General features: G+C 39.8%; 2 protein-coding genes across 9 annotated transcripts; one reads left to right on the top strand and one right to left on the bottom strand.

The window, feature by feature from the left end:
* Positions 1-57,275: 57,275 nt before the first annotated feature.
* LOC134627388 (R3H domain-containing protein 2) lies at positions 57,276-120,335 on the bottom strand. Of its 8 annotated transcripts, none has more exons than XM_063473422.1 (27): positions 120,225-120,335; positions 117,736-117,787; positions 92,831-92,990; positions 91,019-91,174; positions 90,667-90,889; positions 87,889-87,930; positions 86,759-86,845; positions 86,503-86,623; positions 86,306-86,384; positions 85,671-85,730; positions 85,225-85,365; positions 82,667-82,775; positions 80,707-80,802; positions 79,321-79,370; positions 74,434-74,666; positions 72,645-72,820; positions 71,384-71,482; positions 69,173-69,466; positions 67,548-67,683; positions 66,393-66,550; positions 65,445-65,584; positions 65,199-65,299; positions 62,149-62,318; positions 61,724-61,868; positions 59,768-59,862; positions 58,990-59,074; positions 57,276-58,536 (listed from the first exon to the last, which is right to left on the bottom strand). In XM_063473422.1, exons 5-27 carry the CDS (start codon positions 90,823-90,825, stop codon positions 58,133-58,135), a joined length of 3,180 nt encoding a protein of 1,059 aa, XP_063329492.1. In that variant the 5' UTR covers positions 90,826-90,889; positions 91,019-91,174; positions 92,831-92,990; positions 117,736-117,787; positions 120,225-120,335; the 3' UTR covers positions 57,276-58,132. The 8 variants fall into 8 exon arrangements, with proteins under 8 accessions (XP_063329492.1, XP_065326852.1, XP_065326850.1 ...); XM_065470780.1 differs by having other exon boundaries at positions 72,645-72,778; XM_065470778.1 differs by having other exon boundaries at positions 79,321-79,352.
* LOC134627389 (inhibin beta B chain) lies at positions 120,238-129,204 on the top strand. The gene is made up of 2 exons (XM_063473430.1): positions 120,238-120,580; positions 121,501-129,204. Exons 1-2 carry the CDS (start codon positions 120,238-120,240, stop codon positions 122,280-122,282), a joined length of 1,125 nt encoding a protein of 374 aa, XP_063329500.1. The 3' UTR covers positions 122,283-129,204.
* The last annotated feature ends 14,975 nt before the right edge of the window (positions 129,205-144,179 follow it).

The raw sequence follows: 144,179 nt of genomic DNA, 5'->3' as shown, positions 1-144,179 counted from the left end.
GACATGGCGTATAATATTGTGGAGCGGTGCCATTGTTCCTGCTAATTTATTCAATCCCACTGCCAACCTTGTGCTTTTTTCTCTGTTGTTTACTCCAGTATGAGAGCGATATTGAAGGTCACTGTGTAAAATCTGGTACAATTTGGATTCACACAAAAGCCTTATCTTTTATAAAGGTGTGATTTCAAATGTAGAGGTATCGTTATATGAGCTCATCGTTCCCTGCCGAGGAGAGGGCTTTGTGCGAGGCAACGCCTTTCATCGCCAGTTTTGATTTACTGTAAATAAAGTAGCACATATAAAACAGAGGAATGCATAGGTGAGTTAAAATATTATGATTACGCTTTTGTTTAAAAGCAAGAGGTGAAACATTATCTTCCTCTCACACGTACTCTAGGTGTCTGCATATCAGTGCCTATTTGCGTCTGTGCGGCTGCAGCAGTAACTTGTCAGCAGCGGGGCGACAGATGGGAGTGTGTCCATCTGCATTTGTGTAAATGCACAATGGTGTGTGTGTGTGTGTGTGTGTGTGTGTGTGTGTGTGTGTGTGTGTGTGTGTGTGTGTGTGTGTGTGTGTTTGTGTTTGAAGCAGTACAGTGAAGTGCTAGGTGACCTTTCGGGTGGTGTAGAGGTGGCATCACTGTGACAGTGTGACAGAGCGGGCCTCAGCCTTTCTGTAATGGATGAGCACTCTCAAGGTGAACACCTCTCCTTCCTCTTTTTCTCTTCCCCCTTCATCCCACATGTCCTCTTTTCCACTGAGACCTGCTGTGTGTGGCCCATCTTCTTTGGTTGTTTTTGACCCAATGTGTGTGAGCGATGCTCTGCTGCTGTTTCTTTCCGTTCACTGCTGTTCTGTTTTTTATTGTTTACACAGTTTCTGTAGTGCTGCTGTACGTACCATGAAACAGTAAGAGCAAGCTTCATCCCCCGAAATCTGTTAACAGATCACACTGTATGTATAAACTAAGAATTTAATTAGAAAATGAATAATGAAAACTCACATTTAGATTGATTAAGTGCTGGATCAGTTACACCAAACTCCCACGCATCCTGTTAAATCCCACAGAGCATATCTTGTCAACTAAATTTCTGTAGTGTTTTAACAGTCTAGCTGACACTGCCCTTTCAAAGGGGGGATATATGATAATGATGTTGAAAAGACACACACTAATCCCACAGAGGGTGGAGATGAGGAAGGGGTGTTTGGGGGGAGGGTGTACAATCTGTTCATGTTATTGATCTAAGCTGAAGGGACACGGATGGCAGGTCACAGCAACATACTTGCATGATATTGATGGGTGGGCAAGCAGCCGGCCACCCACACCTCTGAGAAACGGACCCTGCTGTTCGTCCTTTAACTGAGCAGGCTGAGCGAGACGGTACTCATCTAGCCTGGAGACCGATGCTGTGACTGCGGGCAGTTTTTATAAAAATGCATGTTGGCCAACACAAATGCTTGGCATCACCTCTTGTGCAAAAAGTGAAATCTTTTTGTTTTTTCACATTATTCACAAATATTACACTGAAGAAAAAATGTATTTTTGAAATGCTTTGGCAATTCAAGTTCAGAAGAGCTCAGCATTTTAAAGTTAAAACTAGCTCAATTAAGTCCAAGTCAGGAGCAAAAGTGTGGACAGTCAAACTCCACAACTAGATCCAAGATTAGGTGTCTTTGCCTGGACTCACCATGGTTTTGACCCTATCAGCTGTTAGGACAAAAATGAAAATTTCTAGTGCTAGTATAAATAAGTTTATGTTAAATGCGTACTGGTGTTGTGGCTTTTAGGTGTACTTTAACCTAAGCTTTCATGTTTTTCTAACTGTGCTCATTTGCTATTTGGTGCCTGTAAGTAACCAAATACCAAGTGAGAAATCGATTGTAGCATTAGTTCAGGTACACATCCAACTGGAAACCTAATATAGAGCACTTTATTTAAGCTGCTTTGCAATTGCAACACACCTCCACCCTAGCCCATCTTTTCATGCTGTTTCTGACTTAATAATGCGTGCTGCAACTGATGCCTGCTGTTTTTTGTACTGCAGACTTGCTGATGCTCTTTCTGCTTCTACCCTGGAAATATCACTTTTCTTTCAACTGAACTGAAGTTGACGAGTTCAAGTAAAAGAGTCAAAGTTCTCTTGTCCCTTGCCGTTAAGAAAATTCTTACATGGGTCTTTTCACCTGAGAGGAACAAATAGCCAGTATGATCATTTACTTGGAAGACTAAATCATGATCATGAACAACTAATTTCAAAATCAGCAAAATTGAAAATTGCACTTTTCTCCAAGTCAAATCCAAAAAAGCAAGCATGCAACAAAAAACCACTAAGTTAGTCTTGGTTTTACTACGAAGAATGACAAACTCACACATTCCTTCATAATTCAGTATATGTGATAAATATCTGATATCCTAGTCTTAACAGGAAATGTATTTTTATCTGTTTTTTTCTTTATTATAATTATTATTATTAGCCCAACTGATCTGGTTGCTACATAAACAGTTGCGAGATCAGCCAAGCTTTGTGGTTGAGCAGAGGATAACCATCATATAAGCTTTGCACTATTTTAGCTCCCAAGTTACAAAACATCAGTCAAAGGTAATTGAATATGCAAAGGCTTTGCTTTAATTGTCCAATATGTTACTGTAAACAAGTCTAATGAGATTAACATTTACACACACTGATATGAGAAATTTGTTATACATATGTGCTGTGTAGTCATTGAGTTAATTGTCAGATCATTAAACGTTAATGACAAGATTAGGGCAACGCTCTAGCTGGTTCAGCACCGCGCACGGGCCCTTGCTCTGAACTAGGAAACAGCAGAGCGATTCAAAGAAGATTGCATTTGTGACAAACACTATTCCCGACTCATCCATCATGCTTGCCAAACTTAGACATTCATTATAAAGTTTGCCGATGGATGCAGCCTGTTCTGCTCGGCCATTCATTTTTTAGACCCTCTCCCTCTTTCACTCTCCTCTATCCCCTTTTTCCAGCTCCATCTTTTTACCTCTCACTCTCTCTTTTGCGTTCTCTGTGTGTGCAGAGTTTCCCGTGCTCCGTCTCTCCTACTGTGAACTGAAAGATGCTGAGCAGCAGTGTAACAAAGAAGGCAGTGCATTAATTAAATACAGCAATTTGCTTTCCTCTTCTTTTTGTTGTGGGGACAGCGCTGCTAAGATTGATGAGGCACTGTCTGATGTACAAGAAGCCCACTATATCTCTATCTGAGGCTGATTGTGATGGAACACCCATTAACTGGCCAGTATGTATTAAGATGTCAACTTTTATATTATAAACAGTGTTGGTCTGTTTATTCATATGTTATTTCATTTATTAATCTTATTTTCCTCTTTTGCATGCAAGCATATTTGTTTGCTGAACGGCAGTTAGGACTGGCTTAACAAAAGATGCTATAGCGCTACTGTTACTGGAGCAAAATGAAAAGAAAGAAACATCTATAGGGAACACATCTACTGTATGTGATGTCTTTCATTTCTGCAGATTCATTCAAATACAGTAAGCACTCAGGTTCCAATCAGCCACAGCATAAGTGACGCAGCCCAGGAAGAACCTTCCAATGCAGACTGAGAATCCTGAGAAAACTAGGCAAGCGATGACACTATCAAAAACATCTGGGATGTTTATCTCACTTTCATTGTCTGCAAATATTTCTTAAAACTATAATAGAAAAATGTAGTTCATTTTTCTATCTGAGTGACTCATGCATAAACCACAAATAAACATGGATTATTTTACATGCCCAGTCAGCCGGTGAAATTTGTTCCGTTAGGCATACTGGCAAATTTTGTGATTCCACACTGTTGTAATTTACACATTTGCCTAAAAAGTGAAAACTCGCTGGTTTGATCCTGGGAGGAGACCCAAATCCCTTTGGAGTTGCATCAGGAAGGGCATCTGATGTAACGATCAGCCAAATCAAAACATGCCAAACTACCTGCTGTGGCGACCCTTTGTGATGCAGGCACATTTTCCACGCAGTCTTTAGCCTGTGTGTGGATTGTGAGCCATCAATGGTTTCATGTAAACATTCGCAAATGTGCTACAAGCGAGTATTTATCTATCTGTGAAACACAAACATTTTTAAAAAACGAACGCAGTTTGACGTCTTTGAGCTAAAAATTCATAGCAAAGTAATGAAGACAGATCAGGGGTTTTTTATGTTGATCGAGAAGTTTAGAAATTCTAAGGAAATATGAAAACGTTTAAAATAAAAGATTAGCCTGGTTATCGCATGCCGCGTCACATACTATTAAATATTTTTGTGAATTGTAAAATATCATTTCTACAAAAGACAAATATCCAATTTACAAACTTTTGAGTTGACCGTGTCTCAACATGACCCCGTTGCACGTTTATAATGGAATCACTGTAGAGTAGCGTGATGGAAATGCATCACACTAGTCTACCCTGTTCAATATGACATGCAGATGATCTGTTGTGACGACACCTAAAGGTCTGACAGAAGAAAAAGAAAAGCATGTGCACATCAATCGTAAGCGATCACTGAAAAATTATTGAATTAAATACATAAGTTAATTAACTTCTAAGTGATTATTTTAACATGCACTTCCTTTCCAGCATCTTACTGAGTCACTGAAGTAACAGTAGCTGAGCCGGGGTTACCAAAGAGCTTCACTGATCTCACATCTCTTTCTCGGCTCCGCTGTGCCTTGCCGCTTAATTCCTTTGTTGTTTTTCTTTTTTGTCCCTCTCTCACTTCTGGCCTTCCCTTGGTGCTGCAGTGTCTCACCTCTTCACTCTAATTGATAGAAACAGAGTTAGTTAAGATGTCACCTGAACACATCTACAGCCTTCAGACATGGCAACAGCCCACGCCATGCCACACATAAACTAAATGATGGTTAAATTGGTATTTCGGGGGGGAGGGGGGGGGGGGGGGGTCAGGAGTGCCCGCGGCCCTCAGGGAACATTTGACCCTTCCTGTCACCAACTTGCAAGTTCGTACACGCTCTTCAAAACTTCAGTTCTACAATCCATTTACTCCCACGGCAGCTCAATTAAGACATACAGTCAGCAGTGCAGGTACAACAAAGTACATAATGAAACATATGCACATGCACCCACAGCCTGCTCACTGTATGCAACGTGATTGGTAATTGCTTCACTAGTTCTGACCCAGCCATCACAATCAATTGGTGTGACTCGGTGATTAGACAAGACAAGCACCAAAAGCCATTGATTAGAGGCATCCATTCCATAGGATATAGATTTATGAGCCTCTCCACTGCACAATGAGTCAACCCAATGGGATTTCTTGTGTAAAGGTTACAAAAGGGTAGAGTATCTTCTCCTAAAGGATTTTCATTTCTAACAGGATAGAAATGACCTTTTCAAGAAACTTTGTCAAAATAGAGAGGGATACAGAAATTGCAAAGCATGCATCTTTAAAACTCAAGAGTATTGATCCTCATGTTTTGACAGAACAATTGCCACACACATTTTATCTTAACTAAAAATCAAATTATTGTGCTTTTTTTTTTTTTTGCAAAAAACCTTCTATTCTGATGACAAATAGCCTCCAGCTTTTACTATTCATAAATGGGATATAGGCTCATTTATTTTCTTTGCCCATAAAGTTGTACTGCAATAGTAATAATAGTAACACATTTACAGCAGAAATTCTTTGCAGTTCAAAGTCTATGTAGAGTAAAAATTTGTACAATTTGTATAAATGTTACCATAATAAGTACATATAGCGCTATAGATATGAAACTCACCTATTTGAAAACACTGAGTTCTAAGTCTTGCTATAACCCAGCTAATGCATTTCAAATGTGTATCTGAATTACATGGGATCAATATTGCACAGTTGTTATTGCTGCATGGAGCAAATCAATAAACTGTAATAGAATAGTTTTTGTGTGTATGTAGATAATACTGTCGCTGGAGGATCATTTCACAGTGTATGCCTGTGTACAGTATGTACAGTAGGTAGAACCAGTCCAATAAGACTGTAAAATGAATGCAGTTTTATTACTTTTTCCTGGCAAAGGACAAACTGAAATTATTCAAGGATGCAGTTTGTTATTACCTGCTCCTAAAAGTCACTCAGGACTTACTCAGAACATAAAACTGGTATCAAGTCAGCTCACCTAACTTCATGTCGTCAAAGGGAAATATACAAAAATAGGGCAATGAGGCGATCATGTCAGATTTATTTGTTAAATAAAGAAATATATGCAATGTCACAGTATTTATTACCATTCAGTGTTGCATTAATGATGAGATAGTCAGCCCTCTCCAGCACATCCCAAAGTTTCTCAACGGGGTAAAGGTTTGAACTACGTGGTGACCGATCCATGTCTGAAAATGATGCCTCCTGAACCTCTTTTTCACAGTGTGAGCCTGATGAATCCTGACATTGCCATCTTGGAATATGCACATGTCATCAGGGAAGAAAATATTGATTGATGGAAGAGGAGTCAGCTGACCTCAGTTTTTGACACGTGATGTTGCTGAACCTAGACCTCCAATCGACTGAAAGGCTCTTACCTTTTATATGTATTTATAAAGCACATTTAGATGCTTTTTCGGAAACATTCACCGCATAAATATTCTAAAACTTAAAGAAGTTGCTGAAGTGAACACCTTCAGCTTGCATCTTATAAAAAAAGACTGCTCTCATCATGCCTCGTGCCCCCAAGGGTCTCACTTGTGAAATAACTTGATGAGACACGAAGCATTAACCTTACTCCCAAGGAGGAAAGGAAAAAATTAAGAAAATGGAGAGTAAAAATGGTATATAATATTCCATTCAATAGTTCTGAGGGAAGGGGATAAAGCATTGTCATGTATCATAAAAAATTGGTATTTCTGTGGGTAAAAACTGGCCAAATGCCTGGCCTGTTGTGCGGCGTAAACAAAAGAAGAAGAAAACACAAGACTTTGCATCTTCTCCATGCTGTTCACCTAGTGATCAGCAAAAGTGTATCTCTAGAAACTTGCTGTCAGGCAAAATGGATTGTACTTAATTTCCAATAAGGTGCTTAAGAGCGATCCCTAATCATGCCTTTAATTAGAATCCCCTGGTCATTAGGGGAGATAATTCAGTGAAAAATACCTCTGCTCTCTGTGGGAGCAGCATGGCGGCAGACGGAGGAACGGTCTGCGCTGTACACTCGCCGATTTCTTTCCCTCGGAGGAGAATATGTCATAGAAGTGTAACAGCAGAGGTTAAAAATAAGGTTTCATGTTGTCAGGAGAGAGACAACTACATATAAAATTCTGTTGTTCGCTTTTTTTGCGCTCTGAAGTGTCAAAGCAGTGACAAAGCCCAATGTAGGACAGCAAAACAATAACCTTGTGACTTTGCGTCACTTTGCGTCTGCCCAAAATCTACAGCAATGTCTGTTTTGACCCCAAAGCTTGTGCTGTAAATCAGCTTATATTTCCCATCACAGCATAATTTATTTTTGTCCTCTCACTAGCGTGATGGATTCAGTTGTAAAAGGGCGCGATGCATTTCTGTGCACCAAAAGAGAGAAACAGTGTTTGGCCAAAAATGCATCTCAATCAAATTTGATCTAACAAACACACACAAAAAAACAAATCATGTATTTTTTACATGTTTATTTGTTTAGGGAAACACAGAGTTTCTCCTACCACCACTACCACTGTGGCAGCCTGTAGGTTTTGTTCTTGGTCTGACCAGCATCTCCTCCGCTCCCTGTTTCACAGTCTGTGTGTTTCACCGTTTGTGTGTGTGTGTGATATTCCATCCAACACACATTAAGTGGCGCTAAGCATGAGGGAAAGAGACAGGTGAATGAAAGATAACATTATTGGAAATGACAACTCATTAAAACCAAAGAGGGAGAGATGTCGGTCAAAATATTTGCATTTTTACCACCCGAGGTGAAAGCTGATCACATTATATCTGCACATATCTGACCTGTTGTGACTGTCATATGACTGTTCACTCCATTTTCTTACTTTATTTTTTTAACATTTAAAATAAAACACTTTAATTTCAAAAGCAGAGGATGCATAACAGTTTTCATCTGTACAGAACAATAAAATGAAACAAGAGGAAAATAAATAGATGGAAAAAAGCCAAATTAATCTGCACAGGTTAACTGTGTCTGCATGCAGCATCTAAGACTGCCCACACAGCAAACAGGCACACTGTAATGTTAAATTCTTGGTTGCATGTGCACTTTTCTTTTATTACCTTTCTTTTGCTGTTCAGCCTAACACAATAAACAAATCAACTGCTCTTTCTGTGATGATGTTGCCGTTATGAATTTCAGTCTGCAGCTTTGTGTGTCCAGCCGAGGATACGATCAGGTGGGAAGAGCAGGAGAACAACTAAAATGCACCTGTTGGAAAGAAATTAGGCAAGCAGGTTATTTGGGAGATTTACCCTCATGTTGGTATCTGTGGCTAGTTTAAGCACAGAACCCATGAGGGGCATGTCAGACACGTTTGTTCCAAGTCTCCTTCTTTGTTTGTTATTGGCACAAAAAGATGAAAAATGTGGAAGTATTCAGTTTTCCCTCTTTGATCAACAGGATTTCATCAACCCTAGTGCTGCTCTATAAGAGCAATTTTAATTTTATAGTGTACAACATATCCAGTGACAAGTACTGCCAAGCATATCAGGAAGAAACACGTTTAAATAGATTTGATTTTATGCACTTTTTCTTTTTTATTTGTTTGCTTCTTTTAGGTTCACACTACCCAATTTCACGCTGTACCTTGCTTTGGGAACAAAAGTCACATGAAACCAGAAATACTCCATTCACTGGAACACATTTTAGTAACCTGTTGTGCTAGCAGCTCAGAAACTGTGGCACCATGGGAATCAAAACAAATCCCGCTTGCAGTGGGAAGTCCTGTGCACAGCAGCGCTCGAGCATCTTCCTGCAGCCCGTGAAAAACATTTTTTAGAGTCGTGCATTCACTTCTGCTAGTCTATCAGTCTAGAAGAGTGTTTGGTACAATCCAGTAATATTGTGCAATCTCTTATTTTTGTGTTATGTATTTTTCCATTTCTTCTGTGTGACTTTTTTTCTGTTACATTGTATGTGTTTGTCTTGTTTGTGTGTATCTGAGATTCAATCTGTGTTTTGTGTGTGTGCTTATGTGGATGTATGGTGGCGTTTGGTTAATAATCTCCTGACCATTTCATTACAGTAATCAGGGCTGGGATCAGCGGCAGTGGCAGGATGACTTAGAGCTCAGGGCCTCGCCTCATTAACTCTCTGTGACCAACGAGCGACACTCACACGACAAATTGGAATTGCCTCAGCACCGCGATTCTTCTCTCTTCAGGCTGTTCTGCAGCAAGTCCACTGAAGGTAAATATTATATCCCCTCCAGTAAAATCTATCTGACAATCATTACTGACACAATGTGTCAGTCCATTAACTGACTGGACATCACTAAGTTGCACTTGCACGAAATGCTTTTCTGAAGTTTGACCCATGTTTAATTAAAATTTGAAGAGGTGTGGTTGAGAAGGATGTTAAATATCTGTGCTATCTGCTCGTGTGTTGTTTGTGTGTATTCCCTCATGATTTCAAAGTCACACATTTAAAAATATCCAGACAGACTGCCCAAGGCTTAAATAATGACCTGCTGTCATTTCCATGCCCTCTGAGTACCCCTCTTAATCAGCTCCCTCCATGTGCAGTCATAGAATTTAATTAGCTGCTCACCAATGTTATTATTAAAATTAATCACAGACATCCTACCAGACTCTGATCACATCCTGGTGTTCATTGTATTTTGCTTTGGTGAAACCAGTAGCTTAAAAGTCACTTAGGAAGCAAAATTTTAATAGTCACGGGAGCACGCCGACCACGATGCCAAGGAGCACTCAAACCATTAACGTCTTCAAAAAGCTGTTTGTACGCCAGCTAAAAGTACATTACACGCACAGGTGCACAGCTTGCAGAAAGACACAGTAGGACTTTTTCTGCAGTCAAAGAAATAAAATATGTGAATTTACTGTGATTGAGCTGAATTAATTCAGTCATCACTCAAGCACATTTAGTGCAAGCGAGTCAGTGGAAACTGAGGGATACTGAAGACAACATGACAATAAAACATTCAACTTTTAAAGTTGGTGGTGGCTGAAGATTGCCTTTAAGCCTCCAAATATTATTTTATCATGCTGTAAAGATGTTTTTTATTGTTTGGATGTTGGTTTTAACATGTGAAGGATCCCTGGTGGATTCCAGGAGGAAACACAAACTAAGCCTCAGGGGGGTCACAAGCTTATGAATTCCTGGTGCCGGTCCCAAACCTGTATAAATGGGGGGATGTGTTAGAAAGGACATCCAGTGTAAAACCTGTGCCAAATAAAACATGCTGATTCATCCACTGTAGCAACCCCTTGGGACTTCAGGAAGCAGTTGAAAGTAACTGTAGTCTACAGGGACTGATTTTCTTTTGGCACCAGCCAAGTAGCCAATCCAGGTACCTCAGTTTTTCAGCAGTTTTTAGTATCACATTCTTAATTCACCAGGCTCCAAGCTGCAGCGTGGTTCACTTGCAGTTGACTGATGTATGTAAACCTGCCACTGTGGTTACAAAACCATAGAAATGAGCCACAGGTGCGTACACACATTTGTCATGAGGTAGTTAAACACGTGGCACTGCAATTCAGTTTTTACAGAAAGTTAAAGATACATTAGGAACTAAAACGATTGTGGAACATAGGCATGAATGGGAGGGCACCTTTACCGAGGCCTTGTGGGTCAGCCAACACCTTCCATCTTTGTTAGTGGTAGCAACACCATTAAGCTGATAAAATCTGTCAGTCATTTAAATACTCACTAGAAAAAAAACATAGTTGTTGCAACAATACAAAAATAATACCTACGGACTCACAAGGTGCATGCCGAACAATACCGACCCTGCTGTCACGGCTTGTACATGTGAGGTATATCACTAAAGAGCAGAAAAAACGTTCTCCTTTGGCCGTTTTTATGAAATGATAACAAGTGTCTACAAAAACTGCAAATTTAATACAAGCCACCATCAAAGCTGCATTTCTAAAATAGGCAGAGCCTGCAGAGCAGGGGGCCTCTTAACCACAACAGTTCAATGTTAAGATTCTGGCTCTCGTTCCTCTGTTGAAGCTAAATAACCTCCATATTTCCCCGTGTGGCTGACACTAATGGGAACCATGCCGTGTCTCACAACTCACCGCCCTGCATGCATGCGCTCACTGATGCTCAACCTACTGATTGGGTTGGTGACTGAGGTCATCTTTTCTGTGCTGACCACAAGTTGTGGAGCAAAACTTCAATAACCCGCTGGGCTAATGCAATTAGTATCCAACAACCATATCACTTACACAAGCAATGAGTGCGGCCCGGGGGGAATGAACCACTGTTTGGCTCGCTGCGTAAACAATGAGGTCTTCACAAAGAGGGGGGGGGCAGGAGTAGTACACTGACACAGTCTCAGTGTTATCAAGTGTTGCATGTGGTTAGGGTGAGACAGAGAAAGAGAGGTGAAATGTGTACTATCAACATGGGACAGGATGTTATCTCACAGGGCTTTCATCAGTTTTACCCTCGCTATCTGATGAACACTCCACAGTTATGAAGCGTTCACGCTGCCAGAGATATGCCACCAGTAAAAGTATTTTTCCTGCCACCCAAGCATAACAGATAAGGAGCTTAGAAATCTTATGGTTTTCCAGTTTCAGGAAGAATGCTCACTCCTTGTTATACAGTGTTGTAAAAGCAATGTAAATTGGTCACTTGTAAACAGTATCAAAAGAAAAGCAATGAAAAAAACGCTAGGCTCGTTCAATTAAAACACAAATAAATCCATGGCTGTCTTCCACCTGATGTCCACAGAGTCAGCTGGTGCTTTTGTGCAATAACTTCAGTGACATTTAATGAAGCCATGCAAAATTTGACTACTTTCCACGTTAGAGGCCCTCAAGGTATACAGGCACGTGATGAAATTTTGCCCTTTTCAAGTTGCCTTTTTTTTCCCCAGACTAAAAGTGACTTCTTCAACTGACTGAAGAAGAAGAACAATATCAACTTTCTGGGATTTCCATACCCGGATTTTTGAGCATGCATCAAGAGCTGATTTTTTCCATCGTTTCTGGGCCTTCGTAAATTCTTAAGCACAGGAGTTACTGTAGCCACATGAAATTTTCAGGACTGGAAAACACCTTTAGGCTCTGTTAAAAACCGCAACCAAAATCCTCCAGATCAATCAATTTACCCTCAGCAGTTCACAAAATGTAATATTTGTGCAGAACAATGTTTTTATATAACACTGAGCATCAACATCATGGGATCATAGTTTTAACAGAAACATTCAACCAACTTTATGTCTATGATGTAAAGTAACAGGAACACTTACTCGTACCCTGGATGTTTTATATGTTGTCTCATAACTCACTGGAGAAAACTACAAAAAGCTGCATTTTAAGTACATGTTTAAAGGTCATGTCAGCATGTGGGCTCTCTGCACATGAGAATATTGTGTTTCCTTTTCACAACAGTGAAGTGAATATGATCAGCCTAATCTACTGTACATATCTGGGGGTTTCATAATGGAAACTCTGACCCATAAAACTGACTGTTGAGCTTCTCTAACTCAGCAGTCAGGGTATATATCACCTATTATCTCTTTGGTTTGACTTTCAACCCGATCGAAATCAGCACCTGATGTAATTAATGAGGTGATTAATTACTGGATTGATCCACTGATCAATCAAAAAGCTCTTCCGTAGACCTGGAATCCTTAGCCTCGTGTAATTACTGGGAATATTAAAGGTTTAATTGGATCCCAGGGTCAATTCTGTCGAAAATTTGTTTCTAATTTGTAGCATGTGAGAAAGTTTTTGGTCCAAGCTATAGAAATAAAGCAGTGCTTTTAATTGTTTTTTGTTCAATGGAACTTCAAAACATGATCTGGAAATTAAAGTCAATCGTGTGAACCTAAAAATAGGTTAATCAAGCTTTTGCAAGCCCATCATGCTGACAGGAAGACCTGCTCCCTAAATGCTGATTTTTAATCGTCAGTCATAAAGACCCCAAGTTGATTCTCAAATTGTTAAATGAGTGAAAGTCATTTTTGCTTTTGATTTAATTTTTTAGTACTACATCACAGTACACAAAATATAGTGAGACAGAAAAAAGACAGACTTTACATTTTAACAAGCAAACCTTTTACTCTCAAAACTACATAAATACAACATTTACTGAGAAAGAGAGGGCAGCACTACGCTGAATGCCACCTTTCTGTTTGCTGCTCCAAAACACTCAGTTTCAAAGCTCAATGCATAGCTGGAAGCAGAGGTTATTTCTCTCTTAAGATGTTTGTGGTTGTTTAGAAAGGGCGGTTTTCATTCTTTAGATAATGGTGAAATATGTCATTAACATCATAGAAAATAAATGAGGGCACTAAAATTTAAGTTCAGATGTAGGAATTTGGTCCAGCACCTCTGCAGAAGTGCTGGACAGAAACTGTCAGGAGGAGTTAATCTCTTTAATAAAACGATTAGTTCTACATGCTTCATAGCAATGATGCAATTTATGTGATTTTGCTTTTGTACAACTCCAAAATGGATTTTTAAATCAAACAATAAAGACCTGATTGCAGTGCAGACTTTTAATGGCCTTAATAAAAGTGTTGCATTAACTGTTTGGGAATTAAAGACATGTTTATCCATAAGGAGCGTTTTCAGAGTATAAAAGTAATTGGACGATAACTTATACAAACAGATATTGATGGACCTAAGTGCTGTTAAGAGTAAGTTCTGTTGGCAAAATCAACATATTGCTGTATACTTGAGTTAAACAAGTAAGATTCAACATAGAAAATGGAAAATGTAAGTAAACCTCAGAGATTTTTGCACAAGGGTATATGCAAGACGTTGAAGCCTTGGCTGATGCATTTTGGGCAGTTGCCTTGTTTTTTGAAAACCAGATTTCACAAGCACAGCATTGATCTGACTGAGGTATAGCATTCCATATGCTACTCATATGGTTAGCAATTCATCAATTACAAGATAGGCTCACCCAAAAGCAAACCCTGTGCTATCATATGTTTTTTTTTCTGCATAAGAGCAGAATGGACAGAGTGAACATCATGCCATAATATATGCTTGAAACTTGAGACCATAAATCCATCAGTAAAGGTCACGAGGAGTAGGGTTGCTTTCCTATAGACTTCTATAGACTCAGACTTATTTTGCAAGCAGAGGAGTCGGTTCTCACAGGCCTTAAGAAACAATACAGGTGTTCTGCAGTGGCCTCACTTTTTAGACCTGTAGGCCACATCAATACATAGATGCCTGTTAGAAAAAAAAGTCAGTGTGAAGGAAATGTTATAAAGTATAATGTGCATTAGTAAAGACATCATGAAAACCACAGTTGGGAGAGAGAAAGAGAGAGAGAGCAAGGGAAGCTGGGGGGGGTGGGGGGTGAGGTAGTGGCAGTGGGAGCTTGACGCTGGAGAAGGTGACCCTGAGATACAGGCAGGGCTGTTCATTTAGGCAGGCAGTGAACAGAGCAGTGACAGCCAGCACCAGAGTAGTGCTGGACCCCTGGAGAGAGGCGTTGCAGCAGATGGAATAAAAGAATTTAGATTAAACAATCCCACACCGCGCAGTGTCACCACGTTGTTGCTCTCTTATTACACGTTAGGCTCTAGTACCAAAGGAAGCGAACCTTTGTGAGACCATGCACAGAAATTGTGTACTTTATTATTATTTTTAATAATAGGGAATAGCTAAAAATGCAACAAGCTTTAAAAAAAATACTGATATAATTTTTAAATCACTTTGGGTATATAATGTGAAAGCCTCATGGGATAAAGTAATTGTCACAGTAATGATGGAAACTGTCTGAAACTCAACTACAAAATGTGATGTTTATGTTTAGAAAGACAGTTGGCAGGAAATTCTTACAAGCAGTACACAAGACCCAGAGACATGACACTCTTCAAGAAAGAAAGAAGTGTTTTTAGGATAATTCAGCTGATTTCTAATTAGTTTTTTTTTTCTGTCATGTATGACAGTAATTGCAAATATACAGTTTTTAATGTCCTGGGGATCACTGAAATTAAAGCTAATTTAGATAATTATTTAAAATAATTGCCTAATAGGAGTTTGGAAGCCTTTCAGCATCATTGCCAAATAGCAATCCTTGCTTGCAGAAGGACTTTGGTGCTACCTCAGGAATCACACCCTACAGGCCAACCATTCAGCCTCCCATGGAGCCAATCACCAGCCAAATCAGGAAATGTATGAGCCAATCACGTTGTTGCACTGACAAATATTCACAGCTGACAACAGCTCCTTCTGTGCTGTGACAGGAATACCCTTGTAAAGATACAGGTACTTATTTTTCTTGACTGTGTGGATGAAGCAAAATAGCAGACAGCTATTTTGCTTCATCTACATGTGCATGGATGGTTTCCATGTGTGTAGTAAAGTCATTAAAGCCGTCAAAGTTTTTAAATGTTTTTTTTAATCCGATGCATTCTGTTTCTCTGTTTTTCTTTCCCTCATTCATTTATACAGAGGCTTCAAAATAAAAACCCAAATAACTCCCCAGAGGCACTACCAAGATGGCTTCTCAGTGGTAAGTCTTGCTACAAGAAGGACTTTGCAAGGACCACATGTGGAATCCAATCTCGTTTTTAAAAACACAAAATCAGGCAGTGTAAGAAAAAAGAGTGAGACCAGAGTGTGGATAGGGTTGGCCAAACTCTTCATTACTGGGACCTGGACTTGTAATTTTTCCACTTCGGTCTCATTCTCCATTTCAAGGACACGTTGGCTGCTGAGAGTGTGATGATTTTGTGGTTATAGCAGTGATGCTCCCTCCATTGTGTTTGGCCGGCCAGCTGCCTGATATATTATATCTTCTGATTACCACCCACCACACACACTGATAAGATCCCAGCTGGAACAGGACAGGGCCCAAAGTGCCAGCACTCAGTCTGCATGCAATTTGTAAACCAGAATCAGGATGCTTGTGCATATGTGCATGTTTGTCTGGCTCCTCAAACATCAGTGCACATGAATCAGGACACACAAACATCTGACCAGTGCTAAATAAGGCAAATGTGGAAAGAAATGCAAAGTGTGAGTGAATATGTGTGTGTGTTTGGGGTGGGGTTGTAAGATAGTCAGTAATGCAAAAATATATTGTCATATTAGCAAAAATTTAATTTAATTTCAGGCTTTTAGTCTTTAGTCTTCACCATAACATCCATAATATTTTATATACGATTAGTAAAATTTGGGTTTAGTTGAAGGTTTGTTTTTGAAATTTCAGCCTGTGAAGACTGAATGGCTCAGTGAATATATCATCACAGAGACTCTCAGGCTCTTATTATTGAGATGCTAAATCTGAGCTGTTAATGCACTACAAAAATGGTTACTTACACTATAAAAAAAATTAAATTTGTTAAAAGAATTTGTTGTTTAAACTTTATAGGACTGTTCCTCAAATATAGCAAACAATAGTTGGAATAATGTTAAATCAACCTACATGTCACTGGATAGACTTCGAATTCTGACATTGCTTCATTTTTTCCACCTTTGGTTCATAATCAAGCAATGTTGAAATTACAGCTACAGATCGACAAGATTTGCTCAGACTGAAAAATGTCATTGAATCATTGTTGATTTCCTTTTACACCCCTGGTTATTATTGAAATGATGTTGACAACATCCTCTTAATCATCAGTGGTGATCAACAGGATGTCCTCAACATTGTTTCAGTAATTTAATGGCATTTAAACTGACTTTATTTTTGTCATTTTAATTTCATTGACTCACTTGGTTAACTGATCATCAGAAAGCATGACCAATTCTGTAAACATGATAGTTTTGACCGTTTGCTGGTCTGGACCATTCAGGCTAACACACACCTGAATGGTGTGTGTTAGCCTGAATGGTCCAGCACACTACCAATGGTGTTAGCACACTACCACAATCTTCCCAGCAAATTCACCCCAAGGACAGATTGTGTAATGCGCAGAGAAACTGCAAACACTCAAGAGTTATGTCTTAAACTCTACAGAGCTGGGAGGCATTATAGCACACTGAAAAAGCCTCTTCTCTCTAAACGACATGGTTTACTTTTCAAAGCTGCATCTGAACAAACTGCAAGACTTCTAGAATGATGTCCTCTGGAAGAGACAAAAGTGGAGATGTTTCACCATAGTGCACATTTGATGTGAGTACCTTGTAAACTTGCAATCAAAGAGTATTCAAGAGTCAGCTGTGAGGCTAACTGTCCGGCAGCTAAAGCTGGACTTTACTTGGGCCATGCATGAAGACACTGATCCCAAGCAGAGCAGCAAATCCACACCTGAAAAAGAAAAGAATCAAGATGTTGCAATGGCTCAGTAAAACTCCAGACCTCAACCTGAGGTGACTTCCACGTACCTGTACCAGCGGATGGGTGCTGTCCCTGTAAAAGAGGCAAGAGCCTTTCTTTCCACTTCCTTCATGTAAAGGTTGACTACAATGGATGACACTGGTGAGCCCAGAGAGCATCCATGTTTTTATTTGTAGAAACTTTGTTATATTTAACATATGTGGTGGTAAGGCAGAGATCAGAGTTGATCAGGGGTGAAGCTGGTTCATTTTTCTAAGCGACTGTCTTGTTGTAGTTGCTTTCTGACAGTCTCTACTGCTTCAGTTGTAGGTGCAAGCGAAGAGAGCGACCGCATCAAAGGACACTATGGTTTCATCTGGATCAAGTGCAGGTTTCTGGACCTTGTTGGTGAAGGCAGTAGAGTTTGTGATGTGATGGGGTGTGTGAAGAGTGTAGGAATTTTTGTGTGATAATCTGCTGTGTTTAGAACAACAGTGCACCTCCCCTTGTCACCTGGTAACATGGTGATGTTTTGGTCTTTGCTCGGGGGTGTGTTGTTTCCAGGCTCCTTAGATAACCAGTTAGTCTTGAATACAAAAAGTTTGCTTTTGCTGATTTGTTAAAACTACCCAGACGGCTGAGATCATTTTACTTTATTATCGCCACTGTTTTGCTTTCTCCTCATGACAGAGCCATTTCTCACCAAGACACCGTCTTTTAACTAATTCATTTTCCTGAAACAGAATTTATCTTCTAATACTCCACACATAGATGCGCTATCAGATTTTCTGTAAAAAGGCAAATGAGGAAAAAGCACTTTTATTGCCAGTGATGGCCTCATTTTTTTATTATGTTTTTTTTATTAATAGCAGGTTCATGATAGACAGCTCTGTACCTCTGAATGTAAACTCTTTATAATGTGGAACTGAGGGCTGCATCATTTTATTTATTTATTTATTTGCCACTTGTCTGATTCAATACTATGTGGCTATTTCTGTATCTGGTTGTCACAACTCCTCCTCTGGAGAAAAGTATAATGGGAAAGTTACCTCTGAGATTTTAAACTAATGACTTAAAAATACTGATAAACAGATGCTTTCTCAGTATGAAGCTGACATGATGCTATCTGTTGCTATAAGATATTCTCCCCTTTTTGCAGGGTACATCTAGAAGATCTGTGCGTGCATAAGAGCTGACCTGTGAGTAATGCACAGTTGGGAATGCACCCATACATACATATATGTACATTTGTGCACATTAATGAAGGTACAGATGGACCTCAAGTGCCAGTAGGCATCTTTTTTAATCTGTCCTTCATCTCTCACCATCTTTTTCTGATTTTACAGAAGCCCCAGAGGGGCCCTCCTATATAATTATTTACTCTCAACATGTTTCTCCTGAGGCCTCCCGTGCCCTGGACCCACTTCTTTAACCTCACTTGAGGTGGTAAATATTTACAAACCCCCTCTTTCTAAGCACCTAAACTCTGAATATGTTCACACAAACTATCTTATTAATGAATATTATGAAAATTTGGCAGGCTTTTCCTCTTGTTGCACAATATTTGTACTACACGGTATTTGAACTACATAAAAATTGCACCTTTTCTTTTCAGTCTGGCCCCCTTTATATAACACATGCAGTACAGTATTTAAATGCATGGTAGACACAGGAAGGCATACAAATAAGCACCTTACTCTGCATTTTGTTTGTTTGGGGTTTTTTTTTTTTACCTGCTATTGGGTTCCATTGATTCTGTCAAGCTAACATCAGTCCATTGTGTCTTTGCTTTTAGTTGGTATTCGCGTGTCTTCTCCTGAGAGCAGTATTTGGGGAGATGTGGGAAAGAGAGAAAGAACAGATCAAATGTGATTTATCCAGGGTTGGACAGCCAGCCTGTAAACTATGTATGCTGAAGAGGATCAGGAGGTTACAGGGGGAAGGTCACAACTGTATAAATACTGGCATGGCACTCCTAGACAAAATTGCTCTGTGAAGAAAGGTGACCGTTTGTGGGAGATGCAACTTTCACAGCTTTTTCCCTGCACATTGTATTCCTATATCTCTTTTTCACACAGTGTAAAAAATAAGACATTTCGTCAACACTTTCATCAAGTGGTGTCAACTTTAACGTCTAACAGCAGAGGTTTCTATCTGGACTCCATTATACACTTGGTCACTCAAAGATTCTGTTAATGTGGTTTCTGTGAGTTATGGATTGTTGTAAAGCAATCTGGCACCAGGTTGTTGCAGTCAGAGTCTTATAATCTGATTTGGGACCTTGAACTGTCATGTTGGCAGTGGAAAAAAGTCTGTGTTGAAGCCAGTATGAACATGCTAACTAATAGGTCAAATTACACCATAACAGAGAAATCTAATGCAGTAGGATCATTTTGTACTCATGTGGTATCATGACTGTATTTGGAGGTTAATGCAGTTACTTTGGATGTGACATATCCATCTTCTATCAATATACCATCAGATTTAATCTTAGTGTAATAACCCGTTTATTCGTTCATCAGAGTTCAGTACATGATAATTTTCCTGGGGGTTAACTAAAATGATGATTGGGTTTTGTATCGACAGGAAATATATCAAAGTTACTAACAGACAGGCAGCCAGCCAGCCAGTTTTCTCTAAGAGCTGCCAACATTTTCTTGCCAACTAAAACTGAAAACCCCCGGCAATGTAGACTAACTTGTCTCTGTGTCTCTGTTCAGAGAAAATTGAGTGCTTTATTTGTTTCTAGTCTCTCTAATTGTTATTTTTTCAAGGCCTTTCTCACAACTCATGAAACTCTTAAACATTTAACATCTATATAGAGCAGAAAAAGCATGTGCCTCCCTCCTGATTTCTTAGTTTTATGCATATTTGTCACGCTGAAATGTTTCAGATCATGAAAAAAGTTAAAGTCTGAATTAATTGTGATTAACCACGCTTATTGAAAAGCTGAGTTAAATTTTACTTTCCACACTCAATAATGATTATTGCCACAACTGCTGAATCAAGAAATTACTTAAATAAAACCTCTGACAAAAAAAATCTTAAAAAGAAACAATTTATGCCGTGATCTAAAGAAAGAGCTGAGAAAACAAAGGCATCTGTCAGTCTAGTAACAGAAGCGTTAAAAAATAAATTTCTAAGGCTTTGAGAGTCCAGCGGACTTAGGCAAAAGCCATTATCCACAAATGGAGAAAATTTGGAACAGTGGTGAACCTTCCCAGGAGTGGTCAGCCTACCAGCGCATCAATGACTCATATTGTCACAAAAGAACACAGATCAACATCTAAAGAACTGCAGGGATCGCTTGCATCAAATAAGTCCTCAGTGTTCATGATTCAACAATAAGAAAGCGACTGGGCTGATACGGCATCCATGGGAAGGTTCCAAGGAGAAAACCACAGCTGAGAAGAAGAAGCAGAACACAAAGACTCGTCTCCCATTTGCCAAATAAACATCTTCATGATCCCCAAGACATTTGGGAAAATATTCTGTGGACTTTTTGGAAGGTTTCTGTCCCAATACATCTGGCATACAATTAACACAGCATTTAATAGGAGCATCATACCAACAGTCAAACATGGTGGTGGTAGTGTGATGGTCTGGGGTTGTTTTTGGATGAGTTAGTGGAACCATGAGTTCTTCTCTCTACCAGAAAATCCTGAAGTAGAATTGTACCAGGCTCCTCTCAGTAACCACATGGAGGAAGGTAGTTAGTAGTGATCCAGTTAGTGCAGGTAGTTTTTCATTAATCACTCACACAGAAAAATGCTCACTTCAACAACTACCCAGCCTCGGAGGCTTTGTACTTAATTCTGTTCATCTCCATCCTCTCCTCCATCCTCTCCTCCATCCCTGTACTTATATAGGTAGAGAGAATAATTAGCAGATGCATGCAAGGTGTACCACTCTCCCCACCACCACCACTCCCTTAGCCAACTGGCCCCGCCTCTTCCATCTACAGCTGAGCCACAAATCACACCCTGTCACCATAAGAATGTGCAGCCATCAGTTCTTGCCCTGAAGCTCAAGGTAACCCGGGTTATGCAGCAGGACAGTGATCAAAACACCCCAGCTAGTCCACCCCTGAATGGCTCAAATACTACCACTACTACTACTACTACTAATAATAATAATAATAATAATAATAATAGTTTTTAAAAGGTTTTAGAATAACCTAAAGAAATCCCTACTCAAATTTGATTAAGACGCTTTGGCATGACCTTAAACAGCTTCAAAACTATCCAGTGTGGCTGAATTATAATAATTCTATAAGAATGAGTGAGCCAAAATTTCTCCACAACACTGTGAAAGACTCATTGACAGTTATTGCAAATGTCTGATTGCAGATATTTCTGCCAAGGATGGCACAATGAGTTAATAGGTTTCGGAAGGAATGCAAAAAACACAACTAAGCAATTACTTTTTCACAGCACTTTATGCTTTGACATCTGCCATCTAGACTCATTTCTGGCTCTCTTTTACCTCCCTCCCTGCCTCCCACTGTGTCCTAGAGGTCCTGCAGCAGTGAAGGTCAGCCTGTCTGTCCTCACTTATGACCCTGGCTGATTGTACTACCTTTGGGGCAGATGCCCAATAGAACTGCAGATGTATATGTATGCTTTTGTGCGTGTGCGTGTGTGTGTGTGTGTGTGTGTGTGTGTGTGTGTGTGTGTGTGTGTGTGTGTGTGTGTGTGTGTGTGTGGGCATGTACCCATATGTAACACAGAGATACAAGGTGAAACTTTTCAGTTTTAATATCAGCTTTGTAGCATTCAAATTAATTGTTTTCTTTTTTTAAAAAATGAACAATATATCTTTTTTTAATAAAGCTAAGAATTTTACAGCTGGAAAACTTGTCAGTATTCTGTGGTGGGAAAACAGTTTCATGTAAGCACTGTTTCTAAATTATATCCATTACAGAGATCAGAGATGGCAAAAATAGTCCAGTGCATATCAGCCAATATAGTTTAGGCTTGGGTCAGTTTTATTTTGTGAGGAGATTTGTGTTTAAAAGGGAGACACAGCTAAAACAAATTCATAATGAAACGGGGAAGTAACACTAAATATTCAGAGCATTATCATTCCCAACACGTAACACACCGACGATGTGTCATGTCCCTAGGCGTCACGTGGTTCCGCGTCCTTATGAAACGCTCTGGGTTGTCAGTTGAATCCAATAGAAAGCCGCTCGCGGCGGTAAGACACGCTTAAAGCAGAGGCTCCAGCCGTCTATTCTAACCCTAACCTAAACCATAACCTTAACCCTATCACATAGTGTTTTCCAAAGTGATTCAGGATCTGAAAGTGAACAGATTTAACATACATAATGCTTTATTCGGTTGATTTTCATGTCACACTCAAAACACATGTATAGATTCATTCCAACCCGCTCTCATGCCTCCCAATGCGTAACATACCGACGATTTGTCACAGTTGTCAGTATGCTACGTATTGGGTTGAGATACATTTCCTCCAAAAGTAGTGTATCCAGATGGAGTAAGGGTTTGAGCTGGAATTGCATGAGTAACCAGTAACCAGTAACCTGCTACTCTGTGTGCTCCAGTATGACTGTTGCTTACTAAAACTTCCCTAGCAATGCATCAATACTTAAACAGATGATTGGTCACCTTGTCCGGCTACTTGTCCACATGTGTCTGTAGAGAAATGTCAGTGTGGAGAACTACCTCTACATATTTTAGTATAAGTGAAGTAGTTCATTCCATTACATATTAAATTTCAGAATCTGTTACAGAGATCGGGAAGCCTATATTCTCCAGAGGACATTTGTTGATCACTGACACCATTCTGTCATTCAGCAATCCGAGTGGTTTACCTGAAGTCAGAGACTTGAAACAGTACAGTTGGTGCCCGTCAGTTTTTCAGTCTGTCACTCTTGTATTTCTTCAAAGCCAGGGACCTGCTGCCACCACTTAAAATATTCAGATATTGAAAAAAAAGCTCAAGAGATATCGATGGAAACATCCACAACTTCCTACCTAAAGTGTCTCTCACAGTAATCACAAAACTGCTTAAAAACTTGCATCAGAATTTTGCCACAAGTAGTAGAAACTGGAAAAAATGATCTGTGTTTTTCAATTTTAATTGCACAAAAATAGCATACATTTTGTAAGTGGTCCAGTAATGATTACTCCTTTTCAGCTATTGAAAGTTTTACTGATTTGAATGACTATGTGTTTTGCAGAAAGATGTCATGGCAGTTTCCTGTGCTTTTCTCAGGAGAGTGCAAACTGCTTACTTCCTATTGATTTCTCTTTTTTATTCCCCTTTTCCATTCTGCAGACTCTTTACTTTTCGCTGCCCTTCTGTATGTCCTGCATTTTCCTCTAGCAGATAACCGTTATCTGCACAATTATTCGTAACGAAGTGATGATCAATACAGCTAATATAACATGGTCTAAGATCAGGCAGGCTGAAACCCAAAAGCACATTAACATAAGTGGGTTTGAATGCAGGAGCAACCAGGAAGACTATTAAATGAGATGGGGGGTGAGAGACATGAAAATATATTCTGAGTGTGTTGCTGGTGGCATTACCACTTCCGCTGCCACCTGTCAACACACAGTGTGCGCACACAGACGCAGAAAAATAGAGGGAAAAAAAGTAACATGTTGCCTTGATGAAAATGCACATAAACTACCCCAACCATACTTCCTCGATATCATTTACTTTACGCACTCAGCCGCCAATGTGTGTCCAGCCCATCTGCTGAGAGAAGACAGGAAACAGAGTCCATGCAAACAAGGAGAGGAGAGGAGTGAAGAGCATGAGACTAAATGAAAGAAAGGCAGTAACGTGTTACACTCCTGTTATTGTTGAGAGACTGCAGAGCATTGTAACAGAAAGCTGCCAAACATGTACAGGAACACGATACTGAACTCATGTTTGTGTTTGACACACATGCACACACTTATGCTCGAAGGACATAATATTAATACGTAACCATGCAAACAAAGGGAAATACATGCACTCTGCACATGGAAGGATTGTCACTATAAACCTGTGTGTGTGTCTCCCTCCGTGTACTGTATCATGTACCACTTCCAAGCATCATCCTCTGGGGCTGGAAAATGAAGTCAGTGCGAAAGAGACAAAAACAGTTGTTTGACTGGCCTCTTGAGGCTGGCTCCAAACTGCGATTCTACCATTAAAAAGCCAAACTTCATCAGCTATCCCCCCCTGCATGACAACTGTACATGCTTTTTTTTGTGTGTGTGTGTGTGTGTGTGTGTGTGTACATAATTACATTTTATTTTTTTAAATCAATAGGACAAGCTGTGAAATGAGAAAAATATAACTACAAGTCCAAAATCTGTGCCCTTCTTCACTGTATCCAGACATCTAGTGGGCCGGACTGATGTCTGGACCAATTCTGGCCCCAGGCGTGATGTTTGACATCAGGGTATGTGGTATTGGCCCTTTTTGAAGTCTTAAGTGACAATATATGACATATAACTGACCTGGTGAGCAGCTAGCTGCACTAACAGCTTCCCAGAGAAGCCCGCTTCAGTTTAGCCACAAGTTCTAGTGTAATGTATTGCATGTTAAATACTAACACTTAAATAACATGTACTGTGCAGTCTATGCACTTCACTAACCGAGCCTGCTAGTATTAGCTGACGACCTGTTACTCCACCTCTTGCAGTTTGCACCTTGTTGGAATTGTTTGATTTCAACCCAGCCTTTTCTGAAATAAAGATTTGGTTATCGTTCTCCTGTGTATACATTTGGGTCTTTTTTTTACCCTGTGGAACATTATACCCATCCATTTCCTTCTGCTTATCCAAAACAAGGTTGCAGGAGCAGCAGCCAAAGGAGAGAAAGTGAGACCTCCATCTCCCCTGGCACCACATCCAGCTTACTGGGGGAATACCGAGGCATCCCCAGGCCAGATGAGAGACAGACTATAATTTCTCCAGCGTGTCCCAGGCCTACCCTGGGATTTCCTCCTTGTAGGGTATCTCTGAAGGCATCTTTGTCAGATGCCCGAACCACTTCAACTGGAACCTTTTAATCTGAAGGCACAGGAAGGCTCTACTGGAATAATGAAAGTTATTGGAATAATGAATAACAAAGCCCCTCTCAGATAATAAAACTTCTCACCATATCTCTAAGGGAGAGGCCAGCCACCCTTCGCAAAAGGTTCATTTCTCATGTCTTTGCTTGTATCTGTGATCTCATTCTTTCAGTCACTACCCAAAGCTTGTGACCATAGGTGAGGGTAGGGATGTAGATCAACTGATAAATCAACAGCTTTGGATTTGCACTCAGCTCTTTCTCCACTACAGTGGACCAGTGCAGCATCTACATCACTGCAGGCATGGTGTTAATCTCCCACACCCCTCTTCCCATACTCGTGAACAACACCCAGAGACACTTAAACGCTTCCGCTTGGGGCAGCAACTCATTCCTGTGCTGGGTAGGTACTCCGTTCTTTTTCAGCTAAGAACCATGGCCTCAGACTTGGAGGTGCTCATTTTCATTCCTGTCATTTCACACAGTCATAAAAAATTATGAACAGCGTTGGTGACAAAGGGCAGCTCTCCCAGAGTCCAACACCCACCAGGAACAAGTCCAACTTATTGCTAGCAATGCAGACCAAGCTGCTTCTATTGTACAGCGACCAAATGGCTCATAGCAACTGACCAGACACCCCATAGTCCTGAAGCACCCCCCCACAGGATACCCCGAGGGACGTGGTCAAATTCCTTCTGCAAATCTGCAAAAAACAAACAAACAAACAAACATGTAGACTGGTTGCATTTGAGCTTTTACAATTTCAATAAAACAAACTGGTCCAACTCAAATTGTTAAAAAATGAAAAACAGCTTTTGGCTTTTCATGTAAAGTTATTTAATGACGGGTTTTTTTTATTATTTTGATATTAAATGCCTTCTAGAAAAATGAAGGTGTAGTATTTTGCGGTGTTTTCATTATACAAAGCAGGTGTTTTTTCTTCCTTTTCTAGTGTTTGAGCTTGTTTCCAGTTTGGAGCAATGTTTGGCCCTTCAAAAAACACCAAATGCAGTGGCTAGTATGTGGGAAATGTTCTTACTGAGGGTGTGAGAGGGAGTGAGGGCGTGCTAAGAGGGTGAAGGGGGAAGTCAGAAATAGAGCTATTTGTGAGTTTATTTTGAGCTCCATTACCCCTATTACAGATGAGTATCTACTCTCCACCCTCTTCTAAATGCTGAGGATGCAGGTGGCCCACTGAGTAAAGCACCTATCAATCTCTCCCTGGCCATCTACCTATCTGTGTGTCCATTTATTCATCAGCTCATCTGATGAAAATCCACCCAGCCCGTTCCACTGTTCTTCTGCCTCTCCTCCATCTTTCAGATAATCAGTCCATCAACGCATCCATCTGTGCACCCATCCAGCAATTCATCTACCCATCCATTTATCTTCCCATCATTTATCCATTTGTCTATCACCCATCCAACCATCCATCCATCCTCACACGCTCGCTTCCTTCCATCAGTTTCCAGCAGCGCCATCAAGACTGCACTTCAGTTGTTTAAAGTGCCTCACATGAACAACCGGCTGATATGTCAGACTTAAAAACAGACAAATGCAAAACAGGCGAGCTTTTCAATCAATAGCTGGGTTAAGCTCCAATCGCTCATGTGACTCAATAATTCTTGGAAACTCTAAGGAAACAATTAAGTACACTTGTAGACAACAATGTAAAGGTGTTTGGCAGAGGTAGTAGAGGCAGCGGTAATAGAGTTGATTACCAATAGGGGGTCTTAGTAACTGGAATCGATCAAAATCTCACAGAAACATCCTGTAATTAAAATGGATTGCTGTTTGAAGATTATTCTCTTGTGGCGTGTGTTTCCTGCAAGGCCGGGGAGTGTCTACGACTGCTGTCAGGATCAAGGGGTTTTTCTAGATTAGAGGGATATTTAAACCTTTTTAAAATAAATTTGTTAAGATACAATATGGTTGTTGAGAGCTGATGAGAAAATTTATACTAAACACGGAGCTTTTGTGTTTCCCACAGCTTTCGCTTGAGCAAGCTGCACAGTATATGTGGGGACTGGTGTAAACTATAAATATAGCTACAGCTTATAGCTCTGAAACATGAAACCAAAAAAAGTAAAACCAGCAATAAACAGCAAGGAAATCCAACTGTGTAGACGTGCATAGGAAAATTAACCTTTGACTCCCTGGATCTCTGACTCTTTTAGGTCTCATTCTGTTTCAAGACTGAATACAATATTCAGTTTGCAAGATATTGTCTACTTTAACTATGCTGGTGATGGACAGATAGCAATCTGTCGATCTGGGTCACTTAGAGTAAGATGGCAACACTCAGTGTGCTCAAGTTAAGGTTTCAAAAATAAGCCTTTAAAAACTAAACAGTGATGTCAAGGTGGTTACAGCTATCTGGTAACAGTAATAAATTAAACACCACTGTCAACCATCTTTTTTCCCTTATATTTCAAATGAGCAAGTTTTTATTTATTGTGGATTTTCAGCTGGCGTAATCCTCAGGATATCTTATATTTTGTAAGGCTTGTCATCTCAGACAATTAAGCTATTGAATTATTATTGATTCGTCCTTTGTTCTCTCAACGGAACGTCTGCAATTGTTTCCAAAGTCGAAACTCGCTGATAATATTAGGAAGAGGAGAGACAAATGCAGCGCAAAGAGCTTAGCTGCACATGCCATTCTCACACAGCCCTCCAGGCCAACCATTAGCAAGCAAGAGGCAATCACCATTTCATCAACGTTCACCGCACGGCCTCTCCCCCCTCTCTTTTATTCATATCGTCTTTCTTTTTACTTGTTTTTTCCTTCTCCATTTCTCATTTTGATTCTGTTTTCATTGCTGTTCTCCGTCTCGGAGCTCTGCTCTCCTTTCTGTGGTTCACTGTGGTGGTGGATGCATCCATTCATCAGCCTCTGTATGTGCTGATGAATGTTGATTTAAGAGAAGAATGCAACACCCGTGTGAAGGATTTATGGGTGTGTGAGGTTCACCTCAGGTGTGCTAGCCTGCAGGTCTGTTTTGATGTTTGTGTGATGTATACGGAGCCATGTCAGGGTGACCCGCTGCACTCGGATGGCGGCGGAGAAGAATGTGGGGTCCAGCAGGGCTGTTGTTATGGGATAATAGAGGATGTATCTCTCATTATACAGCAGGTCTGTTGCTGACTTTCTCTGGCACATAAAATACACACATCCTACAGATCACTGTCTTCTCACACAAACACATTTACACCTGTGCCCTTTTCCTTCCCTGCCTCTGAGAGGCTTCACTCACTGGCTTATCGGCTTAAACCAGCTCTGACAGTGCCAGCCCGGCTCACACACACCTTGTCTCGGGGGCACACCACATTATGAAACAATTACTCCTTTAATTGACAGTTAATTAATCTAAAGTCAATTTGACCTTGCAAGCCTAACCTTGAGATTGAGGGGCTGTAGTAGTCATGACACTAAGGCAAAAGGCTGACGGCGGGATGGAGGGAGAAGGAAAAGGAAAGAAAGGGTGGAGGGAATTGATAGGCTATGTCTCTACACCAGCAGAAAGCACTTGCTCTATCTTCTTGTCAAAGTGAAGATGGACTGCGCTAGTGTGGCAAATGTTTCCACAGATGCGTTGTGGCCTGTTAGTGTGCTCCACATTACACCTTATCAACAATTTCCAACTGATTATGCTGATCAGATCGTTTAGGTGTTAATTACACTTCTCATCTGAAAGCTCTGTAAACCCACAGTGTGTGTGGAAGTCTTTATGGTTGAAATTACTAGAAAACTTTCTCATTTTAGTTTTCTTTTTTAATCACAGAAGCATCATAACCAGAAAAAACTCCGTTGTATCAGGTTTTATGAGGTAATAATTAGGGATGGACTGATCCAATATCCAGTATCGGTATCAGTCCGATCCTGACCTAAATTACTGGATCGGATATTGGAAAATAACAAAATGTAACCCGATCCATTAAATATCACAAAAGAACCTCACAAAACTTGCGACATGGCATAACTCAGGTATTGACCTTAGCACGTCGGAGCAGTATGCATCACGTGACAGAGCAGCTGTGGTGTGCGAGACCTGGCGGCGGTCTGGAGTTACTTCACACCGAAAGCATTTGGAGCCTCACTACCTGCTGCCAAACCAGCATTTCATCTCTGAGCAAGCTATCCCAGAGAAGGAAAGTGTGTAAGTTCATCTCTGAATGTTTGTAAAGCATTCCTGCGTTGAGCTTAACAACAGATGTATGGAGCTTGGATGTCTGTGCGTTGTCATTGCCAAGACTGACATACAATGGATAGGCTCAAGTTTTACTTAAAAAAACAGTGTTGCAGGCTAAACAGTTCTGTGGTTCAAAAAAAAAACTATGAAAAACACTTATTTTTCATACTTGTGTTAAGTTTTGTATAGAAATTACACAAAATTCAGTCTCAGGTTAAATGTGATAAAAACAGCTTACACTGACATCCATCTTGATAAAAGATGAGTGTTGTGAAGTTGTGTTTGCATTTATTTGCACTGCTTTCCACTCTGGATGTCTATTTATGTTAAGCTTTAAGTATAAAAGGGTACATTCTACAACCTCCGGCGCTGGCCTGGGCCCGGCGGGTGTAGTCATGAACCACCTGCAGCCGCTCCCTCAGCCTCCTGTAGTAGTCCATCTCTGGCCCACTGTCAATCTCCAGCTCAGGGGGGGACCCGAACACCAGATCCACAGGCGTCCGGAGCTCCCGTCAGGTGTGCACTGGCTGGACTCCTGAACCGCAGTCCGATAAGGACCAGGGGCAGATGTCGGTCCCAATCCCGCTGGTGGCGGCTGGTGAGAATGGCGAGCTGGGTGGCCAGCGTGCGGTTAAAGCGCTCGACCAAGCCGTCGCTTTGCGGGTGAAGAAGTGTGGTCCTCGTCTTCTCCACCCCCAGCCGCCGACAGATCTCCCCGAAGACCTTCGATTCGAAGTTACGCCCCTGTTCCACTTCCCGTCGACAACCAGGCCAGTAGAACTGTCCCCTGAGACGACGGAGAGTTTTGGCATTCCCATAGTGGCCGGCCCCCACCGAGCCGTGGACGAGCTCGAGCACCTGCGACCGCAGCGTCCGAGGCACCAACAGCTGCAGGAGATCTCTGCCCTGCCCGGGGGCCCGCCATCTCCGGTACAGGAGGCCGTCGTGGGTCTTCAGGTTGTTGTACTGGGAGTAGTAGGCCTTCACTTCGGGCCCCTGTCCTGACACCCCTGTCCAGCCTGGGCGTCGCGCTGCCTCCAGCCAGGCCCCCACCTGAACCAACGTCGCATCAGCCTCCTGCTCCTGCTTCAGCTGCTGCATGGTCAACGAGAGCCATCCCCCTCCGCCGGCTGTGGCCAGAGCAGTAGCCATGCCCCGTGCCTCCTGGGCCCGCTCTCCCTGCCGTTTCGAGAGGGGCAGCTGGCGTGGGCGCAGGCAGATGGGTTGAGCAGAGCCGGTGTCGATGGTGTGCTGAACCAGCCGAGTCTGCCTGCAGTCTCCGGTTCCCTGCTTTTGACCGCACTGGAGGGCCAGAGTCTCTGTACCAAGAGTGATAGCCAGCTTCGCGGTGTCAACGCAGGCCCCCCAGCGGGTCAGCAGATCAAGGCCGATGATGCACTGTTCTTGGATGCCAGAAGTCGTGCACCAGCTCCAGATCCTTCACTCGGATCCGCAACGGTTTCTTCCCCCGCATGTCAGTTCTCTCCCCCGTCACTGTCATCAGCTGGGTGTCGGTGGGTGACCAACCCATCACAAGCGGCCTGGATGTTCCAGGAAACACACCAGGTCGTATTAGGGAAATGGTGGACCCCGTGTCCACCAGGGCCTGGCAGGGCTGGTCCTCAACACAGCAGCTCAGGTAGAGTCCCTTGAGATGCCTGACTAGGCCCGCCACCGTGCATCGTTCTTGGGGTGGGGCAGGAAGCTGGAGCGGTGGTCCCCTCACTGTACCGCTCCCTCTCTCATCCCCCTGAGGCCACATAGTTCTGGCCTTTGGGGCGGGCGCGAGGCAGTCGCGCGCCACGTGGCCAGGCTCATCGCACCGGTAGCAGCGGTCGGTCGGTCGACGGGGACGCCTCCAGGGCACCGAGGGCTGCGGCTGGCATATCCGGGCGACCTCCCCCTCACTGTCGCAGTCTGCGGCTCTGATTTGAGGGTAGGTTGGGGGGCGCACCTGCTGGTTAGGTGGCGAGGTGAGCACCAGCTCGGCCCTTTCAGCCTCAAGGAGTGGCTCACGGAGGGTTTGGGGCATGGCCAGGCAGACGTGTTGGCGTAGTCGCTCTGGGAAAAGTCCTCGCAGGAAAGCATGCAGGCTAAGCTCCTCACGGGCTGCTGCTGGGAACTCTGGGTAGCCACGACGAGCATACAGCAACACATCTGCTGCAAAAGTGCCCAGGCTCTCCCCCGGCCTACGGCTCCGGTTGGTCAGCTGCTCCCTGCTCTGATCAGTGGAGTGCCGCTGCCCAAATCGCCTCTCAAGTGCTATGGTGAGGGCCTGGAGCTTATGCTGCTCTGACGGGCTAGGTCATGGAGTACCTGCAGTGCATCTCCTTCCAATGCTAGCGCTAGGTGTGTAGCAGCCTCTTCGTCGCTCCAGCCATTATGTCTCGCGGCTAGCCGTACTTGTGAGAGGTAGGGCTCTAGCGGGGTTAGCCCGCTATATTTCGGTACCTTAGCTGGCGTTGCAGGCATCACTGCTCGCTGTCGGGGGCCCGGTGTGCCGGCTGACAGAGGCAGCCCATCAAGCATTGCCCTAGCGTCGGTCGCGGCGGGCCGCCGCCACGGTGCGCTCGCGCCATCGGGACCCGTCGGGGGACTTACATGGCCGCTCGCTTGCTCTCTCTTCAATCGCCCACTTCCCAAGCAGCGAATACTCTCCTCGACGGCTTGCTCCAGCCTCCGAGTGTCTCTCTCCATTCCGGCGAGGGTGAGCTATCCCACTTCTGACACCAATGTGGCGAGCTCAGACAAGGAGGAGACAGAGGTTTCGTTTGGTCTTGCTTCCCGCCAGCTAGCCAGGGAGCACAGCCGTTTATTATATCTGCCAGACGAACACTGCCGCGAGCCAACTGCTCAGCACGGCAAAAACACAGCAACAACAACAACACAAAATGGCGCTCTCTCACCCGGAAACACACAGTCGCAGAGGGAGCGTCACCTGTAACCATGGCAACATAAACAAACAGAACTGCAAAACAGAACATAAATGTCAATAACAAATCCCCGAACAGCCCTGACCCGCTACAATATCATGCCATTAATGACAGCAGTCCAAGGTAAATCTGGGTCAGAATACAGTGGAACCCCGACTTACGAATACCATTTAACGAAAAATTCAAGTTACGAAGGCACTTAACGGCAATATTTTTGCCCGTGTTACGGCAAAATGCCCGTGTAACGAAATCCGCTGGCTCTGATTGGCTGAGCCCAGAATGCCTACAATGCCCACAATGCCTTCCGAATCATGTGACAACCCCCTCGGCTTTCGTACTTGCGCTTCGCTGTTCCACTTGAACGAGGTATTGTTGTTGCAGTTAGCAATTGGCCTATAGCCTATCGTTCACTCAAAAGGCGCGATGGGTGCTTCGACTTCCCTCGGGAACAAATTAATTTCGTAAGTCGGGGGTTCCACTGTACAGCGTTTTAGTAAAAACTAAATTTTGTTCTTGATCGGTCGTGCCACATATTTTTGACACTGTCTACATATGACAACAGTCGCACTCTGCAGGTAGAAGGGGAGTCTGAAGAGTCACTGGGTGTGTTTTACCATTGTGTGAACTCTATGTCAGGGGTGTCAAACATAATTCCAGCACGAGGGGCAGAATCGGCCCCTGCAATCTGGACTCCAATCCAGCCCACTGCATAGCTTTAGAAAATGTGAAGGAGTGCATAGATTTTAAACTTTCAACCGTATTTTCATAAGTTTTACAGCTTTTGCTGTTGACAGAAACTCATACCATACCAAAGTACAGGGACATTTTCTGGGAATTAATGAAAACTTTATATTCTAATTTTATAATTACAGGACAGTCTGAGCAATGAACTACCAGAACCTTTTCTGTAACTTTATACGTTTATCATGATATCATGAAATCAAAGTGGGCTGTATGTGGCCCACAATGTAAAATCAGTTTCTGCTGTAAGTGGCAACTGGCCACGTGATGAAGGCTGAGGATACCAGCTTTAAACTGTGACCAGTTTATGATTCTGCCTTCTTCCTGACTTTGAGCCGATGTTGTATCATGTGTAGAGCAGTGATGTGCAGTTGAGTGTAGCTGTGGGCCTGGAAACTATTTTCTTTGAATGCACTTTTTCTGTTTATGTTAGGCAGGTAAGAGGCATGTATTGTGTTTTGTTTTCATGGTGGAAGGGATGTTAGATGGTATAGGTCAATGAAGTTATTGAGTGCAAATTTGTTGTGATGTTGGAGTTGGGAAGAAGGGAGCTATATTTATGTTATTTCTGGGAACATTTGCATAGAGGCTTCCCATTCTTTTGGGATCTAAGCTTGTTTGAAGCTACAGTGTACAATTCTGCATTTGAGTAAACTGGAGAGCTTTGAGGCTGCGTTTCATTCACGGGATGGGTGAAACTGCACCAGGTTGTGGATGCCCTCACCAAAAATATCAGCAATGCACTGTGTTAAATGCACATAATGTCAAACAGTTCCACAACCACAATGGCAAAGGCAATTGTTTATCTTCCGTCACCCAGCTGTCAAATTAAAAGTTCAACCCCTCACCATGCAACCGAGCAGTCAACACATCAAAATACTATCAGAGCCGATCTCAAGACGAGGACCTCCATTTACGTTTAGCCTCTTTTCTTCACAAATGCCTACACATTTTTCGATATCAAAATCTATGGCGCGCTGGATAAATTTGTCTCCACTTTGTGTTGCTATGACAAGACAGAGCTCCGACTTCATGGCCGAGTGAATTTCTGTGATTAAGGAGACGACAAGCAAAACCATCTGCTTGTCACATCCATCTGTCATCGCCCAGCGTTCGCCATCAGCCGCACATCACTCAAAAACAACAGCAAGTCATGGAGAGAGAGCGGCAAGGTCTGGGTGCATACACCACAATGCCTTTAGAGAGAGAGAGAGAGACAGAGGGGGAGATGAGGAGGGAGAGCTGGAGAGACCGGGAGGTTCAAAAATGAGAGTTGGGGAGTGTGAGTGAAATTAAATGAGGGGAACAGGGTGAAAAGACAGAGTGCAGGGATGACGGCAAACACAACAAGAAAGAGGAAGAGACAGATGGAGATTCTCTGCTGTTTCGTGCCGCCCGTCTCCGAGCCAAACTGTTGATGTTGCCCTGTTGTGCCCACAGATGTCTAACAGAAAGTGTGCTGCCAGCTCCCACAAGCCTATGATCGAATCTCACCAGAGCTCCACTTCCCCCACTTATCACCCACTACTCTTCCCGACTGCGTTTCTACAAAAGTATTCGGCCCAAGCAGACTGCTCACACTCATCATCATTTCATCGTGTACACGGTTCTTCATTTTGAGTTAATACTGCAGATATGCATTTAACACAGACACCATTTAACCCTTGTTTATACTGTATGTATGACCTATTATATATTTACATAATTAAATGGGATAAATGAGATTATAAGTCAGACAGACAATGTAGAAGCCTTGTGAAGTATTATGATCCCCATTTTTTATTTAAATTGTTGGTTTGATTTCTAATTATTATTTTTTTTATTATGTTTTTTTGTCAGCTAAAACTCCAGGTCTAGTCTTCCACGTCTCCGGACTCAAAGAAAAAACCATTTCAGTACAGCATGCTTTTCTCCTTGACCCTTCCCTGAGACTTTTCCCAGCTGTACCGTATCCCTCTTCATCGCCTTCAACCCCAACCTCCCCTGATCCCCCTTCACCTCCTTCTGGTCGTAACACTTAAAATTTCCTCTGAGGAGAGCAGATCTCCAAAACGTAATTTAATTGTGTGACTGGAAAGGACATACAAAACACACACAAAAAAATAATACTGCACATTTGTATATAAAGGTTATTATGTGGCTGTTAATTTTTAAGGGCTTTTGCAGATGGCTGTTGAACTGCTAGAGAGATTGTTAGTAGCCGTATTTACAAAATCATCATACTGACTGATACTCTCCCATGAACCGGGTTCTAAGAATTTCTGTAAATAGACCTTAGTTTAGAAGAAGAGTCTTGGATTGAACTGGATTTTTCCCCTATTTGCAACAGGCAGAAATGTCAGTAGTAATTTTCTATAATAATGTGCACCAGTATGTGAAGAGCGATGCCGCCATGGGTGATCATCATGTCAGCATTACAGGAAATATAACACTAAAAAGCAGCAGAAAAAGTTTGTCATTTCCAGTATGTCTATGTTTTTAAAAGAATCTGCAAGATCAGGGCAGAAGGGATGCAATTAATGAGCCCAACTCTCTCTATATATATATACAGTCGCTGACCACTTCATTAGTGCTCATTACAGCTAGTTTTGATGTGTTTAAATTATGCTCATGTAATACTGAGGGGCTTGAAGTGTGCCAAGAAAATATCCCCTGCGCCGTCACACCTCCATCACCAGCCTCAACCGTTGACACAAAGCAAGATGTATTTACATCAATTTCTGATCTGACGATCCAAATATTACAGAAGAAATTGAGACTCAACGCAGCTTTAAAGGAGCATTTTCCAGTATTCTGTTGATCAATTTTGACCCCTGGTGTGGTTGCTGTAGTTTCAAGATTCTGTGTGCATTCTGAGATGCTCTTCTGCATACCGTGGTTATAGCAAGTGATTATTTGAGTTAATAATGCTTTCCTATTAGCTAAAATTAATCTAACCTTGTACATCAACAAGCTATTTTTGCCTAGAGATCTGCAGCTCATTGTCGATTTTCTCTATGTTCTCTTGAGATGGTTTGTGAGGGAAAATCCCAAAAATCAGCAGGTCAGACCAGCGCATCTGGCACCAACAACCACACGTCTGGTCACATTCAAAGTCGCCTAAATCACCTTCCTTCCCTGTTCTGGTTCTCGGTTTGGACTTCAGCAAGGCTTACAATCTGTCTTTCATTATAAAGTACTAAAGGTCTGGACTTGAAAATAACAGATTCACAGAGGGAAACTAAAATGCTGAGTGCTGACATTAAGACTGATTTAGAAAAAATGAAAAGATAAAACAATCAGCAAATGCCCTCTTAAGCTAAGTTTAGAGTAGGTTTGTGAGGAACTGGATGAATGCAGGAATGTGCATGCAATGTGATAAGAAGAGTAACACACACACAGAAACCGCTCTCTTATTATATTAGGAGGATATGGAAAAAAAAAAACAAGACCAGGTAAGAAATGACTCTGCATTTCTCAGCAAGCTGACTCAAACTCTATAAAATGAGATTAGGCAAAATTTCCAAGGTGTGTGGATCTTGTTTCATTGTATCTCTGCTCGCAAGCCACTATTTCTGTTCTTTCCTGCTCTTTTTCTCAGTTTCAGTCGTTCTGTCCTTCTTCTCTTTTCACCTCAACAATGTCCTCACATCCTCAGATAAAAACATAGTCAGCAAAGGGACCTTTGGGGGTTTGTAGGAAAACCAGTCCTCATCTTTCATCTTCCCATCCTGGTCCCTGTTCTCCATCTTTCAAGTCTCTTCCCTCCTCATCCACTGTCTTGTTTTCTCCTCCTCCTCCCTTTCTTTGTCTCCCCCAGCCACTTTCTCTCCATCTTTCTCTCTTTCCCTCCCACCAACTATCTCCAGGATTATCGATTTAGCGTAGGCCGTGATTGAGTCTCACTGGGTGTAATGTGGGCCCTAAGGTGTCTTCTGAATGGAGAGCATCATGAGTTATGGACTAACTATAGTCACTCTTCCACAACACCTGAATCACAGACATGGTATTACACACACACACACACAAACAGAGAGAAACGAGCCTCACGGTAGACATAACTTAATTTCTGCAAAGGTGTAAATTAAAGATGTCATTTTATAACCTCTTGAGCTTTCTCTTATACTCATTTGCATTCAGAGAGATTGCATCATGCTGTGATATTTGTCTTTTCCCCCCGGCTTCCTTTGCAGTTCAGTCATATCACACATATTCGTTCAATGTTGGATCGATGATTCAGCAGCAGCATAAACACCTACAGATACGCGTAATACACAAATTAATATGCAAGAGAATACACTAATGATAATGTCAGTGGTTAAACAAATAAGCAAAGGTTTAACTCACCATTAAAAGAGAAGAGGACAACAAGTAATTTCAGTCAGAGCTGCACTGTGTCACAGACACAGCTTTCCCAGAAGCTTAGCAGCAGTGAGTGTGAAGCGTTGGCTTGTCTCTGTTCAGAAACACGGCAGCGGAAGTTAATTTTACTCAAAAGCTGTGCTTGTCATTTTTGAACTGCCCATTTTAAACTACATTATATTTTTACTATAGATTGCATAAAAGATGGACATGGTAACATTAGCAGGTGGTTAGTTTAGTCCAATTAAGCCCTGAGCTGAGTGTTTTTTCTGTCGCCTTTTTGAAACAGTACACAACTAATAATGACCATAATTTATAAAATTAACTCAATTTTTTAATTAATATGATCTGAAACATAGGGTCGAGTCCATAAATTCATCAAAACTTGTTTCTTGGGGTCAAAGCGAGGGATCCAAAAGTTGTTTTTACCCAAAGACCTCTATACATATATAACTATCAAAAATAGCGCTATTACTGTATACTGTGTCTGGGTTTGCATTGAAAGTAGTGTCTAAAAAGAGTTCAAACATTAGCTCTAGAGATATCGTAACATTTAGAGAAATGACAATTTAGGAGGAAAAATCAACACAAGTGTAAGGTGGTGTACAAGAACAGCATCTGTGTGTTTGATATTGATTCTACAAGACTTTGTGGGGTGGGGTCGCCATCATGGAATAGACCTCTGTTTCAGCTTAGAGTAAAGATGATCACTTAAAACAACACTGTAGTGATTTACAGTGATCCCTTCATCAAACCCGAGAGGTGGCCTGAACAATGCCAACAAAACATCCCCACAAACTGGCTGTGTGTCTAACAGTTGGCGTCCTTGTTACAGACACTCTGATAATATTTAACCACTATGAACGCATCAGGTAAAGCAGCTCTGCTTGGTTTGGCTTTTCATCGCCCTGGCAACAGAGGCAGGCAGCCCACTTTGATGGCTGCGTGTTGCTGCCGGTAGCTTACTATCAGTGACTATCAATGAACTCGGCTCATTTTCCTTACTTGTTGCAGTTCTCCTGAGACATACTCCTCCTCAGTTGCTCCATCGTGTCCTCGCGTATAAACAGGTTCAAAAGAGAGAAGAAAGTAACATTTAGAGACACACACTTAGGTTTATCTTAAGAACTCCTGTGTGGTGTAGACGTTTCTTGTCTGAAGGCCCTATGGTGAATTTACATTTTTCAGTGTGTAATTGTTTTGTAAAATCTTAGGAAATCTGTTAAAATCCAAAACATAACCTGCTGATGCATTTCCCGTCTTTTTTTGTCTGTTTGATGGTTAGGTAAACAAGCACTCAGCCTGTAACTGTAACCACTTCAGTGTTTCAAGCGTAGCAAACCAATCCCACTCCAATTTGTTCCATGCAAATTGATGGACACATTTTCTTTAAATACCTCTATGCACTAAAAAAATTGTTAACAAAACTAAAGAGGCAATTTCTCTTGAAATGAACAAATTTGTGCTACTGTGAGAAGTCAGCAGAAGTATGAAGTTATTATAAATATGACTCCTCTACCTGGGCTTGCACCTGAATTAGCAGTATTGATTTCAGGAGTAGTCCAACCTGACTTCTTCACATAATTTGCCAAACTTCCAGGGACACTACATATATTATTGATGATAGTTTGGGAGTCTATAATAAGTCTGCACGACTGACTAAAAAGGCATTTGTGTTAGCATAAATCAGTTGTGTTTGCTGTTGCTTTCCAAATGTATGCTCGCTTTTATCCATGCATTAACCCCCCTCCTCCTCCTCCAACATCCTATATTTGCCCCAAAAGCAAGATGCTCATTGTAATTCGTGAATCCTATTAGGATTGGCCCCAGAGTCGGCCTCTGCTTAGCAAATAAATAATGGTAATGATGATGATCCCTCATCTTGTCACTGGGGCTCTCCCCCGGGGGCTCCGCAGTGCAGGTGGAGGGAGCCTCTCCTGGCCTAATTGGTTCCAACCCTGCAGTCTTCTCTCCAGCCTTTGCTCCCTCCCTCCTCTATCTCTCTCTCTGTGGGCCTCGGGAGCCACTCTGTAAACTTGTCTTTCTCACTCTTCTAACGTGTGTGTGTGTGTGTGTGTGTGTGTGTGTGTGTGTGTGTGTGTGTGTGTGTGTCATCACCATCTTTAATTTATTTTTGCACTAGCATGAAATCACATATAAATCAGCACTTTTTGTCTTTCTGTCCCTTGCTCCCTCTCCTCACACACATGACAGACAGATGTGAAAACACACACACACACACACACTGACATCTATGTAGAGTACTGTGCAACATGCTGCCAATATTTCGCCACTGTCTTCCCCTGCGGTGTGTGTTGGCAGTTAGTGGATATACACACACCTTGAATTACTTAATGGTGCCAGACAGAAGACTGTTTCTATCTCTACACCTGTCTGCCTTGTCCATAATTCTGACCCCTGCCCTGAACCGAGCCTACCTCATTACATTTCCACTTTAAAAAAAAAAAAAAAAGACTCGATTTTGTATGTCACACGATTGCAAAGTCATTTTGAATGTATGAGTAACGGAGATTAATAATCATACAAATCAGATTAGATAATTGAATTTTGGTGCCTCAGTGAAAAATGGAAAGAAATAAAAGGCGTGTTATTCTGCAACAGTTATTAAAAGAATCATGTCTCGGTTTTTAATCTAACGCTTCACAGGTTCTGTCAGGAAATCCGAGATTTGAAACAAATTCATGCTGTTGCACGCACACTTACACACACCTGTATGTCACAGGGAAAAAAAATAAGGAGACACATCAAGAGAGTATGGCAACTTTCTAAAAATAAACACAGTCCCTAAGCTTTGTGAGAGGCCTAAAATGTTGTTTTGTTGCTATGAGGTCTGGGAAAAGAGGCAGCATTAGCAGTGGCCCATGGAAGAGACTTTCTGAAACATTTCTCTAAAAATCAATACCTTCTCTGCTAGGCAAAGAGGATCTCTAATATAGTTTTATGTTATTATTTTTCCTCACATTGCTACATTTCTCGGCGGCTGGCAGAGGGAAGATAGATTTTCTCTTCGACTCGATGGTAAATGCGATTCTGAATGTGGCGGTTCAATGGGATGATGCAGAGCCTGCGCTCTTAAAAAGGGGTGCATCACTTTCTGCACAGCCATAGGTGCAGTTTGACACCTCACAGAGTTATATTACTTTTTAACGCTGTATAATGCTGTTTCAACATGCGTTGCAAATGACACATCGCACGTTCGAGGAGGTTTCCATTATTAGAGGAAAGCAGCAAGCTGTGCCTGGCCTAAAACTACACCCATGGGTGTGATACGTAACACCTTGGGATCCCAAATTAAGGAGAGAAAATGTAATGAACTTTTGGATCTAATTTGATAATTATATTTAATGCCAAGTAATAATTCTGGCATGAGTGAATTTAATTTAATTGTTGCGTGGCTACAAATCAGGTCAATACTCTAAAAGTAAAGGGTTTCTAGAAACCAAACCAGCGCTCCCAGCTGCTCTGCATGCTTGTTTTATATCACAGCTTTATTAACATGAAAAATAAGACACTTCCTACAGATAAGGCTGGAATCTGGTTGCTTGTGCATCTCCAAAACTGTTAATAACAATAAGCACACACTGGCTCCCAGTGGGGTGTCAAGTTGGTTCAGTGAGAATTTCAGCATGACTGGTTCTATGTCCAGTGCAACGGGGACCTCTGTTGGTTCAAATTGGCACTGCATGGTAACTGTGTACAGCACAGTGTAATTCAAGGTGGTATTTACACTGTTGTATATGTTAAGAATGTGTTATATGAAAGAGGAGATGGAGGCAGATGATCATCTATGGCCAGAAGAGGAAGAAGAAGTACTGACTGGTGTAAAAAAAAAGCCTTTTTCAGAAAGTCTGTTAAAGCACTCCATAGTAAAGGTTGAGAGCTTTAAATTTCTCATTTTATAGAGCTCTTTGTCCTCATTTGTGTAAAATGACACAATGAGTGTCATTTTGAAAGAAAAACCAAGCACCAGTTATTCATTTCTAGCTGTTAAATGATCAAATCTTTAGAGGAAACATACATTTCCAAACTTTATGCTTTCAGACTCAACTTTCAGATGCCAGGAGGGGTATTTAAAAAGTTAATACTTACACTATATTTCCATAGCATCAAAGTCAAATGAATATCAAATCAATCTGCTGATCATGCATTACATTTGAAAACAAAACAAGCAAGAAATATAAGCACACTAATTGAAATATGCACAGACAGAAACTCACATACAAATATCTAAAATCATCCACCCACACATATCCACAAACATCCTGGCAACCTTCCTCCATCCTGCCTGTCTGCTGTGGCAGGGTCACAGGGTCGAGGATGACAACATGGCAGCTATGGTAGCCCATCTTCCACACAGTCACTTCAGTCCAGCACAGCATGAAGCAGAGGCAGTTTCCCAGGGGGAAGTGACCCGTGTCTGAAGGGGTTCTCTGTTGTCCAATCAGAAGACTGCTGAAGCCTGGCAGTGGTACCTGCTCGGGCCACGAATCTCCTTTCCTCTGACAGACGACAGAGCAGGAAGGAGGTGTGACCAGGCAACTCATCATCTGCATCTAAACATGTTGGACGAGCCCGTGAAGGGGAGGAAACCAGGTAAGCAGGGAGGCAGCGAATGTGAAAATCAGTCTTATTCAGACGAGCGATCACTGAAAAAGCACAAAAATTAAAGCAAGTATTCTTTATTAAACATTATCAGAAGACACTGCAGCAGGTAGAGGCATGCGAACACAGTGAACAGATGTTTGTCCATCTGTCTTTCTGTCTACGTGTCCTGTGACTCAGGCTGTATATGTTCACTAAAATATCTCTTCAGAGCTGCATATGTCATTCCCTTCATTCCCCGTCGCCAACCATCCCCGCAGTGTTTCATTCAGCTAATTACACTGCACTCAGAGTATCTATAGATAAAAGCTCTGCATCCTTTTGAAGATCTGGAAATGTTTCTGCTTCATTATTGTCTCGCATTTGTTCCCCCGACATGAATGCATTCTTACCTTTGCTAAGAATGACACTGATAACGAAGTGATAACAAATTCTGCACCTTTTCCCAGATCCAACCCTTTGTGTGCTTCTTCTTCCTCCTCACACACTGAATTTGCATAATATGATGAAACACACTCAAATTATGTTCATTCAGTGTTCGTTCAGTGTTATACGGATGACTGATGGAAAGAAGTACTCGCACGCTCGCAGGTAAATCATACGAATTACAGCCCCCCACATATGTGGCCGGCTGTAATTCGTATGATTTATTCACATGGACAGTAAGAAAATGTGCATTATCTGTGCTTCTAAAAGTGCCTGTTTTTATGTTTGATATTGTCAGTAGAAATGGTTGTTACAGCAGCAGCATTGTTGTTACAAAAGTTAGCAAAAGCATGAATCTGACTAACAAAGATCTCCTGCAGCAGGTTGGCTCCTGACCTCCTCACGCTTCTTCACCACAACATAATGACACACAAGCACACCAAAAAAAATTATCTCAATAATAAATCAAAGAATCTCCATATGCTTGGCTTTTTCTTCTTCATCTTTCTTGCTAAATAATCATGCGATTTATGTTTACTGTGATGCATTAATTGCTGTGGACCAAAGTTGAGGTCAAAGTTGTTCAGATGATTTTAAAAGGCATTTCACTGATGTTAAACTGAGTGTGTCACCACAGTTGTTAAGTGTCTGCTACTTTTCAGACAGTACAGTTGTGGTTAGAAGTTTGCATAGACTCATCGTGGGCAACCAAACGATGTTCAAAGAATCATGAAAACTCCAGGATGACCATGACATTCGTGCCCATGATGAGTGTATTCTGAACACAGCTTTACTTGATCAGTCTTCTGAAAAAGTCTGTTCTGTCATGAACTTTAATGAACAAAAACCTTGCTAACTGAAGCCTGTAGAGTCTGAGATTTACACCTTTTTAAAATTTCTCTAAGCATTGCACTGTCTGACCTTTGTGTGAATTTGCTGGAAAGATTGTGGGAACAGTATTACACACTCCTTAATGCTCCATTGCCAAAACATCTGCTTTTATAGACAGAATCACACTTGGTGATGATCAGTTAATCTAGTGCATTTGATTCACAGCACCTGGCTGCTGCTTACAGTCTTAATTCCTATGGAAGCGGTGAGGGTAATTTTTTACACTTTATGTTTCACTTGATGTAACGGCTAGGGGTGGAAAAACTTACTCTTTTAACTAGTAATTGTTTACATGGCATTCTTAAGTCCTGCACTGAAATTAAAGTCCATTTAGGTCGTGCCTGACAGCCTGCTCTGAAACGTTTTCAACCTGCTGCTCGTGATAGCAGGCTGAGAAATTTCAGAAATTTGTAGACCATGTTCATCTTGAGCGTGTGTGTTGGTTTATGCATGAAATGTTGTTTCAATAACAAATCCGCTGAGAGCACAGAACAATTGAGAGCAGAAATTAATCTGCGATTCAATATGTGTGAGTGCGCTTCGACAGATGAGATGCAAAACAATCCTCAATAGCAAGCCAGAACAGGAATTTGGATGTAAAACACATTTGGAGCTCGTGAGGCAACTTGTGTTACGTTTTAGCAAATACCAGAGCAATGCAGTGTAGCACTTTTTTATTTTTATATTTTTTTAGCTCACTTTTGATGAGTTAAAATTAAACATCTGCTGAAGGAATGAGCACAATTCTTCCAAAAGATATTTTCTCTTTTGGTTGTGGGAAGCACTGCTGTTCAAAATCTCCCACTGGTGTTCAGTTGGCTTGTAATCTGGTGACTGCAGGGGACATCGCATTATTTATAACTGTTCCCTCATGCCAAATTCATGACATCATTGTTATCCTTTAAGACAGGGGTCCCCAATCCCAGTCCACAAGGGCCAGTGTCCCTGCAGGTTTTAGATGTGTCCTTGATCCATCACAGCTGATTTAAATGGATAAATTACCTTCTCAACATGTCCTGAAGTTCTCCAGAGGCCTGGTAATGAGCTAATCATGTGATTCAGGCGTGTTGACCCAGGGTGAGATCTAAAACCTGCAGGGACACCGGCCCTCGTGGACTGGGATTGGGGACCCCTGCTTTCAGAGATCACTTCTATTAGGAAATGTTTTAATGTCAGAACAAGGCAATCACTGTTTTTTATTTGCAGTGGCCCTTCTTTTTAAATGGACTCGAACTATGCCTGCAAAATATCATCAGAGTCATCGGATTCCCTTAATGTAAATCAAGGGTCTAGGATTTCCTTTAAATTGTCAAATATCTGTATTTCACTCTCTCATTTTTATTCTTGGCCTACAGTTTGGTGTAAACAGTGGCGAGGCGTAAATATAGTTTACAGTTACAGTTTGTAATGTGTCTGCATAGGACCTGCGTATTTGATTGTGCATGTGAGCATTAACCTGGTCTTTCTTCAGAGTGATTTGGCCCATCTCTCTGTTGCCAGCAAAAGAGCGGGTCACCTTGTGGACCTCCTCTCTTGTTCACACATGGATGATGTAGTGGGTGGGGATGAATCCCGTTCTTGTCCCAATCCCCTCCTGATGGAGAAAATGCTTTGATTGTGAGGTATACTGAGGCTCCAGGGTCTAATTTGAATTACTCAGATGCCTCAGTTTAAACATGGACATATCATGTCATAGCAAGGCTTTGAGATTAGTGAGACTGACAAAAATAGCGCAACAGATGATGCACAGTGCTGTCAAACCACTACTCATCAGGTCTGTAGTTAATTATGTCACTTGTTATTTCCTAAAACATATCCTGTTGAAGATTTTGGTCTCATGGCTTACATTTGCTCAACAACCACATAAATATTGAAAATAAACCTTTCGAAGGAGCCAACAGCAATTAGACCTTTTTTCCCATCATAATTGTTTTGGCTCAAAAAAGATCATCATCTAATGGCAGAAATCCCAGATCTCGATAATGACCAAAATCTAATTAATCAATCCTCGTGCCATCTGGCTCAGTATCTCTAGGTGAAATTTCACACTGTTTGGAGAGCAGACAGGGTTGAAAACATCACTTGACCATGATTACAGTGAAATATGTTGTGTGAGCTGAATTAAAATAAATAAATCTGGGTCTCACCCTCCACCATTCCTCATTGGAGTCATCTATCACTGCTATGTGCTCACTGGCACTTAAGAACAAATAAGACACGAGTATTTTAGGAATATTCAGATGTCACATGATGACACAAGCAAGTAGGGCAGCCTGGAAGAAAAAGAGCAAGAAAGCGATTAAGGGAGTCATCAAAGGAGACAGGAAGTGTTGTGGAGGAGCTTACCGATCATCTTTCCGTACGGCCTTGAAGCAATAGAGAGCCAGATAGTAGTGAGACTGGCTGAACACACTGATCTTCCCCTGCTGAAGCTTTTTATTCTGAAAACTTTAGACTGACCTGTCTTTCACCGCGGTAATTATCACTGCTATCATTATCTGCAAGATTATAATTTTCATTGACTCTGTCATTCTCAGACTTTGTCATCTGCAAGAACTTCTCCTATTTTGTTTCCTTCTGGCTTTGCTAAGAACAAGGAGGAATACTAAATATTTTGATGATGTTTTAAAAAATGCTCCTGGCACAAAAGATGTCCAGGCTTGACTAAAATGCACGATTGGTGCGTGTCTGCATTTACTGAAGCCACAGGATTTTTTTCTACTTTTTCACCTTCTTCATCCTCTTGCTTCCTCCATCATCATCTGAGTGTGGGTACAGCAGTACTAGTACTTTTACAGCACTGACCAACTTCAGTATTGCAAACATAATGCAAGATTAATGGCATAAATATAAATATATGCATTACAGATATTATATGTAAACCATAAAGTCTGATATTAAAGTCACAATGTGTTGTCTTTGCATTGTATGATTAAAAGGTCTGAGTACATGCATACATACGTTCTTCTTGTCCTTGTTAGCCATAGTCGAACTGATTTGCAGTGTTCTAACACAGAGTCAGTGCGGGTTGACTACGCTGTCAAACAAAGATTAGCATTCATTAGACATGCAGATAAAGGAAGAATATAAAGACGGGTCTGATTCAACTGCAAAAAAGGACTCAAACTGATTGTGTAAGTTGTTCTGGGGTCCCAAAATCTGATATATTAGCAACAAAAAAGGTTCTGCTTATTCTGTATCTATATATATTTCTGTTTTACAAGTGTTGAAGATGTTGCAAGTTATTTAAAAGGTTAATTTAAAAAACTCCACATGACAAACAAACAAACAAACCAACCCATGAAAAACAGAGGGGTTATTTACAGGTTACCGAAACTAAAAACACATTTGCTTTATGATTCATTTCTTAAAAACTACTGCTATGTTGAAGCAAACTTATGTTAAAAGGCTAAGTGTCCAGGTTTGGTATTTGGTTTTAATGAGGAATTTATCTCATGTGCAAGTGGGATTTGCAAAAGGGCAGCAGCTGCGAGACTGTGGCATACTGCTGACTCCGGTAGAGAGAAGTGTAGGCTCTTCCAAAGCCTACAGGCTGCAAGAGCACATGACAAGAGAGGGGGCAAGGAGAGGTGCATACACATTAAATATATGGGAGGAAAAAATCTCTGCAGTACTCATTTACACTCATGCCACGGCCACGCTGTGTCTTACAATTTTACCAAAACACATCGGGAACTAAACGTGTGTTTGGCTGTGGTGCTGGGTGATGTTTTGTGACACCCACAAACAATCATGTGAGCACAGACATCACAAAACTTTGGTTTCTTGCAGTAGTGATCTTTAACCTTGTTTGACTGGCTCTGGAGGAAGTCGTTCCTCTTTCTCGTTCTCTTCTACATCCTCATCACAGATGAAATATACCTGAAAGGAAAGAGGATGAAAATCACTACAGAGAAGAATAAAATAGTTGCCATGAGCACCAATGGTTTGACATGAAAGACTTTGTCTTTTTGTGAAAATTTAAAAAAAAGCAAGATGTGGATAAAGATGTATTTAATGAAACCATTGGATAATTTTATCAGCTACACGTCTACCTGCAACATCTGAAAGGCCTGAGTGACACAGTTTTGAGATTCCACTACTTTGTTCTCTTTATTCAACCCAAACAGTCTCAGTGTCCTGAACCGCCCACCACAGGCTGACAGATTTATACAAGACCATGTCTATTAATACTGCACTCTGAGTCATATGGAGCCCGTCAGGTCGTCGCACAAACCGCATCACGTCAGGCAGAGCCGAGAAAAAGAACTTCAGTGCTGAGACTGTTGTAGGTTTTTGCTTCTTCATTTTTATCCATCCATCCATCCAATTGGATAGGATGGAGTCTATCCCAGTTGTCATAGAGATAGGCTATCATGATGAAAATTCATGGATTCAGTGGGTAGCTTTGCATGTTATGGAGTTTTTGTCACAAACCACAGGTGGGACAAATAGATGTAGATCTTAAAATAGCGATCAGCAGACACCCACAACATTCCCAGTTGAACATCCAAGAACTTGACTTCCCTGCTGCTCTATACAGTCAAAAACAAGGCCATCTTTTTCTCAGACACAAACACACACATATTTACAAGCTTTTGTATTCACACACCATCACAGGGAAGCCTGACAGACTGAACTCTCAAAGTCTGGCAGGATTAGAGAGGCCCTGCGGCCATCAGGCTGTGGATTTACACAATAATAACTGCTAATACCAGGGATAGTTCACACATTACAGTGCCATCTCACTGCAACTCTATTTAGCTGTCAGAATTCCTAAACAGACCTACCACAATGCTTCTGTCAGCTGAGAGTTGACTTATTCAAACTCACTTTTGCAGTTATTCACCAAATGACACGAGGCAGAGGAAGAGGTGATACAATATCTGACATTCACACTTTATCAGGTAATAAAAGTGTGAGTGTTGACATGAAAGTAGGCTAGATAAATCAAATGAAGACCACCTGTATTTTCTACCAATTAATTGTATATAGGTAGTTATGCTGGTTCCTCTCTATCCCAGACACAGTAAAAGAGAACAGACAGGGTTAGGGTTAGGTTTAAGTTTTAATGAGTTTTAATATCTATCATTTTGAGTATTGTGATAATATCATGTCGTGGGGTCTCTGATGAGTCCTGCCTCTATTTTTTATAGGATGCCATACAGTCATTTTACTAGTTCAACCTATTTTAGGCTCTATGTGGACCTATAATGAGTCAGATGCCTCCAGTGTATTATTTCTTAAATTATTTTATTTAGTTTGATTCTCTTTTTGATTAGGAAAGATGCAGAGATAAAATTCTCAAAATCATCTAATTGCAATATTTAAAGAGCTAAATCAGAAAATATGTTCAAAACTTTAGATTATTGATGCAGTCTTGTAGTGGGACAACCGGTGTTTCATGTAAACTATCACAAACATGACACATGAAGAAGAATTCCCGATATGAATGATTTGTTTTAGAATTACTTTGTGCGGTTCATAAACAGTCACACATTGTTTCGATGTCTCACCTCACTCTCAGGGAGAGATGGGTTATCCTTAATATCCTTGTCCTCCAGCCTGGTGGCAAATGTCACACTAAGGGAATGAACATTTCACTGTGAGTGAATAATGGAACTGGATTTCTGATCCAAATTGTAGGAAAAACTTATGAGTCACAGCGAGCCAGGATGTTGTTCAGTTGTTTCCTGACTGAGCTAGTAGATGGCACTGTAGACAGAAAACACACCAGAAAAACTGGTGGTGCGTTCAGGGGTCAATGCCCCAAGTGCTCCAATTACCACAGGGGACCACTGTTCCCTTTACTCTCAGTGTCTTCTGGAGCTCCTCTCTCAGCGCTCAGTATTTCTCAAGCTTCTCATGTTCCTTTTTCCCCGTGTTGCTATCAGTTGTACATCTATCACTACGGCCATCTTCCTCTGCATGTCTACCACAACTATGTCTAGTTGGTTAGCCATCACCACCTTGTCCATCTGTGTCTACCACCCTAGGGGGCGTTTCCCGTTTTCACCTTTGGGGTTCCAGGCCATACTCGGCACAGATGTTCCTTCCTATGCCAGCCATTTGGTTATGGCATTCCATGTATGCTCTCCCTGCTAGCATCTTGCACAATGCTATTATATGCTGGACTGTCTCAGGAGCATCTTTAAACAGCCTGCACCTGTGGTCTTGCCTGGTGTGAGAACCCCAGCCTCGATCTTGAGCTTGTTCCTGTGCTGCCATGATTAGTGCCTCTGTGCTGGGGCCTGTCCTTCTATGATGGTTCCTGTTCTTGCTCCTCTTCTTTCTCAGGTTTCTGCTTCGTGGGTGTTGGGTCTGTTCCCACAAACCCCGCTAGTTCTAGAGACTTATTCATCATGAAAGAAAAACAAGGCAACAGCGTTCGATCGATTACTTGCGCAAGGGAGGCCTCATCTGTGTCCAGCACGAAAATGACCCCAAATCTGGCCTCCTCTCGCTGCCTTTTATTGAGAGACAGTTCACACAAAACACAGCAAAGCAACGCCCACATGGTTCTAAGGCATTATATGTATATGTGTGAACTTCTGTATGTAGGTAAGAATGTGTGTGTGTGTGTGTGTGTGTGTGTGTGTGTGTGTGTGTGTGTGTGTGTGTGTGTGTGTTACCTCCTGCTGACCAAAGGGTCGTAAACGCAGGAAGTTTACATCAAAAGAAGCAGATCTTCCAGATAGGATGTATCTGCAATAAAACCTCCCCCAGCACAAAGTGGTTAGAGGTGGTTAGGATCAAAGGAATGGCTTTGATCCTACTGCTTGAACTAAGACTGTACAAATTTAAGAAACACAATGGCAACATTCAACAATTAGACCTAACAGTGGGGTATTCACTAAGCATTCTCCTGTCTTTCTAATGCATTCATAGATCTTTGTTGTTTCACCCTGGATAGTTGTTCTGACACTCACTAGTCCTTGGCCACCTTCTTTCTGCTTAGCAAAAAGTCTCAGGGTGCTGGATTTAGGGTGAAACCCTCCATGCATGGTGAGGAGTTTTCTTGTCTTGATGTAAGTGGCTTCTATCTCTTCCTTTGGTCAGCTTGTTATCCCAGAAGGGAATCTGATGACCAGGAGGGAACAGATGTTACATTTCCCAGATCTTCTTCTTCCCATTCAGCTAACTCCCCAGGACTTGCCTTACTCTCTGCAGGTGTCTTTAATGTCTGTAATGTAGCCTTCTGGTATTACAGTCCCCAAAGTTCTGACTACCTTCCCTCTCTTTGTTACTATCTGTTGTTGCTGTAGAACCTAGTGGTATGAATCAGTGACAGGGAATTGATGTCTTTTTCACTTCTGGTGTACTGCTTGATGTCATCCATATAGAAGAGGTGATTGCAACAATTTGTAGTTGGTATCTGTAGCCAGTCTTGTTAATGATCTGGCTAAGGGGTTTGGGGCCTATAGAAGAGCAAAGGGGACAAAGCATTTCCTTGGTAAATCCCACACTTGATGGCAACTTGTGCTATTGGCTTGAAGTTGGCCTCCAGTGTTGTTTGTCACATCCCCATGAAATTCCTGATGAAAGCTCTTAGCATCCTGTTGATCTTGTACAGTTCTATTGATTCCAGGATCCATATGTGAGGCTTTGAGTCATAGGCTTTCTTGTAGTCAATCCAGGTACTCTACACATTGGTCAGTCTGGTCTTACAGCCTCAAGCAACTTCTGTATGTACCATTAGTTGGTGTTTTGCCCCTCTGATGCTCCTGCCAATCCTTTCTGCACCCTGCTCATGTACTGAGCCACGTCCAGTTCATCTTAGCCGCTATGATGCCTAGCAGGAGCTTCTGTGTTGTTTTCATCCAGGTTATTGGCTGGTTGGATGGGACCGGTCCCTTCGGGGGATCCTTGGGATCAGGACTGTCCAGCCTTTAGTAAGCCATTCCAGGTGTGTCTCAACCATTAGCAATTCATTCATTTGTGCTGCCAGATGCTTATGGAGTGCAGTTAGCTTTTCTTGGATGTTTGCCACTGTGATGTTTACTGGTGCCTGTTCTACTCTAGCTCATTTTTATGAAGAACTTTTGAGCTCATTTAAGACATTTAATATATTTTAGTTTGCTAATGAGATTGTGATTATGAGCTCCTTCTACCTTCCTTCTGTGTTTATACATATATATATATATATATATATATATATATATATATATATATATATACATACAGCATAAAATGGTGTATTATGGTGTTAATAAATTACAGGAACATGAGTCAAGGATATCATTTGTTTTCACAGTAAATGTAAGAGAAGAGCCACGGTGTCACCATGACCTGGCTTGATCCCAGCTGGAGACTTTCACTCCCCCTGAACTGTCCGTACTGTTTCCCAATCACACATATATCACATGCAAATAAGATAAAGTGATTTCTATGCAACTCGTCTTTACTACACAGAAACTGTTGACCTCTACTTAAGTTTACCCAGAGATAGCAAACATTTCTCCAACATAGATTTCCTTTTGGTTTCATTGAAAGCAGACACTTTTATTTTGTGCTTATGTGGGTCTTACACCTTCTTGCTGTGTAAATAAAGGAATGTCAGACCCAAAAGTTGATTCTGTTCATCTGGACGTAGCGTTTTCAGTGGGGGAAACGCTTCGTCACTCATCCAAGTGACTTCTTCAGTATCAGCTGACTGCAGGTTTCCACAACCTTATAAACGGTACATTTGCATAATGACTGAAACCAGCACCACTGAAGGAACAATGGGCTGGGAGGTCAGTTCCTTGGTACTCATGGCCATTGATCAGTGGTTGTTGATCAATGAGCTTTGATCAGTGGTTGTTGATCAATGGTCATGAGAATTTGCTCATCAATGATCAAGGAACTGACCTCCCAGCTCATTGTTCCTTCAGTGGTGCTAGTTTAGTTAGATTTACTTACCTGGATGATTGAGCATGCACCAAGAAGATAAAGGAATGTCATGCATTTGTGTTCTTTTTTTTTTTTAAAGGAAAAGGTGAATTTGATAAGAGTCTAATGTAAAATTATGTATGTAAGTGAGGATACAAGCACATATAAACTCTTGACGATGGCAATTTGATTCTTATTGTTACATACAAGATGTGTATGTACATGTTTAGACACCTTTGTTAGGACATAAAATTGGCATTCTACTATACTTGTGGGGACCAACAGTCACTTATGGGAACAAAATGCCCGTCCCCATGAGTTTGAAGGTATTTTTGAGACTCAAAATGTGGTTTTAGTGCCAGGGTTACAATTAGGTTATTGTTAGATTTAGGCTAATGCTTAAGATTAGGTATTCATTTTTATGGTTAGGGTTAGAGTAGACGGCTAGGGAAAGCATTATGTCAATGAGATGTCCTCACTAAGATATGAAAACGAGTGTGCGTGTGTGCTAGAATGGAACTCTATGACACAGCCAGAGAACAGAAATGATGTAATAGAAATGCCAATTAAACTTGTCTCAGCTCTGCATTCTGAAGATGTCTCAGCACAGACAGGTAACAAAGAAAAATGCTCTTTTTGTTATTAAACTTTTATTAGATTATTAGATTTTTCCATCATCTGGATGAATTCAAAGATTGAGGATAATGTGAAGTGATGCACTTTTTAATAGTTCACAGTAAATTATAGCAATGATGCTTTCTTTCCAACATACTGCAAATTTCAGACAAAACCCTTGAATGCGAATAAAATGAACAACTTGGCAGAAAATTTAAAAGTGAGACTGACAGATTCAGCCTGCAGACACTCCATTAGGCAAAGCATTAAAACAGTCTCCTCTGTTAACCAACTTCACCAAGAAGAGACACTTGAAAACACAAAGAACCATCTGGCAATCGAGATGGATCCCATACCCAGTCCCTCAAGAAAAAAAAATCATCACAATCTAAAAAATAAGAAATTTAAGTTGTGCAAAATGATGAAGACAGTAAAGTTGCCGGAGGTAAACCGGAGGTAAGAAATCATAATGAAGCAGGACAACAGGAACTAGATAAGACTGCCATGGCAGAGGGCAGCCCTGAAACTCCTTCAGCTCCTTCATCCCAAACAACACAAGTGAATAAAGATGGTACACAAGGAGCAGTAAAAATCAAGCAATCTGCCTTCAGATCATCTCTATCTAAAGAGTTTCTCAGAGAGAGGTCTTCAGTCCAAAAGAAAGACCTGGCCAAGTCCAACATCATAACTCCACAAGCCCCAGAACAGGACAGACAGCAGGACAACAGTGTAAAAGCAACAGGGCAGCTCGCTGACCTGAAAAACATCTTCCAAACCTTGGTCAAAGAGTTTATTTACAGCCTAAGTAAAAAGTAGGTTCTCTTTTTTTCTTTTCTTTCTATTTTTAGGCAACATGAAGAAATGTCCACAGGTCTTTGTGACAATGATGTGACAAAGAAGATGACCAATATGTTTTACACTTTGCTGCATATAGTCACAGATAAAATCATTCGCATTCTATCACAACCCAGCAACCAACTCTTCCAAGCTATGCGGAGCAGACCACAGGGTTCCCTTTGAGTTTCTCAGGGAGAACTTTGGCATCACTGAGGGAAACATCAAGCAGAGTCTGCGTAGCTTCTTCAACGAGGCATGCTATGGGCTGATTGGTGCTGACACACCTGTTAGCACATCAACCAAAAACACAGAGAATTTTATGGAAATTTTTGACAGTATCATCACTGTTCTGGTCAAAACCATAAAGTCGTCAGTGGATGATGCAGTTCTTACTTTTACTGTTGGTACCCACTGCCAGTTCTCTAGTTGCAGAGCACGCAAAGAGATGTTGGTGTTTATAATCTACGCACTGAAATCTGTCCTAAAAGCTGAAGAAATTCCAGGTCAGACAACAGAAAAAAATGTCAGATTTCAGGAAGTGGCTGATCCAGAAAGCTGCCAAAATCTGTACGAAAAATGAGATCCATCCCATCACAAGAGAAAAAGTGGACCGACTCATCAGGCTGTTGTCTGGAGGCAACAGCTGCAGTGAGTTGATCTCCTTGACTCTGGGGTTGGCTGAAGCCGAACATGAAGGAAGCTGTCGTCCTCCAGTTCCAGTGTGAGACAAACTCTATGCCCCCAGAATACCAAGAGACCCCACTTCCTGTGAATGTCATCGGGTCCTTTTGAATGTCATACAGACAAGAGAAGAGCGTCCTTTAAATCTGTTTATGGGACCCACTGGAGCTGCAGGACTTAATGCTTTTCTTGCAGCTTTTTAATTAACTAAAAATCTGCATTAGTTAATGCACTTGTTCCATTTCCATACTTAAACTGCCAAATATTTCTTTAAACTTCCAGACACATTCTTTAATCGTTCAAATCAGACTTTATATTTAGTCTCGGTACTAACCTCACTTTTTCTGTCAAACATCTTTAAAGGGTGAGAAGGAGGAACACAAGGAGACTTCACCTAAGGATGAGTTTAAAAAGCTGTCAAACGACCCCGCCTTCCAAGACGATCCAACCTGTTACTTGTTTATCTTATGAAGACATGCAAGAACAAGTGGCTCTCCTTCTGAATAAACTGTCTGCAAAGTAATTTTGCTCAGTTTTCTGTTTGGATCTATTGTACATAAGCACTTTAGCACTGATGCTTTAATGGTACCTTGATGAAATTTGTTTGGAAGCTAAAGCAACTTGATTTACTTTGTCTTTGCCTTCAGCTCTGAGAACAAGCATCAACAGAAACTGACTTATTACCATGAAAGAGATCTTAAATTATGCCTCAAAGATCTAGAGGAATCTAAAGTAAATAGCATTCTGTCTTTAATGAGGATTTCATTGTTTTAGCACTGGAAATATACAGCGCAGCACTATCAGACACACAGAGTTCACATTGAATAGGAGGGAACTTGAGATGATCTGTCAGGAGGAACTGGATAAACTGCCCTAATCCGGATTTGTAAAGCCTGCAGAGACTTTCTCAACAACTCTCAAAACTGTAATTAAATGGGTTTCTACAAAGTACTGAAATTAGGGCTTGAATATTATTGCTAATTAGTTTTCAGTTCCTGAAGGCAAATATTCATAAAAGGTTTTTCCTTGTCAGAATTATTGATTTATGAAATTTCATTTTAACAGCAGCCCGCATCAACAGGAGCACAGCTGAGAGATCATTCAAGTTCACAAATGTCAAGTAACCAACTTAACCCAGAGAACCTCCTTTAGCAGCCTCCATCAGATGTTTCCCATTTTCGGATTAGATGTTGGTGTGCAGCACTTCTTCGTTCTTTTACACGAGTACGTTTGGAGGAAAAGTTAAACTTCTGTCCACAGGCACTGGACCCTGATGCACGTTGGAGCATCCAGGCAATTTGAGCCAGGATGCAGAAATGCAATACTGCATGGTTTTGTGTCCTTCAACCATCATGCTTTTTTCCCCTCCAAATTCAGATAATTTCTTATAGTGGGTACAAACACATTTATTTTACTGTTACTCACTGGTTGTTCTCACAATGTGACCTCCATCTGCTGCAATTTGTTTTATTGTGGACTGATGAACACTCAGGTGCTTTCAAAGTTATAAGTAACGCCCAATGTATGCCTGTTTTTCCTTGAATGGAGCAGACTTTTTTTAAAAAGTAGGTTCTCTTAATATCAATGAGTTCAATAACAACATGAAACACATAATATGGGCCACGCACACATCACACCTACAGGAGTTGCTTGCTATGGAAACCCATGCCATGGAGCTCCTGGTGAATTGGTTGTGTGGTGATGTTAATGTTAAAGAAGGGTTGAAACTGTGTAGTTAGAGAGTCAGCAGGTTCTTCAATCTATCACACAGTATGCCGTTCCTCGGGACTTGGTGACCCTGCTCTCCAACTTCCACTTTGCCACAATACCAATTACAGCCGATTGTGGAAAATCTAAAAGATAGAAGAAAATCTATGAACTACGAAGTTGTTGCAAAGGCACGGTCCCATTACAGTAACATGCTCAAATTCAGAGAGCTCTTTAGGATGACCTATTCATTCACAAACATTTGCAGAGACAGTCTGCAGGTGCTTTCTTTTATAAATCTGGATTGCGAGGTGTAGCCCAACAGTTCTCACTTGACATTATAAGAGTATAAACCTGGTTTAAGGGGTAAAGGGCTCAGAAACATATCTTGGAATTGCGTGTCTACTATATTAGTTTGTATGTTCATAATCCTGGTGTCTTTGAAAGCTTGGCCAATAAGGGAAATTTTTATTGGCCTACAAAGTTTTTAGCCATGACAGTAGATGATTCCTAAAATATGGTTGTTACTGCAGAGAGGCAAAAAACTTAAAAAAAAAAAAAATGCAAGGTGGATAGACCTTCTACCAGGCAGGAGAGAAGACTGCAAAGCGCTTTTGCAGGATACCACCTCAAGGTTCAGACGTCACAGTCGGCTTCAGTAAATCAGTACAACAAACCACGACACAAAGCATGTTTTCATAGATTTTTTTTCTCGACTTTTATATTTTTAAAAACAAACAAAAAAAATAACAGATTAAATAAAATTTACAGTAGACATATGCAATCATTGTGCACTTTTACTACTTCTTCTGATACGTTCTGCACAGCTGTCAACGAAAAACGCAAACACAATGGGGCGTCTGGGGGGTGGAGCTGGGGGATGTGGGGCGACTGTAGGAGAGAGGAGAGGGGCAGAAGAAGTGAGGTAGAGGGCAGTAAGGAAAAAAAAAAAGATGGGAAGAGGAGCGGGGATGAAGACGGAAGGGATAAAGGGATAAAGGAGGAAGGCCTAACCTTTGTCACTCAGGGGGAGGAAAAGGAAAAAAAATTCACCGAATATATAGATTTCTTTTATTCCTTACATCACTTATATAAATATATTGAACCCCAAAAAACAAACAAAGAAAAACTTCTGAGGAAAAAAAGAAAAGAAAAAGAAACAGCGCAATACAGAAACCCACAACAGCAGTAAGGCAAACAAAGCAAGAGAGGAGAGAGCAGTGACAGAATACATGAGAGGGACAGAGGAGCAGAGAAAGATAGGAGGCAGTTTGAGACATGGCAAGAGGGGGGAGCAGCAGGAGAAAGCGGAGAGTACGCAACTGTGCTGTATGAAAATTTATAAATATGTGAGATAAAGAGACAACTGTGGGACAGAAAGTCGAGGAAGGTGAGAAAGCGCTGGCAGAAAAAAAGGAGGAAGGGTCAGGGAGGGGAGGGAGGAAGAGGAGGAAAAGGTTTGACTGAGGTCGACTGTCCAGTGTGTTTTTGTTATGTGCTACGTGACCCTGTTGCCTGCACTTGTGTTTCTGTTATGTGTGTTTTTGTATCATGGCAGCACACATTCCACGGCAACAGTGAAACACATGCTCGCGTGTCTTGTGTGCTCTTCTGCGATATAAATACAAAACAAAAACAATGAATAAAAACAAACAACAAAATCATATTTGCAACCAAACACCAGCCACCTCATGATTCACACCCTCTTCCCTTTTATACATTTGACACATGATTTAAATCAAGTTTTTTTTTTTTTTAAATTGTACACTAAGAGCAGTCCCCCTCAGTCCTCTTCCCTTTTCCACCACTCCACCAAGTGTCTCTCTTTCTGTCTGTCTTTCACCTTCGTTCCTCCCCCTCTCTTTTCCTCTCACTGAGAACTGGCTCTCTCCAGCACGCGCAGGTCATAGTTCTTTTTGGCGGCCCTCAGTTTGAAGAGGCTGGCCCCACTGTTGTTAAGTTTGAAGGAAGCACTCTGGGCAGCCATGGTGTTGGGGAACACTGCCACTACTGTGTAAAGGTGAGCTGGGTCGTTTCCGTCGCCCTTCGCTCCCCCAGCTCCCATGCTAGCTCCGGGGCCCGCTGTTGCTCCTGGCCCTGAAGGCCCAGCACCAGGACAGGGGCCGCAGCCCCCTGCTCCTCCTCGGCCTCCTTGGGGCTCCTTCAGCCACTGGATCTTGGCACCACACAGCGACAGCTGGTTGAAGAGCTTTTCAGCCTCTGGACGTGTGATCCCCTCCGGCAGGTCTGTCACCTCGAGTACTCGACTCACCACTGAACGAGAAGGGACAATGATAATACTAATGAACTCCATTTAATGTGAGCAAACCAAAAAAAAAAAAAAAAGCACAGGAATATAGGCTACCAAAAATAAAGTCACACATACACAGTCTTTGCTTTCCTCTAGGAAAGTACTTTCACCTAAGTAACAAGCTTTTATAATCCTCATGTCCTCAGACAAGAAAAGAAGATATGCAACCCTTTCTCATGTGTGTCTTATACGTGCCACAAATTCTCGGGTTTTATAAAGATAAAGAAGAATAAAGGAGTCTGTAAACTGCAGATTCCAGTCGAGTTAGGAAGCTGTGTTGTTACAAAAACAACATACCGAATGCTGAAACTCAGAGGGTTCTTTTAAGTTGTGTAACTCTTTAAAAACATACCAGCACAAAATGAAAGGACACTTGCCGATTTATGCTGGTCTGTGATAGTGGATTTCTAACTTACCTACATCAGTGGTACCAAGATCTGTTGATGCAGATTTGAGTGTTTGTTTTTTCCCTCGTGCTCCGTGTTTCATTACTCCTTGGCCCTGAACACATCAGATAAGACTCATATAAAGATGCAGTAACAAAGGAGGACACTAGGTGGGGGTATGTGATATCAGTTGCACCCTTAAAAACATTTCACCAGACTGCACTGGAAGGTCAGCAGCAGAGAGACAAAATGACAGGTCACGGATTTCAAATTTTTGAAACAACACTGCGCTTTAGCTACACAACGTGCTCTAAAAAGAGCTTTAATCCTTCAAAGTCCACATTTTATGACTGTAACGCACAAAAGTTGTGTGATTCTCAACTCTGGAGCACTTTAATCACAGAGCCCAGACAGATAATCAATGGGTCTCAATCAGCAATGAATTCAAATCAAATGTTGCGTTGCTTTAAGAATATTAAGAATAACAAAATAACAAAAGAGCAGTTTCTCCTTGTGTTATAGTAACAAAAATGTCATTCTTAAGAGGCTGTCAGTTTCTTCACATGCATACAGATTTATTGTTTCTTCAAAAACAGTTCTGTAGCTGGTGGTAAGTTTTTACACTCCAGAATTCATGACAGCACCCAAACGAAAAATAAATGTCCACAAACTAAAGAAATATCTTTAAACCAGAGAAACTGATTAATGCACACTGACAAACTAAAAGGCTCTTACTAGAAAACATCAATATCAGTCAATACCCTAATCATTAAGATGGAATTCAGGACGAAGGCTTGTCAATACTAACCTGATGAGAGCTGTAGGAGGACTGACCGTGCATGAGGTGTGGGGGACAGAGACTATACTGGAGGGGCTGCCCCAAAAGAGAGTAGCGACCATCACCTGCACAATTCAAATGGTGAATTAAAATTAAAACCTCAGCCGAAGCTTGAAAACCGTGCTGTAATCCATTTTGCAAATATATGCAGCACCTGTCAAGTTAAAGTGAGTAATAATAAACATAACAGACGTATGTACTAAATGCAGAGTTTAAAGGAAGACCATGTTTGTGTCTCTGGGAGTGCAGTGCACAATAAAAGAGGTCCGATGACATGTGAGAACATCATTTCAAAACTAATTACAAGAGACAGAAACCACTTCTTATTTTGTTGTAACCAGATGAACATAAGTGTAATCTAAATGGATAAGCATTAATGATGTTCACTAGTTTTGAAAACCTAACAGTGTGGCTGGAAAAATACATGTGACATAATGTTAGACCACTGGATAAGACAAATGATCCCTTAGAAAGAGAACAACTAATTAAGAAGGAACAGTTAAAGATTGGAAATCCATACAACATACTCTAAATACACTAACACTCAACAGTCAAAATGGATACGTATAATGTATATTGGTAAATTAAATTGGCAAATTACTCCAATAAAGATTTGGAAGAAGTTAAAAGAAAAAAATATGGAAACCACCTAACGTCATCTATGGGTCAGCTGACTACTACAGTATTTATTATACATTATAAATGCAATAAAGATGCACTGTGGAGATGTAGTATCGCAGACTGATGCAAGAGCCTGTTCGTACGTGTAACCGTACATTTCAAAGAGTAAAAATAGGCCAAAGGACAGTGATGAGGTAAAGTTATGTGTGTATGCAGAAGGTTTGACCAAGTGGCACGATGCCAGTCATGTGAATTTGCTGAGGTGAAGCCATCATTTGTTCATTGGTTTGCAGCCAAAAGCCACCCGACATGGTTTAGAGGGTTGCTGATGCAACTGGTGAAAGAGCACAAACCTAACAAGGGCTGAAAGCACACCTGCATCAAGAGAATTGTTTTTTGTGCACTAATCCTCTTTTCAACCAACCAAGCTGGGCGAATACAATTTTTATTTATTTATTTATTTATTTTAAATCAAAGTTGCACTCATAATATTTTAACCAGGGGGTCCCAAACCTTTGGGGAGCAAGAAACTATTACAGGAAAGAGCAATTTTATCAAAGACAACTTACAGAGTAATCGTAATGATTTAGCCCATTTGCTTTTTTCGGTTATAGACTCCATGCTCGCCACCTAAATGGCTAATAAGCAAAGCCACAAATGAACATGAACAGTCTATTACACCCTTGTTGCAGTAGGTGATTTCATAACAGATTGACCTGATGTGTCACAATCATTTTAGAGTTTGTACAGGCTAAAAGATAAGATGTTGGGTAGTACATGATAAGATGTTACAGAGTAAAGGGCGAAATAAGATTTATTATTTTTTGTAAATTGGCTGTATAGGTGCCATCTTTATAGATAAAGCACAATTTTATGACCTCACAAGAGAGTCTTTTTGGGATCCCTTCCGATTGTCTCCAAACTTCACTGAAGGGAACTAAGAACCACTGCTATAAATAACTCATCTGGGGGCGAAACCTTAAATGTATAAAACAACATTTCATCAATGCTGCTGTAAATCGTAGCACCAACACAGCTAACATGGTAAAATATCTGTACTGGAAAATATATATACTACTGCTGACTAGTCCAGACTTTTATGGATGCGTAAAGCTGTTGAGAAGACTATGAAAGGGCAACATGGGACACAAATCAAAGCCTTAAGTGTACTTTATGTGATTGTGAGTCTAGGGGCTATACTGGGATGATATTCAGTTGGAGACCTGCAATATTTTTTACATTGTGTATGAAAACTTACTCATGAACAGCCAGTATCTGTTTATGGATTTGAACCTTCACTCGTACCTTGAGCTGGCCCTCCTGGCCGGGGAAACTGGGAAATGAGGGGTAATGGTCCCAGGCCTGGACAGACACTGTTGACGCTGCCAGAAGGTGACGGGGTGGGAGACTGAGTGGGGGAGGCCAGGGGACTCGTCAGCTGAGTACTGGCCTATAAACACAGAGCAAAAATAAGAGAAATTATAATATTGTTCTGATTAATTGATGGTAATTTAAGTTCAAAATCTTTACTCATTCATCAGATTCAAAGAGCCTCCTGATCTAAACAGCTTTTAAAGAGAATCACAGATCACAGCTAGGGTGTGGCGATATTAATGAAAAGACAATTAAGTACACACATGGACATGTGAGTTGCAGATTGAATTAACGAGGTTTGTTGCATTAATAAATAATTCCACTCTGATCAAGAAGGCTTGCATGCACGTGTGTACCTGTGGAGTGTTGTCAGGTTTGTAGAGCTCGCCTGGCTTGCTTGCCCTTTGCTCTATGCTGTAGTACTTGCAAGGGTTCCACTGGACAAGAGGGGGGTTCTGGGAAGGCTGGGGTCCATTGGGGACACTGAGCTGCATGACCATCACCCCAGGCCCAGGAGGTGGTACTCCTGAGAGAGCACAAACAGTCAGACACGTGTAACATAATAATATCAATATGTGTAGTGAAATACGTTTCATATCTTTTGAAAGATAAATACAGTGGCTTGCAAAAGTATTCGGCCCCCTTGAACTTTTCCACATTTTGTCACATTACAGCCACAAACATGAATCAATTTTATTGGAATTCCACGTGAAAGACCAATACAAAGTGGTGTACACGTGAGAAGTGGAACGAAAATCATACGTGATTCCAAACATTTTTTACAAATAAATAACTGAAAAATGGGGTGTGCGTAATTATTCAGTCCCCTTTGGTCTGAGTGCAGTCAGTTGCCCATAGACATTGCCTGATGAGTGCTAATGACTAAATAGAGTGCACCTGTGTGTAACCTAATGTCAGTACAAATACAGCTGCTCTGTGACGGCCTCAGAGGTTGTCTAAGAGAATATTGGGAACAACAACACCATAAAGTCCAAAGAACACACCAGACAGGTCAGGGATAAAGTTATTGAGAAATTTAAAACAGGCTTAGGCTACAAAAAGATTTCCCAAGCCTTGAACATCCCACGGAGCACTGTTCAAGCGATCATTCAGAAATGGAAGGAGTATGGCACAACTGTAAACCTACCAAGACAAGGCCGTCCACCTAAACTCACAGGCCGAACAAGGAGAGCGCTGATCAGAAATGCAGCCAAGAGGCCCATGGTGACTCTGGACGAGCTGCAGAGATCTACAGCTCAGGTGGGGGAATCTGTCTATAGGACAACTATTAGTCGTGCACTGCACAAAGTTGGCCTTTATGGAAGAGTGGCAAGAAGAAAGCCATTGTTAACAGAAAACCATAAGAAGTCCCATTTGCAGTTTGCCAAAGCCATGTGGGGGACACAGCAAACATGTGGAAGAAGGTGCTCTGGTCAGATGAGACCAAAATGGAACTCTTTGGCCAAAATGCAAAACGCTATGTGTGGTGGAAAACTAACACTGCACATCACTCTGAACACACCATCCCCACTGTCAAATATGGTGGTGGCAGCATCATGCTCTGGGGGTGCTTCTCTTCAGCAGGGACAGGGAAGCTGGTCAGAGTTGATGGGAAGATGGATGGAGCCAAATACAGGGCAATCTTGGAAGAAAACCTCTTGGAGTCTGCAAAAGACTTGAGACTGGGGCGGAGGTTCACCTTCCAGCAGGACAACGACCCTAAACATAAAGCCAGGGCAACAATGGAATGGTTTAAAACAAAACATATCCATGTGTTAGAATGGCCCAGTCAAAGTCCAGATCTAAATACAATCAAGAATCTGTGGCAAGATCTGAAAACTGCTGTTCACAAACGCTGTCCATCTAATCTGACTGAGCTGGAGCTGTTTTGCAAAGAAGAATGGGCAAGGATTTCAGTCTGTAGATGTGCAAAGCTGGTAGAGACATACCCTAAAAGACTGGCAGCTGTAATTGCAGCAAAAGGTGGTTCTACAAAGTATTGACTCAGGGGCTGAATAATTACGCACACCCCACTTTTCAGTTATTTATTTGTAAAAAATGTTTGGAATCATGTATGATTTTCGTTCCACTTCTCACGTGTACACCACTTTGTATTGGTCTTTCACGTGGAATTCCAATAAAATTGATTCATGTTTGTGGCTGTAATGTGACAAAATGTGGAAAAGTTCAAGGGGGCCGAATACTTTTGCAAGCCACTGTATTTGATTCAGCAAAAAAGGCAGCTTTACACAAGATAATTAAAATACCAGTTTCCCTTTAAGAGTGACAACTGAGCAATTCCAAGACTTTAAATCACTTTAGTAAGCTACATATATTATATATTAAATTATAGTGCAGACAACTATTAATCTAAGTAATCTGTATTCATCCATGAGTGAGAGCTGCTTTAAAATCAGACAATGAACATAATATTAAGGCATTTATTATAACATGACAAACACTTTGAGAGACCTTATAACCATTAACAATATAGTTTTATAATTAAGATGTCTTTATATCTGTGTACACCTGCATTAGATCAGCTGTTTGCATACTTTTTTATAAATGCCAACCAAGCTGACTTATTTTTAAATTACTTTTCTCATTATTTTCTCCCCTCTGTTTAAACAAGAACTTTGAATTTGGTGGTTTTATCAACCACCACAAGAAAGAGAAGCATATAGAAAAAAATAGCACCTTAGAGTTATTATGACACCTTTGCATTTGGCCAATTATCAGACTTTCAGTGTTCAGTCAAGTACTGTGAAATTGTAACAGGTTTACGGGTGGATACTGGTGAAAAAGATCCAGCATTTCCTTCAATATGCATCCAAGCAAAAGTTAAAGCTATCACATATAAGTTAAAATCAGATAAAATTATTAATTGTCACAAATGAAGCAAAACTGTGGAAAACATTGAAGAACAATGTTACATTTATAGATACATCTCATTTCCTGACCAATCACATTACTCTTTGAATACATAAAAATAAACCTCACCTAATTTGAGGTTAAACATTGTTTGTCCCCGTGTGCAGGGCTTGAAGTACACCGAGTTACGTGTTAAACATGTGAACCCCGTGTACCTTTGTCTGAACTCTTACCTAAATACCTTTCATCTAATTTTGTAAAGGACAGTTGCAACTAAGATTAGTCAACATAGTGTTTGTAGATTTAAGCACACTATGACTTCATCAGGTCAGCACTAGCATATACTCGAATACAGATGCACCTGGGACTGCCGCAGTCTAAGACAAAAACAGTTTTGAGATTGTTTTCTTTTTAGGAGCCTACACTTTTATAAAGCATATAAGTCCAGTATTGATTATGGATGTCACACAAATTTCTGATGTCCATAAAATCCTAAAAATATTCATCTTTACAATCTGCTGACGTCAAGCCTCACCTGAATATTGCTGCTGCAACTGTGGAGGGTTGCAGGGGGATGGTGACTGTGTTATCTGATACTGCTCAGAGCTGGGGGGCTGCAGGTAACCTACTGATGGACTGCAGGATAGACAGACACATAAAAAGAGGAAGAACATAACCACATTGTGGATGGTTATATTAAAATCCGGGGAAACAAACATTTCAAATACTTCAAGGTTATTATTAAATCTCTTGTTGGAATAACATGTCTTCAAGCACCTACCTTGTGCTATTCTGCTGTGTGGGTGTGATAACACTGTAGTAAACAGGCATGGGCCCCTGGACAGACTGGCTGACTGGGACCATGACCTGCTGCTGGTACTGCTGCTGCACCACCTGCTGATTTTCATTACCCACAGGTACCTAGCAAAGTGTCAAAGGTCAAGAAAAAAAAGGTCCAGTTCAGGAATGTGTACTGATGGGTCTAGTGGTCTTCTGACAAACATGATTAGGTAGATACTCGTGTTAAACCTGCGTTACACTTCGCATGGCTTTTGTTATTGTTTAAGAAGCAGCAGATATTCAGTGCAACTCTTTGCTGTATATTGTTGTGTTTGGAAAATCACAGTAGCAATAGATTTTCAGCTGCCTCTGAGCGGCAACCTTATTCAATTCACAGTCTAAACCACATAATCAAAGCTCCATGTTAGCACATTTTAGTAAAAGATCATCATTGCAACATGGATTATAAATGCAAGCCTTTTTGGCTGTCAACACAGGGTCAAGGTGTTCTTCGGTACCTACACACAACACAAACTACACTGGCAAAGAGCGACAGCTTTCTGCAGCAGCACCCCTGACTCTAAATAAACCACTGGCACAAACCTGAGTTTGATCTGATCAGTTCTTTTAACTTATCTGTATCAGTACAGCAGAAAAACAGGTCTACTTTCAAAATATTTGCTTAGCTTGTTTTGTTAAGCTTGTTGCAGTTTTAGGACCGTAAGCTCCATATCTGTTTCGCAGACATAAAATGATGTTTCAACTGTACACCAGATGGCGCTGTTTTAACATGGAGCCGCATGTGGTTTAGATGCTGGAAATGCTTAACTTTTGTTCTCGCCTGAAAAAAAAAAAACCTGACAGTTCTGTAATCATCAACTAGTCACGTTAACCAAAGAAAGATAGGACTTTTTACTAGTATCCTTTATTAACTCCTACAGTTGCATACCTGATATGATGGCATCTGTGGGTACTGAACCATTATGCTCTGCATTTGTCCTCCCATTCCTGCTCTCTGTGAATTGAGCAGTCCAGGATTTTGGGGTTGTTGCACACCCATCATGCCCTGGTAACTCGGCTGCTGGCTGGGCATCATGGTCTGAAGACCTGATGACCAAAATAATTTAAAAATAAAAATATTTAAAGTAAAACCACAGTATATTACAGAAGGGAGGAAAGGGGATGAAGAGGAGTAGTTGGGCCTTTACCTTTAAATAATTCACAGAACAACAGGACATAATAAGCGTTAATGTCAAAAAAGAGAACAATAATATATTAAATAAAAAGGAAAAAGAAGAAAACAATTTACAGAACACTGACAATCACATAACTCACAAAAACTGAAATGTACCTTCACTTTAAGCTTACATGCTTAAACATAATATAAATTAATTAATGAATTTTGATTTTCTATGAGTATAAATCTTCACCATCACAAAACTTATATTTCAGACCAGACTGCAGGCATGTTGTAATGTAGGGTCTTTCTGACCTTCATGTTCATGAACTATGTGGTTTTGGCAGACGTCCATTATGATCCAAAGTCCTTTTAGGTTGTCAACACTGTCAGTCACTTACTATACAAACAGCCAGACTTCACAAACCATACAATGCTGGCGCCTGACAACTTTTTCCAGGAAAAAAATAGCGCTATATTTATCTGATTGTATTGGACTTGGATGAACAAGCAGGCACGGCTGTTTCACTCCAACCTTTCACCTGGTAGATTTAAAAGCAAGTGTGACTTGGCAATTTTTGATGTGGAAAACATTTGCAGTTCCAAAATCGAGTGGACTTTATCCCCAATATAATTTCCAGTAAGTACAACTACATGGACAAATAATAATTTTGAACTTAAGTATACAACATCTGTTACAAATACACATTAAAACCCGATCTTCCAGTTGTCAATAGACTGAAAAGCAAAATAAAATAAAAACACATTAATATGCAATAAAAAGTAAATGTGCATCAACATTTGACAACGGCCTCTTTTTAATGCCCATTTGCTGCAAATGGCAGTATTTATGTCTGTGCATATCAAAAAAGATTTTTTTGCATATCACGTTGTCTGATGGTGCACAGCACATGAAAATCAACTGACCTGACTGCTGTGCTGGCTGAGGCATGGGTTGTGTGCGTTGGGTTGGGTAAGACACCTGGTGGGACATTGGCTGGGGCACACGGTACTGCTGGCCTGAGCTTGGATATTGACCAGGAGGGTAGTATGAGACTTGTATCTGCGTGGAAATAACAAACCAAAGTTCAGTAATCTGTATTTACTGAACTTTGAAGGGAAGAATAGCTGAACCACACTGATATAGACAATTTTTAGTGTAGAAGTAATAAACTACCATATTATTTTGCTTCTGTAAACCATCAAATTCTCAAATCACATTTTACTTAAATTTAGAAAGCAAATTAACAGTAATAAAGACTTTCATAAATACTTGGTCCTGAAATTTCACTAAAGCAAATGTGTTAGGGCAGGATTATCAGCATGAAAGCTGGAATATTTGTAGTAATAGTCTTGTATTTAAAGCAGTAAACATTTCCCCTCTGTTAAAAATTGCTTATTTAGACCTTTAGGAAATAACATTCATCATTCATTATTTTACTTCAACTGGATGGTTTTCAAGCAACTCCATCCATCTTCTTCCACTTATCCTTAACAGGGTTTGCAGGCGGCTATCCCAGCTACAAAAAGACAGACTCAAGACTCACATCACAGCTGTGGGCAATTTAGAATCACCAATTAACCAAACCGCACTAACTGCATGTCTTTGGATGTAGAAGGAAGCCAGAGTACCTGGAGAGAACCCGAGCAAACATGTGCTGTATCTTAAGATCATTTTGCAAAATTTTTGTAGCCAGGAAATATGTGGAAGACATTTACAACATAGGAGAAAAGTGAGAGTAAATCAAAACGATGAGCTAAAACAAAAGACAAGCAACTCCACTCAAAGGTGTGATTATACTTCTGCGTCCACAACTTTGCTGGGGTGCAGGTTAATTATATTTCACCATACAACATTGTGATTCAGGCTCTTGACGACTGTATGGCCACCAATTTTTTAATGATCGTACTGACTCGCCAACAGAAACACTAGAGTACACTGCACTACAATGCACCAACAACCAGCAATAAATGTCTCTAAAGGTCAGAGATTAGAACTATAAAATGAAAGCACACAGAATCAAAGCTATTTTTAAGTGTCAATCAGGATGAATCTGTATAAAGAAAACTGCACAACATGTCAAAACTAAATTAATTACAAATAGTACATATATAACTTTTGATAAAATCCGATGAGTGAAAAGCCTGATGAAAAGCCGTAAAAACAGAACATTTTGCAAATCTTCCATGATATTTGTGACAGCTTTGCTAACTGACATATCATGAAGTTAATTACCTTGCCTTCGGTCTAGAGTGCTGTTCTAGGTAATGATTTAAATAAGATAACAGATCTATAAAACCTTTTGCAAGTATGAAATATTAATTTATGTTTGCAATTACATTTTAACTACCCGATATGAAAGTCATACACAGGTCTGTTTTATTTATTACATTGTGTTACATTTCATTAATCATGTAATCCTTGGGGATGGCTGCCTCCAGATATCAGCTACATCAATATTCAATCAAAGCTGACAAACTGTGGAAACTGAATTGAAATCTGAAAGGTATGTCTGCTGTTTTTATCTGACCACCTGTGGAGGAATGCATACCTGCTGAGGTGGAGGGGGCTGCATGTAGCCTTGTGGAGGTGGTGCGGCCTGCATGACAGGCTGGGATGGAGGAGGTGGTGGAGGTGGAGGATGGGGGTGTCCAGTGGTGGGCTGGTAACCAGACGGAGGTGGCAAAGGTTGACCCGCAGTAGCCATAATGTAGCCGGTCTGGGGTGGGGGGTGTTGCGGCAGCACTGGGGGAGTAGCCTGATACATAGGGGGAGGCTCGGGGTTCTCACTGGAGCCCTGCCGACTCAGTGTCATCTGTGTGAACTGGGGTGCCAGCTCTTCTCCCTGGGTAGAATGGAATAATGCCATTAGTTGGTTGTGACTTGTAGGTGACACTCCTATATCAGTACTGTTTTTTGATTTTGGAGATGCATTTTAGGACATACTAAGTAATTAACAATGATCTCCAACAGCCTAAATGCTTCATTACCAATGGTCTAAAATGACTCCTATTCTGATTATTAAAGGGTCATTGTGTCATTTTGGAAAACACTTCTGCTACCCATGTTACCAATCACAGATAACAGAGATTACATAATTTCCTTAGGGATTGTTAAAGTATTCTGATCCCAGGATCAATACAATTTTTATCTCACTGCACCCAGTACAAAATGAGTATATCTAGCAATCCTGCTCAAAACCAGAGTGACTTGTGTGTGGAAAAGAAAAGGTGACCTGGTCAAATATGTCTCACATTAAAGTGTCTGTAATTTATTACTTTGAGTATATTCATATACAGTTATACACATCATTATTATTATTATCATTATTATTTTTGCAGAATCCAAATACAACACTGCAAACATTCAGAAAATATGGCAGGAGTATTGACTTTGTTGTATGCTGGAAAATCTAAAATTAGACACTGAAGTTTATACTGGCTTAATCTGTCACTGCCTTACATACAGTCATGTGAAAAAGAAAGTTTTCAAAGGAGTCTACACAATTTTGTTTAAAAAAAACCCAAAACAAAACAAACAAACAAACAAAAGAAAGAAAGAAAAAACACCTGCTTGCAGGACCATCCTAAAGCATTAAATATTTGTTTACTGTGTGACTTTATCAGTCTCTCACATCACCTCTGGAGGAATTTTCACACACTTGACTTTACAGTTCATTGAAATTTGCAGGTTATTATTTATGCTTAGCTCTCTTAAGGTCCCAACACGGCATTTTAAATCAGGCAGAACTCATCTTTGACTGGGGCCATTAAACCACGTTGAGTCTTTTCTTTTCCAGTTATTCTGTCGTAGATTTGCTGCTGTGCTTGGGATCATTGTCCTGTTGCATGACTGTTGCAACAGGACAATGATCCTAGGGTGTGTGACAGGTTTCAGCCACCTTTTGCTCTCAGATAGATCTGACTCCAGAATACTTTGGTATACAGAGGATTTCATGGTTGAGTGAGTGATTGCAAGGCCCTGGGGCAGAAAACAAGCTGTGCTTCGTTTAGAAAGCTGCTTCAGGTTACAGCTTCTGGTAACGCTTCCCAAAAACTCATAGTTGTTCAGTCTTTTTCTAATTGTACTGCATGAACTTTTAACATTTAACAAGGTAACTGAGGCCAGTAGAGTATCAAATTATTTTTTTATTATTTTTTTGGTGGTTTGATCTTGTGTGACTTTGTAGGGATGCCCAGCCGTGGAGAGGTGGTTACACTTGCTGATGATCAGTTAATCAAGTGCATTTGATTATCCATATAAGAAAAGTGCTGCTTATCCTCTTCATTATTATGGAAGCAGTAAGTAATTTTAGAAAGGACTGCATAGAGTCAAGTGAAAACTCTTTTTCAAATGACTGTTTCATTGTAAACACAACCAAACTCAAACTCTGCTTCTGTAGGCAACCGTGGTTGCACTCATACAGACGCAGCGATTTAAAAGAGAAAAACAAAAAACGTAGCCAGGAACAAACTGGACACATCCTTGCCATTTCTTTGTTGTTACTACAGACACAACATTAACTCACTGAATCCACTTTTGACAGTAACACCAGTTTATATGAAAAAGCTATTACTTCAATGTATTTGCAGACACACTCGCATCTTGATAGAGCCAAGATATGTTTTTTGACTCCCCTGAGTGAATGTAAACAGGACAGTAAATGAGTGCAAGAGTTTTTAGTAGGATATGGCATCAGCTAAAGTGTCAGTCATTAACTGAATGAGTATAAAAGAGATGAAGCTATAATACGTGTCAGTACCATTGTGTACTGCTGGGGAGGAGAAACTGGCAGGAGAACCTGGGGGCAGGAAGGGCTGGAGTAGGAGACAGGCTGAGAGGGCTGCAGAGACGCCACCGGCTATACACACCAAAAAAAGTGATGAAATAAAGAGGTAGAGCATAGAGAGAGTGAAGCAAGGCAGTGAAAAGAACACGGCATCAGAAGCAGTGGAAAGAAGGGAAAAACAGAAATGAAGACATAGGAAAAATGAGGGTTAGAACACAAAGGAAAAGTTGTTAATGAGCAGACAGGATAGTAATGGAAATCAAGTTTTTTTCTAAATATTACACAAACAAATTATATATAAAAAATTAAGTGTAATTATTACTACTCAGAAAAAAAGGAAGAAAAGGAAATGTGTGCAATCAAAGACTATCGACTGTGACATTATTTGAAAAATCAACCCTGTTAAAGGAGGATGGTTGACATTGATTCTATATATAAGCTGAATATGTTCAATTCACTGCACTTGTTTCCATGCATTCCCCTTCAAAGTCTCCTTGTTTTTTCCCTGATATGTTTGATGAGGGTGTAACGGGATATGCATTAATCCCAAATGTTCTGAACAGAATGTCCTCAGGTCACTACACCCTGGAAGTGATTGTAGAACAATATGCACACAGTGTCTAACCGTAATAGTTAGAAAACTGTGTTTAAAGTTCTCCCTCACTCTGGAGAATAAAAATGTGGCATGCAGGCCTAAGTAAAAGTGATGTCGATCATATATTAAACAACTCTGGGTTTAATAATTTTATTTTAATTAAGAGCACGTCTTATCTGTAGCCATTTCAACTTTTTCTTTCACTTTTAAGAAGTAATAAAAGTGTTTGTGAGTAGGACATTGAGAAGGCCAAGTTTCCATTTCAAATTCTTTTTTCACTGATGAGGTGTGTTGACAAGGAGAAATAATGCAGCTTCACTGTCTGCAGGATATTTATACCTGAAATTACACTGCTGCCCTTAATAATCAATTTCAATGAATAAACTGGACTGTCTAAAATTTTTCCGTACACAGCTGAATAAACAGCACTGAGTCCTTTCTTAATTACAGTATGCACATTTAAGTAAGAGTTGTTACACTAACAGTCATGGCCACTTAAATACCTCATGTTTTTCTCTTTCTTCTGCTACACCAAAGAAACCAAAAAGAAAAACAGACTCTCAAACAGACGTCCTATATTAAACCACAAATTTAATGTGCCATTGCATCCATTTTTGGTTGGTAGTGGAGATAACTTACCTGAGCAATCATGTGGTTGCTCATAGGGTGCTGCGGCGGTGTGGGCAGCAGGGCAGTCTGAGGTGGCGCCTGGGGCTGTGGCTGCTGTGGCTGTTGAGATGGGCAGGGTAGCAGACTACGGCTGGACTGGGAGGCTGCAGGTGGAGGACATACATCAGGGCTGACTAGGGGAAGGCCTAGTGATTTAGAAGATGACATGATAGATAAAGGAGATCATTTTGAAATTTAAATTCTCCAACACTGAAACCCACAAATTATGACTTGATCTTAAAATATTGCATCATCACTGAATAACACCAAATAGTGTTCTGAAGATTTCTGAAAATGATTTGTATGTGTGCAAAACCACTAGAGGGCAAAATAAAGTCAACCTTTGCATCAAACGTTTGTCACCTTTGTAGTTGAAACTAATTTTAGTAACTTCTGATTCCTGATTGTTATAAAATATGAGCTCTGCTAAATAAGCTCTCAACATTTTACAAGAACACGTTTGGACAGAAATTAATTCTTAATCGGATAAATACCTGTAGCTTTAAGATTTTCTTTGCTAATAAAGGGACGGCCTTGAAAGCCCTTAAACCACAGGAGTTTCTGATGACTTGTTTAACACAGTTTGCTGGCACACAGGAATATACCCTCAATGACTGAAAACTGATACAAAAGCATTTTGACAATTCTACTGCACAAACTGCAGGGACCAAATCATTTGTCAAGTAGCTAGTAGGTACTGGGGGCACACAATTTCCTAAGAAAATGCTTTTATTGTTCTGACCAACAGGCTGCCTGTGACAATGTGGATGATACTTATGTCCCCCTTTCCAAAATAAAAACCAAAACAAAAACTCTGTACAAGGCTAGTCAGGATCTTCACAGGCTTTTCCCAAAACAATACAGGAGAAATGAATACACCTTTAGTCTCCACAGAGTAGGGCAGACAAAAACACTTCTACACATGAATCTTAAAAGCAAAAACTAGCACAGCAGTCAACACAGACTTAAAATGAAACCGGGGGAGCCCCGTCGGGAGAAGCAAATCAACCAATCCTCGAGTCCTCTGATGACCACTATTAAATTGTTTTCACACATGCACTCCAGCCTTGAACTTTTATAGACACAAGCCGATGGAGACACATTTGGGAAGGCAAATGTCCAACACAGCCGGACCTTAAAAGCTATTTAATAGCCAGCTTCATAGTACAAAATCTGTTATGTCCAACAGAGACCATGTGGAAATAGCTCAGGTAATGTGAATACACACTGCGCAAGTGGGCGTCAAAAAGCCTTCATTCTCCACACTTTACCCAGGCAGCACCCTTCTCCTGAACCAAAAATGAGTATTTTCAAAGGTGAGAATTTGTCTGAAGCAGACCATCTCTTGCTGTGTGCTACATATGAAAAGGGCAACTTTTAGAAATGACCAACCATATCATTCTCCAAAGCTTGTTTAAAAAAAATAGCTGGCACATTTAGCAATGAAATAAGAAATAAGGCACTATCCATTACCTTAAAATCTCGCTAAGAGGGCCGACCTGATAGAATTTTGTGGGATGTGGAATATAGACATAAGGGAGCTTCTTAAATTCAATTTATGCTACACAGTTAATTCTTAAACTACAATGACGTTTGGTCAGTCTATCATAATTTTTCATTATATTTTATACAAAAAACAGCTTATATGACTAGATAATCCATCTCTCCATGTTGTACTACTCATTTAAGGCAAGTAAAATAAAACAAGCTAATGGCATACTACCTAAATGCTTCTTCTCCACTTTTCTCCAATCCTTACCAGAGCGAGAGCCTTTGCAGCTCCCTTGCGAGCCTTTGTTGCTGCCAAGGCTATCCCCCCTGGTAAGGATGGAGATACCAGAGAAGCTGCTGGCCTTAGTGACGGGTGGCCGGAGAGTGCGGTTAGAGCTGTCTGAGTCGGTGCTGCTCCAAGGCCTTGGCTCCAGGCACTTCATGTCACTGTCCGTGCTGCTTTGACGGCTGCTTGATGCCCGGCTGGAGCTCTCACGGTTTCTGAGAAAAGACAGAACAGGAAGGAAAAAAAAGAAAGATAAGAGATGACATGATGGAAAAAAAATGGGAATGAAGTAGTGATGAAGTAGAGGAGGTGTTATAGCAGGAAGAGTTGAAAGGTGAGTGAGAATGTGCAAATTACAGAAAGCACAGCCAGAAGAGAAAGACAAAAAAGTATAGGGTTAGAAGGAGGAGATTTTAAAAAAAGAAAAAAGAAAAAAAAAGTGTGCATATAAGACAGTTCGAAGCAGAGGTGTGTAGGTGGAAGCAGAATAAAGACAGTTAAAGACAGAAAAGGATAGGGGGAACAGAAACAGAAGAGCAGAGTAAGGTCACCAATAGCCAGAGAGTACACACAGTTTGAGAGGTTTTAAAGATGGAGCATTCAACACAGATGTATATTTGCTGGTTAAGTATACCACAATACAAACTCAGGCAACATACCAAACAATAATGTCTCAAATTTAAAAAATACAACCACATACACACACACTCATACACTCTCACACAAACCCATCCAGAAAGGAAAACATACATGCAAAAGATGCTCCAAACACTAGGATGTAAGAAGATATTACAAAGACACTAGACAAGACAGATTTCCAAGAGCTCAGCACACATTAACCATCTAAGGGTGCTTTCACACCTCCCATGTTTGGTCTAGACTTTTTAAATTTTGTTTGATACCAACCAAAATCACTGTAGTTAAAACTTATGGACATATGGGCCTGGGTCCAGACCAAACAGTCAAACTTAACCTGACAAAAAGAGGTGGCTTCGGTCCAGAACGAGTTCTGTTTGTTTCTACTGTGAAAACTAGAACACTCTGTGGTAGAGGCTAGAGAGAGGCGGAGACTGTTTTTAAATATCAAAGGACTTGAAGGGTTAAAACCTCAAGAAAATGCAGACACCTTTCAGGTATACTGTGACAGAGCAATGCCTGTGCCTGAAAATAAAGAAAGTGAGGCAGGTATGTATGCATGTGTATATCAGACACATCCCCATCAAATCAATATCAAGTTCACGTGGTACGTAAACTATTTTAGACTCCATTCACATACTAACCAGATCAGTTTAACAAAATATGAACCTAGTTTGTATTTCCAGGTGTGAAAAGGCCCAAAGACTGTAGACACCATTCCCATAGAGGACATAAATACTTGCATAAACATGTTAAACATATTAACACAGATGAAACAATCATGCATGCACTTAAAAATGCATCGTCTTTCCACTGAGACAGGAAATAGCATAGAAACAAGACACACATACACTACTGAATTAATACCAAATGTACATAAACACTCATTAAGAGCCGATGTACATCAGCACTCAGACTCTCACACACAATACTTACAAAAATACACACTTACTACAACTGCTTCATCAATATAGTTCTTTAAGCTACACTGCTGTGTACACACACAATGTGTTGTTGTGATGCTGTCACCCTAGATAAGGGTAGCTGCCAAGAAAACTAATGATCATGCTGAAACAGTAACCACCACTCTGAGGAAATCCACTATCACGTGAATGGCTGGGTCTGCCAGTTAAGTGGCAGCATTAAGAATACTATTGTTCTAGCTGAACATGAAAGAAAAAAAAAAAAGCAGAATTTATTAACTTTAAAACATAAAAAGAAAAATGCAACTGTGCTGCAAAAATACTGTAGAACAAAGACCCTGCATGCAAGAAAAGAAAAACAACCACCAGGGCTGTAAATGTTTTTTTACCCCATCACTGGAGGTTTATGAACAGAGTATGTCCATGTACAGAGAAAAGACTGGAATTAATTCATAATATGTCAGACAGATTGTGGAAATCTCCATGATGAGCACGAAGATGTGTTTATGGTTGTAAAACCATAGTAATAGGGAGTAGTGCTTAAAAGGTGGCTGTGGCTCATAAATATTTCAGAGACCGAATTAATGGGGGGATCTATTTTGAGGCCTCTCTCCGCACAGCCTATTTTAAGGAAGGGTGGGTGCTCTGACATTCTCTGTACAAGCAGTCGCACACTTGTTCGCTCGATCTGCAGACAAAGATGAGAGCAGGATGAGAAGAAAGAGGAGGAGGGATTCTGCTGTTGATCACATGATATTTCATCTCCTCACGACAGCATTCCCCCATCACATGCACAAACAAGGGAAGGAGGGGGAGATAAGACTCTCGCTGTTATGCACCTCAATCATTTTCCTTGTTAGATGTTATTATAACCAAAGAGCTTTTGTGTGTGTTCATTAAACTGAAGAACATCAACAAGTCTGTGATTTTAGGGGTGTATTTTAACAGCATGCATTCTCTAAAAGGTTAAAATTTCTTATAAGCACATTTAGATGGAAAGAAAAACACTTCAAACATACATAATTCTGTTTCAGTTCCCATGTTAAACTTCTAAAATTTTCATAAATTAAGTGATAACAGAATTTTTTAAAAATGGATTACTCATATGGTAAAAAAAAATAAATAAATCTTAAAAAATTCTTAAATATGACAGAAGGGTCATCTCTGAAAACTAAAAACATCTACATTTCAATACACAAACACATGTTACAAAGCAGAGTATATTTTAGATCCTGTTTATATTTACAGAATAAAAACACTGGAATTACCATCTCGTACGCCTTCACCAGTTTTATCAATGTTTGTCTGGCCTCTGCCTTTAAGCTTTTGTATACAAAATGCCAAAACTTTATCCTATTATTGATCTAAACCTTACAGTGTGGATTATTCCATAAGAATTTTAAAGCCTAGCCCAAAAACATGGCCTGTCTGATTTTTTTACCTTTGACCACCAAATTCCAAATCAGTTCATCCTAATCCAAATGAAAACTTATGCTAAATTTCCAGTAACTCCCTAAAAGCAGCATTTTTAAAACAATAGAATGTGTTGCCAAGTGTAGAGGCATGAAAACCATATATTTCTGCACTCTAGAGATTCACAAGTTACCAACGTATTTGCTTCTCCAGTTAAACCGAGTACACATGCGTACCAAAACATTAATACCACTCCTAAACGGCAAAGACACATTACAGCTTAAGGTTTGTAATGTGTTTATGTTGAGCAGCGACAAGACTCCACTAACAGAGGTTAGTTTAAGGACAAGTGGAAAGGTTGGTATTGCAGGATACGCCACAACATGCCTGATCTGTTCAGGCAACATAAACCACTACAAGGATCTGATGATAATATCTGACTAGCATGGGATAGCTATCAGCTATCAGAGTCAAAGCTGAGGCAGGTCGAACAGTTTGGGCACAAAGGTCCAAAAGCATGTTAAGCATGCAAACAAAGCTATTTTTAGTATCTCTTTGGACTTTTAACATTAGTTTTTATATACAAGTATTTATTGATGCAAGAGACATTTTTATGGCTTCCATCAAAGAGACTACACAGTACTCATTAGTAATCATGAACATCTCCCAACACTGTATAGATGAAAGTGGAAAGTATTTATCAATAAGGAAAATTATTAGCTGTTGGACACAAAATATAAAGGGCTTTTACTGAGCCTCGTGGTTCTTATTTTCAAATTACCATGTCAGTTGGAGAGCACTGCTGCACATGCGCACTACTTGTATATTTTATGCAATACTATGCAACATTTGACATGTTAACAAAAACTACAAGACTGAGTCAACCACAAAACAAACAGATTACTGTGAAAGCAATGCAGTTACTTTGTGTAAAAATGTGGTTGATGGTGGATGGGTGGAAGGGTAAGTAGGTCAGTGAGTCCCCAGTGAAACCACAAAGCAGCCATGCATGGGTCTTGGGAAGCCCAAAAGTGCAATGCTGGAATAGCCATTAATCAGCCGACTACGCCAAGCAAAGATAACCACCACAGGTCACCACTATCATCACCAAACCACTTTGAAAAATGGGCATGGCAACACACAAGTCAGTCAGCAGCAGCCCAATACCTAAAGATCTGCCTCCTCTTTTGAGAGCTAGAGCAGTAGCCCTCAGTGGAAAGTCTGTTGGGGTTAACATTAGGAGAAAACGCTAGAGTTACAGGACTGGAGTGGAAAACAGGATAGGGTTTATAGAAGAATGACAATGAGTGGTGTAAGAGGTAGAGGAAGGTTCACTGCAACTTTCACCACCCAAAGAAATAAGGGAGAAAAACAAAATGCACACAAGGCAAAAAGTTGACTGGTCAATCATTCCCGTTTCTCTCAGCATATTATATCATACTCTTTCAAGTTCAACGGACAGGATGCTTAGGGGTCGTCTTAGTCTAACTGCTTGTAAGTCAAATTATTTTCTTATTAAAATAAGAGAGAAGGAAAAAAGTGGCATTCCACTATGCACAAATCTCTCTCAAACACAGTGTCACTCAAAGTAATTTTAACACAAAACATCATGGAAATTAGCAAATTAATCATTTGAAAGAAAAAAAGATTTTTTATTTTTTTTTTTTTTAAAAAGCGAAATTTGATTTCTTCTCTACAATCAAATTTTACACAAGGCAAACTTGCAAGAAGTCAAAAACTACTACTTTTTAACTAATACTTTTTAATATTTTAATGAGGTAGCTGCCTACCTCTCATAACTAAAACCTAACACACTACAGTGTTAATAGGAGAGATGGCCATGATGAAGTCTATGAACTACAAACATTGAAGTCTTCAGAAGAACGTAGGATCTTACCTGTTGTCATTGATGTATCCATTTTGAGAAGACTGTAAAAAAAAGGACACCTGCACATTATGAAATGTATAATTCTTTCAAGAGCACTTAAGACAAGCAGTATTTTCCATGTCAAAAAGGTTTACAGGCTTGGATTTATGAGTATTTGGCATAAAATAAAGCACAGATTCTCAGTGTGGGATCAAGAACCTCACGAGAGACTGCAAATTGAGTGTGGCAAATAATAAGAATCAAAACACAAAACTGCCTTTGCAGTGTTTCTCTCATCCAGCAGACGAGCTTTAACTTCAGCGTTTTGGACTACATCCAGTTACAGTTTCAATCTCATTACAGGCAGACTTTATGACATCTTTGTTCTGATGCGCAGCCTTGGTGAGTTTACCACAGGACCCATTTCTCAACAGTCTACACTTTCAACAAGGACTACTCTTGCCAGCAGTCCAACCCGGTGCCATTTGAGTGAGCGCGTCTGAGATGAGGGACTCACTGGAAAGGCAGCACGGATGAAACTCTGAAGATTACTTAAAGTCATTTTGGACATGAATGCAATAGCGTTACAGATCCTTCACTGGTTTCTTTGAACTGTTCCTCTGAGGTTGAATGACCTTACTACATAACTCTCTTATTGGGGAGAAGGGGGGGGGGTTGCACAAACATTTTTGGATCTTCTGAAATCAAAATGGGTTAAGAATGGATAAAAAAAAAGATTTTTTTTCTTTCTAACTCATTTTTTACTAACTGCAAATTCCAGGATTATCACATGATTCTGATCACTCACTTTCTAATAACCTCCCAAAAAGTTGGGACGTGCTTAAGATCAGTAAGCCCAAGGTGTTACCTTTAGCTAAGTGGAGAACAGACCATATGGCTCCAAACAACTCAAAAAACGCTAAACACTAATGATAGAGGAGGACGACTACCTCAGACATCTCACATTGAACACAAATCAAAGCAGTTAATAGGAGGGATAAATCCAGCTAACATGAAGTCTTTCTGATCTTAACCCTTTAAGATCATTATGTGGAATGTGCTTAAAATGTAGGTTCTTCCTGGAAAACAACAAACTGTACTGAACTTTACTAATTCTGCCAAGACAAACAGTCAGAAATCCCATTAAATTATGTCCAAAGCTTGTTTATGTCTACCACAAGCATCTGGTCAAAATACAACTGTCAATTATTCAACCCAAGAAAAAGAACAGTTCATTAAAAATCAGTTTAACACATAAAGTAAATTACTAAGTGAAGGTAATTGTTGATATTGTGGAAGTTTATCACAAAGAAATTAATTTCTGAGTAAACCTGACTGAGTAAACACTGGTGCTGTTGACATATGAGGAAATATGCACTGCAAGCACTTGCTCCTCCATCCATGTTCAATACTTACTTCTCGGGCAAAGATCCGGTCTCGTACCCGCTGATATTCTTCCTCTCGCTCTTCAATGGACTTGCTACGCCGCCCGTCCTGCAGCGGCACGCGGATCTAACATTTGGGGAGAGAATGACAATGGAAAATAATTAAGCTTGCAATTTAATTTTCAAACACGTATAGTCACACTTTGTGCAACCTGCTGTCAAGAAAAGTAGCAGCAATGCACAAGATAACAATAGCATGTGAGGAAGAGCAGATGTCTGTTGTCAAAACAAGACAGCAGAATGAAAACTGTGCAAAGTGAGTGTTCAAGGGATGAGTCAGCGTGGGAAGTTTTAACACCACAAACGTGAGAGAACATAGAATCATAGAAGACAGTATGACAAATTTGTACAAGCATTAGGAAAAAGTGTCATAGCCCCAAACAAACACTGCTGAAATAAATAAAATGGTGTGATAAACTTGGTCCGGAAAACAAAGTAAACAAAATCAATTTTGAGACACAGAATCTCCTAATTCCAAAATGGAGAATTGTCTCTGTATTTGAAAATGTCCAATTTAAGGTTTAATTTAAAATCTCAAGACCTACTCAAATATTGAAGCATGGAAAGATCAAGTTCCTTTTGAAATAAACTGAAAATGTTTTTATAAAAAGTGTTGAATTTTATAGCTGTCTTACATAGATCAAATTTAACAATACAGCAGATAAATTCATGTTTTGCACTGAATTTCTGTGCTCCATGTTTCACAATTATGGGGTCCCCAAAGCTGTCACATTATGACCACCACTGCAGGGAACTTCGTTACTCTTTTAGGTGCTTTTAGGTCCACACAGGTCCTCAGGGGATCTGGTACACAGACTCGAGCATCAATGATCATTTAATTCCTGTAAATTCTAAGCCAAAGCCAAAACAGTTTGGATTTGCTCTAATACATTCCTTAATTTGACTACTGGAAAGCTCTAAAAAGACACTCATAACTGCTGATGGGGAGTTTGGATACACTCAGAAAAAGCTTTCTGCTGCTGTCTTTCTCTGACCTTTGCTGTTGGAATAAGGTAATTAACATTCATCTGTACTAGTGGTCATAATGTTAGGCTTAGCCATCAAGAAGATTTTGAAATGTCTTAAAGACTATGAACTGTATGAGAGTAGGAGGACTATAACTAATGCAGAAATGATATTGGTGATGCTGGGTTAGAAAGGAAATGGTGCAGTCAAGCAGTTCCCAGTCATCCTAAATTTATCACCACAATTTAGCAATAAGAAAAGATTCTGTATATGGAAACCATAGGATGTGAAACCAAGCAAAAAGCTAAAATGCATGTGGTGGTATCAGGATCAGACAGACAAATGCAATTATTTGTGCATAGCTTAGGAGTGCAATATATGTGGTATGTTTGCAGATTAAAAATGTATCAATTTTCATATTTGATAACAAATGCAGTTTCACTCCTAACTGATAACTGTGCTACTTTAACAGTATTCTGTAAGCCAATGGCCATTCTGTGGCCAAACCCTGCATTCTATCATAACTATTACTGACACAGCTAATTAGCCTCCTCAGTAAGGTTATGTAAGATGACTACAGGACTGAGCCAAGAAATTGCTGCAATTCTTGTTGTTCACACATCCAGATGCCTCGGCAATCTGTTGTCTGACTGAATGAAAACATGTCAAACATCACATGCCATTAAATCCAGCTATGTCCCTTTACTTTTGTGGGGCCCCATCTCCAAAAGCTGTAACATGTGGCAGCAAGATTGAGAACCAGTTTTACATATAGTGTTTCTTTTAAAGTCATTAAGAAAAACTATTTAAGAAAAGCCTACAGAAGCTTTTGTTACTCAGCAAGGGATCCAACTCATTGGTGGAGCTAAAAACACTAGCATGCGTGGAAAGTGAGAAAAAAAACCAAATGAACCACTGTATACACACAAAAAATTACAAAGTACTTGTGATAACAATCGATGTACCTGATTATCATCTTTGTCCATACTAGCATCATCTCTCTTAAGGATGAACTTCTTCTGGAAGTCCATGTTGCGTTCATCCTTGATGTGTTCAGAGAACCTTTGTTCTGGGCTATACAAACAAAAAAACAAACATAGTGGAAGACAAAAAGCATACTTTTAAACATGAGCTAGTTTCACACATGAATTCAAGACAAGAATTTTGGGAGAATCTGGGAAAGAAACTGTTGTCCAAAGCTCTAAAGCACTGCCCCACATGTGTCACAGCAGGAGTTAATTTGCGTCAGCTGGGTTCTTCTGCTTCTGCTTAAGTAAATCGTGCATGAGACAGGACACAGGACGACTCTTCACTAGCTGTGAACTCACAAGACTGTTGCCTGCAATGCTGTCACATCCGTGCAAATAAAACTCCACATGGGGGATTTGACAGTTAAAGAAGGCTTAATGCCCAATTTCACAGTGTCAGACATGATGTTCTTAAATGCACTTCCATCCAATCATGCCTAGAAAAGTTGAGTGGATTTGTGAAAACTGATATAGTAAATAAACCTAGATAAAACTGAACTGGTGAAATTTTGTAAACTATAGGGGAAAAACCCCAGTAAATTTTGCAATGCTGGTACATCCAAAGGGAGTCAAATGTTTGGTTCTTTCATTTCTAGATCTAATGATTTGTCAACATTTGCTTTAACAAATCCTCACATTAGTGCTGGGCGATATGACGATATATATCGTGTGGACGATAGAAAAGTGTCTATCGTGCCATTTGTCTTCTATCATTTCTAACCCAAATTTTATAAATTATTACATAAAATATATAATTAACCCTTTACAACCGGTCGGAGCAGGTACACTCCGTTTTACCTAACTATTTTTAAATCCCTGTAGAACTGGAACCACGTAAGGTAGCGCAATAGTTTTTTTTGCATGTGAAACCGGAGGAGTTGTACTTACATCTAATGCCATTAGCTTGCCCTAGGTCACGGTTTCCTTCCACATATAGCTTTGCAAAAATTGCATAAGAAGCACTTGCAGCAACAAAAACATAATATTCCAAACTTGCAGCAACAAAAAGGTAATATTTCAGACTTGCAGCAACAAAAACATAATATTCCAGAAACACGCTTTGCTGATGGTCATAACACTTCCTACGTTGGCATATACGTCAGCGCGAACTATCGCATGTCCGCCATTACCTGCCCGAAACCGGAAGTGACGTCATTTTCTCGAAAGGGCCTTATAAGCCTATGTTGGTGTTTTTAAAAGACATGTTTGACTTTATGCTTTTCTGTATCGTTTCTGGGATGCTTAGAACTCAAATTACACTGTTGGAAATAGTTTATTTTGATGCATTATAATATTTATTTTCATTTTTCCTGTAGTATATAAAAATTAGTGTATCTCAAAAATAAAACTATGAAGACACTCAAAATAAATTTCTCGTGGTTGCAAACTATTTTGTGCAACTTTTTTGGATTTACAGTTTTGAGGGATACACCTCTTAAATTTTTCTAACTAGAAATATATGTAAAAAACAAAACAAAAACGATTTTCAATTTTTTTGTAGTTTATTGCACTACAATTTTTTGCAATTTATGTAGTTTCTATGGACTTAATGCATACATATTATTAAAATTTGGGCTATAACGGTTGTATTGATATATGGAAACTTTAAATGCTCCCACAAATGGCACTACAGCATGTAAAAACATAAAGATAAGCTCTGGCGGACTTGGTTCTATGGTAGGTCTTAAAGGGTTAAATAGCCTGTGGCAAATATATTAGCGTTGTCTTCTCACTATACATGCTCTTAACTTCATGCAAGAGAAAATAAAGTATAAAAAAATGATATTTTTTGCAAAGAAACTCCATCTTGTGGTTTGCGACCTGGTGCTGCTATACGTGCACCCGGATTTGCGACATACTTTACGGTAACTCAAAACAAACACTGCACCCTCGGCACTTGCTGTTTACAGACTGCGTACTTTCTAGATGACCACAGGTCAGGTGGTATATCGTGATATATACCGTTATCATGATATAAAATAATTCATATCATGATAAATATTTTTTCCATATCGCCCAGCACTACCTCACATAGTATTTTAACATCTAAGGTGAAACTGCTGCTGGCACAATCAATACCTCAATACAAGTATTATTTATATTATAAATTTACTTATTTCATAGTTGAAACAATGGTACAGAGTTAAATAAAACTGATAAAAATCTATTCGATTTTTTTTTTTGGGGGGGGGAGGGATAATTTTGGACAATTATGATATAGATAAAAATGTAATATTGGAAAGACAGCAGTGGAATTACATGCAGGGAGACAAACTTGTGTGCTGAGGGTTTTTCCACCACAGCCAATGTCCTAGTTTGAACTTATTTAATGAACAGTAATTGAATCTAAAATAAAGTTTTTGTGTACTCTTGCTGATATCACATACATTGCCTCTTGTGTTTTGTCTTATAACAGGATTGAACTTTGAGCATTAATTTGACGTTCTAACTAACCAGACTAGTTGAAATCTGAGACAAAGACAAACTACACTCACATGCGTGTGTTGCCCGTCTTGTTGATGATGACAGCTTTGCCCGTCTGATCCACATTATGGTCCATGCCAAAGTAGGCAGCCACACGGTGCAGCAGCATACGATGATAAGAAGTCATTTGTGGAAACTTCTTATACTGGTTACTGAAACAGAGATAAAAATGCATGAAGCAGGTTATTTCAACAGAGCAAATTACCCACAGCTGGGGTTTAATTCTCTGATTATTTAGGACATTTGAAAAACAAGCTAAATAATTATGCCATATTTATAAAGGATAAAGATAGATTTTCAAACTGTTAGGATACACAAACAGTACTCTTAATTACAGAATACACAACTACAACTTTACATAATTCTCTCATTTCCTCAGCACACTATAAATAATAAGAACTGAAGGTGGGAGGGCTAAATTTAAAAACATGTGAGTGATATGAAGAATGTGGCTTACTTGTCGTCATTAATGAACTCCAGGATATCTTGTTCCAGTTTAAGCAGCATCATTCGATCCCTGGTGAGCCATAGAGGGAAAGCGAGTGAGGGACAGATCAGAGAGGTGAACAAGACGCTGAATAGTGCAGCAAGTATACTACTGACATGTCATTACACACACACACACACACACACACACACACACACAAACAAACAAACACAAAAGTGTTCTCAAAATTCAGGACACCAAGATTTGCTGTTTTTCAGATATATAAAAAATAAAAGTTAATAATTCATGTACAGAAGCCTGTACAGGCGTAGATCACATCTCATGACACAACATCCAATTTTGCAGGATGAAAATTAAGATATTTAGAGAGTGCAGATTTTTTTAACAACTTGTCAAAAACAAATGATATTTGATTTTACAATAAAAAAATGCAATTTAAATGAAATCATTACTATCAAGTTTGATATTATTTCATATTTTCATAGTTTGGACAAAGAACTGTAATATTTGAGCCTTTTAAAAAATAGGGGAAAAAATCAATATTATTAATTGATTGCTATAAATCAATAGCACTATCTTACTTAATAAGTAATTTATTATTGTGCTCGTCTTATTACCAACATGTTTATCCGTCAGAGCCGTACCTGGGATTGTTTTTCAGTGTGTTGACCAGAAACTCGTGAACGTCGATGCCTGTGGAGTCAGTATATTCCTGACTGGAGTCTATTAAAAAAAAAAAAAAAAAAAAAGGGGGGGGGGGGGGGGGGGGTTAATCAGACAGAGTTAAGGGAAGATGTTGATAGAAAAAGATACTTATATGAAGTGAGAGTTTGCATCTTACCACGTGACAGCATCTTTCGGGGAGTCTTGTCCTTCTTCTCCTCTTCATTTTCATACTCGTCCTTCGAGGACTTCTCCTCCTCTTTGTCAGATGGACAGCTGATGTGAAGCTGGATGATATCCTAGAAAACCGCTTTTCATTATTACACGAATTGCAGGTTGTGCATTTACTAATTTTGCCTATTAAGCATTGTAAATCCCGTCAAATCAGACTTGCAAACCACAAAAAAACAAAAACAAAAAAAACAACACGTTACCGATTCTGGTGGTCCATCATTGGAAAACGGACCGGAGGACTCTTCACACACTGCAAGACTTCGTACCAGCTTCAGTTTGGCATTAGACTGAAAGATTACCACACAAATTATCTGTAAGGCTAATGTGTTACATTTTCATATTCTAAACACAGAAATAGAGCAAATCTCACTAAGCTAGATTTTAGATTTTATGCTCAGACTTTCCAACTATAATTTATTACAACAACATACTATTACATCTATCCATGTGTAAAATACAAGCCCCTAGCATTTTGATACAAGGAAACTCTGAATTTCATTAGCATCGTTGTGTACCATGCCAAAATTCTGATGTTAGGCTTTCTATCGCATAAACAACAGCATAAATGTCTCTCAAGCCTTCAGGACAATGATATTGGCTAATAGAGAAAGACCCAAGATGGCACATGGCTAACACAAATCTTCAATACAGCATATGTAATGACAACACTTCATTTGTTGATTAAAACTCCAGAGAAAATTAAACCTTAAGTGACATGATGAGAGCCATTATCTAATGACTTTTACAGAAAGCATTAGGAACTGGTTAAGCAAGCTATGTCATACTAAAATACCATTCCAAAAACACAATAACTGGGTTGAACTCTCATAATCAAGTATGACTAAACACTGGTATGTCATATTTATGAATGTCCGAATGTCCAAAATCAATTACACATACATATAAGTAAGGTAAAGCCAGTTTAAGAGAGCTACAGTATGCATAACTCATTACTAACATAATCAACTGAAAATGTTACTTTACTATGCTACGTACAATTTGGTCACCCTACTCACGAAACAGCTGACCTGATTTTTTTTTTTCCCTTTTACTCTGCAAACCAACATCTAGTTGTAAAATGTAACTGGTTATATGTGTTTTTCTCTTATCATTACAGAGGTCAGTCTAACACAGCTACTTTTAAAGTTGGACTTAAGATTTTAAGCCAATAAAGGAGGTGCTCCTCTGTAGTTGAGAGGATTACAGTGTTAATAATGGAAGGTCGTCTTATACAAACAAACAAAATAGCACGGGATTATTTCAAGGAATTAAGAATAAACTTGGATAAATTTATTTAAAAAGAAAAAAAAATCTAACCACAGACACTTACCTTGGCCCTTTTCCTGCCATGGCTGTGGTTAGGAGCCCGCTTCTGAAAAGTTTATTGAATAGTTTTATTAATTAAATTCCAGTATATTTGACACAATAAACTAAATAGGGTACATAAAGTTGAAGAGTAAATGAACATGTGTGTAAGATATTGTTCTGCATTCATATATATATATATATATATATATGTATATATATATATATATATATATATTAGGGGTGCAACGATACACAAAATTCATGGTTCGGTTCGATACTTTGGTGTCACGGTTCGATATTTTTTCGATACAAAAAAATGTTCATGCCTTTTTAATTTGTCATTTATTAAAATTATAAATATATATTTTAACTCAAAAGTACAGTTTTTAAATTTAATGTTGCTGAAACAACAAAGTAATAAATCTATCTGATCGAGAAATCACTCATCTTTGGAAAAGAGAGTTTATTACAGAGAAATGGCTCTTTCCAAAATAAAAGCTATACTATACGCTTCTTCTGGGGTATACTCTCAGCAACATATTAAACATATCAGGTCCCCATAAGGAGAATCATGTGCTAACGGCTGTCTAAATGACTCGGGTCAAGTTTGTAGCATGCGTGCTTGTTGTTTTTGTCTGCTTCCACTTGTCTTCGCACTAGGATGATGTCGGCGTAAATGTGCAGTCATATTCGTTGTGTTCCCACTAGTGCTGTCAGCGTTAATCTCGTTGAAATGACGTTAACGCCACAACACGGCAAATCTCCGTTAACGAGCTACCGCGGATCGCCCCGTGCGTGGGGCTGGACGGCGTCAACACGTTAACAAGCTAACTGCGCTAACGTACTAGTTCCCACCAATGTAATTGAGCATTGCGTGGCACATCCGACATACTGTTTTACTTTTGTCCATGACGCGCTTACCTTCAGGGTCATACTTCACATGAAGACCAAAATAGTTCCAAACGCCAGATCTGAATTAGGGTGGGGGAGGTTCAATTTGCCATGTTGCAACAAGCAACTTCTGTCTCGCTAGCTTGCGCTGCGCTCAGTGGATCTGCGCTCGACAGTGCAGCCTAGGCGGATAAGTCGAACGCAGATCCACTGAGCTCTCAACACAGACAGCATCGTCAGAAGAAAAGTTGATAAAATAAATAAAAAATTTTGTATTGTTCGATACATATGCGTACCGAACCGAAAGCACTGTATCGAACGGTTCAATATCGATACGAGTATTGTTGCACCCCTAATATATATATGTATATATATATAAGAATGTTAAGTACACTGCTGACAAAGGATGCCACTCACACACACAAATAAAAGTTGTGTTTTTTTTGTTTTGTTTTTTTAGATTTTGCTTTGTTCTCCTCACCTCTGATCTCACTGCAGGGGACACAGGAGGGATCAAATTTCACTTTTGGTAATGTGTTACTCAAAAGACAACAATGTTTGTCAAGCACAATAAGATATTTGCCAATAAAGTAGAAGGTAAAGGTAGCTTCTTCATTTGGAAAAAATAATAATAATATGAATTTCCTGACTTGAGCCCACCTCATCCGTAACACCAACAATAATTGGTTAGCTTACTAGTCACTAGGGCTGCCACGATTAGTCGACTAGTCACGATTACGTCGACTATCAAAATCGTCGACGACTGATTTAATAGTCGACGCGTCGTTTGAAGCTTTGTAAGATCCCAAAAGACGCAGAAATAAGTAGTAGGATTTAAGAGTGTAATAACGGACTGAAACAGAAGATGGCAGCACTGCATGTACAAGGATGCCAGCTGCCGTTAAACCCCGAAGAAGAAGTAGCTCTGTCCCAGAATTCATAGCGCAGCCCAGCTCAGTTTCCAACAATGGCGGCAGCTAGTTAGTTTTAATATTACTCTTATTATTCTTTCTGGGTCATAAAATAAACGTTTAACATATTTTCAGGCGAGAATGTAACTGTGCAAACCTCAAATATCTGCTCAGTTTATCAAGACACCACATATTTTCAAAAGCGCTCCGACGTTTTCGGAGACGTCTGTTACCCACTAGCTCGATAGCTAGCCGGGGTTCAAGGCACGCTAGAGCCGCTGAGAACACCGGACTCCCGGCAAATCGTTTTCAAACCCACCGCCGTCTTTCGCTACTCAGGTTAAACATATATAAGTCACTTAGATAACTTAAAATGTTAGGCTGTTTGGCTTTTTTTTTAGTATTTTATTTGTTCCTGAGTAAATCGGTTTGGCTGAGATTAAAGTTATAGTTTTTACACAGCTGAATAAACGTCAAGCAGACACCTGATTATCAGAAGTGTGAGATGCTCGAGAATATACTCCGGTGTCCCGTTACATTTTAGATAGCAATGAGCAGACGGCTGAGTTTATTAAACTTCACCGAAACAATCTGCAAATTTCATTAAAATTTAATAAACTATCATCTTGTCTTTATTTTTAGTTAGCACATACCTTAAACACTTGTAAGCTAATGATAGTTATATAAGAGCAGATGCTGCTGGTGCAATAAGCTGTACGTTTTACGTCCAATGGATGCATGATCTGATTAGTCGACTAATCGCAAAAATAATCGGTGACTAGTCGACTATCAAAATAATCGTTTGTGGCAGCCCTACTAGTCACAAAACAAAACAAACAGCTGATTACTGGGTATTGTTACCAGTCCTGAAATTCAACAATGGTCCTTCTCAAGAGAGGAAATGCGTTAGAACTATGTGGAATACAACTTGATTTCTTTTCTCTTTTTTAACATCTAAACGCAAACTTACTATCACCAGTATGATCAACTTCTCCTACCTGTGCATCCTGTGGAGAGCTATCGTCCGGCTCCAGGCTCTCTCCAGTTCCTTCTTTGGTGCCCTGTGGTTGAGGGGAGGTCTTGCCTCGACTGCAGGGCTCAATAAGTGGCCCACTCTCTCCCTCCTGCTGGATGTCCGTTGTCAGGCTCACTGACATCTTTTTAGGGGAAAGGGGGGAGGGTGGGAGTGGGGAGGGGGTTGGGTGGAGGACCCAGCAGTGGCTGAGAAAAAAAAAAAGAAGATAGATATAAGAAGGGGGAGTTCTGCACTCTCTGCACAGAATGGCTACCCACTTGGCAAAAACTGTGCAAGGAAAGCCAAAAAGACAGAGAGAATGAGAGATCTGGTACCTGTAGGTGGTACCAGATCGGAGCTGGACTCTGTTCACTGAGTCTGGACAGGAACCACACGGAAAGATGTGGGGACCCACTAACGTAGTGTACTAGACTGGGCTGCAGCAGGGGGCGAAGTGCAGTCCATAGCAAGCCTTAGCCTCTGGGGAAGGGCTATAAGGACAAGGGAGAAAAAAAATGCCCAAATTATGAAAAATAACTTTAACAAAAAATGCTCACAAAGTTAAATACCTGCTCTAAGAAAAAAAAAAATACTACTTTGTAGAAGGTTTGTTTTACTACATGTTCACCTCTTTTTGAGGAGAGGAAAAAAAATGTTATATCTATCTAGCTATCTATATACTAGGGGTGCAACAATACTCGTATCGATATTGAACCGTTCGATACAGTGCTTTCGGTTCGGTACGCATATGTATCGAACAATACAAATTTTTTTATTTATTTTATCAACTTTTCTTCTGATGATGCTGTCTGTGTTGAGAGCTCAGTGGATCTGGCTGCACTGTCGAGTGCAGATCCACTGAGCGCAGCACAAGCTAGCAAGACAGAGGCTAAGCTCATTGCAACATGGCAACTGCCTCAACGCTACCCGAAATTTAACCTCCCCCACCCTCATTCAGATCTGGCGTTTGGAACTATCTTGGTTTTCATGTGAAGTATGACCCTGATGGTAAGCGCGTCATGGACCAAAGTAAAACAGTATGTCGGATGTGCCACGCAACACTCAATTGATGGGAACTAGTGCGTTAGCGCAGTTAGCTTGTTAACGTGTTGACGCCGTCCAACCCCATGCACGGGGCGATCCGCGGTAACTCGTTAATGGAGATTTGCTGCGTTATGGCGTTAATGTCATTTTAACGAGATTAACGCTGACAGCACTAGAGGGAACACAATGAATATGACTGCACATTTACGCCGACATCATCCTAGTGCAAAGACAAGTGGAAGCAGACAAAAACAACAAGCACGCATGCTACAAACTTTACCCGAGTCATTTAGACAGCCGTTAGCACATGATTCTCCTTATGGGGACCTGATATGTTTAATATGCTGCTGAGAATATACCCCAGAAGAAGCGTATAGTATAGCTTTTATTTTGGAAAGAGCCATTTCTCTGTAATAAACTCTCTTTTCCAAAGATGAGTGATTTCTCGATCAGATAGATTTATTTTTTTTATTATTTTGTTGTTTCAGCAACATTAAATTTAAAAACTGTACTTTTGAGTTAAAATATATATTTATAATTTTAATAAATGACAAATTAAAAAAGCATGAACATTTTTTTGTATCGAAAAAATATCGAACCGTGACACCAAAGTATCGAACCGAACCGAACCGTGAATTTTGTGTATCGTTGCACTCCTACTATATACATATACACACACATATATTTGTAACATTTTACTGCCCCTTGTGACACTCAAGTGGAGTTGAGTGGGGGAACACAGCATCTAAAAAGTAGCATCTAAAAACTTTTTGGTTATTTGGTTCTTGTTTTTTTTTGCTGTTTTTTTTTGTTTTGTTTTTTTGTTTTTAACCCTAGAGAATCCATGGGGTCAAATTTGACCCCATGGTTTCCCTAGAAAACCAATGGGGTCGGATCTGACCCCATGGGTTCTCTAGGGTTAAACCATCTGACAAAAATAAATCACAGTTTATAAATGAAAAAAAAAAAACTAGAAATGCAGAAGTACCTAATTTTAAGCTCTACATTTCCCAACATAGGTGCAAAACCTGCTCTCAATGACACACCTTTAGGATAACCTTAGAAAAACAACATGCACATGGGGGAAAAAAAGATATATCTACAGCAATCAGGCGAAGTGAAGAGGCAGCAGCTAGCCAGCCAGACAAGTGGGAGGGGCACCAAACGACCAGCCACCACCTCAGGGATCCTCAGGGGCCTCTCTCTCCCTCTCTCTCTCTTCGGCTTAGTGCAGCAGCATGGTCTGTCCTACAGTCAGGAGTCCTGTATACCAAGAGCAGAAGAGGAAGACACGGATGACGTCATGTTTCACACACTGAGTGACTCATCGCTGCTGCTGTTGCTATTTCTAGGAGGGAGGGGGACAAAGCAGCTGAAAGCTCAAAACCTAGCAGCAGGCAGGTTTTAAAAAGTAGCAGCTAAAGCAGGATTAATCTTCCTTAAACTGCTAAATTGTTAACTATGTCACTGCTTATAATTAGTTTCTACAGTGTGGGCTCCATATTTCACGATGTGCTTTCTGAGAAAGCGCTAAAAATGTGTTCCTCCTCTGCAATTCATCCCAGCAGAAAGGTAGCAGACACACACCATCTGGCAAAGTCTAGCACACTGAAAATTTCTGCCTGTTTAATAAAAAAAAAAAAGGTCCTGAACAGTGCCAACAGTACTTTTTTAAAATTCTGGTGTCGTGCAAGAACAGCAACACAGCCTCACTAGCAAATAAACGGTCATATAGTCCTATATTCCTCCATCACACAAGATTAAAAACAGCACGTTGTGCAGCTTTGTTAATATAATTGTATAAATAAGTACGCTTGTTGTATTAAATGCACTGCATGCACTGTCGAAGATTCATGTACATCCATGCCTGTACCACTGTGCCATGCTGTAGAATAGAATAGATACACTGTTCAAAATGAGGCAGGGATTCCCAGTGTGGGAAAGACCCAGGCAATGTAACAGCAAAGTCGTCATCAGCAGCACCAGCAGCATTACACTACATCACTGACCAGGGCACCCACAGGCCCAAGCCATATTCTGCTTACACAAAACTACAGCTACGTCGACATATGGCCGACTTGATCATATAAGAATAATATCATGCTCCTGCTTGACCGCACTCTGCAGGGCAGTTTTGCACAAAGAGAGTGAAAGGTTTTTGATGGGAAAGCAAATATATTCATTCATTTCAAATGTCAGTCTCAAATCTCCTGGCTGAGCAAACTGTGCAAGCTTAATGTAAGGGAGGGGCTGCAGGAAAAATTGTGAATCAGAGCCAGCAGTGGGGTGCTTATGAATAAACCGGCTTTACCTATCCCCTCCTCCTCTGCCCATCCCTCTCTTATGATCTCTGCTCTATCAACACACACACACACACACACACACACACACCAGCCCAAGGGGTTGCCAAGGAGATGATAACGTCATTCTGAACTAGTGCCATTTGTGCTGAGAGAGTACCAGTGAAACAGGAAGAGAATACAATGATATTAAAAATAAATAAAAGGATTTCAGCGTACAGAGAGAGAAATGGAAGGACAGTAGCAGAGAAAATGCAGCAAGAAAAAAAAGAAACAAGCAAGAGCCTGGGATACGCCATTACGAGTGTTCCATTTTCGCCTTCTCAAGTTCAGGCAATCTTACACTGACAACAAAGTGGTTTCTCTTTTTTCTAGGTCACAGGATATCAAGTAGTAAAACATCAAATTAATGCTACTGAACTGATAAGTGAGTAGTGAGGCTTCTTCAGTTGCCTTTAACCTGCTCCGTGCTTTTCCTTGCTCTGAATGATGATAAACATGACTACACCTTTCAGACTGCTGCTTATTTATCAGAATCTTTCTTTCTTGTTATTTTTCTTTTCACACCGATGTGCATTATGACACCGATATTCCTTTTGATTTTGATAAAACATCTTGGGACATGATGTCAAAACATTCACTAGCAGCATTTATCATCCAGTTGTTCTGGATTTGTTGCAATTATTTTTATCCAACTGTACAGCCTGGTATAGACATGACAAGGGAAAGTTGCCTCTTCATTCTCCTCGCTAGCAAGGAGGAAAGTCACACCTATACGATTGGACAGAGCACTCTGATATTACAACTAGAGCTGGGCGATATAAGATTTTTTCATATCACGTTATGTTTTTTTCATTTCAGGCGATAACGATATATATCACGATATAAGCCAAATAACTATATTTGTAAGATTTAAATGTGCCGTTGCTCACAAGTAAAATGTGAAATAATCTGCAGCTTGTTTTGATTTAAATATTTATTTCCCATAATAAGTTCAACAGGGTAGATGTACTTAAGGAACATGAGACTTCAGTTTCAGATAAATAAAGGCAAATATTGCAAACTACACAAAAGGCAGCCGCTAAAGCGTTTAAGTTTCAAAATAGAACAAACAAAACAGACTACTAAATTGTCAATTCCACTTAGAAACAAAATTTTAATTCTAAAAATAAATCTTAGTTTGTTTTACAGAAGAACAGACAAAATTGACTAACTTTTGTCAATATCAAATAAACTGAGAACTAAAAGGAAATTCTCAATCTCTGCTTGTTGTATAGCTTAGCTTTTCAAACAGTTTTAACAGTTACTTTAGTCTGACAAAAGCCGAATGACGAATTAGCGCTTTCAGTCAGAGATTGAGCATGCACCGGTTTATTGTATTTCCAGACTTGCTTTTGGCACAATTTACAGTGCGCGCTACTCTGTTTTTTGTCAGACTTGAAATAGCCGAAATACCTTCACACTACGGAACTTCTATGGCCCTTCCGTTCGACAATCTCTCCGGAATTGGAACCATCATCGTTTTTTTCTTCGGTAACCTTCGCTCACGCTCTCGGTTGATTTTTCTCTAGTCGGCAAACTCATTTCCTTCATTACCTGGGCAGCCCGGCTGCAAAAACAAATACACATGTGCGCCTTGGCACTTGTGCTGTACGTAACAAGTCACGTGACGTGACGCTGCGGCTGTGATTGGTTCGGCTCTGCGCTACTTAATTTGGATTGGCTGTTCTTTTCTTCTTCTTTTTTTTTTTTAAGAGGACAAGAGAGATGAGGCCTATCGCAATAGTTTAATTTTTCTATCGAGAAAAAGTTATTTCGCAATACATATCGTTATCGTTCTATCACCCAGCTCTAATTACAACCAATTTAAGGTCTCTTAAATCAATAAACAAAAGAAAAGTTATCTCCTTCAACCTGAATCAGTTTTGGTGGCAACACCTGTAGTTGCAAAAAGACTAGTTAGCAAGTTATATAGCAATCTATGGGGAAACAGCCTCAAGCTCCCTTACCCTGTGACCTGAGTAAAAAAAAACTTTCCTAAAGAGTTTATGAGGAAAACTCACTAGTTTCAGGGCATTGTGAGTACAACATTAAGTCCATTTTGTAAATTACTGCCATCCAAACAGTTTGAAAGGATATCCAGGGCATCACAGGCTCAATAAATGTGTGGTTTCATAGTCAACCCCACTCCTCATTTGTAACATCTAGCCTCAAAATAAACTGAAAACAATTAACCCCTGGCTTTTTAAATGGGACATCTCTAAACAATGGGCAATATCACGGTGGCTATAGCCATCTTTTATAGTGTGTGAGTCTATATTAAATTCACGTCAATTCAGGTTTACTTATATATTGCCAAATCACAACAGACACCTCAAGCCACTTTATACTGTAATACCCTATTCCAGGGGTAGACAACTCCAGGCCTCGATGGCCGATGTCCTGCAGGTTTTAGATATCACCCTGAGTCAACACACCTGAATCAAATGATTAGTTCATTACCAGGCCTCTGGAGAACTTCAAGACATGTTGAGGAGGTGATTTAGCCATTTAAATCAGCTGTGTTGGATCAAGGACGCATCTAAAACCTGCAGGACACCGGCCCTGGAGGCCTGGAGTTGGACACCCCTGCCCTATAGTATTCTGGAAAAAGTCCTAACAATCAAATAAACTTCCTATGAGCAACATGGCAACAACAGGTTTTGTAAAGATTGAGCCTTATTTGTTTTTGGCAATTTTATCAAAAATGTATATACCACGATTACAATATGATATATTAAGGGTTGGACACTGTAAACTCAACAACTACATTATCAGCAGCAGCACTGCTCTCTCCTTCCTGTGCCCCAGTTCAGTCAATGTGGTGGAGGACCTGATGCTGACATCTCACTTCGGCTATCTGCTAGGGCAGCCAATAAAACTGATAATAATCACGAAATAACTTTTCTTCAATATAAATATGAGACATGGTCAATATAAAGCCAGGAGAACTCAGTCCATCAATGTTTTGACAGGCAACATGAAAAGCCATGAGAATAACACTGTGGTTAGAAAAGCATACACCGCAAATTATGTCGAAAGCATGTTTCCGCAAAGCCAGGTACAATCACAAATCGTTTTTACCATCTGTGCCGCACTGCAAACTTCACTGCACAATGCAATACTAGACTTTACAGTCCCAGGTGCCATCTTCTATGCCATGCCTTACAACAAAAAACACAGGCAGTGCAGCAGATTATTTATTTTTACCGAAAGCTAACAGTGGGGTCATTACTAACCTATGCCACTTTTTTGCCATTGTCAAGCTTTGTTGCTCTTGCACAATTCACTCTCACATACTACTTGTGTTTGATTGCAGAGGCAAGATTTTGTGTATGTCTGACATTAACCGAGGTCCGCAAATCACACCAACTGACAACATAACAAATACAGTCAATCTTCATCAGCTGTCATGATGCAGTGCAGGACACTTTGACCCACATCATGCACATTACTGGTCTTGCAGAGTAGTACAGACCCTGATGACAGGGTCCATGCTGAGACACATAGGTCATAAACTACCCAGCCCACTGGGTCAGGTTACCACATTAAAAGCTGCGAATGGAAAGGATCCCTGAATCAGAAATGAGGGGCGGGTGTGCGCATTTATGTGTGTGTGAGAGAGAAAGGAAGTCATCTGCCTGGTAAATATTGCCTTAAAACTAACACACACCATTACAAACAGACAGTATGCATATAACCACTGCAGACAGTAGGCTAGCCAGACTAAATATTGTCTGCAGGTATGAGCTCACTGTCAAATTTAGCTTCCATCTGGTCAAGCTGGGTCAGGGTCTCTGCAATAGTTAGCAGTCCGGTAAGCCAGAGAAATGAAAGGAATTGCATGGCGGTTATAAATGCAGTAAGATTACTGATATCAAATGCTACGGACTGGCTGACACAACAAATGCCTAACAGAATGAGACTGGGAGCCAGTTTAAAATTCTTTGTCCTCAACAAAAATAAATCAGTCAACCCAACGAAAAACACACAGTTTTACAAGTGGAACGGTAGTTAATAATAGACATACATTTCTAATATATCTAACTATTACGTAGAGTACTAGCAGTCCAGTGTGGACATTTCCAGCCGAGTGTGATAATATTAGGGGAGGGGGTTTGTAAACTCTTAAAAACATGAAACACCTCAGGAAAAAACCATAACAATAACAACAGTAAGAAATACACTGGAATCTTCAGAGGGTAAATAAACAGAACAATCACAGTATATTCCTATAATTTTCTCTGGGTAACTTAATAGCTGCTACCTATGACTGGTTTTTAGTTCATTCACTGCATCATTTCAAATTTCATAATGGGAAAGCATGCGTAGCAAGAATGCCTCTCCATTTTCTCTGCAGAGGCTGAATGAAAGATGAAGGTGAATGAAATCGCAGATCGCTGCAAACAGGAGTGAGCATGCACACACAAACCCACAGAGAGCAGTGGGAGACGTACACAGGCAGCTTCGACCCAGTTCATCTCCTCTGTATTCAGCTGCACGCCTCGCCCATTTGACGTCAGAGAGAACCCATTTCACAAAAGGCAGCAAGGTTATGTCTTCGCAGAGTGGAGGCTGATGTGTGTGTAGTAAAAGCAGAGTTTGTGCAAGCTCAGTGCCTGAACATATCATATATCAGCAGCCCTCGCAGTGTGTGCGTAGCAGTGCTTGTCTGTGTCAGAGAGGATTCCCCTTTGCGTTGGTTGCACAATTTCACATAGGGAGGGGACGAGGGCGCTGGCAGAGCACTCGGGACTGTAGAATAGCGGTCCATGCACATTTGCCTCACTTAAATATCTATAGATAAGTCATTTGTCTATATAGTTTTCAGTCACAAGCTCCATGAAAGGGAATAAGAACATTACATGGGTTAGAGATAAGGACACAGAGAGTGGAAAAAAGCATTCTGTCAGCACTCAAACACAAATGAGGGGAACATAAATGGTCAAATGTAGCGGAAGAAAGGATTTCTCTTCTTCCATTTATGTTTCTCTCCGTTCTTCTCCTTGCCACCCCCTCTCTTGTTTCTCTCTGTGTTATGAGGATACCCCTTCCTGCCTTCCACCCCCTCCACATCAACCCCTCCTATCAATACCTCTCTCTCCTTCCACCCACTAATAAATGTTAGTTCTCTCTGCCTCTCTTTTTCTTCCTCTTTTAATGTGTCTTCTTAAATTGTCAAGCCTGGTGCTGACGCCATCCTCCTCCACTCAGCCAGCCCACTCAGTCCTGTGGGACGAGCTATGACTCATTCTCTCCCTCCTTCCCTCTTCTCCCTCCCTAGTTACCTACCTACCTACATACCTTTCTGTAACCATCTCTATGTTGCTCACTACTTATACCCTATGTATAGTCCTCTGTTGCATGTGGAAAAACATAAAGAACGTATATAAAGAGAAAAAAAATTAACAGAATAAACACACAAGGACAAAGTGGGTGATGGCATAAAAGATGTGTTAGCTACATAAACAACTATCTTTTCTGCATAATGAACAAACGCCAGTGGAGAGAGAGGGGGCAACCTGATCCTGGATGCATTATTGATGAAGGCAAGAGTGCAGGAATGTGGGTGATGAAGAGAAATATTGAATTCCATGTGGGCCAAAACTAAACAAGTAAATAAGAGTTGTGAAATAATCACTTTTATTTAAAAAATAATCACTATAAGAAAAAAATGAAATTTAAAATATCCATTTAAAAATAACATAGTTCTGCTATCCTTATCACAAGATACTAGTAAAAGGCTTTTTGAGGTCACTGTCAAGGTGTGTGGTAGTAATTTAGTATTTTTCTACAAAAGTTATTAAAAAGAAAAAAAGTGGCAACCTTCAAGGCTTTAATTAAGTTAATGAAAGTGCCAAAAATTGCATTTCTAACAGTGACCACAAAGCTCAAACTAACTGTTCAGTGCAGCTTCAGTCAACAATACTAAAAGAAAACTTTCAGTCAATATCATCAACCTAGAGAAGATAAACCTGTCAAGGTTCCACAACTAAGACTCCAGAAGGATTATTAACAGCTCTCTCCAGATTTCTCAGGGTCTCTCAGCTGGTGCCAACTAACTGTCACATTAGGCCTCTATCACTACCCCCGAGGCTGCCACGCAAGTCTACCAAGGTACACAAGTCCACTGCTGCCTAGGCCCCTATTTGCCCCTGTCTGTATCTTCAAATATCCCACAGTTAAAGTTGCAGGCTGGCAGGAACCAGCAGTGAGCTGGGGTTGAATTCATAATCATCGTCTTCTATGGGCCAACTCCCTAGTACAAAAATCCTGTTTGCCCCACCATATACGCTTCAAAACTTGTTTTCATTTGATTTATGTATAAAGATCAAATGTATAAAGAGGCATGTTTCAATGACTGCATGATATTTGTTAACTTAACAAATAATCACGTAAAATATATGAAATTACAACAATGACCAAAATAATCGTAACCATGCTGTCTCGTTCAAAATAATGCATTTTATTTCTTTATTCTGTGGCAAAAGGCATAACTGCTTGGGGTCTATGTTAGCAATGAAGCAGAAAAACAGAGACCTTGTACAGCTGATATGCATATTTAAATATCAATCAAAAGGTGTATCAACACCAGTGTTGAACAGTGTTTACACATTGTAGACCCTAAAGCTACTTTTCAGTTACAAATATGTGGGGACGCAAACAACACACAAATGACCCACCTCTGTTTCCAATAAGAAAATGGGGCGTTCTTTTGTTTTGCAATGTATAACAGACAAATGTCTATCTGTCTATCTGCCGAAGACAACACTACTAAGATGAGAAAATGTCATGAGCATTCATCATGTTTTGCAAATGAAATATTCCTGAAACTTTGTGCAAAACGGGAACAAACTCAAATTCTGCTAAATCTAATATTTTAGACACACCATTACTGAAGCATCAGCAACTAATAGAAAAAATAAGAAAAAAAAACCCTGTCCAACAGCTAGGCACTTCACGGTGTTTAAACCTTCTGGGCAATCAGAAACGTGATTTGAAATAATCACATTCCTTAGCTGCCCTCAAGAAGATGTATATTGGATTTTGGAGTTATCTTGTCTCCTCAAGCACCGTGAAGAGATTTATGAAAGATTCTGCCTCCCACACTTGAGCCGCTGATGTTAAATGAATAACTGTGTCAAAATGAAACTGGGTGGCAGCTACTGCACTCATTATAAACCTTATGTAACATATCAGCTTATTTTAGTGTGAGAAGCAGTGCAAGAGGATGTAAGAGATGGGAGAGGGGGGAATTAGAATGAAGGATGGAGGAGCAAGGGGTGGCTAGCGAAACAGGAAGAGAGGAAAAACTTCTCAATGATGAAACAATCTGCACTGTTAAGTGATTGGACCAGACTTCCACCAATGGGAGGACCAGCTCCATGGCAACAAGCTCTGTCACCAAGAGAAAAGCAGCCATATCCCTCAACACCCCCATATTTTTTTTCGCTTCTTTTCTCTCTCACGACCCTCGTCCTATCCCCAATTACAAAGCTCAATGTATTTATCATTGGGTATTCTTGTAAAGACAAAAACGACACACACAGACACACAAAGAGCAGCACCGTGGGTTACATACAGCCTAAACAACACAGCTCAATTGCAGACACAGCAAACACACAGGGGGACACCAGCTTAACACAAAATTATTAGAATGTGATTCATTCACACAGTTTGTTTAAATGTGCACTTTGGGTATGACGTCCCTGTCTCCATTCACATGAAAGCAGTGACTAACTACTAGGTCTGTTGGAGCTGAACCTTGACCTAAACAGACTGAGCTCACAGACACAAGAACAGATTTCCAGAATAAGTAGGCCCCAGCAGATAGTAACTGCCCTTTTCTGTCAGATGCACATTGTGCACAGTAAAAGGTCATTGTACACCCATCAGCCAAAAAATTAAACACTCAAAGCTTTGTGCATCAATGTTATTTTAAATATTGCTGAAATGGCTCAAACTAGCTCACAGTAAATTTACAGGACATAGGTCTCTCAAGTGAATCCGTTCAAAATGCTATAGCTCACACTGAAGCCTTCCAGAGCCATTAGATCATCTTCAGGTACGCTCCAATTATATTTTGTTTCCCACAGCAAGTCACAGTTGAGTGTGATAAAAGGAAATGGCTCCGTCTTTCGGCTTCTCCCTTTGGGGGTCGTGACACTGGATCATCTGCCAACATCTCACCCTATCCCTGACATCTTCTTCTGTCACACCAACCCTCTGCTCCTCACTACATCCATGAATCTTCTCTGTGGTCTTCCTCTTTTCCTCCTGCCCAAAAGCTCCATCTTCAACATGCTTTCAATATATCCGCTATCCCTCCTCTGCATATGTCCAAACCATCTCAGCCTCGCCTCTCTACATTTGTTTCCAAACCGCTCAACCTCAGCTGTCCCTCGGATGTACTCATTTCTAATCCCGTCTCTCCTGGTCACTCCCAATCTTAGCATCTTCAACTGTGCCACCTACAGCTCCCCCTCCTGCCTTTTGTGAGTGCCACCATTTCCAAACAATATATCAGAGCGGGTCTCACTACCACCTTGTAAATCCTTCCTTTCACTCTTGCTGCCATCCTTTAGTAACAAAGTACTTATGCCACTTGTCTCCACCCGCTCCACCCTGCCTGCACTCCCTTCGTGCCCTCCTTACACTGCACTGTCCTTTGCTTTGGCTGGTTGACCCCAGGTGTTTAAACTCATCCACTTTCACTACCTCAACTCCTTGCATCTTCACCTTTCCACAGAGATAGCAACTGAAAAAATTAAGACATTTGCAAAAAGTTTTATCCAGCTAGTTTTCACGGTTTAGCATTTTAGAAATGCTATAAAAACCTGTTTTAAATAAAAACACATACTTGAGCTCCTGTGCATGAAATTTAGTTACAGCATGTCACAAACAACACATAGCTATAAAGAAAAGCAAAACATTAGGTCCAGTGTTTTGATCCATTTCCATGCAGTAGCTAATCTGCTGTGACTGCTCTGTATTTATACAAGTTGGCATGTCTGTGTTCAAGAATGTGGGTGCACTCCAAAATGTAATGGGAATGGTTACTACTTAGAGCTCATTGCATTTTGCTAGCACTCAGTTTCAACTCACTGTACAAAGAGACAATTACAATTTTTGCACACTTTAAGTGGAGAGACGGTGCACAAAGTAAAACTACATCTGTATGACCAGCAGAGTACCCACAACAGACCAATAACATTTACAGTACTTGTCATGTTGCAATCTAAATAAGGAAGTTTCAGTAATCTTCAATCTATCAATATTATCACCAGCATTTCAATATTTTCTGTAAAACTCTATACCACTCAGTGCAGGTCTCTCTCTATTTAACTGGTGGTCCTTAGTTAATGGACTGTGTCTCCAGCTTAAGATGCACATTTTAATCACCATCTTGGGCTACTCTCACCAGGTCAAAAATTTGTAGACCACTGATGTGACTCCAGGTATGCTAAAGACATTATAATTCACTTCTTCAAACCTCTGAACCTTTTTATGCCTTACAAACTGTTACAGTCTTCATGGCTTTTGCCCACTATCCATTATTTTGTGTTCTGTACAAAATGAGAGCAGAGTGGAGCAGCAACAATTTCTATTGCCCCTTAAACCACTTCATAATCACTTCAGTCTAAAAACTGAGTTATGCTTCCTCAGAAGTTATTCTTAAGACTTGCTGTGTGATCATGGGATGAAATTCAAATTTGCCACAGTCTAAGTGGAAGTGACAAGCTGACAATTATAGACAGGTGGAGGAAGAGGAGATGTAATATTTAATGCAATCTCCCCAGGGAGATATTGATAGTGCTGCACTGGGTTGTGTACATGTGCCGCAAACAACTGAGGGACACAAAAAAAACTACAGGGTCACTTGAAGAACGTGCACTCTGATAATGTTCTGTCTCACAACATTAAAGAAAGAGATCCAGATCATCAAGAAAATGTCATGGGTCTCTTCCTTTGCCCATGCTCCACCTCTGCATGAAGTTTCTTCAGTTTCACTTTGCCATTTCTTACGTAATCTTGTCAACATTCAGGGAAATAAACTGTATGGATGGAATGGTGTGGTGGGAGTGGATTTGCAGTACTACCTAATATAAGGATGTTGTGTGGACAAAACCAAATCTTTTTCGGGCTGCTTATTTTCACACCAAGTGAAAAACCACATAATTACACATCATTTAAAATGCAGTGTCTAGTCTTTAAAAAGCTTAGAGAGGACTCACGAATGAGTATGTCACTGTTACGCAAGTTATTCAAGGAATCCTTTGTCAGAGTGTGCTTCTATTTGACAGCAAAACAGATACATTTCCAATTAAAAAAAAATATCTAAACCCATCTAAACACAGATTCTTTGGTAAATTGAGCAGTATTACAAACACATTTGCCCCCCAATGTGCTTGCACTGTGCTCCAAAGTTAGTGTCTTGTGTTATGACTTTTACTTAAGTGTGTTCTTTATAACTTGTCTTTTAGAAGCACACACCACTTAATCAATTATATTCATTTAATGTTAATTACACTGACATCCAAAAAACAAAAGAATGAAGTCAAACTAAAGGAGGGATTACAAACACTGCATCTTTTAATAATAACATATACTGGGATTGTTGCAACAATCCCACTAATTACTGCTTTGATCAAAACAAAGCACTACTCAAAACTGTGAAGTTAAAACCCATAAGCATTTTGTTGTATTAGAAATGTACATTTCAAATCTTTGTTGACGAAATGATTAGCCACCTAGGACACAAACTGCCCACTCTTCAAAAGTGTAGACTGTAGACCAATACAGGCTTAAGCAGTTCCCATGATTGAGGCACAGGCTGTGGAATAGCTAATTGTGATAGATGGGCCAAAAGGGGAAACTAAAAACAAAAAGAAAATTACATGACAACTGATGAACAACATTAGAAACAGCTTTCGAGAGCTGGGCTGGTTATAAGTAAGGGTTTGCTTGTACAAGCTATTAGATTTTACAGTGCTACTTTGGGATATTAGAACATGGTCTAGTATATATTATAAAGTCTGACTACTGCTAACCAACTACTGGATGTGTCCAGATGGTGACCGATGTCCTCTGTGATCTACACAAATGGCTCTATTTGCCTGAGCCAGACTTAATAACAGCTGTATTTCTGGGCTGCCAACACCACAACACTGTTGGCTTCTTGAGTACTGCCAGCCAGCCAAACCCAGAAGTTAGGCATCCAGCCAGTCAACTTGCCAGGCTGTCTGTCTTAGGCCAGTGCAAAGTGGTGGTCTCTTACAATGTGGCTTGTGCACTCAAGAATAACCAGCAGCAAGGCAACACTGCCATTCATTCAGCCATCCAGCTAGCTAATACTCATTTCCCTAGATCACCAGACATCATCTTCTGCAGTGTTTCTAATCCCTCCTTTAGTCCCAAGGGCTAGTCTTGCCAAATAAATATCAAATACCATATCCCACAGTCCATGGCCTGAAAACAAGACAGACACACCCCAAACAAGATCTCTGTACACATACCAGATGAGGTTAGTGGTTGGTGATACGATGATCTTAATTTGGCATATGACCTGCTTGTCAGAGGAGCCATATAGAATCTGTAGTGAAATAAATTACATCAGGCTGACTGTAGCTTGCAGAGTGAGTGAAGTCATTCACTGCAAGATGAAGAGTAGTGTGTAGCAAATATATTTATTATTTAGTTTCTAATATTTACTGGAATAATTCAACAACATCACTAATTATACTCTAATACAGATATATCGAGTAAGCATTGTGAAACCTGTAATGATGCTAAAACTAGGGATGGCAATATATCCGTTCCTTTAAAATATATAGATTTTTTAAATTAAATTTAGATTGAGACAGGGTTTTTCATACTGATCTACTGTCTGATATTGCACTACATAAAAAGATTTCTTAACCCTCTGATTCAAACGGCCCCCTCACTCTCATTGCTTTCCTGCTTCAAGAAAGGAGACAGAACTGGATCAATAATAAATAAAATGATGGTTAAGTTAATGATAAACTGTATGTGTGGCAACAGTGAAAGAATGAACCCTTTTAAACATATTCGAGTCTCTTGACCAAAAAAAAAAAAAAAAAAAAAAAAAAAAGGGGACATGCTGCCTAGGGCTGGGCCATATCATACTGTTCACGGTAATACCGGTATAATGTTAGGCAATGGTAAGAAAATGAAATATCGCGATAGAATATGGGTAAAACGCAGTGCCGTTGTTTTCATACGCACATGGCGGAAAAAGTATGGCGGCGACAGAATGAGAAGGGCGAAAGCGGATCACTGAATGAAACAGATGAACCAGAATTAGTTTATAAAAATGGTGCAACCTCAGTGGTGTGGAACTGGTTTGGCTTTCGTCCGTTAGATACGCACCGAAGCACATTTTTTGGCAGAGCATGCAAGCGGGCCATCGCATTGTGTGTTTATAACCTCTTTTTAAGTTTTGTGGATATTATACATGGTTATGCTCAGGATATGTCGGCCAATTTCCACTGGAAATGACTTCTGGCTAAACTGTCAGCAAGGAATTTGCATTTGCACTGTTAAATTTTTATATAACTTTAATGCACATAAAAAACAGCTGCTTGTTTAAGTGAAAATACATTGATGGGGATTTTTTGCACTAATAAAGTTGTGGAGTTGTAAAGTATTTTGTCTCGCGTCAATTATATCGTCAGTCATATTGTTATCGCAAATTTTCAAATATATATCGTGATAAATATTTTTGGCCATATTGCCCTGCCCTAATGCTGCCCTGTTTTCTGTGATTTTTTGATTTAGTTTGGATGGCAACTTAGTTCAGGTCTGAAGTAGCCTATTAAATAGTCGCAAACGTCTGAAATGTACCAGCTTCGACTTAACTGTCAACCAGCAGGTTAAGGGGTTAAAAGCTTCTTAATACATCATATATGTAAACAGATAGTGATGTCTTTTAGGTGGCTATAATTTTTGCTGCTGTCAACATCATGACCTTCCTGTCAACAGCATGACCTTCCTGTCAACATGGTGCAGGGGTACATTGATGTCTACAGAACTTTACTTACAGAAAATATTTCCAAATAACAGTAACCCATGTCCATGCATGACAAACAAAAATACAGTAACTTCCAAAACTTTCAGAACAAAATCAGGGCAAAAAGTTTACATAGATATATATGCAGACAACATGATCACATGACAATTATGTGATCATGAGTTCAACTAAGTCTGTGGGGAGAATTGTAATTCAGATTCTGAATGACAATTGTTCCCCAAATCATCTTATCTACTGGCCAAATCACTCCACTCTAGACGAGTATCCATCATCACAGAATTCACTAAAAGCACAAATGTCACAGCCTCTGTCCTTTATGAGTTAACATTACAAATGCAACGTCTCAACAATGACGACACTGTGTTAAAATAGAAAAATAAGGGGAGGAAGACAGGCCTGCTGTTGGCTACTTGAGCTGTAGATGCAAAATGAAACAAATTGTATAGACTACAGTGAATTTAGTTTAGTAATGTATCCTATGGATACTAATTTACACCATTTTCTCAATTAGACATGGTAATGATTAAATCATTAAATTGACAGACAACTTTTCCACAGGTTTACTGCGATATTTACAGCAAAATTCAGAGCGGGGTACATTAAGAATCTGACAGTCAGATGTAATTCAACACTGCTGTGTTAACTTTAACTCAAATAGCCAAATATTTCATTAAAAACTGCTATTCTATGATTGCGCCAACAAAACCCAAAATACTTAACAGAGCAAACAAGCTACAGTGTTTCACATTAATTTACTATTATCTTTAGAAGGGACAACAGTTCAGCACTGATATATTGGTAATACCTATCTATGTAAAAGATGTACTTTCTGACTGTAATTGGTCCAGCTGCTACTGGAAACAGCTGGTCAGGTAGAATAGATGTCCAAAAGCATTGTCTGTCAGTGCTTACTAACCACGAGCATATTTATACACCGAGCAGAGAGCGCCACGATACACTTCATCACTTTATTTTTAATGTTTTTGGAAGCATGTGTAATAAGAGTCCTGCTGCTCCTGAACGCTTGCTGTGTTAAAAGCTACAGCTGATCTCTGCTGTCTGACGCTCAGCTCCCAGACTCTGTTAGTGTTTGCAAATCTGAGTTTGGTATTAACCAGGTAACATTTTATGAGACAACGTACGAGTTAACTGATGACCTATGTCTTAGATGGAAAAGAGGATCTGATGTAATACAATTTAAGCAATACCAAGGGGCAATCAGCAAACACACCCATTACTGCATGCTAAAGCAGCTTCTAATGTACAAAAGTCAGTAACACAGAATCTGACTAGTCAACAGACTTGTCTAAAGCCACCATGGGGAAAAACAACGACTTCACAACCATGCTAACAAGGACAAAATATAAACCTATTTACAAAAGGAAATATAATATTAGTTCTCTTAGTATTGATAAATTAAGTGTCTCAAATGACACTGTGCTTTAAGGAGGGACCGCAACACAACTGAATGTTGTTTTTTTTGTTTGTTTGTTTTTTCTAATGTCCATCAATAATTAACAAGCCATAAGTTAATCACTGATACCAATTAGTCACCAAATTCCAGTTGACAAATTCTGGACATTTCATGATATGAAAAGTGTTGATATGGTGAATTCTAAAGACAATTTCTCCTCAGCTGTGAGAATGTTAGCATGACACTGGCAACGCACCAGCCCCAGCACAGATCAGAAAGTACAGTTAATTAGAGAAACTGCACACTGCAGCGGCTCACTAGATCACGTAGCTGACCTGACAGCGGTGGCAGGTCATCCGTGTGCTGTGCTGTGCCATGCCATCTGTTTACCTGTAAAAGCCAACTGCTCCCAATAGGTCTGCCAGCATAAGGATACCAATTTCTGTTCCCTTCTTCTTACAGTTTTGCTTGCCTCTCTGCTCCTGTGTTCATCATCGCCTAATTATGCAAGTTATTTTTGAGGCTATTTAATACACTAAGTTTAGAAGCACTCCTAAACTTGTCTTGTTTAAATACAACACCTCTCGTCTTTAGAGGACTCCTGCTGTCACATTTCGCTTTCTTTTAGTTGTCTTTTCATTAAAACTCACCTAGTGGGCACACGTCTTTCCCAGTCTCATCTGAGGATAAAGTAGATACAAGGTTGAGCTGACCTACCTTGAGCCACATAGTCATTTTACTTGAACATATAAGCCCCACAGTAAAGCACAAGTTGTCTCCATAGTTTACAGCTCAAATAATTGCAGTTGGATTTTACTGACCCTTGTTCCTTCTAGCTCCTGTTAGCCATCTACCTTCATTAAAGTTATGCTTTGTGTCAGGTACATTCATTTGTAATGCAGATGTCAATTCATCAGAAAAGAACTGATGTATTTATAAAAGGTCACACATAAATTAGCATGTATTAATACTATAATTAGCTCAAATGAGGACACATCAAAAAAAAAAAAAAATTGTAAAAGTTCAGATAAGTAGGGAAAGTGTGAAATCAGATAAATAGAATTCAATCAGTGCTTCCTTATTGTTTGTTTTTGATGATTTGGTTTTCTTTTTTCCTGTAACAAAGACTGTATTTATCAATTCAAAATAAAAGTTAGATTTCAAGTCTCAAAGGAGTAGGTGTGAACCTTCTGACATATAAAGCAATTACAGCAGCAGTTTCTCAGGGGTTTGCTATTGATTTTTTTCCCCTCTCTTTCTCGCCCTCTCGTGCTTCCTCCGTTTGATACACAGGCTTTTTCCCACGCATTAACAATTAGTATGCAGCAGTGAGGCTATAGGTGCACCAACTACGTAAGGAGAAGAACTCCAATATCATAAACAAACAGCAAAAGTACTGGTCATGCAAGGATGCACACATATTTTTATCAAGTGAGGGGATGGACTTTATTAGCTCAGTCAACGCTAATCACCTCAATTCAGCTGTCTGTGTTGTGTTACAAGAGAAGAGACTCACATGTTAATAAACAGCAAAAGAAAAACAGCAATAGCTCTAGCAACATAACACCAAAGGAGCATTTTATATTTAATCTGGAGCTGTGGTAGTTGTCTGTCTTTTCAATTTCTAACTGAGAACAGGGTACAATGATGGCCTTGTTGCCATATTATGTACATCAAGCTAATTCAATAAGATGCATTACTTAGGAGACTAAAAGAGATGGATGCGTGTACATAAAAAATGAATTATATAAACAGGCCATGTTCAGAACAAGGGAGATCTGGGGCAAGCAATCAAAAAATAGAATAAAAGCAGGAAATGATGAGGATTGTGGGCTGATTTTTCAGGGTTATAACCACCAGAACAGTGATGGAGAGGGAAAGCCAGGTCTTCTAAACCTGAAGCAGTGCTCAAGCCACGAGGATGGCTTGCTATTTATAGTGACAGATTTTTTATTCAAGAGGGTTCTGCTGTTGTGCATCTCTCATGCTTGTGCTGCCTCTCTCACACCTCCTCTCTAGTCTGTTCATTCCCGCACACTGTGTTCCACAAATAAAGGAGGAGAAGTCTTAAATTCCAGGTGCATTCACAGTCACAACCACTATTGCATCTACTTCAATTCAAGCGAGTGAGGATGGATTCCAGGTGCTTAAAATACAGTGCAATCCACATGCCTTATGTAAGCCCATACGTTGTCCTTTTCCTCTGCACACCTCCCTCCCTCACAATCAGTATGACAGTGTTGCAGAGCAACGCCTACTTCAGTGACTCTCCACGCCACCAGCCCACCTCCACCCTCCTCTGTCCCTCCTCCCACACAGGGACAGTGGAAGGGAATTCCTTATTACCTCAGCATTTGCCTCAAACATGTTTCATGACCCTGTACACATGACATTGGTAAATACGCCACACATTATATTATCTTAGATGCTTTCATGTATACAATTTTTCTGTGCAAATGCAATCACATGTGATAAAATAAATTGTATGCACACTATAGGAAACTACCTTTCAGTCAATCTTAATACATCATACTTGCACTGTTGATGAGACATTGCTTAAAAATGCTTTAGGAACTTCACAAAAGTGATAATGCGATGTGTCATAACAAGAGTTAATTATAGCAGCAGCAATGGCTTCATGCTAAAAATCACACCTACAGAAGCTCCATCTCACCTACAAATTATTAACACCCAATGACAAAGACGCACAAGCACATTCACTTACAGTGCACATCCTTCCTGTATTTAGAGTTCAGCTCTATGGATCTCGAGCCAAATCAGATCAGGTGTCTCACAGATAAAACCAAATCATCGCAGGAGAATGAGCAGCAGAAGCAGATCTGGGCAACGCTGTCATTAGTTTTCTCTCCCCTATTACTACAAATAAATGTATCCCATTTCCTGCTGGAGTTGTAGGGTGTTTAAGGTCTTTCTTCCGTCTCTTCAGCTCATTCAACTTTTTTCGTCTTCAAGCTTGCCGTGTTGTCTTCTTGTCTGTACATACTACCAGCTCAGTTTTCTTAATGGCTTTCATGAAAACGGTCAAAAAACTCTATTTCGACTGCCCCCTTTCTTTTTCTGAATGAAGCACAAGCACAGCGGTGAGAAAGAAAATCTTGCTTGTAAGCTGGCTCCCTCTCTCGCTACCACACTTATGCCATCATGCGCACAGTGTGCACCCCTCCCTTCTCCTCCGACCCTCCCTTTCGTGTGGATTCTGTCTCTCTCTCTTACAGATCTTGTTTGCTCTCTGCCTTTGTGAAACAATATAATTGCAATGACAGACAAACCATGGCGCGCAAGAAGCCAAGCTGTTTAAAGAGTTGCTTGGATCCGCTATAATGTCACTTGATACAACAGTAGCACCACTGAAAGCTTATAGTAAATGAATGAATATAAATAAATAGACTCTTTTACAGGTACAGGTTAAGGTTTGGAACTTTTTTTGCAATAATCAAACACCTGGAGATGGGCAGAAGCCACAGTCCCCATTCATCACTCATTATATGGAAAGTCTGAAGTCGTTGTCTTTGGCCTTTGTCTGGACAAACTAAATGAGTTTAAAAGTACTGACAGATGCTGGTGAACCATACAACTGCTCCAATATATAAACAATTTTAAAAAAATAAAGAGGAGGAAGGGAAGATGGAGTGAAATAATGAAACCACCTCATTAGCAAGGAAAAGCCTTAATCCCACAAGACAACACATTTGCATGTTTTCCCTGTAGCCCCCACTGCAAATGACAGCTGAAAGATGCAGTGGAGGGAAATTATGCAGTCAAAAGTTCAGCATCAAGGAAAACATCAGGAGGATTATCTGTCTCATGGTTTCTGGCTTGACAGTATGTGACCAGGCTTTATAGAGCAAAATTTGAAGAAAAATGTTAGACTGTGGTCCCTCTAGAAATTGTACTCATGCAGCTGTGAAAAAAAAGACAAGGCTTTGTTTGTTCAATCATTAGTCAAAAGTCATTTGAATATCAACTCACAACTTACAGACAAAGGAGCTTGCGATACAAGTTAGACTGCACATCCTTAATTTGCTAAAAAATAAAAAATTTAATGTACCACTGGTCAAAACTTTGGTACCGCCTAAGGAAAAAAAAAAAAGAACATAGTGCAGCATAAAAAGGCCTCGATGTCCACACACGATTTCAGTTTTTAGATGGCTGCAGGGTTCTTCTTGCATGACAAATACCAACAGCTTCACCAAGTTTCACTTCATGCAAGTTATAACACAATCCAGGAGATAAGTTGATCATTAATATTAAGTCTACAATTAAGAGAAGATTTCATAATGGCAAATAAAAAATTATTTAAAACACACTTTACTAAAAGATGCATGCCATAGGATTTGACTTCAAGAAGTCAAAGAAGAAGAAGTCGAAGAAGAAGAAGAAAAATGGTGCACATTGTTTTGTGGGGAGTTCTACCCCATCCATCATTCTTGCATGCAATTGACATATAGGCCTGTTTAAATGCATGTCAGAATATCATTTTCACCAGGTTCACAGATCAGTGTTACATTTCTAGTCAGCTAAAAGTCTCAGTAAATCTTGTTTTCTCAAAACACTGTTTTATGTGTCCAATATTTATTCAAATAGAACAAAACTGTTTTAACCCTTTCCTCTTATAAATGCAACCTCCTCTGGACCCTTGATATCACTGACACATCAGTATCCATAAGATGTGGTTTGATGACCATTAGAACAAAATCTAGGTTTTAGCTGCGTAGGCACAGACCACCCTTACTGACTTCTGATGCAAACCCAGTTGTTTTGTTCTATGATCAGGCATGAAATATGACAGAAAGCACTCAGTTCAGAAAACAGCTTCAAGGATTACTTCTAGTAGCCTTTCAGGTAAAGAGTTACAGTACTACAAATTCATGCAGAAACAGAAACAACCCTCCAACACAACTTGGGTACTCTGAGCTTTGTTACTTTTATATTACATGTAGTAATTATTAGGTTGTTCTGTAATGCTTTTCTCCTGCTTTGGGAGAGGGCAGTTTATGTTCAAATATCTATCTAGACTCACATCAATCCTCAATATTTATGTCATTTATTATTTCATAATTTAAATCAAACTATCAAAATGTGATTTCAGTGCAGAGTTCAGCTTTAAGGCTGACGATATACATAGTGTCACCTCTGCAAAGACACAAAAGTAATTAGACAACTGACTGACATGCAGATTCATGGCCAGGTGAAATATGTTCCCTCATTTTGCGATGACAAATTCAACATCAAAAATCTGAGATTATTTTCAAGTGCATATAATAACTATTCACGGTTCACTCTTAATACGAGTTCATTACGGTACAATAAATAAATAAACTTGTCCATGAGAGACGGAAAAACTGAGAAGTGGCAAAATCAGCAGAAATCACTGACCAGCTCAGCAACACCAGAAACGCCCTAAAAAGGTGGAAACCAATTGAAGTAAATAGTCGCAGAATTCTTTCCATGGTTAAGAAATATCTTTCACAGCATTTACCTAACTCAAGCACATTCAAAGAGGTATCACTGTCAGAGTTTAAAAGAGATACACAGGGTATTTAAATACAGAGGGTTTACAACAGTTGTGAAATACATGGATTACACTCAACAACAAGAAAGCTAGACTACATTTTGCCAGAAAACATCTAAAACTTGAACGTAGAACCTGCCCAGATCTGGGAGAAAAAAATATTTGGACAGATAAAATAAATCAAGCACAGCTTGCACTATAATTATGGGAATACAAACTAAAAAGGTAATGAATGACTCATGATCCTTAGCATACCATATCATCTGTCAAATCTGGCATAAGCATGTATGGTTGCCAGTGGAACCGGTTCACTAGTGTTTATTGATGATAATAAAAGTAGTAGTAGGAGGATGAACTAAGTGTACAAGGCTATAGTCTCTGCTCAGATTCAAATCCTACAAAACTGAACAGCACTCCACGGAGTGAATGGATAATGAATTACAACAGACTACAAATGCAACCTAAGAGTTTCTTCAGTGGCCAAGCCAGCCACCTGATCTCAACTTAACAAAGCATGCTTTTCACCTACAGAAGATAAACCTGAAGGCAGAAAAACTCACAAACAAGCAGCAACTGAAGGTGGCTGCAGAACAGGCTGGCAGAGCATCTCAAGGGAAGGGGTTTTTGGACACTAAAATCACGTCGTCTTTGCCCAGGTATTTAAAATGATCATTTTTATATTTCAAATTGTGTTAGTCCAGTCACTTTTGAAGCTCTGAAAATGTGTTATTATGAAAAATGCCAAAACATTCCAAACAATTAATGCAATGTGTTTGTTAAACCCCTTGTAGTGACACTAAAAGTCTGCACTTCACTTACATCTTGACTATCTGATTTAAAATCCACTGTGGTGGTGTAAAGAGGAAAAATTACAAACATTGTGCCATAGCCCATACACTTAACTGTACAATAAATTTCCCTTTAAAGTCGAAACACTAAGCAGAAGATCAGTACTGTGGCTCAGTGGTTAGTAGCATCACCTAACATATGAGAGGGCCCTGCAAAACATAAGCAGCCAGAGAAATTTAATAAACAGCTGTTTAGCGTCGAACTTCTTTTCTAGCCTTGCTTAATTTAAGACACCAGACTTACCCAACCAATGATTCTACAATCTTAGCACGGCCTTGAAAAAACGTTCGTCTCAGGCTGACAACATGACTGGGATAAAATGAACTGCATGGACTAATGCCTCATAACCTGTCCTGTCACTTCTTCAGCCAGGTAGCTTCTTTCACAGATCAGTAAGAGAAGGGCTTAGAAAGAAGAAAGAAGAAAGGGGAGGAGCTGAGTGAGGATCAGTAGCCAAAGATACCACAGATAGACTGAGTGGGAACACAACCACCTTACAAGATGCTGCCATTTCTGCATGCAGCATAGCTAAGCTAAAGCTATTATGAAACACTTGGAAAACTGTTGTTATTTACACTGCAAATATTCAAAGCAGTCATAACAGGTTTTTACTAAAACACCTTTATTTGGGCAAACCCACCTTATCTACTGTGATTCTGCATGGTCTGAGGACTATGAGCCATATCTTTTACTAAATGAAGGCTACTAACAATTAAATATTTAGTTTAAGCATGTGATAAACTTTCTGCTCTTTGCCTTAAGCCATTATGCAAAAAACATCCAGCTTTGCAACAAAGTATACTAAAGTCAGTCAAGCTGACCAATCTGAGGCCTGACTTATAACCATGTCACCTCCCTTCTGCTTTGATCGATAATTTACATCAAAGCAAGCAATGGAGGACAGTAATGGAAAAAAGAAGACTGACAAACACTTAGAGTAGAAGACATCATGAGAAAATGAGTTCAGAAAACTAAGAACAGGTGAGGGGGAACAAATGAAGATGGAGAGAGAAACAGAAGCAGGAGCGGTTAAGAGCAGAGACAGATAGGAGCAGCAGCAACAGCACCACACTTGGTGCTTTGGCAGAGATCTATAAATAGCTCTTCAAATCTCTCTAGAAAAAGCCACTCTTCTGCTTATGCTGCTGCAAACAGAGATTCAGAGGCAGAAGCAGATATGGATACCTGAGCGATAAATACACAGATATAATCTTATTGGATAAGAGTTTCTTTTTTTAATTACTCTGGGTTTAAAATATGCTTACAATGGCCATCTTGGCTTGTATGAATACATGAATGCAGGAAGCAAATACATTAAAGTGAGCAAGTTAGCACAAACACCACATGATTTACTAGAATAAGCGAAAGCACCCTGCAAACCACAATAAACACGAACATGAAATTACATATACTTAACAAGACAGTAATCAACAAATTTCCTGATTTTCATAAAACTCCATAAACAATCGATGCTTCACAGTTTCATAAATTTATGTAGATGCACAAAGAGCCACAGGCTGCAGGGTATAAGGGAGGGAAATATGTTGACAGAGAGGTAGGTTACTCCATCTTTCTCACTGGTGGCCTTAGCAACAGTAGACTGTTGATTCAATGACTCACCTCCTACAGATCTTACAATGGACCATACTTTTCAATGATACTGCCCTGACACCAAGAATCATACTCTGTGTTGCTTACAAAATATTTAAGAGAATAAAGCTGTATTAGGGAAAAAATTGATGATAAAGTAGTAACAGTGCTTTAAACCAGAAAAACTAACATTGTTTTATTGGGGTTATCACCTTGGACTACTATTAATCCAACTGGGAAGCATTTTTATGACAATCTCAACATCAAATGGAACTAAAATGGAAGTCCCTGCTTGCCGCTTATCAATTCTCATTGTCACATGACTAGCCAACACCAACTGATATGTTTGGGGGGGTTTTTTTGTTGTTGTTTTCCCAGGCACACATGTCATTTTCCCAGAGCAGATGTTTGAATCACTTATTCTGTGCTGTGATCCCACCTTGTTTTCACAGCACTGTTGCTGCCTATTTTAGGCTTGAGTTTCAAAAAAGTAAAGCCAAAGCCAAGACTCGGAGAGTGATGACCACGTGTGAAGCATGTCTTGAGAAAACCCCACTGTTTTCTTGATCACTTACAACAGTGTGTTTTACAGACGATTTACTGGGGCACAAATCTGTAGCCAGCTCTGAGTCACTAATAATGAATTATTAAGGAATTAAGACTGGAAGAGCCAAGGCTTAAAATCACTGATATTTACTTAGTCTTGAATGCCAAAAAGCAAGCTAATGAAAACACTTAACACAATACAACCTTAAATTGCTTGGAGCAGTGAATACGGCTTAGTACTGTAGTACAACCTGCATTCCACCATACAACCCACCGGCACTCAGTCCTATAAAAACACTACAGCTCTGTAACTTTCCGTTGGTTTGTACTAATATCTCAACCTTGTTAGTTGAAGTTTCTAGTCTTGAGTTGTTATATGAAAGTCACACACGTCAATAAATAAAACTTGGTTGTATCCAGTGTGTGTTTTGAGTATGACTTCAATGAAGAGCCACAAGCAATTAACAATTACTTAATTCTGATTCATCCAGATAGTTAATCGCTTCGGGAAAAGCAAATATTCACAGGGTTTTAGTGAACCTTCTCGGTCACGATTGGAAGGATAAAATGTTAACATGGCCATCTCGTGCCTGGCATAGAGAAGGCGGACTTTAAAGATGGTGCTTAACGTTGCGTTACATATTAAAGATAGTGGCTCTTGGATCATCTTCGCGGGTTCGGCTTACCGTGTTGTTGGCAGTATGTCTTCAGTTGCGTGGAGAATCCTTCAACTTGGGTCTGTAGAAGACAGATGGCAGTTTGGTCAGAGTCGTAGCTGTGCAGCTGACTGAAAATATTAGCTTGCCTCTATGCTAACAATAGCTAGCTCACAGCATTAGCCCGCCTCGTCCGGCGTGTATAATTAGCTACCTAGCTAATACTAGCCCGCTAGCTAGCCTTTTCTTTTTAGTGGACGCTAGCTACTCAGCGTCCATGAAACACAGCGTTAATATTACAACTCGCTGTTCAATAAGAGTGTGCCGTGGATCACAGAATAGCGAAACTTGCTGTAAACATGTACGAGCACTGTCAGGTCTCAAAATAGAAGGTGCTAGCTAGTACGGTTAGCAAGCTTTCCAAATGACTTACCGATGCTAATATAATGGTGCTGCTAGCTTGAGTTGGCTCACCGCGACCCCGACTGTCAAAATAGCGCCGCGTGAGAGGAGAGCAGCATGGACGTTAATGCGAGATAGCAAGCGCTGAAGAACACGGCGGTCGAGTCCGACGCAGGAATACTGCTAAATAACAACAAAACGCTAAAGAATAAATGACACAAAACTAAAGAAAAAAGAAACAAAACGCTATTCCCCCGTCAGGGCTCCGGCTTGTGTGTGTTAACGTCACTTTTTTCCCCTCACCGACAGTTGACGTCAGCGGCGTACCTCCTAGTCGTACGGATACGTAGCCTACAGGATGCATGAGAACTTTGTTTTGTGCATCAAGCGTTAAAATGTAACATGCAGTTTCGTTACATCTCAGTGATGTATGTTTGAAAATCTATCACTGGGATGTAATTTGACAGCTGTCCACTTCTGTAGGAGATTTGTCATTCAAAGTTGTTTAAATACTATAAAATGTAACGATTTCACATTTCTTAAGATGATATTTTTCTTCTTATAGCTTATAACATCTAGTCTATCTAATAAAGATTTAATATCAATAGATATATATATTGTTTGTATTCACGGCAGTAGTTAAAAATACACTGATTTTAACCTTATTTTTCAAACCTCCCGAGGAAAAATACTGACAATTTTAGGTAATACATGTAGCGTGTTTATTTGATTTAACTTTACGTTTAAATTATTCAAATGTATTGGGCACATTCTTTGACACCGCTTGGTGAGGTCAGTTGTAATTCTCAAAATGCCCCACACGTGGGCAGGCAAGTACTCCTTTGACATGATAAGGCCTTGTCTCACATTTAACACTAAACGTGAACACAAAGAAAATAAATGAAATAAAAATGCATGCAACCCGTGTCGTGATCCATACAGTTTATGTTTGTGGAGATGTGCACACAATCAACACGTGACCGCTTTAGGATAATCTGTTTCACGATTATTATTTGCATGTGCATATGCATGTAGTTTATGTGTTAAATGATTGTGTAAGTCATTTTTTTCCTGCCCTCACTGGACCTGGACCCCGACATGATGAAAAGAGGGTCGCCTTAATGTGTTTTTGCCTATTTAAGTGCATACACTGTCCGGTTTATTGGCAGCGTTATCTTTAGTAGGCTATGTCAAGCTGGCTCAGCACTTTTGTGAGAACCCAGACAGACAAATCATGTACCGACATGAAGGCAGGGTTCGCCTTTTCCCAGCTTTCTCTTTCTCTCCTTCACACACACACACACACACACACACACACACACACACACACACACACACACACACACGAGGCATCGTTTTACTGCACGACATTATGACACCTTGCAGGAAACATGACGGAACGTGTTTCAAATACCGCGTTAAACTCTCCGCCTCATATCCTCGAGTATTTTCGCTCAGGTTAAGCTAAAGCCCACGGATTCAATTGCTTGGTGTCTGTGGGACACGAATATTCTGTAAGTAGGTTAAAGGGCAGAGAATTTAAACTTTGATCGACAAGCGCGCTGGCAGGTTACGTATCAGTGGCACTGAAGTAGGGCAACGTGGCACAGAAAATACCTGTTGTGATAAACTCAAGACCTTATCGGGCTTTCCCGATATGTGTCCAAACCAGCCATGGACTTGCGTAGTAATTAATCTAAATCAGCGTGTGATATCATGGAGCACGTGTATGCAGTGACTGTGAGACAGTAACCTACATGTGAACGCGTGTTGCGTGCGTGTGTGTTGCGTGTGCCCGTGCGTGTGTTGTGAGAGAGGACAGAGATGTTTTGCCAGTAATTTCCAAGCTTCCCGATGCGCTCATTGGTGCATCCTTCCAACGTGTCACCAGTTTTGGTGGATTACCCCAGATATCTTTACCATCAGGAGGGTGAAACATCACTCAGCTCCTCTCTTCACGAGCTACCAACAAGGACCTCTGACGTTTGGGAGACTTTCTTTCGCAAAGAACAACTCAGAAGGGGAAGGATTTGAAGATTTTTTTTTATTGGTTCCAGTTTAGAAGTCTAGACGTTTATTAGTTACCTCAGCCCGAGTACAAATACGCAGTTATTTACTTCAAGATCGAAGATGGCCATGTCTTTGTCACTCTCAGCGTTCCTCCTGTTGGCACCGTTGCTGTTTAAGGGTCTCTGGGTCAGTGGCTCCCCGGGCTGCGCGTCTTGCAGGTTGTCAGCGATGGATAAGGACGCAGAGGAAAGGATGATGATAGAATTCGCCAAGCAGCAACTTTTGGACAAACTGCACCTGAAAGAGAAACCAAACATCACTCACACCGTGCCCAGGGTCGCGCTCCTCACGGCACTGCGCAAACTTCACTCGGGGCGCGTCAGACAGGATGGTACCATTGAACTAGAAAACAGTATACCAACCAGAGATCAAGGCTATGAAATAGTGAGCTTTGCAGATATAAGTAAGTCTTGTATCCACTTTCTATGCTATAAAGCTGTTTTCGCATGGCACAATAACACTACAGGAGAGCGCATTGTGATTAATAAGCTCTCTTTTCCTGCGTAAGATATTAACATAAGGCTAGGGTTTCCCCTGAACTATTCTATATGGTGCAGTACAAAGAAGTATATTGTAATATTAAGGATCCAAGTATCTATCGTTACTTATATGCAAAAAGGTTTGCCCCCCTTGGGCAAACTACATATTTTTTTGCCTTTTAAAGTGCAAATACATGAACTGGTGGCAAGCAAGCTTTAAAACGAATCTATCTTTCAGTGTTACATTGTTGCACTTTTAACAAGATTTACATGGGAAAGTAATAAAAAGGGAATTTACGTAATTTCGTGCAGGTTGTAGTGATAAGATTCTGATTTGGAGTTGGGTGGCAGACAAAGACAAGAATGAATATGTAAATCAAAATCTGTATGTAGTGCATAGACAGCTTCTGCAAAGAGGAGTGCAAATGACTACAAGCCCTCTGTCAGAAGGTTTCTGTTGCTGGGGTCTCCAAAATGTGTTATACATATTCGCAACATAAATTGCAACAGTGCATTTAAATTTGAAGAAGTCTGAAGATGGCTGTTTGCTCCAGGACTTGCATTTGGGTCTTTATATTTAAAATCAAATACACATGTAATCTGCCTAAACTTTTAAATACAATATCCCTTGTGCTGTATTGTAGGAAAAGTTAACCATAAGGTAAAATGTTTAAAACAGTGAAAGAGGACTGATACCTCCATTAATTTTATAAGGGTAAGAAAAATAAGATAAGATAAGATAACCTTTATTAGTCCCACACGTGGGAAATTTGTGAGGTGATGAGGTATGAAGTTTTCCAAATATTAACATTGTGTGTTTTTCTTAATTGTCATTGTTTTATAGATGATGCAAAGAGCAGTGACAAGGCAAGCCTTAGCCTTACCTTTCAGTTTCTGCAGGAACGTGGCCAAAGTATCCAGGTCCTCCAGTCCTCTTTGTGGATCTATGCCCGTGCCTCTGAGGACCCACAACGGAACTCTCGTCTCCTTGCCCAGGTTTTCCTCTCCGCAGATGGTGACATCTCAGGCTCTAATCGGACCTTGGTGATGGAAAAGATGTTGCACGTCAAGGAGAGTAACTGGCACACTTTCTCCGTCACCCACACCCTGCAAACCTTCTTGGACGGGGGTCAACATCGGCTGCAGCTGGAGGTCACCTGTGAAGAAGACGGACAGAACCTTTGCTCCCTAGATAGCTCTGCTGAAACCCCCTACCAGCCCTTCCTGGTGGCTCAGGTGCGTCTCCGTGATGACCACTCCAAGCATTTGCTCAGGAAGCGCTCAGTGCGTTGCGGTGATGATGTAACAGTCTGCTGCAAGAGAGACTTCTACATCAAGTTTAAAGACATCCAGTGGGATGAGTGGATCATTGCACCTGAAGGCTACCATATGAACTACTGCATGGGACATTGCCCCCAACATCTGTCTGGTTCCCCAGGTATAGCATCCTCATTCCATGCCACTGTCTTCAGCCAACTCAAAGTCAATGGTATTAACACAGCTACAGCCTCATGCTGCGTTCCCACAGAGCGTCGACCACTCTCCATGGTTTACTTCAACTCTCAGCACAGCATTGTCAAAACAGATGTCCCTGACATGATAGTGGAGACCTGTGGATGCACATAAAAAATTGAGTATTACTATTAGTGGTATAATTAATTATTTTCTTGAGTGTATTGTAGACAAGTTGACTTAAAGAAACACAAATTTGACCAACTTTGGACAACCAACTTTTACACAGAGTACTTTAAAATGAGAAATGCCCACCCAAAAGACTTTTGAATTATCGACAGAGGATGTTACTAGACTATCTTTACAAATACAAACATGTTTGTTTTATAGCAGTTACTAAATAGGTGTGTTGTGTGTATTTTTACATAAATGTATAAATTAACGCTCTAGGTTTACATTAAGAAAATTATGGGCACAAAAAAGAATATTATGAGTATATAAGTATTATGTTCTAAAGAAATAGGTATTGATACAGTTTACTGCTTGTAGTAACTTTTAATTTATTTGTAAACTCTTGTAGTCAGTATTTAAAGAAACTCAAATGCATTTCAGTGCCTAGAGGTGAGCAAATACGCTAAGTCTGGATGCAGATACATTTATTCTTTTATACGTCAGAGACAAAAATCAAAGAGCAGCACTAAAATATTAAAGACTCAATAATAAAGTTTAGATTTCAATGCAAAAAAGTACAGTGAATACAAAAGTACAGTAAAGATATCAGGTTCCATTTTCAAACTTATATAAACCCATAAAGTCTTGCATTAATTAATTTTCACTTTTCTCATTTGTACCTTACAACTTTTACTTTTCACATGCTGCCGGGATGAAGTTCAAAGATGCACTACATTTCTTTCCTAATTCATTGTGTGTTTTATAGTATGTTTTGTGTCATAATCAGTGTCCAAATGTAAAAAAAATATATATATATTCTATATACTTTCATTTTTACGTAACTATTTTTTTCATTGCAAATCTTCATCCACCTAAATGCTGCTGTTTTACAGAAATGCTTTCAAAACAATGAAAAATATTTAAAGCGTGCCTTTTTCTTTAACTTCTGATGACATTAAAGCAAATACATTTACATTCCACAAATACTTTGATCACATTGTGAGGCTGCGAGGGGAACAAGTTGTTGTTACAATGCAAGAAATCTGGACTGATTTCTGTCAAAGGGTACCCCGTGCTGCATGCAGCTGGAATATGTTTAATCAGCATCTCCACTGTATTATTTACACAAGCTGGCTTATCATTTGGGCAACTGTGGCTCTAACAGCATATGAACCCAAGGTTATTCTCAGCAATGTGAGCAAACATTTAGCTATTGCTTCAGTGTCAGGTAATGTGAAGGTCTGGAGGGTAGGTGGGTCAGTGAGCATGTGCTGCTGCACGCTGGCATTTTTAGCTCTCAAAGTCTAAAGATTTCAGGGGTGATGCAAAATTTCATGCTTTCCAGGTGGAGGCAGTCTTGTTTCTTTCATATGCTGGAAATATCATACACATGTCCCAGTAGCATAATTTACGCTTCATAATTTCACAATCTTTGCGTAGCTGTATAGTTTTAACTGTATAGCAGAATGTCTATTGGAACATTACCAAGTAAAGCAAATGTATACCTATTTCCATACTAAAATCACTTCACAGTTTAAATTTGGCGGGAAACGGTGCAAACTGAGATCTACTCAAGGAAGGGGAAAATGAAAAAGGCAGTACAACAACGAGAAAGCAAAGGAGCTCAGCAATAGATTTTTTTTTTTAGTTTCCCCAACTTTGAACCTGGAAGAGTGTTAATAAATTAATGTCTATCAATACATCACATTTTTATTTTTAGAGATGATACCCAGGGTTTCTCTACTTCGACCTGTATTAACACTGTGTTCATCTTGGCTGTATTGATATACTATATGTCTTACAGACTTGGATTTTACAGCCATAATGCAAAGGAAACAATTGAAACAGTGCATGGGGGAATTTTTTACCAAAGACCATAAAAAACCTTTTATTTTATTTTTGTGCTGATATTTGATAAACTATTTTCACCTCTCTCCCTCTCTCTTGCCTCTGTGAGCTGCTCTCGTATTAAAGCAATTTACTTTACACCTGTGTGAAATAATTATAAAACTGTTGTATTTTAATATTATGATTGATATTGTAGGCACTTCTTGTCCAAGACTCAATGTGACATTGAAGTGCCATTGCAACATATCTTATTAAGCACTTTATCACCCTACTGTATTTTAGAGTGTGCTGACAGGTCTATTACTGTACTTAATGCATCAGGTTGGCATTACCTGAAATACCTAAAAGCGGGCCTACAGAAAGAAAATGTCAATTTTCAAAGTTCTAGTTGTTTTTAAAAGTGTGTGTGTGTGTGTGTGTGTGTGTGTGTGTGTGTGTGTGTGTGTGTGTGTGTGTGTGTGTGTGTACTTTTGGAGCATTCACAGAATGCAAGAATTTGAATTCTGTTTCAATTGAAATTCGTAATCATTGTTGTTATTTTTGTATCACATTATTTTATTTTATGTAAATGAAAAATTTGTAAGAGCAAATACAATTCAAAAATGTCAGTGTGTGATAAAATGTCATGATTCTATTTTTAATTAATAAATAAATCTATATTTTAAACAGACTAAATTCCTTCATTGTATTTTATTGTATAAATGGCATTTTATTGTATGTGTCTTATTCTTAAGCCACAACACACTGCAGTGTACAGCAAAAGCAGTACTGGTTATTAGGTAAATTAAGCCAACTGTAGCAGCAAAATAGTAATGTAAGTACAGTACTGTGCAACAGCCTTGAGCCCATCTTTCCTCCCATTGCTTTAGTTGAATCTACAAAAATGACAAAGATAAAACAGACTTACAAAGAGCATTTTTGCACCAACAAGCTGATTCCCAAAGACCTGTTAGATGAAACCTTGGCATATCTCAGCATGGTAGTGTGTTCTTAAAATAAATCTGATGAAACTGAACAAATCAAAGACAAAACAATAAGTGGCAAACTTAAAAAAAAAAAAAAAAAGGCATCCACAGCAGATGATCAGTTTCTGAATATCATGTTAACAAAGATGGGAAAAAATCCAGCAAAGACCTGAAACAGAACCTGAGAGATGCATCTGACCCTTTAATTAATCTAATAATCACCAAAGCCTCATCAAGAACTTGGCTTAAAATCAGTGGCAAAAGGTCTTATGGGTTGTTGTAGCTCATGAGGTAGAGCAGGTCATCTACTGACTGGAAGGTTAGTGGTTTAATCCCTGGCTCCCCCAGTCTCCATGCCAAGTATCCTTGGGCAAGATCTCCGATGCAGCCATCAGAGACTGAATGTGTGTGAATGTTAGCTAGAAAGCACAGAAAAGCTTAGAAGAAAGCAATTGTGTGAATGGGTGAGTGTGGCATGATGTATAAAGCCTGTGACTGCTCCGGGAGAGTAGACAAGCGCTATATAAGGTTCGGTCCATAATTAATTTGAACTTTTTGGTTCAGGTCAGGAGAGAGGTACAACAGCAAGTGTCTATACCCATCTATAAGACGTGGTGGAGGTGCTGTCGTGGTTTGGGGCTGCATTTCAGTCAGTGGTGTTGGGGATCTTGTCACCATTCCTCCCTTGGTTCTGCTGCAATAGGCCTAGGCTGCCGGGGGCTCCCCATGATGCACTGAGTGTTTCATCTTCACTCACCTTTTTCCCTCACTCTGCATTTAATCATTAACTATTATTAATCTCTCTCTATCACAATATGTCTTTAGTCTTGTCTTCCTCCCCTTACCCCCAACTAGTCACTGTAGATCAGTGCTTCTGCCTGAGCCTGGTTCTGCTAGCGCTTTCCTCCTGTTAAAAAGGAGTTTGTCCCTCCCACTATCGCCAAAGTGCTTGCTCATAGAGGGTGGGTGGCTGGGTGAGGGCATATGATTGTTGGGCTTTTCTCTCTTTTCTCTGTATTATTGTAGGGCCTTTACCTTACACTACAAAGCACCTTGAGGCAACTGTTGCTGTGATTTGGTACTATATAAATAAAATTGAACAGAATTATTTAACACAGAAAACTATAGTCAGATTTTGATCTGCAATGCAATTCCATCTGGAAAGTGTCGGATTGGCAGTGGCTTTGTTGTTCAGCATGACAGTGCCCACAAACATGCTGCTAACATAGTAAAAGCATACCTAAATACAAAAACACATAGTGAGACACTATCAGTCGGTGTATCTTTCTACTGTACAATATAAAGCGTCTTGAGGCGACTGTTGTTGTGATTTGGCGCTATATAAATAAAATTGAATTGAATTGAACTGAACTGAATTGGCTTCTCCAGAGCCAGGACCTCAAAATTACTGAAGCAGTGTGGAAACAGAACAAAAGGCAGAAGAAGAAGAAGAGCTTCCTTCAAGAAACCTGGAGAACCTTTCTCGAAGACTACTTAAAGAAATTACAAGAAAGCTGCCTAAAAGAGTTCAGGCTGTGTTGAAGAACAAAGGTGATCATGACAAATATTGACTTTCAAGCGTGTTAGAAGATTACATACTCTGTTCTTTCTGTTCTTTCCTTATATACTGTATTTCCATGTATGTTTGCATGTGTTTCAATAATCTCTGAACATATTTCCCATTTTCCTAGTAAAATATGAAGAAAAGAGGTGTCGCTCAAGACTTTTGCACATCACTGTAAATAGTAACCTTCTTTTTTTTCTCATTGGACAAATGTAATGTATTGGTAAGCATTGCTTTTCAGATTCAAGTAGAAATATGTTTTGATTAAGAAATTGATCATTATTAATTAACAGGGTTGTTTTGTATGTAAAAACAAGGTTATAAAATTCCCAGTTGAGAAACAAGTCACCTGCAGTGTAACCACATTTGTACTGTCTAAGAGGCAAAGGGTGTGTTTGCTCATACAAACAGTAAAAGTGGCTTTATGGACTGTCTGTGTTTGTTGTGTAAACAGTTGTCTTTTTCTCCTGGCATGCTGTCATTTTCACATCATACATTAGCAACTGGGATAGCTCTGAATCTAAATCTTACACATCTCAGTAGAAATAATATTTAAAAATATTAAATGATCTATATTTTAATTTTTGTAATTTCAAAAAGAGCAATAATGGAAAGAATCTGCATCCTGATTTTTACATTATCAATCCAGTGGAATAAAATCACAGTCACAACCCAGTACAGCTGCGCTGTAACAATTTATAAGCACAGTTTTTATATCAAGAACATTAAAAGATTATAAATAATAAACATTTTTCATGTTTTGTAACCACCATGGAGCAAATGTCCAAAAGATCAATTATCAGACTCCATGACTTGTACCATGATATGCTCTCCTGCCAAAATCTGCCAACTCCCCCAGTACAATCAACAGTGATGCTGATGTTACACCATCCAAAATGGACTATAATCAGTGTCTGCGTGTAACCTGGCACTAAAATCGTGTTAGATCATAGAGGTTGTTTATTTAAATTTCTGTTACTGGACTAAAAGGTCGCTTTCATCTGTATTAACAGAAGATCGAAGAATTTCTGGCTAAACTGAGTTGTTGGTCTTTGTGAAAGAAACATTAGCAAAAAACGAGGGGAAAACCAAACAGACTAATTATTGTGTTTTGTATCACAAAGCCCAAGTCCATGTTACCTTCATGTGATGCTGTTCCATCTATATTGAATGCTAGGTATACCATGTTGGTGTCGCAATCCTTTTGATGCAGTCTCATCTATCTCCTGCATAAGACCTTTATTAGACCGGCTTATTTTTCTGCACAGACTCTGTTATAGTTGTTTTTTTTAATCCTTGGTGTATAAAGTATGCACATTTTGACAGTTCAGGAGTTTGAACTACAATGTGTGTGAGAGTTTGATAAGATTTTTGCAGGTGAATGAGAACATAAAGGAACACAGATTAGAAGTATAGCGTAGGGTGTGGGGTGCATTTGTCCCGAACAGGTTTTGTATCACATTACAGTAAACAGTTAAATTTGTGAATAGATGCAAATTTAAATGAGATTGGATGAGATTCTATTAACTATTACTGCCTCGAGTCAGCGATGGACAGTGAACTAAAATAAACTGATAAATATTGTGTGAAATTAATGTTAGTACTACATGGTACTTAAAATCCTGACCGTCATCAAAGCAAAAGTAAGTAGCACAACAGAAGCTAATTGCTTATAGTCAACGTGAGCTGCAGAGCAGACTACCTGATACTATGCACACTAGTCAGGTGCCACCACCTTCAAGGTGCACATTTAAATATCTGATGGCTAATGAACTGAAGAAGAAAAATCGTACAGCTCTCAATGATGTAAGCAACTATTGTGTCACTTGCTAAATTTTGCAATAAAAACCAATCGGCATTAGCCACTAAAACATTTTTTAGAAGTAAGACGTATGATGTACAGTTGTTCTTGATTGACTTGACTGCTGCATGACAGCAAACTCCACATTTTCCAAACAGTTAACACACAGACCTAAACAGAGGCTCTCATTGTCAAAGTGGCACATTTTGTTTGCATAAGGCTCTAACCGTGCCAAACCATTTGAAATATGAAACAAAAGCAAATGTTGCCTTCAAATAAAATAGCTTGCAAACAAGTGTATGAGCTCTTCCAGTCAGTCATTACACAATGGACAGCAAAATACAAAACACAGCACTCAGTGCAAATCAGTGCACCATTGCTTGTCAATGTAGCCCATTACATAGCCTTCATGTTATCTGCTGAGATAGTGATGATAAAAACTGAGTGGATCCCAGTTTCCTTAGGCAGGTCAAAGCAATCAAGAAAAACTGTAATATGGATGGGCAGCAGTAAATTGACACCATAGATTTTCACAGTAGTAGAACCATCTGGCTAAGACTGGAAGTCCCCTTCATGCAGACACTATATAACACCCCCAGGACCTCTAGGGGTTGTCATGTGATGTCTGGCACTGCAAAAGAGCTGAAGTCCCGTGGCTTAAGTGTGGGGCCTACATAGATTGGGCTTGTTTCGGCCCATCCCATCAACGCTTGATTAGTCTGGAATCTGAGGTATTTAGAAGTTGGATTAATGCCCTCACCTCTGTAATGTCCTCTTCAAGCATTTAAGAGCAGTGCTTAGAGAGAGGCGAGATGTATTGTCTTGGTGGGAAAGACGTCAAAGCAAGGCGTTGCAATGAGAGGGTGTGCTTGGTCTGCACAATGTTTAGTTGCATGCTACATTTCAAAGAAATATCAACATGAAGACCAACCCTAGCATAACACTTTAATGAGATGTTGAGAATTCGTTACTGGTTTCTGCAGGTGTTATCTGAATTTTATGAGCCTGGTTTGAATTGCAGAAACCTTTTTGTTTAGTTTTTTTTCACAATCTTGAAGTTTAAAATTAAAGGACTAAGGATGACACTTGCAAAGACATGCAGTTAGTGGGGTTAGGTTAATTGGTCATTCTAAATTGCCCATATGTGTGAATGTGGGTGTGAATCTGATGGTTGTCTGTCTCTATGTGTTGGCCCTGCGACAGACTGGCGACTGGTCCAGGGTGTACCCCGCCTCTCGCCCTATGGTATCTGGGATAAGCTCCAGCCCCCATGCGACCCTGTAAAGGACAGGTGGAAGAGAATGGATGGATAGATGGTAAAAAAAATGCACTTTGCAAGCAGAGAGCTCTTCTTTCCCGTAACAAGAAAAGAAGCCTCTTGCCTGTGTTTGAAGAAGAACAAAGGTAACGCCTTAGTGTGTGGCTGCACGTGTGATGGTTTTAGAGGATAACCATGAGGACAGTTTGATGTTAACATGTGAGGTGAGCAGGTGAGTACACTCTGACACCAGGAAGTGGCTGCATTAGCACTGCTCATGGAAAACAAAGATTTGACCTACTCTGGGAAAAGCAAAAGCCTACTGACTCACTGATACACTGACACGCTGACCCACAGACCCACTGTTTGCTGTTTGCCACTAAGTCCCTAATCCTTTACTCCACTCACAATCCCGAAAATCCTCTAGAGAGGGTTAAGGTGTCCGTCAGACTTTTCCCCCCACCCCCCGCAGTGTCATGACAGGACAAGACGGTAAGAAACTCTCTCACACTCTGTCCTTTCTCCCAGCAGACTTTCAGGCAAACAGTAAACAACACTCAGAATTGAGTGTTCTGACGATTGCACAGACATCTACTCACAGAAATGATCGCACCATATACTAACTATGCTTTGACACACTGTATTACTGTTCATTCTAAGATCCTTGAAGGAAAGTGTCTGATTTATTTGACCTGACTAGTCAAATCAAATCTTTAAAGAGGTCAGATTCAATTTTGCAATATGACACCGGCCGGCTGACTAATAGTGCAATTTATTATTTCAGGTATTTCATTCTTTTGTACATGTATGCGTCTTGGTAATTGCTGATACTGATTAAACAGCAATATCAAAACTTGACTTAAACATAAAAGTGAGCATTAACATGTCCAATGGGTATACAAGCTGTAAAAGGACAGAATACAAAAACATCTTATTACTTGTTAAATCTGTTTTGTAAATCAGTTTTGTTGCCATTTAAACTTTTACGTTTTTGGACATCCAGTTCAACTGAAGTTATATCTTGATAGTCATTTTAGATGGGCCTGTATCTTCTGTGTTGCCTGTGTACTTCAATGTACAACTACAATGTACAGAGCACTCAAACAACTCTTAAATCCACAGGATGATCCCATTACATCAGGCCTAGTTACCTCTTTTATCTCTATGTGTTACATCAGTGTGTTACATTACTTTGACTTGGTGGTCACAGTCAAAGAGGTCATTTGACAGACGTTTTCTCTGAAAAAATTAAATAAAAAAAATTAAAGATCATTTAATTGATCATGCCATCCCATTTATAATAGATAAAAAGAAGCAGAAATGCTGTCACATTAATAGGTCACATAAAAAGACTGTAGCTGTTCAAAAGGCTTGGACCAATTTAGTATTTTGGTGTGTTTGGAATGGCACTGTTTTTTGTTTTTCTTATTCTTTTTAAGGGGGTCATACTAATTTAGAGAAAGTAATGGGTCACACACTGGATTATCTTTTCTAAAACTCATTAGAGGTTAGAGTGCAGAAGAGATCCACCTGAAATTTTATATAAACATTTAAGTTAGCCTACATCATACATCAGCTGTCTTATTTGCACCACTCCATATGACACATAACAATGCAGCAATACAGACTCACTACATTTCATTATCTTAACTGCCTATCAGGGTTGCTTTCAGACGGGTACTGGTGAGCTGGAGCCTACCTCAGCTGTTACAGGGCAAGAGCTGGGATGAAGGGACTAGGGGATAGACTCAAAATATTTATACCTAAAAATGCTAACTTAAGTATTTTAATTACATGTAAATTTAAACATAATTTTGTCTCATAAGTACAACGTAAAATGTTAAATTTAATAGAACTGTATAAAAGAAATTTAGTTTAGTTTACATCAAGCATATTCTCCTCAATGATTAGTTATGGAAATAAATAAACCTTTGATTTGATATATTTCAGATATATTTTACTCCCAATTATTGCTTTATGCTTATGAAGGCCAAGAACCATTTTTTGAGTGCATTTCGTCTAAGTATGTCCTAACAAAAAGTAGAAAATCTGTCAGATAATGAGGTATAATTAGCACAGAGTGTGATAACATCATAGACTCCATAGGCCTCCCTAGAGACCAAAAAAAGGGTCACAGAACTTCAAAATAAAAAAATGCAAAATGCCTTGTTTTTGTATTAAAATGGGTTGCAGAAATGGCACAATCTTAATTTTGTTGCTACTGGTTACCTAAAGAAGAAAACTACTAATTTAAGATTAACAAATCTTAAATTGATTTCTTAAATACCAAATTATTCCAAAACATTTTTAAAATTTCATATAAAATGTGTGATCGTTTAAAAGGTCCAACAAATTAACTGGAAGTTTTTTCGCTGGCATTTTACAAAAGTCAACATCAGACACAAACTTTCACCTCTTGGTGGCGTTGTTTAAGTGATGAGTCTGAGGGTCATTCATTCAGATATACTACAGAAATCCAATTAAGTCAACCCCTACTTTGCTGTGATCGTGCTCTGTCACGTTTCCTCCAAGAGTCCAAAAGTCCAACGTACTGAACTCTGCACAAACAAAACAATAACAGGAGAAGAGGTCTGACTTATTACGCACAACAAAGCCTTTATTTATAGCTAAATTTTACACAAATTCAATTAATTAATTATTAAGAGTTAATATTTATGAGGTATTTTCTTTCAAATCTTTGAGGGAGCAGAGTAATAAAAATATTATACCTGGAATCAGAAATAAGTGCAACCTCTCGCTTTCCAATGTTCTAAAATTGGCACCAATTAGAAGAATAGATATGACTGGAGGGAATACTATCTGCTATAAGTGTTATTTAAAGTTTGGTCAGGAGAGGGCACTAGACTTATTGTTTGTTTGTATGCATCAGTAAGCAGTACTGGCAATGAAGATGGGAGCTAAATCTACAGCTATTCAAGGCATTCCTTAAAAACGCTCCTTGCACCTTTGTGATTAAGTTCTACACTGATACCAAACACAGCTGGGACCACAGAAGAACACTGGATGGGAAACATTTTATGCATCTTCTTTAGAAAAATGTTGCCGAGTCTCTGCTGTAAAGGGAATCCAGTACACTATTAAGGAAAGACACCCAGCACCTGAAATATATTCCACGGAATTGCACAACTACCCAAAGGACACAGCTATTTCAGTCCTCGTTTCAAATGTTAGCGTTTATTTTTGTTAATTATAGGGTGGAAAACACACACAAGGTTACTTCTAGATGTCTGACTTCTGACAATGTAATGAGCATATCACTGTAATGCGTCTGGGCATGCCAAAGTAGGATTTTTCTAGTTGACTTTAGTTTTATGAGCGATTAGGCAGCAGTGTCTGCAATACAAGCCTTTGCTTGTTGGTAAAAACAAATGCACTATCGGAGAAGTAACATTTCCTTAATCAAAGAGGTAAATCAGAAGCTCTGATACCTTGCAAACACTTGGGATGCTTACTGTCCAGTTTGCATGGTGCAAATGGCTTTTTAGAGCAGGATGCAGCAAGATGTCAGTGTTACACAGAAGCTAATGTTAGTTTGGGGGCACTAAAAACCTAGGCCTAAGACAAAAGATCCAGGAGTTCACCAGAACACTGCTTTTTTCCCTTGCCAGAAAGGTCTCAAAAAGCCTTCTCTCCAGCTACAATAGAAGGATAGGCGCTAAGCCTGAAGCAAATCAGTGTGTGTGCCAAAATTTCTTGTCTAAACATATTTTAATGGGCACATTATAAATGTCTATCAGTGATATCAGTGCTATTCTTTGTACCTATCAACCAGAAACATGTCTATGCTTCCTAATGACACTTACCTGACAGCTTACATTTTTGACCACAAAGACCACCCAAAATCAAGACAGCGCCACGTTGTCGACCATCTTTGGCATCATCTAAAGTTGAAATAACATGAGATGCATTGATACAAACAAACACTGCACAGATATGTGGATAAAAAGTAACAGATATACTCATCTGTTTCCTCAGCCACACATGAAAGCCACTTAGAGACAATTTTATGATGATGCATGAAAATGTGTCAAGACCTAGGCTCAAATACTACCTCAAACATGAATGTGAAAAACATACCAAGTGCTGAAAGTGGTCCTGACATATGGGCTGTTTACAGTTTAGTAAGCAAGAATGTCATCGTCAACGAGAAAAAGGGTTATGGATGTTGGGTGCCCTTGTTTGTGTCTGTTGTCTCTTCAGCTGAAATAGCTATGAATCTTGGCCATGCTGACCACTGACGCATTTTGCGGTGTATGCAAACTCTTTGTAACATAGTAACTAACACTTCAAATGACATGACTGACATACTACCTTCAACATAAATACATTCGTTCACATACCTTGCTTGAACATTTCTTGCTTGAGACTCTTGGAAGCACCTTTCTTGTCAACATGTACACGGGATGTGGGGGTACAGGTAGAACCTTGGAAAATGGCTCCAGAGACAGCCATCAACAGTTTCCCAGACTAGTTTGAGACTCTGCAACAACCAAAATGAGAAAGTTGTAAACATGCATTACAGACTTGCCCCTCAACACAGACAGAAAGAAGAGTTTGAGATACAGCAGCTGAGGAATGACATTCCTGACGCATCTCAAACATCTTTGCCCATTTCTGCCATGGACCGCCACAAATGTGGTCTGAATACTGCCAGGGGAACTTATTTACATCACAAATTGTTACAAGCCAAACGGCTTCCCTCAGTTCTTCCCAATATCATGCCAATACTTTCTCTATCGTGTGTCTGAGTCATTTGAATGTGGGCACAGCAGATCTCAGGTAAGTGTACCTGGAATAAGCCCTAATGAGCAAGCCAGTTGGTAACACCCAGCAACCCCTTTGGGAGTAACTAAATACAGCTCAACAACAGTGCTCTGGTGAAGACCAAATGTCCGAAATGTTAGCATGTTTACTGACAAAGCCAAAATATGAAACTTGTCAGCTGTTCCTCATGGTTTGTGTAAGTGCTGCCGGTCTACCTTTGGGCATTCAACACCGGAACTATAAGACTTTGGTTTAGAACAGAAGATTGATCTCCTGGAAATGAATATAACGGAAAAGCAGATCCTTCTCAGAGAATAAATTCGGTCAGCAACCATTTTTTTGCACATTCTACAAAGTTAGGTGACAGTGTTAATAGCTAGTGAAACTAATGTGGCCCTCTGGCTTACATTGGATCAATGAACAAACATTTATTTTGGCTCCTCACCAAATGGAACATCTCTTTCCTCGGCAGGTACATTCAGTTGCTGACAACTCATTGGCACAAGAATAAACAATATTTCTGCCACTAATTTTAAGATTTTTGACAAAAAAAAGGTGACAAGAGAACAATAACATGTTTGAACATAAAACCTGGACCATAATGTGCCTTCTCCCGAATAGATTGAATTACCTGCTTTATGTCACTTGACAGCAAAACACACCATGAATATAATGATATTTAGATTAATCCCAGATTTCAAACATCTACCAAATATACAGATAACTTTACCAAATTGTACTGCAGTGTATCAAGTCCTACTAACATGCCCAGTTTCCTGAATTGCTGTGGAACCTCTACAAATTGTTGGTGCATTTCATTTTTTTTTAAACCAGGGGTCTTTAACTAAAATGAGCTGTGGGCCACTTTAGTGTTCAAGTAGTACAAAAAACAACAACAACAACAACAACAACAACATCAACAAACAAACAAGAAAACACCCACAAATATTTCCAAAACTGTAGGGTTTTGTTTGTTTTTTCACATTTCAAATATTGTATAACAAGACAAAACTGCAAATGTGAAAGCAATTTTTTTCTCACTCTTATCTAACTGAAGCCTTTCATTGAACTGCAAATTGAACAAATTGGTCCTCTCTTTCTGGCCAGACACGTGGCAGCACTTCTGCTATAATTTTCTTTGTATTTAACAAAATAAAAATGCAGACATAAGTGTACACATTAGTTTTTGACTCTCTCACTGAACTAACACAGCCAATCCCTCAACATGTTTGTACTCTCTGCTGATATTTCCTTCATATTAAATAATTTTTTGCTTTTTAAAAAACTTATTTTAACATTGCATTCAACAACAGACAAATCCTCCCTAACAACAAAGGTAACTTCAAGGGCCAAATTGCATTATATTTCTTCAAGTAAATATACGGGCCACAAGTAGGGGTGATGTGGGCTGCAAGTGGCCCTTGGGCCGTGTGTTTGAGACCCGTTTTAAACTTTTGATTCCACTACAAACGGATCATTTAACCTGCAACTCCTAGTTTGGCCTCTGGGGACAGCAGAAAACAGCAATTAAAACACTGATACACTCATATTGATGCATCACCTTTAGTTGAAATGATGACAACAGCTCATTTTAAAGTGAATCAAGGCAGTAACATATCAGCTTTAGCATTCATTTAGAGTCATGTCTCAGTCTGTCTTTAAAGTGTAAGTCAAGCTTTCACTTTACATTTCACTTTGCCGATTCTAGATTGGAACAGCTCCGCTGCAGCTAAATGGATCAGCTGTGGACTAGGCTGAGGTGCATAACCACCTAAAGGAAACAGCAAAGTAAATGCAGACAAAAGAGTCTGCTGAATTCTCTTCATATTCAAAGTTCTGATTAGGAAAACTGCAAACCTAATAGCAATGCAAATTGTGAAAGAGTAAAGAAAATGTTTAAAATTTCAGTGTATATACTGTATGTGGCCAGTGGGAAGTGTAAAAGTCTTTTATATATACATATATATATATATAATGTGTACTTTATGAGCACACCTCTTTGCCTAGTCCTGTCCTGTCTCACTTGGATGACTGGTTGACTATTAACTCAGATAATGTAATAACCATTCACAGCAGTGAGGTCCTCCAGGCTCCAGGAGTCCAGGTCATCCTGTCTAGCTTCAGCCATTTAACTCTGTCTTGCTTTCCAGATTTGGCTCCTGAGCTGCTTAATGGTCACTGAGTTTTACTGGTATTTAGTCATGATTAGGTTTATGGTACTTAGTTTTTGAGGAAATCTGCCTACCATGGCTGAAATGAGAGCTGTACAAGTAAATGAAAGTAAAAGTTGTGTGACAGAAAGCAAAAACACTGTGAGAAAGGCACCATTAATTTCCACAGACCTGAGGAGAACTGTAGAGTTGACTGATTATTCACTGTGGGTGTCTCGAGACACTACCCCTACAGTGTTCCTGATCCATTGTGTTCATGATCCATTGTTAGTGTAAACATACTGATTGATCATGTTTTAAGTATCCTAGTGTTTATTCCATGTACAACCACTACTGTTTAGTTTATAATAACAAGAAAAGAACATCAGTAAGAGGTCAAACTGTGACCACGGGATCACCCAAAGAGTGTTGCTGTTGGATAATACATAAATGCTCTTACTTTATTAAGAACATTTTTCATGGGCAGAGACAAATGTATAAAAACTCAACTTCAGGAACTGGGAAAACAGCAAAGTCAGAGAAATGATTGACTTTGTGTTGTTTTCAGCCAGAGCTTGAGCTGTGTGGTGGAGGTCTTCCACAATGAGTTTTTGATACAGCCATCAGAGGGAGCCAAACTCATCACTGTTTTGTTCTAAACACAACGAATGAAAAATATGTGGGAAAACGTAATTGCGGGGGGGAAAAAATCCCACCTTATTTCAGATTCTGAATGAAACTTTTCAAATACATCTTCAGATTAAGAATCGAGCTGACATTCTACGATTCTGTAAAGCAGGTGGGTTGTGAGAAAGTGTTTCAATGAGGACAGGGGCTGCTGTATTTAAGTAGTCTGTGATCCAGCAGGAACTTGCATCAGCACAGCTCAGGGAATTAATGTCACAGTCCTTGCTGCTTCACCTTAACCCACACTCAGGTCTTACCACACTCAGTTTCCTGTGGAGACCTAATTCTGTCAGACACAACTAAACAGAATCCATCCAATCAAGTTCTTGTACACAAGCTTCTCAGGTGTATATTGTCACAGCTTAAAGATAATTAAATAAGTAAATGGCGCAGTTTGCTGGTGAAATATTAAAAACAAAGCCATTTACTTGGGTAAATTAGGTCAGTACATTTTAAACTGAAAGACACAAAATGTAATACAAGAGCAACTGATTACATTGAAAACACAGACGCAGCTACTCATGCTTGGCATTCTAAATGTGGATATTATCCTTTCACTTAGCTGCTACATCCATCCATCTACCCATGCTTATATCCATCCACCCATTTTCTTCTACCTATCCAAATCAGGGTCGTTGGAGCTTATAACAGCTCTCATATGGTGAAAGACGGGGTAGAGAAGTCTGTCACAGGGTGATTTAGTTGATAGACCTTGGAAAAATGAAAAGTTCATTACAAATCTTTATGTGGGGCAGCGCAGTGGTGTGGTGGTTAGTACTGTTACCTCACAGCAAGAAGGTCCTGAACTCCAAACCAGTATCTGGCTGGGTTTTTTCTGCATGGCGGTCTCCCCGGGTCTGTGTGGGACTGAATTGGATTTGCAGAAAAAAATCAATAGACGGAAGTTTTTTATGTGACATTTGAATCCATACATACCCATCCCACAACATAAAGTGTCATCAGATTTCCTCTCCTGATTCATAACTGGTGGAACTTGTAGATCTGCAACATTGAAACATAACAGTTCAACATTTGACTGAACATGCGACATAATGGCTGTAAATATTTTTTAGTAATTTCACAAAATTGTGGGTTAAGCAGCATATCTGAAGTTCTCTTTGTCATCTCATTCATTAAGGTAAGGGGGGAATGTAATCATCCATTGGGTCACTTAAGATAAGTGATAAAAGCATACAGTGTGTTTTATGCACAAATTAAAAATATTAGAAATATAGGGAGCATATGTACACAAGTTATACCTTATCCTACTAAATGATATCACCCTCCATATTTTTATAGATTTGCAAGTGTAAATGGTGTGTATAGGACATTCTTGGTGTTTCCCGGTGTTTTGGTTTGCCCTGTTTTCATCTTTTATAATGCTGCCCTCTGGTGACCGTTACTCAAATAAGAGAAAAAGTCTTCGTTTTCAAAATAAAATGTCTCATAAAGGGAAAAAATGAAAACATTTCACACTTCATCATTATCACTGTTTACAAAATGATTTAGTTCCATTTAATTAATCTACATTTGAATAGTTAAAAAAATTAAATTTAAATTGTTTTCATTTACTATTATTTAGTAAACTGACAAATACAGTTCAAAGTAATATAACATTTATATGAAGAAATATACTTCACATAGCAAGAAAGAAAAAAACTGTTTATTATAATATATATAAACTGCATAATCATATAATGATGTGCTGTCCTTGTTTTATCTATTTAATATCACAGTTTTTCATTTGCAACCTTATCAAAATCAGAGTAAAGTAAAAATAAAGTTATTAAACTTCTGAAGTTTTAGTAATTAAACACAAAAATACCACAAATAATTCAAATAACGCAAATAATAAAATGTCTTCATTGAATTTGTTGTTTAAATTGTTTTTCAGTCTATTGAAAATGCATTTAAAAAGGTACTTTGCGTTAGTGTCTAATGACTAGTTAGCTAATGACTATCAGCCAGTGCTGTAAAATGTTTATCATCCACGCCTCCATCACTTCATGTTCTTAGTTGATCAGCTATATTATGTACTCATTACTCTGTATGCAGAGTTTCCTTTGTAGTATATTAAAATCTACTGTTAGATAGATTAGATAGACAGAGATATAGGAAAGCCAGTAACAAAACACTGTAGACCTCAGATAAAAGAAAACCAAACTAAAATTAAAATAGAAATCTTCAGCATATTATATTTTTATGCAATTCTAACAAAAAACAACAAAACCTAAATAATATAGGCGATACAAATTGGGAAGATTTGGCTAAATTGCAGAAAACAAATTCATCATTTAGTTTAAATAACTAATACATATCGAATACTCTGCTGTATCTTTTATGACACACACACACACACACACACACACACACACTAGCCTTGCAGCTGCAGTCAAAGAGACTTTGGCTGTTGCATTGGCTTCTTTGTAAAACCATGCCTGGAGAGGCGTTTCCTGATTATTAACTTTAGATAATTTATCCCTGAAATAAAAATCTGATTCCAAACTCTCAATCTTCAGCTCGCACCGTGCACAAGCTGGACTGTAACATAAACTTGTCCTCCCACTGTCCTAGAGGTGATCCCAGCCTTACTCTGGGAGTAACTGGCTGACTAAGGATGTTTGTCAGCCAACGTGTCTAACCTGAGCCTTGTTGGCTAAAAGCTCGTGTTCATGTGCAAGCATGTGTTTAGTCTTTCTTTTCTCTTCTACCCACCTGGCATGGTCTTCTTTGTGTTTGCATATTTACAACAAATTCCTGATAATGCTGACTTCTACATAGTTTATACTTCTTTACAGTTTATTATACTTTTAATCATTTCATAATTTTATTTGATTTATATAAATATCCTATGTTGACTTCATACTTTTCTGTGATCATTTGTGATGAATTGTCTAGAAGGAGCTACAGAGGGGTTTAACAGGTATACTAGTCTAACAATAATAATAATAATAATCTATGCATGTCAAAACACTTGGTTTAAGATTCATCCCTTTCTAGACAACAAGATGATATTTAATCAATGCAAAACTCTAACTGTATTCACTGTACTTAAATACACCCATTTAAACATGGTTTTATTAGTATTCATGCATGTAAAATATTTGTACTGATGTTTCGGATAAACTGACTAATTGATTGGTCTCTGTTTAATAAAAACTGATCATATATATTTTTGGAATTGACAAATCAGCTGAACAAATGCATTAAAGAAATGCTGTAAAACAGAGAACAATGGCATTTTTCTGCACTCCAGTGGAAATACTGTTGCTATGTAATCTATGCAGTACAAAATAAATGCTGCAGATGTGACGGCAAACGTGGTCCCTGTTGTTAATATGCATTGTAAAAACCACTACACTAAATTCACCATGCATTAGATCTCTTGATAAACACTGCAAGACCTCTGTGCAGCACTTACCTCTTCCACTGCAGTGACTGAAGGCATACTGTTCCTCCTCTCATGTTGCTTATCCCCTGCAGTCCTTCTTCTCCAGTTTCCCCCTCTCCAGTGTGCAAGGGCCTGGTGCAGGCACAGCGCACCCTTATATGCACTACCTGCATAGCTGCAGTACTGTCAGCCCGGGACCCCGGGCCAATGGGAATAAAACATGTGCAAAGGACCATCTGCAATGGAAAAGGAAATCCTGTAAAAGATTTGGTGGATTTTGCAGCACGGGGGAATGGCGTCCAGCTGCCTTGGGTCTTAGTGACAGATGCTTTCTCTCCCTCTCACTTGGCTAACATGCATGCTTCTCTGTTTCCCCCAGTGACCTTAAATGCTTAAACGGCTTCATTCAAGATGCTCCTTAACTCTGCACACATACAGCACTTTCTTTAACCTTCAACACACATTACAATAAAGATGTACTTTATGATGTAATTAATTTAGTAGTGTTTGCACTTCATGCTTCATGCTATGTGCATATTCTCATTCATATATATAAAGATATATATATAGATAGATATAGACATATGTAGATATAAATATATTAGACAATAATAGATGATCAAGTAAACCTAAATATCTCAGTCACACATGTAATTATGATCCACCAAACTGTATCTATTGATTAAGGACAGTGAAAGACTTTAACAGACTAACGTCAGGTTTCAAGAAAACAACCTGATCAGTGAAGCAGCATCGTATTTACAGCTCTCAGTAGTCACCTGAACTAAAATGCCATAGCTGAAAGCTTCTTCTGTACCTACACAACAGTACCAACATTGTTTCTAATCCATCTGTTGATGTAAGCTCTATATGAGCTTTGAAGGCAGGCATCTGTAATTTTAATTCCTGTCCCATACACATTTCTTTTTCAGCCAAATTTGGGATCTTGTTGGGGTCGGTTCTATTACAAATCTCAGCTAGACTGCCTCTCTGAAGACATTTTATCATGCTATATTACACCCATTTCCATAATGTTACATGCAAAAGGTCAAAGGGTCAACAAACGGTGTCCTTAAGGTTGTAAAGTCTACCAGTGTCATATTAATGTATATTTTCAGGGGTCATCCAGTTGTCAGAGAATAGCTTTGTATTAGGTTTTCTATGCAGTACTACTCACTTATTTTGACTTGTTTGTCAGATTAACACAATACAGATACACAAACACGTTATTAAGACATCTCAAAAATACTTTTCTGAAGTGCGTGTGTGATTTGTCTTGTTTTTCAGTGACTCACAGTGAGTGATTCAGTAAGACAAGATTTACTTCTTCACCTTTAATCCCATCCATTGATAATCTCAAGTGAAGCCAGTGTTGGATTCTCCCTACAATCAGATGAAGCATATGGCTCCAGCATCTGTGAGCTAATTTACAGCCAAGAGTTCCCTGCTTGGCTGCTACAGCAGCAGATATGTTAGGACTTAAACCAACAACTCTCATTGACAAAATCTGATTTAACCGCTGGCCGTATGCTGTCAATGGATGCCGGGCTGGTACGGGTCACCAACTGTTCAGACTTTGACTCAGCTTTCATTGTTTCCTCACAATAAAAATGCAGTTATTTCCTCAGACAGGCAGAAAGAGCTGCTATCAGTGATATGCTCAACAGTGATCCAACAGCCTGAAAGGTAATGTATAATCAGTTGAATAAACATTTTAACTTTAATTTTTCTCTTAGAATTACTACTTCTAGATTATTTTCTACCAGTGTATTGTAAATTGTGTCTCTTACATCATCAGCTGCAAAATGTAGGTAAGTCGGAACACTGTGCAATTTGTTGGTCTGTGACTATGATCCAAGTGGTTTTAGCTATTGAAGATACTCTCTAGCTTTTAGCCCCAATTTTTCAGTTTAATCATTTTTCTTCACCACGTACAAAAGACAAGTTATTAATATGAAGGCCGATGTGGGTTATCCTGTGAAGCTAGTCTTGTCGAATGCTGAAACCATGTAATGGTAAGCATGTTTCTTAGCTTCCATGTGTTGGTGGTTAAGGTTTTAGGAACTCAAACACAGAGAAGCATTGACATAATGTATAATGTATGACCGTTAACAATACAAACCACAAGAAACACAAGCCTTTATCCAACCTTAGGATGACCTTAAATGTCATGTTACTCAGCTACAGATACTTTATGATTCAGGGAGTAAGCATTCTTTGAAGTGGCATTAATCATAGAGATGCTCTAGCAGAGTAAGAGTCCAGTACAAGTGTCTGTGGATCATTTGGACTTTGATATGACAACACACAGCGTAAAGGAAAGGTTTCTCAGTGACTGACCATTACTGACCTTTTCTGATAGCCAGATTATTAAAACAGCATCTTGAGGTCTACCAACAAGCATGAAAGTAAAGCCAGACTTTCTACTTCACTGTAAGCATGTAATGTCCAGAAATATTCAATGAAACTTTTAACCTGATAATTATGTGACTGAAGGTGCTGGAATTTCACCACTTTCAGGGAAGTAAACTGCAACAATTTTTACTTTAAAATTTACAGCTTTGTTCTTTTGATTGGTTTTTAAAGTGGGGGCATTTCTGCATACAACGACACGATAATATCACACATATTTATCACCAAACTCTCCCTTTCAGCTCCATGCAGACTTCAATCATTCTTGTGCTTTCCTGTCTTACAGGAAAATGTTAAATATCGGCTTTATTAAATATTACTTAGATATATCATAATTGATTTATCACATAAATGCTGTTAGTGCAATCTGTATGACAAAACTGTATGAATGAATACATGGACTGAGTGTGGCAGGACAAACATGCTGTAGTTTGGGGACAAAATGCTAGCCATGCACATCGTCTTCTGGCTCAACATCAAAGTTCTCATTTTGTACAGTGTGCAGACAGACACATGGCAGTGTCGTTTATACACACAGAAACTGTGAAAGCAGTTCGCGCTCACAGCTGAAATAATACTAACTGGTTCCAGGTTTTCTGCGTGTCAAACTGTTTCCTTAAACAAAACTTTTTCTATCCACCGATAAGCTCATTATAGATTAAAATCATTTGAGACTTGGCATGTCTCTACAAGACATCATCACAAGGTGGGGTGAAGGAGGACCTGTTTTGCTAAAATTCTTCTACCTGAAAATACTTTAACAAAAACATCATATTGTCAGGTGCTGCTAGAGCTCACCTGGTTGAATAGGTGACCCCCGTATGTCAGGGACTACTGCAGGGTTTGAGTTTACCACCAGAACATTTCCTGCATGTCATTCCATTGACTCTCTCATTACTTTCCTGTTTAACCTTTTAAATTACTCTGTGTAATAAAGGGTGAGACACATAAAGTTAAAATAAATAAAGGAATTAGATTACCAGAAGAATTGGTGGGGTTTCAGTTGAACATCAATGAGGGGCACACTAAATTTTGCACA

This window comes from Pelmatolapia mariae, linkage group LG5, assembly GCF_036321145.2.
Source record: "Pelmatolapia mariae isolate MD_Pm_ZW linkage group LG5, Pm_UMD_F_2, whole genome shotgun sequence".
Lineage (NCBI taxonomy): Eukaryota > Metazoa > Chordata > Actinopteri > Cichliformes > Cichlidae > Pelmatolapia > Pelmatolapia mariae.
The sequence above is the reverse complement of the archived record's forward strand: the minus strand, read 5'-3'. Positions and strand labels throughout refer to the sequence as shown.

Coding starts and splice junctions, on each gene's coding strand:
- LOC134627388 (XM_063473422.1), bottom strand. CDS start 90,825: ATGTCAGTGAGCCTGACAACGGACATCCAGCAGGAGGGAGAGAGTGGG. Junction 86,624..86,758: donor ATGATGGACCACCAGAATCG/GTAACGTGTTGT, acceptor GCGGTTTTCTAG/GATATCATCCAGCTTCACAT. Junction 65,300..65,444: donor ACACAGCAGAATAGCACAAG/GTAGGTGCTTGA, acceptor TCTATCCTGCAG/TCCATCAGTAGGTTACCTGC.
- LOC134627389 (XM_063473430.1), top strand. CDS start 120,238: ATGGCCATGTCTTTGTCACTCTCAGCGTTCCTCCTGTTGGCACCGTTG. Junction 120,581..121,500: donor AGTGAGCTTTGCAGATATAA/GTAAGTCTTGTA, acceptor ATTGTTTTATAG/ATGATGCAAAGAGCAGTGAC.